Source organism: Lynx rufus, unplaced genomic scaffold (genome assembly GCF_022079265.1).
Source record: "Lynx rufus isolate CCGP_SWC_20201006 ecotype Redwood Valley unplaced genomic scaffold, mLynRuf1.p SCAF_9, whole genome shotgun sequence".
In the NCBI taxonomy this organism is placed as follows: domain Eukaryota; kingdom Metazoa; phylum Chordata; class Mammalia; order Carnivora; family Felidae; genus Lynx; species Lynx rufus.
Genome location: NW_025814897.1, coordinates 4,625,489 through 4,769,667, shown reverse-complemented (window position 1 = coordinate 4,769,667; position 144,179 = coordinate 4,625,489). Strand labels below are relative to the sequence as shown.

The window sequence follows — 144,179 nt, the reverse complement described above, 5'->3', positions numbered from 1 at the left end:
TTACCTGTTGAAAGATCATGAAACTAGGTGTAACTGTAACTCATTGGGGGGGGGGGGATTAATTAAGAATTGTTGATTTTTTAAGTTCTTGCTTGTGTGGTATGAATTTAAGAAGTTGCATCCTCCAGTGTGCTCACCAATGGACAGGCTCTCATTTTGCCACTTGGTCCTTAAATGAATGCCATAGTCTACATGTGGTCTGGCCTGGAAGGATTGGTAGTATTTGAGGTGGAAATGAGGGTTCTTCCATTAATGAAGCTAGTGATTTTTCTTTCTCCCCGTCCCCACCCTGTCCCAGGAAACAGGTGCTTTGGATTGGTAGTCACTTTCCATGCCCAGATCATTCTGTAGCAAATTGTTTTAAATAAGGTCTTCTGTCTGCCTTTGAATTTTGTTTTTGTATAAATTATTTTTCACTGTTCAATCTCATCATCTTAGTTTTAGGTCATTGCTCTAGTTATTGGGATATTTTTGCAGACTGATTCTGTCATTAGTGTATTATGAATTCCTTTTGGAAGGCTGTGTTTTAGCATGTCTTCAAGAAGAGAAGGGAAATGGAGGAAGACACAATAGGGAAATCCTATCAAAAACGTATCAAGTGATGGCATTCTAAAGGTTGTAACAAAAAATTTTGGTATTTTATAGTGTTTACTTCCCATTTCCAACACGGTAAAAATCTCCATTCATATTTGCATGTGCTCTAAGAGGTAATTACTAACAATGCATCACAATTACATGATACATCTATTCAGAATACACACAACATCATTACTAAATATTTTTTCTTCCTACTAAGGTAACATACTTTTCCTACTTCAATTATTTATCAATATTTTTAAGTGAATTTAGTAAGTGCATTTATGTGATTGTAACCATGATTGACAGTTGAAAGCTCTGTTCTATATTAGTGATGGATTTAACAGTGCTTTTAGTTCTCTTCAAAAAATGGTCATAAATTGTCAGTATTAAGCAAGAGAGCTACCTTTTTCTCTGTAGTCAAGTCTCTCTTGAATTATTACTATTTATTATTATTACTATTGTCTCCTGTAATTTAGTCCCTAGGGCTTTAATGTCTGTTTCTGTGGTCTCTGAAGTTCCAGGAAAAGGTTTAAACCAGGGAACTGTATTGGATTATGCTCTACCTCCTCCAACCACATAGTGGTGAACTGGTAGCTATTTTTCAATATTCATTATTGCCTCCTCTATGAAACTTTTCCTGACTCAGGTAAAACTAAACAAACACTCCATCTTAAAGTCCCCATATTTCCTACAGAGTACCAATGTAATACTTGATTACATTCCTTAAGTATTCTTGTTATAAAGCAGAGTATAAACATTCTCACGTCTGTTTATGTATAAATTGTCCAGTGTCCCTTCACCCAGTGATGAGTTATGTCATAGTCCTCTTTTTATGTCAGTACAAACCCCAGTATCGGTTGCAGCATAAGCACTCAATAAATGTCATCAAATGAGAAGACATGAGTGGATGAAATCTGCCTTTGGTCCTTCCCCTGCTCTCCAGTCTCTGTTCTAGAGCCCTGGTCACTTTGACTTATTCCTGGTCTACAAGTTTCCCATGTTTCACCACTTTTTAATTCAATTTTACCTCATTTTCCAATAGGAGAAAAATTTATTCTCGCTTTTTCTTGATAAATGTGAATCAAAAAGAATAAAGTAATTCTTGTGGCACTATATATATATTTTTGTTAAGAAAAATGTTTTTTCTTTTTCTCTTCAAAAGTTTACGTTTGCTTTAAAATGTTACTGGATCAATAAAGTTGGTTAAGAGATATTTGTGGACCTGTGTACACCAGGTGCCCCTGGATGGGTCATTTCTTTAGACCTGCCTCTTTTAGCAAGGATGGTTAGTTATGGAAAGTATTTTTTAATACTTAATAAAGGAATTTTTTACCTTTAAAATAATGTACACCTCTTAAACTTTGAACAATAAGCATGCTGTACACTTGTTATTTTAAGGAAGGTTTTTAGCTTTCAGGAGAAAATAGGGACTTGTCAGGAGTGGACAGAATAGGGGGGAACAGAATAGCCAGCTGGCAGAATGCACATGGTGAGAAACTGTGTGAGTGACCTTCTAAGGCACAAATTTGCCCAATAGGCTGGACAGGCACTTGGCTGGGAGAAAGGATCCCCAACATGTGGCAGATTTTTGCAGATAGATGTAAAAGTGGTATTTGCACAAGTTCAGCAGCCTGTGGTGAACAGGTGCAACAAACAGGCAATTTTCAGGGAGCCATGAGGACTCAGCCTGAGGCACTATGGGAATGGTCACCAGAGGAGGTTTATGAGTAACCAGTGAAAGTGTGAGCCTTCTTTTCTGCCCAGGACAATCAGCAGCTGTTTGTTTGAGTCAGCTTTGTAACAAGAGGTAGGTAAGTGGAAGGCTGTGACATAAATAGAAAGGAAAGGGACGGGGGGAATGAGATCCCATTAAAGCACTGCCCCCTGCCAGGACTTTAATTCATTCAATATGTACTAAATAAATCCTCTGGGTCAAGAAATGGTAGATATACAAAATGTGACTAATTCTTAAAACATTGGTATGAGGTTTGAAATTTTTTTCTTGGTGAACAAGGAAATTGGAACTCAAGAAACTAATGTACTTTGTTCAGGCTTCTGAAAACAGTAAACTGTAGAATTAGGTATTGGTGCCCTTCTGCTGAAACCCTCACTCAAAATTGCAGGATTTATAGGCACTAAACTTATAAGGAATCCTTCTTTAAACTCTAGATGGAAGACATACTAACAACATGTGTGCTTTACCTTTGAAAGACAGGAAGGCAGCCAAATATAGTCCTGGCTTGGAAGACTCAGAAGTGCTCATGTTCATCATAAGATCCAGAAATACCACCACAAAAGGGAAAAAAAATTGAATAGGTGAACCAGCACACAGAATGAAATCCGAAACAAGTTACATCCAGTTTTCCCTAGAACTCAAACTATGAAGCACTCTATAATCTCTTGATCATGAGGAATACTTCTTTAATATATTGTTGGATCTGGTTGGCTAGTATCTTGTTGAGTATTTTTGCATCCATGGTCATCAGGAAAATTGGTCTGTAGTTCTTCTTTTAAATGGGGTCTTTGTCTGGTTTTGGAATCAAAGTTACGCTGGCCTTGTAGAATGAGTTTGGTACCTTGCCTTCAATTTCTATTTTTTGGAAAAGCTTCAAGAGAATAGGTTTAACTTTTCTTTAAATATTTGGTATATTTCCCATGGAAAGCCATCTGGCCCTGGACTCTTGTTTGGGGGAGATTTTTGATTAATAATTCACTTTCTTTACCGGTAATGGGCCTGTTCAAATTTTCTATTTCCTCCTATGTCATTTTTGGTAGCTTATACGTTTCTAGGAATTTCTCCATTTCTTCCAGATTGCCCAATTAAATGACATATAATTGCTTGTAATATTCTCTTAAGACTGTTTTTTATTTCTGCAGTGTTCATTGTGATCTCTCCTCTTACATTCTTAATTTTATTTATTTGGACCCTTTCTTTTTTGTTGTGATCAGTCTGGCTAGGTGTTTATCAATTTTGTTACTTCTTTCAAAGAACCAGCTCCTGGTTTCATTGATCTGTTCTATTGTTTTCTTGATTTTGATATCATTGGTTCCTCCTGTAATCTTTACTATTTCCCTTTTTATGCTTGTTTTGGCCTGTATTTTCTGTTCTTTCTCTAACTGTTTAAGGTGTAAGGTTAGACTGTGTATTTGAGACCTTTCTTCTTTCTTTAGGCTGGCCTGGATTGCTATATACTTCCCTCTTATGAGCACCTTTGCAGCATCCCAGAGGATTGGGGCTGTCATGTTATCATTTTCATTGGCTTCCATATACTTTTTAATTTGCTCTTTAATTTCTTGGTTAGCCCATTTGTTCTTTAGTAGGATGTTATTTAATCAAAGTTTTTGTGGTCTTTCAAAATTTTATCTTGTGGTTTATTTTGAGATTCATAGCACTGTGATCTGAAATTATGCATGGTATGATCTTGGTCTTTTTGTACTTGTTGAGGGCTGACTTGTGACCCAGTGTGTGTTCTGTTCTAGAGAATGTTCCATGTGCACTCAAGAAGAATGTGTATTCTTCTGCTTTAAGAAGAAATGTTCTGAATATATCTGTTAAATCCATCTGGTCCAGTGTGTCATTCAAAGCCATTGTTACCAGTTGATTTTCTACTTAGATGATTGGTCCACTGCTCTAAGTGGGGTGTTGAAGTCCCTTACTATTATGGTATTATTATCAAGGAGTTTCTTATGTTTGTGGTTAATTGATTTATGTATTTGGGTGCTATCACGTTGGGGGCATAAATGTTTACATTTGTTAGCTCTACTTGGTGGGCAGAGCCCTTAGTTATGATATAATGCCTTACCTTCATCTCTTCTTACAGTGTTTATTTTAAAATATAGTTTGTCTGATATCAGTATGGCTACTCTGGCTTTCTTTCAGCAACCATTAGCATGATAGATCATTCTCCATCCCCTTACTTGCTTTCTTAAAAAAGAAAAAAAGGTTTATTTATTCTTGAGAAAGAGAGAGAGAGAACATGAGCCAGGGAGGGGCAGAGAGAGAGAGGGAGACACAGAATCCAAAGCAGGCTCCAGGCTCTGAGCTGTCAGCACAGACCCCAATGCAGGTCTCGAACTTGTGAACTGCGAGATCATGACCTGAGCTGAAGTCAGACACTCAACAGACTGAACCACCCAGGTGCCAATCCTCCCCTTACTTTCAATCTGAGGTGTCTTTAGGTCTAAAATGGGTGTCTTGTAAACAGCATATAAATGGATCTTGTTTTCATATCCATTCTCATACCCTACATCTTTTGATTGGAGCATTTAATCCATTGACATTTCGAGTGAGTACTGAAAGATATGAATTTAGTGCCGTTGTGTTGCCTGTAGAGTTGGACTTTCTGGTGCTGTTCTCTGGTCCCTTCTAGTCTTTTTTGCTTTTGGTCTTTTTTGTCTTCTTCTATCTTTTCTCCCCTCAGGGAGTCCCCAGTAACATTTCTTGCAAGGCCGGTTTAGTGGTCACAAACTTCTTTAGTTTTTGTTTGTCTGGGAAACACTTTATTTCTCCTTTATTTTGAATGACAACCTTGTGGGATAAAGAGTTCTTGGCTGCATATTTCTCTGATTCAGCACGTTGAATATATTCTGCCACTCCTTTCTGGCCTGCCAGGCTTCGTGTATAGGTCTGATGCCAACCTGATCTGTCTTCACTGGTAGGTTAAGGACTTTTTTCCTTGCTTCTTTCATAATTCTTTCCTTTTCTATGTATTTTTTTAAATTTGACTGTGATATGCCTTGTTGATGGTCAGTCTTTGTTGAATCTAATGGGAGTACTCTGTGCTTCTTTGATTTTGATGTCTGTGTCCTTCCCCAGATTAGGAAAATTTTCCATTATAATTTGCTTACATAAACCTTCTGCAGCTTTTTCTCTCTCTTCATCTTGTGGGACTCCTATTTTTCAGATGTATGCACATGCATGGGAGAGGTGAAAATGGCATCACCCAGCTTCCTAGTTTCTGGCACAGGAACTCTGTGTTCTCACCCAACCACATTTAAGCACCCCTCCTTTGTCTGAGGCTTCTGTCCACTCTCTGCTTCTACACTGTCTGTGTCCAAGCTGTCAGCCTGCCTGGCAGCACCTCCCTCTTGAATTTTATTTCAGATGGGGCTGTGTTTCCAAACCCCTCACTTCTGAGAACTCTGCAGCTTGGACCTGCTCCAACCATCTGGGGAAGTCTTGTTGAGCAATGGCCAGGTGCCTGCTTGCCCCAGAAAATGTTCATGCTATCCTTGCAGTGGCAAAGTTTCAGACATCATTGCACATCACAACACATCACTGGTATCAGGTTTCACCATACTCTGACATTTTTGTTCTAATACCAGCAAACATGGCTGCTCTCTGGGGTCTGCTGGGACCTTTGCCTGTGGAGAGGCTATATGGCCTCTACCAAATGCCCTCCAAGCAGGGGAACCACTTCTCCCCATGTGGCCTACAGACCCCTCAGACCTCATTTTCTGCTCCTGGGGATTCATTCTTCCTACCAGGTATTGGGCTCTGGAATTTCCAACTCTGTGCTTCCCTGTTTTTATAGAGTCATAATAGTATTGAAACCCTCTCTTTTCTCCCCATCAATTATTTTTAGGAACAGATTTCTTGTTCAGTCCCTCGTGGGTGTTTCCACTCTTTCTCTTTCTCTTCAGCTGCTTTTGGGAGAGTGTTTTTCCTATACTCTCCAAGTGCACCACACTCTCCTCCAGTTTCTCTGTCCTCTCTCCCCCAAAACAGCTCCCTACCCTCTATGGTTTCGCTGTCCCCCACTTCACCTCAATGCACTCATACCTGCCAAATTCCATAGCTAAAATCATGCACATTGTTGTGTTAATAACCAGATCAATTTCCTAGGTGTGCATAATGGTTTGGTGCTGACCTAGCTGCATTTCAAGGGTGAGAGAAGCCAAGAATCTCCATGCTGCTCTGCCATCTTGGCCCCACCCGGAGAAGTTTCTCTGTTTCTCTAAATCTTGTTCAGGGTGTTCCCAGGGGGTGAGTTTCATGGAATATTTGGCCTACCTCTCAGCAACAAGCATGTAAACCTACTGATAAAAATCTGAGAAACCAGGTTGGTAAGTTGGAATAAATATGTTAAATTCTTCAGCAAACATATAGGGGTCCTCAGTCACTTTAGGAAATGCTTTAACTCTAGTTTGAAATTCAGCTTTAGTCTTATGCACATAAAATACTTGGGGTCCGTTTATTTTGATGAATTTCCAATAGTTTATTTTTGCTTTTGATTCCTTTACCTTAGGAGACATATATAGAAACATGTTGCTGTAACAGATGTCAGAGAAATTACTGACTGTGTTTAATTCTAGGATTTTGTTTGGATTTAGGGCTGTAAGCAATTTTGACTTTATTTTTGTGTATAGTGTTAAAAGTAGTCCAGTTTAATTCTTTTATATGTAGCTGTCTACTTTTCCCAGCAGAATATATTGAAAAGACTATCTTTCCCTATTGTATATCCTTGTCTCCTTTGTCATAGATTAATTGATCATCTACATGTGGGTTTATTTCTAGGGTCTCTATTCTGTTCCATTGATCTATGTGTCTGTTTTTCATCTAGTGCCATGCTGTTTTGATTACTACAGCCTTATAGTATATTTTCAAATCTGGGATTGTGCTGTCTCCAGATTTGTTCTTCTTTCTCATTATTGCTTTGGCTATTTGAGTTCTTCTGTGGTTCCATACATATTTTTGGATTATCCTAGTTTTGAAAAAAAAAAGCTTTTGTTATTAAGATAGGGATTGCATTGAATCTGTAGATTGCTTTGGGTAATATGGACATCACAACAATGCTCATTATTCCAATCTATCAGCATGGAACATCATTCCATTTGTGTTATCTTCAGTTTCATCAGTGTTTTATAATATTCAGAACACAGGTCTTTCACCTCTCATAAAGAGCTTTTGAACAGCAAAGAATATCATCAACAAAACAAAACAAAACCTACTGAATGGGAGAAGGTATTTGCAAATGAAATATCTGATAGGAGTTACTATCTAAAATACAAAAAGAACTCGTACAACTCAACACCAAAAATACAATCCAATTAAGAAATGGACAGAGGACCTGAAAAGACATTTTTCCAAAGAAGTAATATAGATGGCCAACAGACACATGAAAAGATAAGATGCTCAACATCACTCATGATCAGGGAAATGCAAATCAAAACTGCAATGTGATATCACCTCATGCCTGTTAGAATGGCTAAAATCAAGAACACAAAAAACAAGTGTTGGTGAGGATGTGGAGAAAGAAGAACCTTGTGCACTGTTGTTGGGAATGTAAATTGGTACAGCCACTGGGGAAAACAGTATGGTATTTACACAAAAAATTAAAAATAGAAATACCATATGACCCAATAGTACCACTATTGATATTTGCCCAGGGAAAAGGAAAACACTAACTAGAAAAGATACACACACCCTTATGTTTATTGCAGCACTGTTTACAATAGCCAACATATGGAAGCAACCTTCGTGCCCATTAGTAGATGAATGGATAAGGAAAAAGTGGCATACATATATGATGGAATATCATACAGCTTTAAAAAGTGTGAGATCATGACATTTGAGACAACATGAAAGGACCCAGAGAGCATTATACTAAGTGAAATAAGTCACTTATTTGTCCTGAGAAGGACAAATACCATATGATTGCATTCATAAATGGAATCTAAAAAAAATTAATAAGAAAACAAGCAGAATCAGAACTATAAATACAGAGAATAAAATGATGATTGCCAGATGGCCAGCGGGTACAAAATGGGAGAAGGGGAGAGGGAGATATAGCCTCCAGTTGTGAATTGAGTAAGTCATGGGAATAAAAAGCAGAGCATAAACAGTCAAAGATACTGTAATAGAGATGTAATGGGATAGGTGGTATCTCTCTGGTATCTATCTGGTATGGGATATGGGAATGTGGGAGAGGGCTTCTCAAAACAAAGGAAGGCAGTATGGCCCAATGAACTCCCATACACGTATGAATAGCTCTGACATAACTCTTATACCCTGCTGCACTCAGGGCTCTGTTTTTCAGGTACAAGCCCACTGAGCCTGTGCAAGCACAACAAATAAAGTTGCTTCCTGGACAAAGAAAGCCTCAGTTTCCTGTCTCTCTGTGCGAGAATCCTGCTATATTTCTTGGGGGCTTGCTTCCAGGATTCGGGGATGGTGCATTCACACTTTGTTTATCACTGGGGTATGAAACTCAGAGCACCAGGGGAAGTGACCTCACCTGGTGCCAGCAGACCACTTGATTCATAGGAGACTAGCCCCTCCCGACGCACTGGGGCAAGGGCCCCAGATGCACAACAGAACCAGTGAGGCCCAGGAACCAGCTCAGGGAGCGCCAGTGGTCAGACTGGTAAAAACCATGTTCATTTTGGTAGACCTGCCCCTAAGAGACAGAAGGGGAGCCTGATCACCTCCCAGAGTTACCTGAGTAGTTCCATAAGGAATAAGAAGTGAAGCCACAACTCTAAGGTGCTGGGCACTGGGCAGCAGGTTGGAGTCACTCTATGACTGTGAATGAGACAGACAGTGGAAAGGTTCTGACCTGACCAAGGGACTCAAGCGAGTGTTGAATCCCAATCTACGATTCCATGGTAAGTGACTTCATACAGCTTAGGGCGGTGTCAGACTTCCCTGGGAGTCTTATCCAGGTCAGGGCTTGATACTGGACCTGTCAATGCTAAGAGGAGCCTGAAATATCTCCTGGAGGATGGAGATTCCTGGCCTCCTGAGGGAGACATTCAGTCAGTACTATCTTAAAGTTAGATCTATATTGTAAAAGAGAGGGTAAATGGTTAAAATTTCCTCATGTAAGAGTTGTAAATTAGGTGCCAAACTTCTGGCCCTTAACAGGACCAGGGAAAGCAAGTTCTTGCAGGCTTGCCCTCTGAGGGCTCTTCTCAGGAAAAGCCACCTAATAAACCCTCATGCCCTCCTTATCCAGGATTATCAGAGATGAAAAGTCATCCCCTCAAAAGGAAGGCACATTCAATGTATCTATTGACTAAAATGCTTCATGGTGAATTTGATCCCATGAAGGTTCCATTTTCCTTGCAAGATTCTAAGCAAATAAAAAGTACCTGGGAAAATTTGCAGACAACCCAGATCAATATATAGAAGTATTCCAAAGCCTAACCCAGATTGCTGGGAAACAACAACAATACAGGCCATCCCTAATAAAGGGGACTCTAACACTCTTTCTCTGTTTTTCCTAATACATTACAGCGACTCTAACTGTATGTGGGGGCTTCTCCCTCGTTCATTTCCTGAGTCAATGATTATGATGATTAGAGCCAACTGTCTCTAGTTAGTCTACCTTGGGATGGATACTTTAAGGAATATTTTCAAGCAGCTACTAAAACTCCTTTTGTTTCAGGGAAGATCCCTGTCTTCTCTAGCCTGGCATGGACTGCCTAATTCTACTTGTTAGTGGACAAAATCTGGCGTCTGCTCATCTGTCCAAGTTTACAGGCTTTAGGACCAGGAGACCTCTCTCTTTTCTCTCTGGGCTTTTATCTGCCTTCAGGCTTTTAGGCTTAATCTCACCTCTTCTGCCTTCCTCTCCCCCTCCTGTTTATGTATCACCTTGGGTAAGACCTGCAAAACTGGTTCCTATACCATGCTCAGAGCCTGGGGCACCATTGGCTCCTCCTCCCACCTTCTGATGTCAGGGAGCAAAGAGCATTCCCTTGGGACACCCACTTCAGATCTCCCTACCAGTGTCCCAGGTAAAAACTGACAGTAGGGAACAAGCTGATTGCCTTTTAAGCGGATGCAAGAGAAACATAATATTTAAACTAATGTAAGTTTATTGGTTTAATTAAAAATAGAGTTATTAGCATTAAATAGAAAACTTTTTATTCTATGTAGGTTTACTAAAGTTCAAATAAGCTCATGCTGTCTCTGTTGCAATTTGCTAGCAAAAAGATGACTTAACATGATGGTTAATTCTTTCTCAAAGTTTTTGTGGGTAATTGTTAAGATAGCTTTCAAAGTCTTTGGTAACCTGAAACTTGTAAGTTTTGCTTGGATGATAAATTGAAATTGAATTCATTGGACATCTAGGTCTTTTCCAAATGAGATAACGTGCCACAGCATTGATTGCTAAACATAGGTTTGTGCTTTTGACTTCTTATTGCACAGAAACAAAGGATATTTGGATCTTTTGGAAAACATGATTTTGCTTAATTGATAAATTTGCCATCTAAAGAATTCTGCTGTAACCATTCACAATTGGTTATTGCTTAGTTTTCACTGGAGACTAAGGTTTCTAAGAGTTAAAATTCTGCTAAATGCAATTAATACTGATAAAAATAAGGAAATTTACTATATAGAAAAGTAGGAGATATGTAAGAAAGATATAAACAATGGGAATACATTTTTGTTAAAGGTAAATACATTTTGTAAAAGGTAAAAGGTAAAGGTAAAAAGGAAAGTAATTTTGTCCAAAATGAGACTGGTTGTTTGGAGAAAAGGGGCTTAGGTCACAATCTGAAAGCAAAGAAAAGCCTTGTAGAGGTTTGTGAAGGGAAATCTTTGGAAAGAAATTTTATATGTGGTCAGGACAGACTAAGGTTAAAAATAAATGGATTTTTTTTTAATTTTTTTTTTCAACGTTTATTTATTTTTGGGACAGAGAGAGACAGAGCATGAACGGGGGAGGGGCAGAGAGAGAGGGAGACACAGAATCGGAAACAGGCTCCAGGCTCTGAGCCATCAGCCCAGAGCCTGACGCGGGGCTCGAACCCACGGACCGCGAGATCGTGACCTGGCTGAAGTCGGACGCTTAACCGACTGCGCCACCCAGGCGCCCCTAAAATAAATGGATTTTAAAAGTACACTGGTATAAGATTAAAATTCTGCCCTACTCTGTTAAAAAGGCAAAGGTTTCTTGGATTGTTGGTATTCTTTTGATTTTTTAAAAAAAAGGTAAGCGAAGGGTTTTTTTTTTCCAATTTTGTCTGTCCAAAAACATGGGGAAAATATGATTTTAACCAAAAGCGTGGACAGTATGCTCTTTTGAGTTGTTTTACTCAAGCTTTGGTTGAAATTGCTCCTCCTTTGATCCAAAGGCTGGAGAGATGATGATGATGTCCTTGCTGCCAGACACCAAATGCTCCACATTTGTGTTGTTTCTCTTTAGCACAGGAATGGATGTCTGTGCCATTTAAGGGATAGATGACTATAATACATAAATGGCTCTTACTGGAATACATAGGAGTCATTTTACTACACTTAGTCCATTTTATGCCAATTTCCAACAGCCTAGATACTCTAAAATGGATATCCACATAGCTGGAACATATTTCTGTGGGCACTGCTGAAAAAAGCAAGGGAATAGACCTCTACTTTGGCCCTTGTAGCCCTCTCAACAGCCAATTTTATCCTCACAAAAAATGGTTTTCATAAGCCTTTTAAAATATATTGGTTAAGATGATTACTGTTGGGCCAAAATAAAATTAGTGCATCCTTCTACAACCAGGCAAGTCTTGCTTGGTCATAGTCAATACCCCCAAAGTCCTGCAGGAGGAAAATGGAGGGATAGGAGAAATCAGGGAAGACAAGGTCACCTCTCAGAGGTAGAGTCAAGCCTGGATAAGAGTGACTGCTCCCAGCACCTTACGAGATTGACAAAGCTTTTGGCTGCCAGTCGAATAGCCAGCCAAAATTCAGAGCCAGGAGATAAGGCTTCTTCTCCTGGCCAACTGTCAGGGTCAGAACATGAGGATTCTCTTGGCCAGCTATGGAAAATTAAGATAATGGATGCCTCTGCCTCCTTTTCCTGTAGATGGGCAACTCCCCAAACAAAGCCAATACTCATTTGGAATGCATTCTGAAACGTTGGGATGATTTTGATCCATAAATTCTGAAAGAATAAAATAAAGACAGTTCAGTAATTATCAGGGGCTGGAGGTCCTATAGGGAATGTCCAGTTTCCTACTGGAAATGGCAACGGTATTGCCACCACTTCCAAGCTTGTGCTTTAGAGAAATTAAGGAGGTCTAAGGTTAAGCCCTTAAATTATATTAAATTAGCCTCTACTTTACAGACACAAAATAGGAGCCTGAAGGCCTTCCTGGAGAGGTTGAGGGAGGCTCTCATTAAATATATGGCTGTCTCTGCTGACACCCCTGAGGCTGAGATGATTTTAAAGGACAAATTTGTTACTCATTTGGCCCCAGATATTCAGAGGAAGCTGCAAAAATTGGCTGTTGGCCTGGAAGGGACCCAGGAGGAGCTCTTAGGAGTTGTCAATCAGGGACATTACAACCGAGATAAAAACGAAACAAAACAAACAAACAAACAAACAAACAAACAAACAGGAAATGAGCCTTAAGAAAAATCTGAGACCTTATTCATGGCCTTACACATTATGTCAGACAGAGGAAGATGGGCACCAGAGGCAGGGCCTGAGGTGTGGCCTGAACACAAGGTGGTTGTCTCCCTTCTGTAGACAGAGAAGGTGGGGGAAGGGAAGAAGAGGACTCAGAAGCCCCTTTTTGTCTTTTTAATCTATGCTTGCATCATTTAGTTTGTAAGTTGTATTTAGAGAGATGTAATTTTTGATTCTTGATAGCATTTGGAAGCTTCAAATAGGCATCCCATTCAGTTTTGTCAATCTTAGGACCATGGTTGTACAGTTTAGCTTTGAGAAAATTAGGTTGGAGATGACCAAAAGCTCCCCATCATGGACATTGAAGTTCTACATTATTTCTGGTTAAGTCAGTCTATTTATTTATCAGTGTGCATACATAGAGGGACCATAGTTTTTAAACATGAAACCATCCAGAGTCCCAGTAGGCAGGATGCCCTCAAACCATTTTGATGTCTGGGATCCCATTTCTTAGAAGGTTTTCAGGGACATCCTGTTTCTAGAAGGAATCAGACCAAAGGCCAGCACAGTTCCAGAGAGAACAGTCGAGCCCCAAACAGATCACAGACTGAGGATCGCACAGTTCCAACAGGCAGAGTTCCAATGGGAACAGCCCAGTTGCAAAGGGGAATAAGAACAAAGGTCTTCACAATTCCACCTGGCACCATTCCAACTGGAAAGGTCTGATTTTGAAAAAGACTCAGACTGGGGTGCCTGGGTGGCTCAGTCGGTTAAGCGTCTGGCTTCAGGTCAGGTCATGATCTCGCGGTTTGTGTGTTCAAGCCCCACATCCGGCTCTCTGCTGACAGCTCAGAGCCTGGAGCCTACTTAGGATTCTGTGTCTCCTTCTCTCTGCCCCTCGCCCACTTGTGCTCTGTCTCTTTCTGTCTGTCAAAAATAAATAAACATAAGATAAAACAATTTAAAAAAAGAAAAAGACTCAGACTGAGGGCTAGCCCAGTTCCATTAGGAGCTGTCTCATTCAAAACAGAAATTAGACCAAAGGCTGGTGCAGTTCCTTTAGACTGAAGGCCAAATGAGTACCCTCTGAGATACATTTTTTTTTTTTTTTTACTCATAAATAGTTCCCAAATCCTGTAGAAGTGAGACCTGAGGTGCGGAGCTTGAAATCCAGGAGAAAAGCCCAGGTGGGCAAGAAAGCAGCTCAAACAGCTCCATGGATACTGTACCTGTTAGCTGGCCAGCTCTGGAGTAGTTGGGGTCTTCTCTGGAGCCCATTTCTGATCACCAAGAAATGTTAACCTTAAAAATAGAAACTGCCAGTTATTTTACCAGAAGAAGATGGTTTTATTCAGGAATGAAAGAGAACTGTAATCTGGGACACACAAGCTGTCACAAAACCATAAGCAAGTACGGGAAATAAAGGACGGGCAAGCTTTTTTAAGGAGAAAGGGGTAAGTAAGAAAGGCTGATTAAAAGTCCATTGGAGTAAAATGGAGGTTTGAAATGTGGTGGCTTCTCATTGTCTGAGCTGTTGCAGAGATGGCAGTGGTGAGGAAAGAGTTTCTTCCCTCTGGCTAGAGTAGTAGATTAGTATCCACATTCAATGTCAAGTCTTTGTAAGGTCAAGTCCTTCTCTTCCTATTGTGTCTACAATCAACTTTCCATGGTTGGGTGGGAGAGCTGCCCCTACCATAACATTCTGTGTCCATTTTATAAGGTTTCCCATTACTAATTTTCAAAGTTCATACAAGCTTTTGATGAAATGTGAAAAAATTTTTGAAGGTTTGGGTGAATGGCTAAGAAAGAATTCTTGAGGTGTTTTTGTTATTTTATTATGACGCAGGAACAGGACCTGTGGGCAGGAAGAACTGCACTGAGATTTTTTTTTTTTTTTTTATTTTAAAGAGAGAGAACACAAGTTTTGGAAAGGGGCAGAGGCAGAGGTGGGGTGGGAGGGAGAACCCCAAGGAGGCCCCATGCTCACCCTGGAGCCTGATTGAGTTCTTCCCAGTCTGGAAGAGCAAACATTAGAGAACCAGTAATGGTTCAAACAAAAGTCATAGAAATCATACTTTTTTTTCAGTTCATTTAGTGTCATGTTACTAATCCTTTGTTCAGTTTGAATTAAACTTTTTAGTTCTAGAAATCTTGTCCATTTCATTTTTATGATTTTAAAGATATCAAAAACCTGTATTTTTTAAAGTTCTTTTTATGAACCTTGTTGAAGATGAAACTCATTTTGCAAATGACAAAAGACTGCAATGCAGTTGACAAGAAAATCCAGTTATTTTTGTGACACAGAACACTTCAATAATTAGAATATCAAGTGATGACTTTATTATCAAAACATATTAAAACTTCAGGAATTTCATTTATATATTTGAACAGTGACAACATTAACCCAAGCAATACAACTTAAAGTTCATCATTATTTGTTTGACAGTTCTTTCCATGTAATTTAACATACCAAATAAGCCTAATTAGTCAAAAAGACTTCATTTACAAATCAAATCTTAAGGAAGCTTGTTAAAACCCTCAAAGTTTTATTTTTTTTTTTATTTTTTTTTTCAATGTTTATTTATTTTTGGGACAGAGAGAGACAGAGCATGAACGGGGGAGGGGCAGAGAGAGAGGGAGACACAGAATCGGAAACAGGCTCCAGGCTCTGAGCCATCAGCCCAGAGCCTGACGCGGGGCTCGAACTCCCGGACCGCGAGATCGTGACCTGGTTGAAGTCGGACGCTTAACCGACTGCGCCACCCAGGCGCCCCCCTCAAAGTTTTAAAGTACATGTCTAAATAGGATTATGGATCATTATAAAACTTGAAACAATTATTTATTTAACCAATGTGCCAATAAGATTTTAAAGGCAAATATGTAGGGTTATATAGCTGTGAGTAAAACTTAGCTCCTTTAAGACTGAGAAGTTTTAACCTTTTTTAAGTAACCAAGGACCTGATAAAGACAAAACAGAAACTTTGGTTCTCTATGGAGACAAAAGAAGAAAAAAACAACTTTGTTTACATTTTTTTTCATCAAGAGCTGACCAACAATCCAAGAAACCTTTGTCTTTTTTAACAGAGAGAAAAGCAGAATTTCAATCTTCTACCAGTGTACTTTTTAAAATCCATTTATTTCAACTTTGTCCTGACAGCACATAAAATTCCTTTCCAAAGATTTCCCTTTATGAAACTTTTACAACCTTTTTTAAAATTCAGAGTTGCTTTCCTTATTTCCATGAATCTTAATTACATTTAGCAGAAGAATTTTAACTCTTAGAAACTTTAGTCTCCAGTGAAAATTAAGTAGTGACCAATTGTGAACTGTTACATCAGAATTTTTCTAGATCTGAATTTTAGAACAGAGGTTTTTCCCTAGTACAATCTTTCAGTAAAGCACACAGCATATTTACCAACAAACCCAAGTATCCTCAGGTTCTGTGCAATAAGAAGCTGAAAGCACAAAACTACGTTCAGTAAACACTGTTTTAGTATTTTATCTCATTTGGAAAATACTTAGATACCAATGAATTCAACCCAATTTATCATTTAACTTAGCAAAACTTCAAAGTTTCCGGTTACCAAAGCTCTTGATAGCTGTCTTAACATTTACTCATGAAAACTCTGAGACACGAAATTAACCATCATTTCAAGTCTTCCCTTTGCTAACAAATTGCAACAGAGAAAACAGGAGCTTATTTGACCTTTAGAAAATGTTGGTAGAGAAAAGTTTCACATTTCGTGCTGACAACTCCAAAGACATGTCCATCTTAATTAAACCAACAAACTTAAAGTAGTTTAAATATTGAGTATGGTCCACCTGTGTCCACTTAAAAGTCAACCAATTTGTTCCCCCATTTCAACTTGTACCTGGGACACTGGTGGGGAATCTGAAGTGGGCAGTGTAAGTCCAAGGTGGTGCTCTTTGTTCTTTGACAGTGAAGGGAGCAGGAGGAGCCAATGGTGCCAGAGGCACCCAGGATGGTATAGGAACCAGTTATGCAGGCAATATCCAAAGTGGTACAAAAACAGGAGGAGGGGTAGGGGAAGGCAGAGATGGGAGGTTATCTTCCTGCTGCCAGGAAGGCTGGAGGCAAGTCAAAGCCTAGAGGGCAGAGAAAGAGCTTTTCTGGTCCTAAAGCCTGTCATCTCAGACAGATAACAAGATGCAGATGTTTTCTCCCCACCAGCAAGGGGAAACGGGCAGTCCAAATCTGGCCAGAGAAAACAGGGAACTTCCGTGAAACAAAAGGAGTTTTGGCAGCTGCCTGAGAATATTCCTTAAAGTCCCTGTCTCAAGGTAGATTCACCAGAGACAACTGGCTCCAATTATCATAGCCATTAATCTGGGAAATGAATGAAGGAGAAGCTTCCACTTAGAGCTAGAGGAACCTGAGTCTATAAGGAGGAACAAAGAGTGTCAGCGTCCCCTTTGTTAGGGATGGCCTGTGTTTCCTCAAGCAAGCTGGATTTCTTCAGAGGAGGCATATTTAGACAATCATCCAATATATCAGGAGGGAGTTCATCAACCTGGTTAGTGACCAAACATATTCTGCAAGTGGTCCTTAGATCGGAGTCCTGACTTAGGGCCATTCAGGCCTAGACATTGGCCCCTCCTCCTCCCTTCACTGTCAAAGAGCAGTCCATTTTCCCTGTTTCCTGCAGAAGAGATATAACGGAAAGTTTATACTGAAGCTTAATGTCCCATTATTGGGTGATTTTTCCTCATATCCTAAGGAATAATGAGTCTTTGCAGTGTTACAGAAGACCAGTCCTTTTTTAAAGCTTGCAATCCTAATTGGTTCCAGTGGGTTGAAAGTCATGCCAAAGAAGTGTCCCTAGAACCAAAGAAGCAGCCTAGAGAAGGTCCATTACCAAAAATCCACACCATCCCCACCTTCTGACTCCTGGGTGGTGTCCCACACAGGATATGTCTTTGACACTAGGAACCCATGATGTACCATGGTTTTCATTTGGGTTCACTCTTGGGTTGTGCATTCTTTGGAACTGGACAAATTTTGATTACATGTATCCACCGTTATAGTATCATACCCACTGGTTTCACTGCCCTAAACATTCTGTGTGCTGCACCTATTCATCCCTCCCCCTCCCTCTGCCCTATGCCCTGACAGTCACTGACCTTTTACTGTCTCCATCATCTTGCCTTTTCTAGAATGTCATATAGTTGGAATCATAGTGTATGTAGCCTTTTCAGATTGGCTTCTTCCCCCTAATAACATCTGTTTAGGTTTTCCTCCATGTCTTTTCATAGCTTGATACCTTCTTTTATTATAGCCCTGAATAATAATCCATTGTCTGAATGTACCACAGTTTTCTTATCCATTCACCTACTGACAGACATGTTGGTTACTTCCTACTGTTGGAAATTGTTATTAAAACTGCTCTAATCATCCATGTTCAGGGTTTTGTGGGTAAGTTTTCAATTTTGTGGACAAATACGGAGGAGCACAATTACTGGATCATAGGATAAGAGTTTTGTAAGAACCACCCAACTCTCTTCAAAATGGCTGTACCATTTTTCATTCCCCCCCAGGAATGATTGAGTTTCTGTTGCTCAACATCCACAATAGCATTTGGTGTAGTCAGTGTTCTAGATTATGGCCATTCTAACAGGTGTAGTGGTATCTCCTGTTGTTTTAATTTTCATCTACCTTGTGACATATGATGCAGAGCACATTTTCATATGCTTATTTACCATGTGTATATCTTTCTGTTGTGGCATCTGTTAAAGTCATTGCCCCATCTTTCTATCAGGTTGGTTGATTTCTTACTGTTGAGTTTGAAAGGTACTTGGCATATTTAGATAACAGTCCTTATAGGTGTGTCCTTTACAAATATTTTCTACCAGTCTTTGGTTTCTTTTTTTGTTCTTTTGATGAGGATGACTTCTTACATGTTTTTGTGCCTTAATATTTTATTTGAAGCTTTGGAGTCCAAAACTTAATAGTAGGGTTGAGAAAATAAAGCAAAACTGTTTCAAAATTTGCCCTGAAAACATCTTGTGTATTTTAGCTTACTTTATATAATAACTTTGAAGCCATAGTTGCAACTATATGCACATTCCTGGCATAAAGACGTACTGAGTCAAGTGTTGATGTAGGAGAGTTTGGATGCAAATTTTCTGAAAAAAAAATTATATGCCAACTATAATTTAATGTTTTGAAATCCATTCCTACTTGTACAATACTATTGTGAAAATGGCTCTTTTTGAAAATTTTCTTTTGAGACCTCACATGACCAGGGGTGGAGGAGCAGAGAGGGAGAGAGAGAGAATCTGGTGCATGTTCCATGCTCACTCTGGAGCCCAATGTGGGTCTCCATTCCCTTGACCCTGGAATCATGACATGAGCCAAAATGAAGTCAGACGCTCAACCAACTGAGCCACTCAAGCAACCCCAAAATGGTTCTTTTTCAATGAAAAATATTTGAGGGCTTCAGAAATGTTCTCAGGATGCTGGATCTCCTCATTATCCTTTTTTCTTAAAGGGCTTATCACATCATTCTTCCCGTTCATTTTCTCTCCTTCAGATGTTTCTGATCTAACTCTCTGACATCATCCTTTGTCATTTTATGAGCGATTTTCATACTTTCCAGCATCAGTACTCTTAGAATCTTGAAATCTTACACCTCATAGACCATTGACAGCAGAGGCCAGCATCAAGAATATCACAAGGAGGGTGAGGAATCGCCACTTGAATGAATTAGAGAGGAATACTTGAGAACATTACCCAGGACAAAACTTTTTAGGGAAAGAATTTAGTGTGTTTTCAGTTGTACAAGGTTTAGTTGGATCCTGGGGGAAGCATGACTTTGTCATTGCATTTGTGTGGAGGTTACATGTGGGTTTAGAAAATGTGTGTGGTGCTGTGCTGGTGCATGACAAAGCCATCACAGTGATCAGTGGTACATGCAGCAGGTTCCTTAGGAAACAGCATTGTGTTAGTGGCCAGTGCTGGTTCCCTCAGCATCATCCTACCCATGGATCCTAATGAGGATCCGGATGATCCCTTCCTGAAAGTTCAGTCTGAACCAACTGACTGTTTGAGGGCTAAGATGAAATTTTCTAATGCCCACACCACCAGGGCCACGACAGTTGCTGCTTTCATCCCTTCCGAGATGGACAAGGCCTCTCAGGACTTTTCTACTCACTTCTGAGGAGGAAGCCTGTTTGAGGGAGCAAGGGAGGATCTCATCAGCCCTCTTTGCTGCATAGCATGTCGGATTAACACCTGACCCTTCTAAGTCATTGCCTTTTTGTTGTCTACCATAAGGGGCTTTAAGAATGGTTAGTGGTCATTCTGGGGGGCATACGAAGTGGGAGAGGGCCTGGAGAGCCATCCAGGTGGCGTGGCTAAAGGTGTCCTGAGCATCTTGATGTGGTAGGGGGTTCCACAGATGAATGCACATGTAAAAATTTCATTGCAAATTAAATTGTGTATTTTATAAACTCAATTAAAATATTATTTTAAAATAATTTTGATAAGAATGAGGAGTACTTAAGAGCAAGTGTATCTAGCAGTGATGGTTGTAGAACCTTATGAATATACTAAAATCCACCATGATAAATTTCATGGTGCGTAAATATCTTTTTCTCTTTTTTTCTAAAAAAAAATTTAACTGAAGTATAAAATATCTACATAAAAGTGCTCAATGAATTATCTGATGGTGTGTCAATATCTCAATTAAAATATCCAACCCAGAGTGATTCTGTGATCATTACAAGTTGTTCAGCTTCTCTGGAGCCTCAGATTAATTATCCTAAACTCAACTTGTTGTCTTACTGTGACAGAGAAGGGGGAATGGATGTTGGGTGACAATTATCATCTTGACTCTAAATGGCCTGGAAGGTCTAGACCAAGCCCACTTCTCAGTGACCCCTGGTATCCAACCCCCGACACTCAGTAGTGTGTGCATGACCCTTCTGAGAGTTCCTCTGGTGCGAGCTGCCCCCCCCCCACTTCCAGGATGCCCCCTTTCACCTGGTGATGTCCCATTTATCCTTCAGATGTCAGGGCAAGTAGGACTTTTTTGGGGAAGGGATCCTTGTTCTCCTAAAATAGGTAATTTCCTTCTAAAATGTATCTTCATGGCCTTATCTGGTCCTTCCCTGAATAGCACTTATTTCAGTTTGTGGCTATATTATTACCACACTGTTATTAGACTAAAATTTTGGTTTTGCTCTGCTGTATCTGATTCCCATGAGTCTGGGCTGTGTGTTCTGGCTCACCACGATGTACTTTGCTTAGAAGAGAATAGGCTTTCCGTTAGTACTCATGGAGTGAGTGAATTAATGAGTGAAAGAATCAGAAACTTGGATACAGAAAAGGATGCAGGGGAACATTTGCATGTTCCTTAAGTTGTTCCTTAGCACACAGGAAAACTAGGTCTTGGATCTCGACTTCAGAGCATTTCCACATTATTTTATAAAATACTTGAAAGTATAAGAAATATTCATTTTGTTCATACCTCTGTGTGTTACCTGCCTACACGCTGGAATGAGGCATATTTTTTTAAGTTTATTGATTTATTTTGAGAGTACAGGGAGGGGCATAAAGAGAGGAGGAGAGAGACAATTCCTAGCAGGCTCCACACTCAGCATGGAGCCCAATGTGGGGCTCGATCCTATGTATGTTAAGATCATGACCTGAGCTGAAATCAAGAGTCGGACGTTTAATGGACTGAGCCACCCAGGTGCCCCTAGAGTAAGACATATTAATTAACCTGAAAACTCATAAGCTGAGATAGTAATGCAATAGGACATATAGGAGATCGTCTTCAACTTCAGATCAGAAAATCTTACTGACTTTTTTACAATTAGAGTCCGTGTGCCAAAAAAACATGCAGCCTGAATATTAGAATGAAACAGGTGATAACTCAACTCTGAAACCCCAACACTAGCTTGTGACATGGGACAAATTATTTCACCATTTGAGTCTGTGTTACCTTAGAAAAACTGGGGAAGTAACTGTGTACTTTCTAATCCTTTATGAAGTGTAAGAGTCATGATGTGTGGAAATGAATCTGCACCATGCTTGCATACTATAACAGCTTAATCTGTGGTAACCTTCTTATCATTATGAGAATGTGAGTTACTGAGAGCAGGGACCCTGTCTGTTTGTTCTCTACTGTGTCCCTAAGACCATGAATCATGTCTGACACATAGCAGATACTTAACATTTGTTGAATGAATATTTGGCAGTCTTGGAGAGAAGGCAGAAGGAGGAATGGGACATATTTGTAAAATAAAGTGATTTTTCTAAGAAAAAGTTTACATTATCCTACAGCACCCCATTTCCATCTATATTTAAACAATAGAGAGTCTTTTCTTCTTTTTCCTAAAACATGCTCATATAATGAGGAATAGGATGCAGAATTTGCCTGAAGGTTTCAGATTAAGCCCCAGAGCTCAGGGAAGACTAAACAAGTGCCCTCTTCCCTGACCTGAGGCAGTGAGGTAAGAAACTCTGGGGAGCATGTGACTATCATATTTCTTTCTTTTTTTAATGATTATTTATTTTTGAGAGGGCAGAGAGAGTCAGAGTGTCAGCAGAGAAGAGTCAGAAAGAGAGGGAGACACAGAATCTGAAGCAGGTTCCAGGCTCTGAGATGTCAGCACAGAGCCCCAAGCGGGGCTCAAAGTCACAAACTGCTAGATCATGAGCGGAGCTGAAGTCGGATGCTTAACCCACCGAGCCACCCAGGTGCCCCGTGACTGTCATATTTCTTACCTGGAGTGCCCATTCTTCATGTTTGGGGCCCAAGAAAGAAGCAGGTCACAGGTATCTGGGCTCACTGAGACAGTTATCCTACATACCAAATTAAGATGTGATACTCAAAAATATGACGCTTGATGGCCTGGGTCACCCAGCCCTGCCAGTTGCTCAGAAACTGAGAAGGAGTCATTGATCCTCCAGGTACTGGATCAGGCCAGTGAGGTCAAGAATGCCCTGGTGGAACATCTGGCAGTAGCTGAATCAGCTGTGGTGAGCAACCAGACCCGATTCAAAAGGAGGGAAGGACGAGGACACAGAACTCATCATGTCTGTGTGTGGGCACCAAGAAGGCAGGAGCCGGAAAAACATTTTCCAGGCCATATCTCCCCAGCCTCCCACCTAGGGTAAGGGAGGGTAGAGTGCTTGTGCATGTGCATTTACACTATGTGGACACCAGAGGGCACTGTGGCCCTAACTGTGTGCTGACAGAAAATGATGCTTGTGAATGCTGCTCCTGCTGCTGCTGCCAATCTCCTATTGAATGAGCCCTTAATATGTGCAAGCTCATTTTCCCCTCACAACAGCCTAATTCATTAAGGATTCTGATACCCTTTTTTAAATAGTAAAGAAGCATAAAGAGATTAAATAACTTGCCTAATCACAAAGCCCTTAAGTGGTGGAGGTGGAATGGGAATCTGAGAGGTCTGGCTTCAGAGCATGCATTCATTGATTCAACAAGTGTGTGCTGAGTACTCACTATGTACAAGGTCCTGTGTCCCATAACAGGGACATAAATAATCTAAAAAGAGTTAATTACCAACATTTATTTCATGCCCGCAGAACTCTATCTATAATAATAGTAAAAATGGTGATGATAATGATAGGAATACAAGTAATTTAAACTGGCTTCACGTTTTCCATGTATGATCTCAATGAATCTTGACATAAATGCAATGAGGGGTGAAGCTGTGCTATCCCCACATCACAGAGAAGGAAATAAAGGCTGAGAGGTTATTTTCTAAGGCAAAGAGTAGACATTGGAAGTATAGAAACTGGCCCTGTTTTTTCCAAAGGCTCAACTCTCAACTCTCAACTTGTTTTCACATTTATTTAATAAAAATTTACTTTTTAAATTATGCAACTGGTTGCCACTCACCCTGAACTTCCACTCTGGTTCTGCACTGCAGGTGGTGAAGGCATTTATTGTCCTGACCCCAGAATTCCTCTCCCATGACCAGGACCAGCTCACCCAAGAGCTGCAGCAGCATGTGAAGTCGGTAACATCTCTGTATAAGTACCCAAGGAAGGTGATTGAGGGCAGATGGATGGGATCTGGTACCCTCCAGTGGTTCCTGGGGTTCTGCTGCCCCAAATCCCCTTGGGTGGCTGGGGTGAAGCTTATGGAGCCAACAGAATGAACATTTCCCTAAGCAGAAGAAACAGTTCAACTTAGGCATTTGGGGGAAGCAACTCAATCAGATGGAACCTCTGTCCTATGTCAGAAACATGGCTGGCATGTCAACATAAAGAAAAGATGAAGCAAGTGCCCAGAGGTATCAAGATTATTTGTGTGGAGTTAAGATGACAGAGGTGCATGGATATCCTGATCTTGCCTCATCCCTGAAACACAGCCAGGTCAGCATGAAACCATTTCTAAAACCTAGGAAATTGATCCGAGGACAATAACAATTGGCATAACTTGAGCAACAGAATTCGGCATGTACATGGTGCAGAGAGGTAAACTGGGGGAGAGAAAAAATGAGAAGGGTAGGGAGATGTTTTTCCGGAGAGAGGACAGAGAAAGAGAAGGGGGGAGAGTGTGGTGCAACAGGATCATGCAAGAAAAGCACTCCCCTGAAAGTAGCTGGAGAGAGAGTAAAAATTCTCACAGGAGACTGAACAAGAAATCAGTACCCTAAGACCTTTGACAGGAGGACAGGAGAGGGTCAGTGGAATGCAGAGTCTGAAGTTTTGGAACTCAATGCCTGGCAGTGCTCTGGTGAGGAAGTATGGCAACTCCCCAGGAACAGGCAGTGGGGCCTGAGGGGTCCTTGTGCCACATGGGGAGAAATGATTCCCCTGCTTGGAATGCATTTGGTAGAGGTCATATGACCTCCTCACAGAAAAAGATCTCATGCAGACCCCAGAGAGCAGCCACATTTGCTGGTATTGGGACAAAGATGCCAGAGTGAAACCTGGCACCAGCTGTGTGTTGTGATTTGCCATAATCTCTGAACCTCTGCTGCTGTGCTATTGCATGAATATTTTCTGGGCAAGCCCTCACCTGGCCATTGCTCAGTGAGACCCTCCACCAGAGAGTTGGTGCTTGTCCAAGCCACAGGTGTCTCTGAAGTGTGGGACTTTGAAACACAACCCCGTCTGAGATAAAACTCTACAGGAAGGTGTTGCCTGGCAGGCAGACAGTGTGGACATGAAAGAGTAGAGGTGGGGAGCGGACAGAGGCCTGGGATAAGGGAGAGGTGCTTGATCGTGGGTTGGTGAGAGTATGAAGTTTCTGTGCCAGAGACTAGGGAGCTGGGTGAAGCCATTTCCACTTCTCTCACACACGCACATGCGCACACCCACGCCAGTAAGCTAAACTACTGGAGAACAGAGCCTTACACCAACATTTACCCAACTGTCCCCTTCAAGCACATTCCCTAGAAGACCAGCACAAGTCACTTCACTTACTGAGTGTACACACTATAGAGGGCTTCATAGTTTCAGTTCTAGGTGAAACTGGATGTAACTTCATTTGGGTTTCATTCTGTTTCCTGGTTCATTTATTTGTACATTTTCTTCTGTTTGGGCTTAAAATGTAGACTTTTTTCTTTCTTTCTTTGTGCCTCTTTGGAAACAGAAAGAAAAGTGTGTTTTTATTTTTTTTACTTTATTTTTAACTTTTTAAAGTCTTTTATTCTGTTTCATTTTCTTTATTTCATTCTAATTATATAAATTTTAATGTTTTGTTTTGTGGGCTTTTTTATTTTCTTTCCCTCTTTTCTCTATTCTAACAATATCATAGACAGAATTAATAAGGCACCTTTCTTTTGTTAATCATCTCCACTCTGGGCTGCTACACCTGTAGGTGTAGCAGCAGTCTATAGTCCAACTTACCTAACTTGGTCCTTTCCTCTTGTGAAAGCAGCTTTTTGCTATAGTATTAAATTGGGGTGCTTCCACTCTGAATATCTAATCTTGTTTATTTCATATACCTATGTATTGGGCACCTTTGCGCCCTTATTTCGGGCCTTTGCCCCTCCCTCTCTATTCTAGGGGTTCTGCACCCCCTCTCTATTCTGGGGTGCCTTTGCACCTCCCTATTCTTGGTTGCCTTTTCCTGTTTACCCAACTCAGCTGTGAGCATCCTATGGCTTTGTAATTCTTTATGCCTTGTTAACCCATTGGTGTAAGCCCAGAGAATTTCTAAGCTTATTCCCCACACAGCAAGCTTCTTTCACAAGGCAACAAAACACACCTAGGATCTAGCTTCCTTTATTTGAATTTTTTTATTTTTTATTTGACCATTTTTTTTCTTACACCCAAATAACAAGGTGAGGGATTCACCCCAAAAGAAAGAACAGGGAGAAATGATAGGGGCTTAATCAACACAGATACAAGCAAGATGTCTGAACTAGAATTTAGAACCACAATAATAGGCATACTAGCTGGGTGGAAAAAAAGCACAAAATCCATTTCTGCAGAGATAGAAGAAATAAAATCTAGTCAGGATGAAATTAAAAATGCTAAAACTGACATGCAATATCGAATGAATGCCACAATGAAATGAATGGACAAAGGAGAGCAGTGAATCAGGAAAATAGAAGATAAAATTATGGGGGAAAATGAAGTAGAAAAAAGTAGGGGAACAGGCAAAAGAGCATGATACAAGAAGTAGAGAACTCAGTGACTTAAAAAAAAAAGGAATAACATCTGAAAAATAGGAGCCCCAGAAGATGAAGAGAGAGAAAAGGGGGCAGAAGCTTTATGTGAACAAATTATAGTGGAAAACTTTCATAATCTGGAGAACAACATAGACATCAAAATCCAAGAAGCACAGAGAACTCCCATTAGATTCAACAGAAAATGACTATCACCAAGGCATATCATAGTCAAATTCAGAAAATACACAGACAAGGAAATAATTATGAAAGCAGCAAGGGAAACAATGTCCTTAATGTACAAGGGAAGACAGATCAGGTTTGCAGCAGACCTGTAAACAGAAACTTGGCAGGTCAGAAAGGAGTCACAGGATATATTCAATGTGCTGAATCAGAGAAATATGCAGCCAAGAATTCTTTATCTAGCAAGGCTGTCATTCAAAATAGAAGGAGAGATAAAGAGTTTTCCAGACATTCAAAAAATGAAGGAGTTCACAACCACTAACCCAGCCCTGCAAGAAATTTTAAGGGTGAATCTTTGGGGAAAAGACAAAATAAAACAGAAAATACCAAAAGCAACAAAGATTAGAAAGGCCCAGACAACATCATCAGAAACCGCAAATCTACAGGTAACACAATGGTACAAAATCCATATTTTTGAGTACTCAATCTAAATGTCAATGGACCAAACACTCCAATCAAAAGACATAGGGCATGAAAAGGGATAAGAAAAAAAGATCTATATGCTGCTTACAAGAGACTCATTGTAGACCTCAAGATACAAATTGAAAATAAGGGGATGGAGGATCATCTATCATGCTAATGGTCGCCAAAAGAAAGCCAGAGTAGCCATACTTTTACCAGGCAAATTAGATTTTAAAATAAAGACTGTAACAAGAGATGAGGAAGGGCATTATATCATAAATAAAGGGTCTATCCACCAAGAAGATCTACAATTGTAAACATTTGTGCCCCCAACGTGGTGGAACTCAAGTATATACATCAATTAATTAATCACAAACATAAGGAATAAAAGTGTCAAATACACAACACAACCTTACACCTAAAGGAGCTGGGGAAAGAATAGCAAATAAAGCCCAAAAAGATAGAAGAAGGGAATAATAAGATTAGGGCAGAAATCAAACAAACAAACCAACAAAAAACAAAACAGTAGAACAGTTCAACAAAACCAGAAGCTGGTTTTTTGAAATAATTAACAAAATTGATAAACCCCTGGCCAGATCAAAAAGAAAAAGGAAATGATGCAAATAATTAAAGTCGTGAATAAAAGAGGAGATATCACAGCCAACATCACAGAAATACAAACAATAAAAAGACCATACTATGAGCAATTATATGCCAACAAATTGGGCAATCAGGAAGAAATGGACAAATTCATAGAAATGTAAACTACCGAAACTGAAACAGGAGGAAATGGAAACTTTGAAGAAATCCAAAACCACTAAAGAAATTGAATCAGCAATCAAAAATCTCCCAACAAAGAGTCCAGAGCCAGATGCCTTTCCAGAGGAATTCTACCAAACATTTAAAGAAGTTACCACCTATTCTTTTGAAGCAGTTCCAACAAATAGAAATGGATGGAAAACTTCCAAACTCATTCTATGAGTCCAGCATTACCTTTAATTCAAAATAAGACAAAGACTGCACTACAAAGGAGAACTACAGACCAATTTCCCTGATGAACCTTGATCCTAAAATTCTTTAACAAGATACTAGGCAACTGGATCAAGTAACACATTAAAATAACTATTCACCATGATCAAGTGGGATTTATTCCTAGGATGCAGGGCTGATTCAATATCCACAAATTAACCAATGTGATTCATCACATTAGTAAAAGGATACAAACCACATGATCCTCTCAATAGATGTAGAAAAAGCATTTGACAAAATACAGCATCCTTTCATGATAAAAACCCTCAAGAACGGAGGGATAGAAAGATCATACCTCGGGGCGCCTGGGTGGCGCAGTCGGTTAAGCGTCCGACTTCAGCCAGGTCACGATCTCGCGGTCCGTGAGTTCGAGCCCCGCGTCGGGCTCTGGGCTGATGGCTCAGAGCCTGGAGCCTGTTTCCGATTCTGTGTCTCCCTCTCTCTCTGCCCCTCCCCCGTTCATGCTCTGTCTCTCTCTGTCCCAAAAATAAATAAACGTTGAAAAAAAATAAAAATAAAAAAAAATAAAAAAAAAAGAAAGATCATACCTCAAGATCATAAAGGCCATATAATAAAGACCCACAGCTAATATTATCATCAACAGGGAAAAACGGAGGGCTTTCCCTCTAAGGGCTGGACTAGATCAAGGATGTCCATTCTCACCACTATTATACAACATAGTATTGGAGGTCCTAGCCTCAGCAATAGGACAATACAAAGAAATAAAAGGCATCCAAATCAGCAGGGAGCAAGTCAAACTTTCACTGTTCATAGATGACATGGTACTCTGTGTGGAAAACACAAATCCTCCACCAAAAAACTGCTATAACTTATAGATGATTTCAGCCAAGTCACAGGATACAAAATCAGTATACAGAAATCAGTTGCATTTTTATACACAAATAATGAAGCAGCAGAAAGAGAAATCAAGGAATCAATCTCATTTACACTTGCACCAAACACCATAAAATCCCTAGGGATAAACCAAATCAAAGGGGTGAAAAATCTCTAAACTGAAAACTACAGAAAGTATATGGAAGAAATTGAAGAAGACACAGAAAAATGAAAAACATTCCATGCTCATGGATGGGAAGAACAGATATTGTTAAAATGTCGATACTACCTATAGCAATTTACATATTCAATGCAATCCCTATCAAAATAACACCAGCATTCTTCACAGAGCTAGAACAAACATTCCTAAAATTTGTATGGAATCAGAAAAGACCCCGAATAGCCAAAGCAATCCTGAAAAATAAAACAAAGGCTGGAGGCATCACAATTCCAGACTTCAATCTGCATTACAAAGTTGTAATCATCAAGACAGTATGGTACTGGCACAAAAACAGACTCTTAGATCAATGGAACAGAATAAAAACCCAGAAATGGACCCACAAACCTATAGCCAACTAGCCTTTGACAAAGCAATAAAGAATATGTAATAGAAAAGACAGTCTCTTCAGCAAATGGTACTGGGAAAACTGGACTGCGACATGCAGAAGACTGAATGTGGACCACTTTCTTACACCATACACAAAAGCAAACTCAAAATGGATGAAAGACCTAAATGTAAGGTGGGAAGCCACAAAAATCCTAGAGGAGAAAACACGCAACAACCTCTTTGACCTCGGCTGCATCAACTTCTTGTCATGTCTCCAGAGGCAAGAGAAACAAAATCAAAAATGAACTCTTGGGACCTTATCAGGATAAAAACCTTCTGCACAGCAGAGGAAACAATCAGCAAAGCTAAAAGGCAACAAGTGGATTGGGAGAAGATATTTCCAAATGACATATCAGGTAAAGGGTTACTATCCAAAATCTATAAAGAACTTATCAAACTCAACACCTAAAAAGCAAATAATCCAGTGAAGAAATGGGCAAAAGACATGAAAGATACTTTTCCAAAGAAGAGATCCAGATGACTAACAGACACATGAAAAGATGCTCAACATGACTCATCATGAGGGAAATACAAATCAAAACCACACTGAGATACTCCCTCAAATCTGTCAGAACAGATAAAATTAACAACTAAAGCAATGACAGATGTTGGCGAGGATGCAGAGAAAGATGAACCCTTTTGCACTGCTGGTGGGAATGCAAACTGGTGCAGCCATCCTGGAAAAGAGTATGAAGGTTCCTAAAAAAAAATTAAAAATAGAACTACACTATGACCCAGAAATTCACTACTAAGTATTTATGCAAAGGGTACAGGACGGCTGATTCAAAGGGGAACATGACCCCAATGTTTATAGCAGCACTATCAACAATAGCTCAAGTATGAAAAGAGCCCAAATGTCTATTGACTAATGAGTAGGTAAAGAAGATGTGGTATATATATACAATGGAATATTACTCATCAATCAAAAAGAATGAAATCTTGCCACTTGCAACAATGTAAATGAAACTACAGTGTACTATGCTAAGTTAAACAAGTCAGAGAAAGACAAATATCACATGATTTTACTCATATGTGGAATTTAAGAAACAAAATATGAACATAAGGGAAACAAAAATAATATAAAAGCAGACAGGGAGACAAATCATAAGAGACTCTTAAATAAGGAGAACAAACAGGGTCATTGGTGTGGTGTTGGATGGGATGGGCTAAATGAGCAAGGGGCATTAAGGAGGACAATTTTTGGGATGATCCCTGGGTGTTATAAGTAAGTGATGAATCACTAAATTCTATTCCTGAAATTTAAAAACATGGATTATTTGTAACCTTTCAGATTTTGAAAAAACTTGAAAACAACTGCCATAGTTTTTAAAAACATTATTTGTGATAAGAAAAACATTGTAAATTGCAACCCAATACATATATAGATAGAGAGCAAACAAAAGTTAACAAATATTTATTCTATTTTTTTTTTTTAATTTTTTTTTTCAACGTTTATTTATTTTTGGGACAGAGAGAGACAGAGCATGAACGGGGGAGGGGCAGAGAGAGAGGGAGACACAGAATCGGAAACAGGCTCCAGGCTCTGAGCCATCAGCCCAGAGCCTGACGCGGGGCTCGAACTCACGGACCGCGAGATCGTGACCTGGCTGAAGTCGGACGCTTAACCGACTGCGCCACCCAGGCGCCCCAACAAATATTTATTCTAGAAAACAATACATTCTGATAGTTTTTATTTACTTCATTTGTTTTCAGTGCCATGTGCAACCTATGGAAATGTCCAGCGACAGAGAAGTGATTGAATTCTTCATGGTATTTAATGTTGTCCTATAATTTAAAAAGACGATGCAGATCTTTTTATTTGTAACATAAAAATATCACAACAATATCTTATTAAGAGTAGAAAGCAGGGTGTGAAATACGTAACATTATCTTATTTGTTATAAAACAGTTTGAAAGGCAACATATGCCACAGGCTTAATATTTCCTTCTTTTCTTTTGTAATAGTTGCTGCATTTTCTGAATGCAATCTGGACATAAAGCTATATAGCTAATACTTATTGAGCATTCACTATGTGTGCCAGGCCCTGGACTCAAAGTTTTATATGTTTTATTACTTCATTTAATCCTCTTCAAACATGAGATGGTGTAACCATCCATTTTATGGAGCAGAAATGGAGGCTCAGAGACTCCCAGTAGATTGCCTGGGGTTGGAGTTAATGGAGCTGGAACTCAAACCCATGTGTATCTAACAACAGAGATCATGCTTTGAATGTTAGGCTGTGCTGCCTCCTAGAGAGGAGAATGGTGGATGCATACCAGTTAGGAGGGGCTAGATGTTATTGTGGGAAATAGCCCCAAAGTCTTAATGGCTTATAATAAGGGAAGTCTCTTCCTTGCTCATGCCACATGTCCACCATGATCCTCCTGGGACCAGGATAGAAGAGCACCCACCATAGGTAACTACCAGGTGCCATAAGAGATGGACAGAGAGGTGGCCAGACGCAGTTGTTCCCAAGTGTTGTGTTTGAGGTGGCACATTTCACTCCCACTCACATTTCACAGGTCAGAGCACATCACAGGGCTGCGTCCAGCTTACCGGGTCAGAGGACAATGTGACATTCTTCGTGGACCCTAGTGAGGTTACCATATGGTACCAGCCTGTCTGGGGGACTGTGCAGGGGCAAAGGAGGGGCATGGGTCATTGGTAGGAAATGACAGCAGGACTCATTGAGGATGGGTTTGCTTCATCCTCGACGAGGTGAAATTTGTCACAGAGTGGCCCAAAAACATCACTGACAAAATTAAAGACGTGAACTTCAGAAAATGGAGTTTAGTCAGATGTAATCAGCAAAACATTCAGAAACCACGATGTGATCTTGGCCAAATCCCTGACTGCCTCAGTTTCCCCACTATGGAGAGGATGAGGAGGGAGTGTTGGGCATTGTTTTGTAAGAGCATCAGGAGTGCACACGAGCCAGCATTTTTGTTCTTTTAAATTAATATCAGTTATTCTCACTCCTGAGTGAGTGCTCTGAAAGTGGTCTGGGTAAGAAAACACTGACATCAGCATCCAAGGTGACCTCGTGTTGTGCTTTTATCCTGTGAATAAACTGGCACTAAATGCTGTCCCCCCATAATTCTCCCCAAGTCCCATCAGAGAAGATTCCAGGGCTAAATTCTCCCTCCTGGTTCCAGGGGCCCTGGGTGACTCCTTATGCCCATTCCACAATTAGCACAGAGGTCAGAGGAGACGCTTCTGTGGCCACAGGTGTCTGTCTCTGCCTGGCTTGCCCATGCCCTGCTGGAGGGTGATGCCGGGGCCAGAGCTAGCGAGGTGGCTGGGGCAGGGGGAAAGGGCCCAGGGCAGCCCAGCGTGGTGACTCCACGTGCTCGCAAGACCATGGCTCACTGCTCCATCCGCCGTCCCATGGATCTGCTGCCTGTGGCTGCTGCTGCTGCTTGCCAGCCCCAGCTGCACCAGCACAGGTGAGTGAGGGGTCTGCCCTTTGGGGACTCACAAGTCCTGCAGGACTGCTCCAGCTCTTTCCCGGGGTGCCCAATCCTGCATTCCTCCCATGGGTCCCAGGAGCCCCGAGCCCTCCCTTGGGGCCCCCACTCACTCCCCCTTCCCAGGGCCTAGGGATCCCTCAGCGTCACCAGGGGCCCCGAGGCTTCCCCACTCTTTGCGACCTCCAGCTGCCATTTACAGCCCTCCCAGCCCCTGGCCTGTGATGCTATGAGGTGATCCTGCACTCCATCCATCTACACCCCAAGGCATCGCACAAGAGGGGCACTGAAGGATGGGAGAAAGACAGGCAGAGGGAGCTGAGCCTGAGTGGAGGAGGCACATACTGTCTCTTGCTCACCCCCTCCCAGGAGTCACCCTTAAAGGGCCCCCTCTGCAGCTGCTTACTTCTGAGCTGCATGGATACACACGTGCAGAGGAAAACACAGACACCACAAGCACAGAGGCACACAGGCATGGAACCAGCGACAGCCTCATCTGGGGACTCAGGTATGGGGCTCATGGACAGGCTCACACACAGACCCACACAGCATACATAGCCAATGACATATTGAGGGGAATACACACACACACACACACACACAGGGTCACATGACTAAGCGCCATAAAGCAAACTCTACACATACTAGACACAAGCACAGAAAACCACACACATACCCACAGGTATGATCAAGAACACTCAAAGGGGCCTCAAATCCACACATACAACCAGTACACACACAGACATCAAACACAGATACTCCCACAGGGACACATGTACCCGAGAGATACAGATAATACAGTCACAGACACAGATTTGCACAGCAGATATATGCTCATTCAGAGACAGACACAAATACACATGCATACAGATAAACACAAGAATAAAACATGAAAGCAACCTAAAAACAGGAAACTCATGTCGACAGTCAATATATTCACAGAAAGAGAACTCAGACTCACAGGTGCATAATGTAGATTCACACATACACACACACCACATTCCACATAACTCTGGCACTCCAGTGAAGGCCAGCACAAGCAGATGGAATGCACAGACCCTGGCATGACCTGTTCCAAGTTGTCATGGAAGAGGGTACTTTCCTGGTTCTAACCCTGTGCTGGGCATCTGTCCCATGCCAGTGGCTTATGGAGGGTTGTGCCCAGGCCTGGATTCCAGAAAGTGGCCAGGGTAGGGTGGCCATGAGGACAGGGGCACAGGATAGGGACAGGATACACTTAGAGTGGGAGTGTTTCATGGGGCCATGTCAAGTGTAGGAGACAGGTAGGCTTCCCCAGAACCCCTCCTCCTCTTTCTCTACCACCTGGGGTGCCACCTGCATATTAAACTCATATACCGTCCTTGGTGCCTCTGGCAGCACTGGCTCCTTCTATCCTCGCTGTTAAGGAGCAAAGAGTAACCCCTTGGACTTATTTCAGATTTGCAGCAGCAGCTCCAGGTAAAAACTGACAATGGGGAACAAACTGATGGACTTTTTAGTGGCCCCAGGTGGAATATATTTGGTATTTAAACTATGTTTGTTGGTTTAATGAAAATGGACATGTCTTTGGAGTTGTCAGCATCAAATATAAAACTTTTATTCTACCAAGGTGTGCAGAAAGTCAAATAAGCTTGTCTTATTTCTGTTGCAATTGGTTAGCAAAAAGATGACTTAAAATGATTCTTAATTTTGTCTGTCTCAAAGTTTTCTTGGATAATTGTTAGGATAGCTTTCAAAGTCCTTAACTTGAAAGTTTTGCTTGAATGATAAATAGAACTGAATTCATTGGCCATCTGTGCATTTTCCAAATAGGACTGAGTGCTGTAACATTAATTACTGAACATAGATTTGGGCTTTGGGCTTCTTACTGAAGAGAAGATGAGGATATTTGGGTCTGTTGAGAATATGCTTTGTGATTCCTTAAAAGATTGTACTAGGGAAAAATATGTTTTTAAATTATAAAATGCAATTACACATTTTAGATCTAGAAGAATTCTGGTATAACAGACAGTTCACAATTGATTACTACTTAGTTTTTACTGGAGACTTAGGTTTCTAAGAGTTAAAAGTTTTCTGCTAAATGTAATTAAGACTGACAGAAATAAGAAAAGTAACTCTGCATATAAAAAAAGAAAAGATGTGTAAGAAAGATGTGAGGAATGAGAATACATTTCTGTTGAGATAAAAGAAAGTAATTTTATTTACTTTATTATTTAGGTATTTTATTAATATACAATAGAAGTCGTTGACTTCTTATCTACCATATGTTTAATATTATGTATTTTTCTGTTTTGAGTTGGTTTATAAATTCTTAAGTTAACTATTTAGAAAGTATTTGGAAGTGTTTTTCAGCAAAATAAAATCCCTAAGTGTTGCCTGTTATAGTTTTCCTATAGCTTCAGTGTGGTATAATTTATGTATAATAACACCTTTTTAAAGGAAACAATTTGTTGATATTTAACATATGTAAGGAGTAATGAAGCTATCACCACAGTAAGAGAGTAAACACATTGCATCACTCCCAAAAGTTTGCTCCTGCTCCTTTCTAACCCATCTGTCCTTCTCCTTTGAGGAGGCATTGGAAAGTCTCCTGGAGATTGTTTGAGGGTTTGTAAAGATGATTCTTTGTGACAGATACATTGTCAATGTCTGATGGATTCCTCGTTGTCTCCAATATTATTTCGGCTTCTCCATATTTGAGCCTACCGTTTCTCTCATGGCTCTGATGTGTTTGGAATTCTGTGGAAACATAACATTATTACTGCCTCCCTCGGAATTTGTGCATTTCTAATTTACCTCTGGAGAACTGTCCTTGCTGTGAATATACTAAAGTACCTTAGATTTTTTAAATCATAAATAAGCAGAAAATTTTATACTCACTGTGCCTTTATATGCACACAGTATTACAAATTTCACTCTAATCTGTTCAATTTTCACTATCATTTAAACTGAACTATTTAAAAATTTCTGTAGAAACATCTTATTTGACCCATTTTTTTTTAAGTTCAAGTATAATGAACATAAAATGTAATATTAGATTCAGGTGTACATTATGATTCTGCAATTCTTTACATTTCTCAGTGCTCATCACCATAAGTATACTCTTGATTCCCTTCACCTCTTTTGCCCATCCCCCCACCAATCTCCCCTCTAACCCATGTGTTCTTTAGAAGCTTATTTAATCTACAAGGTTTTTGTCATTTTCCAGCTCTCTTTCTGTTCGTGAGGTCTAATTTGACTCATTTATGGTCTACGAACATACTTCCTATGATTTCTGTTATTGTGGTTGTTCAGATGTATCTTATGGCCACAAATATGGCCCATCTCGGTAAACGTTCTATGTGACCTTGACAGGAATGTATAATCTTCTGTTGGATGAAGTATTCTACAGATGGTAATGGATCCAGTTGATTAGTGATGCTGTTCAGTTCATCTGTGATCTTACTGAATGTCTATATACTGGATCTGTCAGTGACTGATAAAGGGTATTGAATTATCCAGCTATAGTAATGGATTGAGTTCTTTCTACCAGAAGTTTTGTCAGCATTGGCCTTGTGTATCTAGACTCATCTGTTGTTAATGCATGCACATTAGAAATTGTTGAGTCTTTTTGGAGAACTGACTTCTTTACCATTGAAAAAATGCCAGTCATGATCCCTGACAATTTCCCTTACTCTGTAGTGTGTTTGAAGGATAGTTTCACTGGCTACAGATAGTTTAATGTTTCTCTTAACACTTGAAATATTTCATTCTTGATTGTGTGGTTTATGAAAAGAAGTCTTAGGTATTTCTTATCCTTGTTCCTCTTGGGTAAGGTGTTCTTGCGCCCCTCTCTCCTTATACCTCCAACCCCTGCTCCAGATTTCCAAAGCTATTTTAATTATCCATAGTTGAATATTATATATTAAGCATAGTTGATGGGTTTAGTGTTGTTGTTAGTTGTTTGTATGTTTGTTTGGGTATTTGTCCTGCTGTTGATTTTTTTAGTATCCTGGATCTGTGATTTGGTGACCAGTATTCATTCTGGAAAATCCTCCGTCATTATTGCTTCAAGTCTCTCTCCTCCATTGTCATGGTATGCCTAACATGTGTGTGTTTCACATTTTGCAATTGTCCCACTGGTCTTGGGTTTTCTGTGCCATATTTTTATTTTTATTTTCTTTGTGTTCCTTTTTGGAAGGTGCTACTGGCATTTCTTTAGCCTCAATGATTCTTTCCTCAACTATGATGAGTCTATTAATGAACCCATCAAAGGCATTTTTTATTTCTGTTATGGTGCTCTTGATATCTCGAATCACTTTAAACTGTTAGAGTTTCATCTCTCTGCTTACATTCACCATCTCTTTTTGCATAATGTCCACTTTTTTCATTATCTGCATTATCATAGGAATGGAAGTGGTTTTAAGTTCCCTGACTGGTAATTCCTACATCTCTGCTCACTCTGCTCATCTCTGTGATTCTACTGCTTGCTGTCTGTGTTCAAACTGTGTGGTTTTTACTTAACTATGCCTTGTAAGTTGTGTGGAAAGCTGAATGTTATGTGCTGGTAAAGAAACTGAGGTAAATAGAACATGAGTGTGAGGTTTTTGTATTTATATGGCTGGGGGTTAGGCTGAATTTGCTGCCAGGTGAGACAGGAAGGAGAGAGCCCTGGAGTTGAGTATTTTCCCTCAGCTGTATCAGTTACTCTTTGGGAAATCCCCATTTAGGCTCTTAGTTTCTCTTGAGGGCAGATCTTTTCTAGAAGAACAGAATGCTTTGGAATTTATTTCTAAATAAGTATTCCCCCCTCTCCCTGCCACTGTAGAAAACTTGCCTTCACCAAGAAACACAAATATTAAGTATTTGGTGAGTTCATATTCCTTTTCACTTCCCCTGCCAGTGCTGCTGGGTGACAAGGGACAGGGAAGCTCAGAAGTTCCTAAGTGGTTTTTTGATAGCATGATGATATTCTGATGTCCTGGCAAGAGTTTAGGGCTGGCCTTAGCCTCTCATCATCCTTTAAAACTTTAGAATGGGGAAATATGTTAATGGTGTCAAAACTGGGTCATGTCTAGATTTGATTCAGCTAGAATTTATTAGGGGTGACTGAGGTCTGCAGAGCACTTTTTGCTCTTTTTTTAAACATTAGCTGTCATTTCTGTTGTTGCTTGTGCTTTAGCTCTCACCGTGTTTTATTCTTTCTCTCATTTGGCAGCTTTTATTTCATTTGTAGCAGTCTGGAAAAACTCATGGCACCTGATGTGCTATAACTCTGTATGAATTCAGCAAACAGCCAACTTCATGTAATATTTCAGAAGAGCTTTCTAGAGAATGAAAGAGACATATCTTAGTTCAAAGGTTTTGCCCACTCTTCCTCCCTTCCTTCCTTCCTGTTTTTTATTTCAGGATTTAAAAATAATCCTAGTTCTAAACTTCAATGTGAATACCGGGTTTAAAAAAAAAATAAGTGAGGGAAATGACGATTTAGAGCATTTTGTAAATGTCTGTATTATCAATGGTCAAAATTGAATAAGCTGAATAGGCTGTTTATATTCATTCAATATAAACAGATTTTTGGTTGAAAAAAGCTATTTACGTTGTGCTCTTTAACAGAAATTGTGAAGTAACATGACTTAAATAGGAAATTCTATTTTTTCTTATTTTTTAATCCTGTGAATTAATTATGCAAAATGTAGGCTTTTACTAATAATGTTTTGACAACAAATTTGTCTTTTCCCCTCTTAGAGCCTCTAGAATATCATGGTAAGAATTTAAGCTTTAGTTTTCTTTGCAGTATTTTCTCAGTACTGGTGTTTGGTGTGGGTTTTTTTTTTTTTTTTTTTTTTTTAATGTTTGAGTGAGAGAGACAGAGTATGAGTGGGGGAGGGACAGAGAAGGAGACACAGAGTCCGAAGCAGGCTACAGGCTCCTACCTGTCACCACAGAGCCTGATGGGAGGATAGAACCCATGAACCACGAGCTCATGACCTGAGCCAAAGTCAGACACTCAACCAACTGAGCCACCCAGGCACCCCTTGATGTGCTTTTTACTTCAACTAAGAATAAATATGGTGACGTCTGTTGTCTAATTGATTTGTTAACTCTTGAAATTCATCTTTCTCTTCCCTGTTCAGAGCCTAAGTGTCAATGTGGAGGGAGTTAACATCTCAAGATAAGACATCAGGAGGAGGAACACATCACCAGAGTAGAGGGAATGAAACAAGTTATGATATGAGCCTGAGGTTTGGAGTGAGTACTTTGCCATGACCTGGCTCTTGCTGAAATGTCACAATAAGAAAATCCTTTTTGAGTCTATCAAGAAGCCTAAGCTTAGAGAAGAAGCCAGATATTGCCAGGCAGGGTGTGTGTCACAAGAGAGGTTTAAACCATGGTTTTGAGTCTGAAGTGGAGGGAGCCATTTGTGCCAGGAGAGCATGAGTGGAAATGAATTTGTTGCAAATGGGGGTAGACTGTGGTGGTTCTATGGCGCTGTTGAGAGCCAGGGTGGCTGCCTGACACTTAGCAAACCCTCCAAGGCTGGTGTTTATCCCTTTGAATGCAGCAGTGGTGGTGGTGAGAAAAGTGATCTCAGGGCATGAGAGCTCTCACACTAGGCCAACAGAAGAGAAGTTTGCACTATATGGTCAGATGAGAGAATTAATCCCTGTTAGAGGAGTCTGTTCTAGAGCTTACATGTGTTATCCACCTGTAATTGGGTGCTTCGTGTGTGTTGAATAATATTCCTGTAAGGTTGGAGGGTAATGTTCGCATGTTGGAATGAAAAAAGTTTGTCTTCTAGGAATTGCCATTAATCCAGATCCTCCAGCCACTAAGTGTAAAGCTGAGATTGTAACCATATGTTTGATTCCAAAGACCTTGTCCTCCAGGGCCCCCAGCCTCGGGTTCATGAAAGGCAATCCGTGAGCAGCAGGAAGACATCCAAGGCCTTTGAGTAGTCAATCAGTCAGCAGTTTGAGCTTTCCTTAATATTCCAAATAGCACCTGGGGGTGTAAGTAGCTCAAATCGAGACTAAATGATGGTTTTGTTTTTGTTTGTTCCTTTATTTGCAGCGACCTATGTATGTACCTTAATAACTGGAGGAGAGAAATGTAAGTTGATAGGATTTGATTTTTCTGTTTCATCTCTGGTGGTGACATAAGTATTTGAAGTGATTGAATTTTCCAAGAAGGGTGTTTCCAGATGGGAGAGAAATTAGAAGATATTTTATTGTGTTGCTCCATTTTGGACAATATTTTAAACAGCAGTCTCATTGAAATAAGGTTTTCTTAGGTTTAAAATGCTGCTAAAACTTGATTCCTTCAGGCACAACGGGAAAGCTAAAATGTTAGTTACACCCACCTGTCAGATCATGTGTCTGTGCTGCTAATACACTGGGATTATTCGATGTCACTGGTTTGGTAACAAACTTAGAAAATGTTTTCTCTCCTTTTAGTTAGTTTACAGAGAATAACTGAGAAGATCAATACTTTTAAGAAAGAAAACAGAGAACTTTACTTCCTGAAGAAATATCCATTTGGGAACAGAAGGTAGCATGGCCCTTTCAAATATTTTTTGTGATTTCATTTTGGTTACTTCCACTCTGGTAGATCATCCTACTGACCTATTCTATGTGTTCTATAAGCAGTACCAATTCAAGACAAGCTTCACAAATGTAAAGAGCAACCTCTTTATTTGTGAAAGGAGTCACACATTAGAAGGTAGGTTTATCTAGCACTGTGCTTTTTTTTTTTTTTTTAATTCTGATTCCTTTTTTGTGTTTTATACAACAATGAATTAAGGAAATGTCTTCAGGAAACGAAGAGAGAAAGTAAGTTTCTCTCTGATGAAGCTCTTAAATTGAAGGTGAGAATCCCTTCTTTGCCTGGATTGCATCCTAAAAAACACAAGTAAAAGTAATGAATTATTATTACTCATTCAACACATTTTGTTGAAGGAGAACATCAAAATAGTTGAGCACTTTAATTAAATTAAAAATATTAGTGTTTATTAATTTTTTGAAAGACAGAGACAGAGCACAAGCAGGAGAGGGGATAGAGAGAGAAGGGGAGACACAGAATCCAAAACAGGCTCCAGAGTCTGAACTGTCAGCAAAGAACCTGACACAGGGCTCAAACTCACAAACCACAAAATGACCTGAGCTGAAGTCAGATGCTTAACCAACTGAGCCACCCAGGCACCCACTTGAATGAAATTTTAAATGACACCCTTCAAAGTGCACTTGCTACCTTGCAAACTCAGAGAGAGACAGGAATGTGAAGAATCAGGAAGTGGTAAGAGTTGGCTGCTGAGTTTTACTGTAATTTGGCTTTGGAGGCTTTTTGTTCATTGGGTGAAGTGAGCACAGCATTATTTGCTTGCCATTTACCACAGTAGAGAGTGGGCCTCTGGGAGCCAAACTTCTTTCTGAACAATGAGCTGGAATTTCAGTAGGAGCACCAAGATAAGTTTTGCCATTTCAAGGACTAGGAGTCCATTTCAAGGACTACCTTTTGTTTTCACAACTAGGTAATTATCACATCATTCAACTCTGCCCTCCAAGATATGTAGAAAATCCCCAAATATAGTTGAGAGAGAAAGGGTGATAGCCAAAGTGTATAATCCTTTCCTTTTAAAAAAATATTTTTAAATCATTCTTTATTTTTTTTAGTGAGACAAGGCATGCGAGTGGGGGAGAGGGGCAGAGGGAGAGAGAATCTTAAGCAGGATCCAAGCTCAGTTTGCAGCCCAACACAGGTCTGGATCGCATGATCCTAGAATCATGACCTGACCCAAAATCAAGAGTCTGATGCTCAACTGACTGAGCCACCCAGGTGATCTATAGTCTCTTTCTCTCTTAAGGCTGAACAGTGAATTCTCAACATGAATGGGGGAGGGGGGATACACACACACACACACACACATACACATACATATGTATACCACTAAGAAAGCCATTTATGAGTTGCTAGACGTGAACTATCTTCCACCATCTTTGTCTTCTAGTTATATTTATGCCTCATGGTCTTTGTTTATTGCAATGCATGATCTTATTGCTGTGCGATCAGTTTTCTGTAAAAGTCTTTTCTCATATCTGTCTTAACCACAAGATTCAAATGTTGAATTTGAGGATGTGGAGCTAAGAGCCTTGAGGTCCAATAACTGTCAACTGGAAGGTATATTTTCTGTTGGGAAGAAATCTCCATATAATGGCCATGACTGCATTGGAAAGGGAAAGAATATCTTCATGTCTTCAAGGTTCTTGCCCTTTTTCTGTCTCACCAAAATCGAGACTCAGGTCATGTGCACCTTTATAAAGAAAACCCCCTTTTTTTTCTTTTTTACAGAAAATAAAAAGGCCCTGGAAGACAAGTGTAATGCATTGAGGACTGTGAAAGCAACAAAGGAAGCAAAAGTCAAACAGCTGAAGGAGAAAGCACATCACCTAGAAGAATTCTACGAACCAAGAAAAGTGGCTACAGAAGAGTAAGATATTCATGTGAGAACTGTCACAAGTACTGCATTGTAAGAAAGAATGTGGCAGCCAATAGAGATAATTATATTTCTTTTGGAACTGGATCCAGAGTATTTTGCCAAATGCATTCAGTGGAATTGTGCCTGTCCTTCCTACCTTGCTTTCTGTAACCTGCATTTTCCTTTCTGCCCTAAGTGCTTGTCACACATTGTGTCATGAATTTGGGGCCAAAGAGGGAATGTACCAGCAGTAACGTTGATACCTGGATCCACTGTAGATACACCTACATTGTCCTATAGGTTTCAAGCCCATCACACTGTTTTGTCATCCAGCAATTAGGTCATTTTGTTCAGGGCCAGACATGGGTCAAAAATGTGGGGGGGGAAATTTGAACTATCTTGCTACAGACACAATAGAAACTGCTTTCTGAAAAGTGGGTAGGGGTACCAGCTGTACTGAATCCCTGCATCCATTCGGCCAGTGAGATTGTTCAGTGCAGGCCCAATCCCTAAGAAAGTCGAATTGTTTCCTGTCCCCTGAGGTTTTAAGTGTAACTCTTCTGAGTCTTGACCAAAGCCTGCAGCTTCACTAGGGCTCATCTTTGCTGGCCACCCCTGAACTACATTTGTTTACTTCTAAGTCTTTGCCCATAAGGTTGTTCAGCTTCTTTGCCATTCAGATGCATGCCCCCCAAATCAATGATGAGCCCTAGGAAGATTGGGTCCAACTGCCAGGCTGGCTTTGTCCTGGGCTTCCTTCCTATCTTGGTCTTGTGTGTCTTCGTGGGGTTGTTAAATATTTGGTGCATTCACTCACATGCTTCCTCCTTTGTACAGTATTTCCTTTTGTTCTCAGGACATCAGGGACTTTAGAGTCCCTCACTCATGTTGGAAAGTGAACTCTTCCTTCTCTTCCCTGGAGACTCAGCTTTACGTTAGTCCTTTCCACACCTGGGGTTAGGGTCTGCTCTGTCTCACTGGCATCTTCTGTTTTTTTTGTTTTTTGTTTTTTAATTTGTAAGCTCTTTCTGTGAGTACAGTGCCCTGACCACCTTTCTATCTTCAACCCCTTACAACAGAGCCACTACATTACAACCACGCCAGAAAGCATTTGCTGAAGGACTGCCTGAGGCCAGAAGGAAATGCATGTGCCTTTCTGTGTCTCATGCTTTTGTGTCCATTTCTAAGAGAATTTCAATTTTGCATGTGATTCTTGAGCACATTGTCATTGTGAAAGCCTTTAAATGAACACCACAAACAAAATAGTCTGAGGGCAACACAACAAACCAGTCTTTCTAAGCATTGCCTTTTGCTGCCTTCACTATCAATGGAACCAGTCTTGTTAAAGTAGATTGGCTCCATGAAGTTGAGATTTTTCCATCTGAAATCTGTTTCCTGGAAATAAACCCAGACTGCGTGACATTTCATATCAGGTTATACTTCAGGAGATGTTGCCCCTCTACGATTGGCCTTTTTCTCCACTAGGATATGTAAAGGTGGAGGCAGGGGTTGGAGTCCTGAACTCTAGCGATGTCTGGGAGTGAGCTGCAATGTTGGTGAAGCCATAGTCTGGGAGGTTGTCTTTCAGGGTGATTGTGTCATGGTACAACTTTTGGACTGAGAATCAGGGCTCCCCATGGAGGTGTAAGACTAGTGATGATCCCCTGCCTTATCCTAATGGGTACAGTTGGCCAGACATGGTTTTTCACACTGATGAAATGAGTCTTCACCATCTCAAACAAAGACCAACTCTGGGAAGGCACGAAGTGCAATGTTATTTGATGACTTTATGATGAAGGAGAGGAAAAAGAGAACTAGAAAGACAGTTCCGATAGCAGAGACATGGCAACAGAGGTTGAATTTTCTTTAACTTAAATGGGGTGTTCACCTCCTTTCTCTGATTGTGTTGTCAGTCTGTGCATTTATGGGAGAGGTGGGGGAAGGGATATCTGCATAGGCCTTCAAGAGTGCTGGGAGGTAAAAAGGGAGAATTTCTGGATCTTGGTCCTGACTGTATATATCTTTCCCATCTTAGGAAGCTGAAAATGATAGTGTGAACTGATGGCAAAGAAGAATCAGCTGGCAGCTGCAGGTAAAATTTGAAAATAGCTACAGAAAGGGCTCCTGGGGGGCTCAGTCGGTTAAGCGTCTGACTTCAGCTCAGGTCATAATTTCACAGTCCGAGTTCGAGCCCCGCGTCAGGGTCTGTACTGACAGCTCCGAGCCTGGAGCCTGCTTCAGATTCTGCTACCTCTCTCTCTGTCCCTCCCCCATTCATTCTCTCTCTCAAAAACGAACATTAAAAAAAAATGGAAAACAGCTACGAAAGAAATAAGTACAAGTGAGTTCAGCTACTAATTACCAGCAGCTCATGAAACCTCTGTTCATTTTTTTTTGTTTTTAACCTTTTTACAATGTTTAGACTCAACTTAGTAATATAAACAAAAATTCAGAGATCATATGCATAGACTATTAACAGATAAAAAAGGTAAGTTTTAGAAAGAACAAAACAATTAGGTTTTTAAACATTTGCAGATCTCAAGCAACAGCCAGACTGTGTAAGAAACTTTGTCCATGCCAACATTCCTTGGGGGTGGTGTCAATTGTCATAATCTATAGGAGAGCAGTGTGTTGTAGGATGAATCATAACCATCAACATGGTAGTGCGATTCCATGGCCCTCGTCTTTGCAACCCTGGGAAACCTGGTGAGGATATAAGTTAAAGAAGAATAGAGCTTTATCTGAAAGACACTTGTCACATGATGAATTAGGGAAAGATTGAAAATGGGAAGGAATTCTATGAACTCTGAGCCCTACGGGCATGGAATAATGAGTAAGGAAAGGATGTAACAATAGCTTTGATCCTACTGTACATTTATAATCACGTGAAAAGTGTTTCATGTGTAAGAATAAATTGTATCAGGGGACAGATATGAGGTTGTTGGGAATGTGAGCAGATTATTTAAAATCATACCCAATACTGGGTCTTATCTGACAAGAGCAACTGTAACTCACAGGCAACAAATTGAACAAACACGGGGACAGCTGCAGCAGGCAGCGCTCACCTTTAGATACCAGGTAACCTGAGTTCTGCCTGACATACTGAACCCTTAGCACCTCATGCGGGTGAGTGTAACGGCCCTTGGAATCCCTAACCACGGGCTTTTCATTGTTGGCTTTTTCAAATCACAGCTCATGAGAAGAATGCTCAGGACAACTAGGTAAGTGTTTTCTTGTTTCCCCCTCTTTCTTTGGTGCACAGTCTGGCACGACTGAAGGTGGATGTGTTGTTTCTCCCCCAGATCAAGACTCAGATCTGGGATAGGGAGATGGCGGAGTAGGGCAGGGAGGTCACTTACTTGAAATACAGGTGTGGTCATTTGACTTGCGTTTTTATGGGTGTTTCCAGGGATGATGCGTGCATTGTTTGTTGTCTAGAAGATGACGTGGTGTTGCAACTCTTATAGAAGTCCATTATTTTTCTGTATCCAAGACTGGACAGGATGGAAGCAAAGAGGCTGCCTGAGGGATACACGAGGCAGAAACCAATGGCTGCAAGACCAGAGACACAGAACCCTCCAAGGAGAGGTAAGGAGCATGTTGTGATGTGCCACAGTCTAATTTCTGCTGTGCAGCCTGTTCCTGTGTGTGATCATCGTGTGGTCTGGAAAGAATCACAAGCACTAAGGACGGCAGGTGGTCTGAAGAGGTGACAGAAGGGTGTTCTCCTCCGGTGCCGCAGACAGTGAGGCACTTGTCCCTGAGACTGGTGGAGCTCATGCCCCTCCTCTGACGGTGACCCTCCCACCTCCTCTAGCATCCCCCTGTCTGAAGAGCCTGGAAAGGATGACAGGACATGGGCCTCATCCTTCTTCCCACCCGGACTCAATGTGAAGACTTTAGTTAATTTGAGGAGAAGGTCATTTATTCACTAGTTTGAAAAGTCTTTCTTTTTGTTTGTTTTGGGAACTGTAGCCCTACAACCCTCAATTCAAGTTCCACAGAGCTTAGCTTAGTCCTCTGATGGTATCAGTGCAACTCTGCGGCTTCACTGCTAACTTCTCATAGTTTTCCTTTTCTCAATAGTGTAAAATTAGTCTTTCGTTATATAATAACTGCTCTCATGTGGAAGGCAGCTTGTAGATAAGCTGAGAGATTGAACAATTTGCCTGAAGTCTGAAGAAATGCACCCTTCTTGAGATCCATTGAGGATATACACCAAACCAGTATTCTCAATTTTATTCTTTTATTTTTTTTTTAAGTTTATTTATTTTGAGAGAGAGAGTCTGGGAGGCATAGAGTAAGAGGCACAAAGAGAGAATCACACGTAGGCACCACAGTGTCAGTGAGGAACCCAATGCTGGGCTCAAATTCACAAGCTGTGAGATCATGACCTGAGCCAAAATCAAGAGTCAGATGCTTAACCGACAAAGCCACCCAAGCGTCCTCATATTTATTCTTAATCTGTAGTGAAATCGTGATTTCCCATGATGTATACTGAGAAACCTCTGTTTTACTGATGACTTCTAAATTGCTAGTTGTGCCTGACCGGTCCACAGTTATTTGATTAATTACAAAACAACATGAACTAGGGCACCGTGAGGTCTTTATCAAGGTGAGGGATGGTTCTCCCCCTTATCCTTGGGGGTCACCTGAGGCCTGTGGGATACCCTCTGCCTCTGGTCAGGGACCTGAGTGTAGGGAAAAGTTTAAGATATTTGAGGAATGAGATGAGGGATTGTTTTCATTCCACACAGTCCTCTAAAAGCAGAAAAAACCTCCGTCCCTTCTAGGATCTTTAGTAGATCCAGAAACTGCTGAAACCTCTGTGAATTACAGCAGCTCTGACTATACGAGGACAAGGTAAACGCTAGGGCCATTCTCAGCTGTAACTCTTTCGGGAAACCCTCATCTTTCTGTACAGCACACTCTCCCGGCCTTGTCTTGTTCTGTGTGTTCTGTGTCTGTTTGTTCTTTGTTTTCCAAATGCACACCCATAACCCAGGAGCCCACAGACTTCTCACTTTTTAGTCTGTCAGCTTTCTGTGGCAAGTTTAGAGGTGAAAAGTGCTTAGAGACTGAGTACCTTAAGGTTTTTCCGTGTGGTTCAGGAAATAATGAGAGGAGGATGACCCCACACTCCAAACAGAAGTCTCCTGGGCTGGGTGACCCCTTCCAGACCTCACCTCTGTGGGAACAGTGTGGCTGCTGTGTCTTCCTTTCTTGATTCTGGCTAGGAGATGAACCTGTTAGAAAGTCTGCCATATTGTTTAAAATTCAAAAGTGCAAAACGACATCATGACTCCAACTTTATATTTTGTGCCCTGTACCATTAGAGTGGTCTTAGATAAAGTCAGTGTCATCACGCATCACCTTCCCATATTTGTTGGTAAATGAGTTGTCTGGAATCCTTCCAGCTATACCTTAGGTAAAAATAGTTTGAACACTGTGTCCTTCAGTTATGTTTATATGAGCAGTTTCTGGTTGTGTCCCCAGTCACTGTTAGAGCTGATACAGTCTCATGACACATACCAGGAGTTTTATACCAAAACACTTGCTTTAAATCTGTTATGTGAATTTCTACCTCTTTTTTCTGTTGGGCATAATTACTCTGTGTCCTGTAGTATGCTTAAAATCAGAATTCCCTATGAATTAAGACGAACACATCTGAGCTTTGTAGACATTCATAAGTAACTTATTTGTCACAGAAGACTCTCATTCCCCTGCAAGATTCCAGGCATCCTCCACTCCCCAGAGGTCTCAGAGGCCTTTGACAACACTTCAGGAAGGAAGACTCCTTTCTCAGGGACAGAAGCAGAGGAGGCACAGTGAGGGTCCGGCTGCAGAATATTTTGCCAGGAGTGGCTGTGATTCCATGAGCAGAATATGAGCCATTTATTCCCACTCATTTTTTTGTGTTCTTAACATACCAAAAACAGAGCATCTGGAGTCGCCGTAGAGGAGGGATGCAGGGTGAACCTGGACATCGATGGCTGCCTGTCCGGAGAATGCTACTTCATTAGTCTGTAATTACTTCTGTTAACCCTCTAGGACAGGACCCTTGCCATTTTACTTCCGCAGACATGGGCAGTGATGAGTGGTGGCAGTAGGTTAACCTCTTGCATCTACTACCCCAAGCTGTAGGTGGTCTCCAGTGGCAGGGATGGAGCTCTCAGGTACTGATGCTGCTCTCTTGGATCCTGGTGGCAGAGAAGGTGGCAGGTGCGAACACATTCTTCTCTGGTTTTGATATTTGTTCTCTTGTCTGGCATATGAATGTAGCGGTCACTTCTGTTCTGCAGGGCAGTCTGGATCCTGGGGACCTCCTCTGTTAACTGGACGATTTTGCATGCCCTACCCTAGAGGCACCCCGCCCCCATGGACTATTAGGCACATCCACCTCCTGAGCCTTGGTGGCCCTGGGGCCACCCCAAACCCCTCCACCTGCAGCACTTGGTAAGATGATCTGAGCACTAGAAGTTGACTTGTAAAGCACACTCATCTTATTTTTGTTGGTGTTAGGCCTTTGGCCAAGGTGCAGGGGCAGTGCCACAGACCATTGTGATACAAGGGGAATGTGTCTGCTTCTATTACCACAGTCCTCAAATTTCTCATGCTCAACATACCATCTTTGTCATTTCCCCCACCATGTGTTGGTACAGGCGTCTCTTGTGGGGAAGGAATGGGGCCGTACACAGAAAAGCAGACATAGCGGTTCAGCAGAGATGCCCTATACACAGTCCATTTGCTGGGATCTGTGAGGCATGAGGCACAACGTAACGTATGTCCATCTAGTTGTGCTCCCAGCCATCTATAGTTGTTCGATGAGTGAGGAATACATCTGAATCAGGGCTTTTAGGAGTCTTCATTAGGTTATAAGGGATGGTTCTTCAAGTTCTTCTTCGGGATCACCTGAGGCATGTGGGACACCCTCTGCATCTGATTTGGGATCTGACTGGGGCAAAGAGTTTAAGTTGTCAGAAGAATGAAGGGAGGGTTTTCTTTGTTTTTGTTTTTGATCTCTAAACAGTCTACTCAAATCAAAATAAACCTCCATCCCTTCTAGGGCCTTTAGCAGATCCAGAAGCAGGTGTCACTCCCAAGAGTGACATCAACACTGGCTCTACCAAAACTGCCAAGAAGCATAAGGTAAATGCTGTGGCATTTTCAGTTCTATGTTTTTCCAGAGAGCTGCATCTTTCTGTGCAGCACACTCTCCTGCCACTGTCTCTGGCTTGAGTGCCGTATGGTATGGGTGCTGTCTTTTTTTTCCCCCCAAATGCACAACCTTTACCCCTGAGTCTACGGGCTTCCCTGTTTTCCACCTGGCATCTCTTTGTGGTACCTTTAGAAGCTAAGTGTGCTTAAGGGTGAGGACCATAGGGCTTTTCCAACGTGTTCCCGGAATAAATCAAGGAGGATGACACCGCACTCCACTTGGAAGTCTCCTACCTTGCCTCATTCTTTCCATATCTTCTCAATGTGAAATCATTGCTTTTGCTGTTTCTTCCTTTCCTGTTTCTTTCTATCAAGGGTTTTCACGTGTTCAGAAAAATCTGTGGGTATCCTTACAGTTTGAAAATGAGAACTGCCTTCACTCCAACTTATATTTTTGTATGCATCATTTAGAATGGTCTTAGACAAAGTAAATTTCATACCCGTCAGCATTCCATCTTTTTTTTGGTAAATGTGCTGTCCAAAATTCCTTCAAGTGTGCCGTGGGTATAAATACTGTAAACTATAAGAGGTGACATATTTGTCATAAAAAACATGCCCTGAAACTTAAGTTGTGAAGAGAAAAAATCCAAAATTACCTGTGTGGCAAGTCCCCACCATGTCCTTCACTTGTGTTCACGAGCACATTCTCTTGCGTCCTGTGTCACAGGTACAGCTAAAACATAGAAACATACGCCAGAAATCAAAGTGCATTCGTGTTAATTTTGTCATTTAGAATTTCAGCTCACTTTTCCAGAGGACACAATTACCCTGCAGAATGTACTGTACTTAAGCTGAGGAGTACCTCTGAATTCAAATAAATTAGCTGAACCCAACTAACATGTATAGGTTACCTGTTTCTCTAAGAGCATGCTTATCCAGGTCCTCTGCAGGATCTCAGGATCCCCATCTCCCCATGTGTCTCTGTGCCCATGGATAGCACTTCCAGAGAGGAGGAGACCCCACTGTTGGGAGAGAAGTAGATTGGGTACAGGCAAGGGCTTAGAGGCAGAGCTTTGAGCCACGAGGGCTATGATTCCATGTGTGGAGACTGGGATTGTCATTCCTTCTCATTCTGTAGTTCTTCACATATAAATAAGCAGCCTCTGTGGTGGAGGGTGATGAGGGGTAGAGGGTGATCCTGGACATAGATGCCTTCCTATCTGGAATATGCTACGTTGTTAATTTGGTATTAAGTCTACTAATCTTCTAGCAATAGAGCCCTTGATGTTTCTACATTTCCCGACACGTGGAGACACTAGTTTATCCATAACATCCGTTCCCCATCCCAAAGCTGTAAGTGGAACCCAAAGTATGGGTAGAGATTTTAGCACTGATGCTGCCCTCTTGGAACCTGGTGGTCAGGAAGCTAGCAGGTTATGAGCACTGCTTCTTTGGGTTTCTGCTCTTTGCTGGTGTTGGTGCTTTGTTCTATCCTATGAACATAGCTTTTATTTCTGTTCTGCAGGCCATTATGTATGCAAGAGGGCCTGTTCCTTTCCCAGGATCGCCTTGCAGGCTCTATCCCATGGACCGCCCTTCACTACCAGTCATGGGCTATGGGCCACCTCCCTCTCTTCCACCTACTCTATTTGCTAAGATGACCAGAACTGGATGAGTGGCTGGTAAAGTATATTCATCTTCTTCATGACTGACTTTGTGGCAATGATGTAGAGATGGTTGTGAGTCTTGGCAATCCAACTACAACCTGCCTGAGGACACTGTAGCATATCTCAAGTTTCTCAGGACACACATACAATGGGCAGTGTCATTTCCCTATAATACAGTGAGCTATATACATCTTTCTTGTCAAAATGAAAGAGGATTTTCTACACAAAAGCAGACGTATCAGCAGCACTGGTGCATATTTTGGAGGCACAATGTTTTGGGTTCTGTAAAGAATGAGGCTCACCCCTAACTTTTAGAGCATCAGGTGTCCTATGTGAAAGAGGGACATGCATTAAGTGACACAGACCTTGTGATCACCATAATGGAAACACCAGTGAAGGATCCAGTGCAGAAACAGGGGAAACTTGTATCACACAGGAATAGAAGGGAAGTTGAGGACAGTAAGCAGAGTTTGAGGAGGTGAAGAGCAGAGGGTGCTGGGGTCAGTGAGATGCAGTTGGAGGCCATTCCTGACCACAGCCTGAGCAGGAAGTGTGAGGTTCACACGGAGCTGCTATGTGCGATCACTCTCAGTGCACAACGCAGCGTTCATCTCCGAAATGTCATTTTCGTCAAAGTGCACCTAGGTAATCATCTAAAAAGGCTGTTGTCACCCTGGGTTTTCTGAAGGTTCTGGATATTTGTGGGGGGACAATGCCCTGGAGACATGGGAAATTTAAGTTGGTCTTATGGAAATGCTTGTATGCCCAAGTTCATATCCCTCAGTGAGACTAAAAGTGGAGACAGGATCTAGATCAGCTGAGGGCCTGCACTGGCCTTCAGCCTGAGTCAGACTCTTAGTGGGCCAACCTACAATTCAGGGTTGGCCAGAAGCCGCCCCTGCATCAACCTGATTACAGCTTTGCATCTCCTCAAACTTCTCTCACAATATCCTGAGGCTTTGCCTGTGTTCCTGCTGTCTCAGCCCTAATACCAGTTCTCAGTGGGACCTACACAGAGCCTCAGCTGTGTTATCTGTGAAAACAGGGGTAATATTTGTTTCTAAGAACATTATGAAAAGAAGACATTAAATACATAAAGCATCTGCAAAATGTCTGGGAAGTGTCCATTCACCCTTCTCACAGTTTCAATTAAGATATCTCCACACAGTGATCATGAAAAAAAGATGGTCACAGAAGTTCATTAAACTAAGACTGTTAACATGTCAGCCCAGGGACTGGGAATCGCCGTTTTAAACAATGAGACAAGGTCCCTCATTTTTCTATTAAAATTCGGGCCCTACCAGACAAAGAAAGAAGAGATAATTATGAGAATGTGTACATTCAGAGATCTAGATCTGAAGACAATCATTTTCCATTACATACAATCTCACAGATGCAGCCACACACTAAAGTGTTCATCTGAGGCCACAGCCACTGATAAACTACAGAACACAGAATGCATGTAGGAAAACATAAGATCAGAGGGAAATAAACCAAAATCTCTTTGCCTTATAGGACAACTATTCTGAAATTTGAAGAGGACTGTGCACGGAGACAGACTATGGTGATTACATATACATTTTAAGCAGGTGTCAGATCTGCCTGAATGCTTTCCCTGCCCATCCTGTCCGCTCCACTTTGTCGTTCCTACTGTCCGCTAATCCACCTTTCATCGTTCTATCTCTGTGTCAGCGTCTGCTTCTAGGACCATCTACTCTCACTCCCCATCGAGTGCACGCAGTGGGGTTCCTGTACACACAGGTAACAAAGTGTTACCAGAAATGGTGGTGATAGAGGATAGAAGCAAGATCACCCTTTGTGCAGGGGAGCCCGAGGGAGTTTTCTGGGGTGATGGGAACTTCCTATATCTAGATTGATGGGGTGCTTATGCTCATTTATTTTAGAAATATTCACTGGCTTCCTGGTGCCTTGGGGTCAAATAGATAGGTATCTGTCCCTGGGAAATGGTGGAGTTCTAATGGTGGGGAAGGATGAGGGACCAGCAGTGACTGTGGGAGAGGAGTGAGGAGGCCACACATGGAGTCAAACCCTTGCCCAGGATGCCAGGTCTCCACAGACAGCACCATGTGTAGGAGGGCTCTGAGGAACAGAGATTTCTTGATCAGACCCGTGAACTACATAATGCTCTTGCGGTTTCCTCACTGAGGGATGGCCAGAGCAGAGGCCAGGAGCTGGAGGACACCCTGATCATGGCTGGATTGGAGCAGGGGACCTGGGGGATTGAGTCAGAGAAAGGGACAGGCAGAAGGTAGCGACAGGGAGTCTGAGAGACAAAGGGGAGAGAAGAGAAGGTATGTTTCTCTGCTGACTTCACCTACATTTCTGTGTGAACAAAAGGGGATTCTTGTCTCCAAGGGAAGGGAAGAGTGCGAGCAAAAAGAGTGACATTCTCAGCTCAAGTGCCCAGGATATCTGCCTTGCTCTTGAGTACCTAACACAGGAAGCCCATGCTTTCTGTCATAATTGGAACTGCAGCTCGTGCCATTTAGTGAAAATCAATCCAATTATGAATCCCTCATCACTCACACTGCAACATCATCATACTGCAACAAAATTAACAGAGTAAAAGATACAATACAGGATAAAGTCCAAAGCTAGACCGACTGCAATACAGGAATACAGGCTATCAGAAAAGGAGGTACCCCAGTGCAGGCATTCAGACACCTGGGCAATATCTGAAAACATAAAAAAAATGTAGTCCATACTTGAAAAGCAACATTAACTTAGACACAAAGGAATCATGATTTAAGGTTTAGAGAGAAACCATATGACTTCATGGTGCTGTACCTATGAGATCAAGTCTCATCAAATCATACCCTTTAACTAGAGGCTATTTGTTATATGTAAATTATACCTCATTAAAGAGAGTTTCAAAACATAAAATACTAGAAGCAAATGTGGGAAAGTTCCTTTCTAATCCTGAGTGCATGGGTGATAGGAGTCTGTCTGACCATGTCTCAAAAATCCAAAAGATGAAGACATTTAAAAAATTAATAATAGCAGAGTAAGAGCACCCTGAGCTCACCCTGTCCCATGTTTTCAACTGCATAACATCCACATCCAAGTCCATGAACCAGAGAGCGATCCAAAGACTGGCAGAACAAACTCCACAACTAAATAGAAGCTGTACCTGAAAGGCTAGGAAGGTCAGAAAGGTGGAGGGCAGCTGCCTGCAGAGAGGCAGAGAAAGTGAGCCCTCACCCCAGGGAGCTCACACAGGCAAGACTAATCCCCAGAACATTTGGCTTTAAAACCCAGAGGGGCTGAATTCCCTCGAGTTTGGATCCTGGAGCTTTGGAGGTCAGATGACCCAGCACTGGGTGATCCAGGAGGATGAGTGATAGCCAGGTCCCTGCCAGTGTAGACAGACAATGTAAACGTAGCATTTTACACAATGCCAAGGCAACAAGAGACAGATCTGTTCATGCTGACTTCTGAGTGGTTAGGGGACTTCTCCAACAATGAGGGAGCTTACAGGCACCATTCCCGCCTCTCCCCACCACCACCACCACCCCGTCCAGGAATAAGACCAGAGGCACATACCAGGGAGTGGAGCTGCACAGACACTTGCTACCTAACATACTAGCCATGTGCCAGTCCTCTGGTGGACTCACCCACTCCAAGCCTGCTGGCCTCAGCGCTGGGCTCAGGGAAAACTTTCTTAAAACCGCATGGGCACCCTGTCTGCCCACCTGCAGGCAGAGCTACCACCGCATGCTGTGCACCCCTGGCTACCCTCATCTGTCTCACCCAGCCACACGTCCCAGCCACTGACACACTCTGTGTACAGCCTTGAGCCCCTGGTTGCCCTGGTGCATTGCCCCCAGCCACCAAAGACAGCTACAGATTTGTCAACAGAATCTTGGAAAGACAGAAGGAAGTGACATGACATATTCAAAGCGCTGAATGGAAAAATCAGCAGCCAAGAACACTCTATCCAGCAAGGCTATCATTCAGAATAGAAGGAGACACAGAGTTTCCCAAACAAAAACTAAAGGAGTCTGTACCACTAAAGCAATCCAGCCAGAAACACTAAGAGGGACTCTTTGAGTGGAAAGGAGAGAACAAAAGTGACAACAGGGAGGTAGAAAACACAAATCCAGTAAAAATGAATATTTCTGTAAAAAATCAGTCAAGGAATTCATAATAACATGTACCAAAATATAGGGAGAAGAAAATAATGGATTCAAAGGTAAATGACCATCAACTTAATATAAATGGCTAAACACAAAGAAATTATGTAAAAACTTAATGGTCACCATACATCAAAAACCACTCATAAATATGCAAAGAATAAGGAGAAAGAAATCAAAATACATCAGTAAAGTAAATCAGCAAAACATGAAAGAGAAAGACAAGAAAGGATAGAGAAAATCATTAGAAACCACAACAAAACAGGTAATAAAATGGCAATACATAGATACAAATCAATAATTACTTTGCATGTAAATGGAATGAATGCTGTAATAAAAAGACATAGGGTGTAAAAATGTTTGAAAACACAAAACACATTTATATGCTGCCTACAAATGGCCAATTTTAGACCGCAAGACACCTACAGAATAAAAATGAGAGGATGTCAAGAAACGTAAATGAATGTCAAAAGAAACCCAGGGTAGCAATACTTGTATCAGAAGAAAAAAAAAAGAGAAAGGACTCAAATAAAATCATAAATCAGAGAGGAGAAATCATAACCAACATGTCAGAAACACAATCATAAGATAATATTACGAAAACTTGTAAGTAAAAAATTTGGACAATTTACAAGAAACAGGTAAATTCCTGGAAACATATAAGTTACATTAACTGAAACAGAAATAGAAAACATGAACAGAACAACAGCCAGCAAAGAAATTGAGTCAGTAATCAAAAAACTCTCAACAATCAAAAGTCTAGGACCAGATGACTTCACAGGTAAATTCCACCAAACAGTTAAAACAAGGTTAAGACCTCATCTTCTTAAGCTATTCCAAAATATAAAAAAGGATGGAAAACTACCAAATTCATTCTATGAGGCCAGCATTACCCTGATACCAAAACCAGATAAAGAGTCCACTAGAAAAGAAAACTCCAGGCCAATATCCTTGACGAACATGGATGCAAAAATTCTCAATCAAATACTACCAACCAAATTCAAAAATACCTTCAAGAAATCATTCGCCACAATTAAGTGGATTTGTTCCCAAACTGCAAGGTGGTTCCATATTCACAAATCAATCACTGTGATGCATTACATCACTGGGAGAAAGGATAAGAACCATATGATCTGGGGGCGCCTGGGTGGCGCAGTCGGTTAAGCGTCCGACTTCAGCCAGGTCACGATCTCGCGGTCCGTGAGTTCGAGCCCCGCGTCAGGCTCTGGGCTGATGGCTCAGAGCCTGGAACCTGTTTCCGATTCTGTGTCTCCCTCTCTCTCTGCCCCTCCCCCATTCATGCTCTGTCTCTCTCTGTCCCAAAAATAAATAAACGTTGAAAAAAAAAAAAAAAAAGAACCATATGATCTGGGCTCCCGGGTGGCTCATTTCTTGATTGGCTCAAGTCATGACCATATGGTTCATGGTTCAGGCCCTGCATTAGGCTCTCTGCTGACAGTTCAGAGCCTGGAGCCTGCTTCTTTGTCTCCCTCTCTCTCTGCCCCTACCCCACTCACATTCTGTCTCTTTCAAAAATGAATAAACATATAAGAAAAAAAAACATACGGTCATTATCAATACATACAGATACATACAGAAAAAAGCATGTGACAAAGTACAACATCCTTTCATGATTATAACCCCCTAAACTAGGTTTACAGGGAACATACATCAACGTAATAAAGGGTTATCTATGCGGTTAACATCAACCTTAATGGGGAAAATCTGAGAGCTTTTCCTCTAAGGTCAGGAAGAAGACAAGGATGTTTACTCACCACTTTTCGTAAACATAGTACTGGAAGTCCAAGCCACAACAATCAGACAAAAAAACAAAACAAAACAAATCCAAATCTGCAAGAAGTGAAACTTTCACATTTTGCAGACTACATGATACTATATATAGAAAACCCTAAAGAGTCCACCCAATAACTGCTAGAACTGATAAATGAATTCAGCAATGTCACAGGATACAAAATCATTGTACAGAAATCTGTTGCGTTTCTAGACAACAATAATGAAGCAGTATAAAGAGATATTAACAAAACAGTCCCATTTACAGTTGCACACCAAATAATAAGATATCTATGAATAAATCTAACCAAAGTGGTGAGCGACCTATACTCTGAAAAGTGTAAAACAGTGATGAAAGAAATTCAAGATGACACAAAGAAACAGAAGGACATTCCATGCTCATGGATCGCAAGTACAAATATTGTGAAAATGTCTATACTTCCCAAAGCAATTGACACAATCAGTGCAATCTACATCAAAACACCAACAGCATTTTTCACAGAACTAGAACAGTCCTAAAATTTGTACGGAACCACAAAAGACCCCAATCTCCAGAGAAAACAACCTTTATGTGAAGTGATAATTATGGATGGCATGATGCCTCTGGATCTTCTGCTCCAAAACACATTATCTCTGGCCTAAGCATCTGAACAAACATTAGACATATCCCAACCAAGGATCATTCTACAAAATACATTGTACAAAGGTACCCTCAAAATTTTGCAGATTATGAAAAATATGGAAAATCTAAAAATCGTCATGACCAGGTGGAGCCTAAGGAGACAGGATGACTGAATGTAATGTGCCAGCTGGGAGGAGGCTGGAACAGAAGAGGTTAAAACTGACAAAATCTGAGTTAACATATAAACTTTAGTTAATACTACCATATCTCTTCGGGATATCGATTGTGATAATGTACCAACTCATAGGACATCAATAGTCAGAAAACAGTCTGATGTCTGTGGAGACTCAGTACTATCTTCCCAATTTTTTTGGTAACTAGAAACCCATCATGAATGAAAAGATTATTAGTAATCATGGTTTTATTTTTTCAACACATAATATTATATAACTAGTTCTAGTATTAGTTACTAGTGATTGACATGTACCTCTTCTTGTTGTTCTTACTATCGCTTAATTTAAATAATAGCATTCATGTTATGGAAAACCAAATGCACGATGATATACAATTCATAGAAACATCTACTTTACATATTTTAAGGTAATAACATATGTATATACCACTGTATTCTGTGGTATGTATATTAAGTGTTTTTCTGGTCTTGAAGGAGCATGTCATCTAATGGCTTTCCATAAAGGTGGTTATCCTAGATAATGAATGATACTCAGATTTTACAGGATGTGCTTCACATCATGCCTGAACACTTAAAAAAAAAAATGTACAAACGGCCAGATGAATCATTGTGACTGGCTCACTTATTCTAAAGAATCCTTGCCTTAATATTTTCATGCATATTTTTAGCAGGAATACAAAATAATAAAATGTTTCCAAATCAAAGAGATTTTCAAAGACTGGAAGAATGATAGGGAGTTCAAGTGGTTTCAGAAGGAAAAGATGTGACCATGAAGTGGCAGTCACAGGCAAGCAGCTTTCTCTGGGCCACTCTGACAGGTTTGCATGAGGATATGTGACTTGCCAAAGGGTAAGACCCAGAAGTACAAGAGGGAAAGACAACGTTTTAGGAAGGGGTGACTTGGAAAGGGTGCTTCTGTGCCTAAGTGATGGCTCAGCTGCCTGGCTGGGGGTCCCTGGGTCAAAGACTTCAAAAGTCCATCAGTAACTTAGACTCACAAAGATCTTAGAGCCACAGAGTTGATCTTCATCTATGAGTAGGAGATGGTCACAGTTTCACAGGATATGAAAAATCGGGCTGGCAGTAGATGGCTAAAATATTATTTAGGGCTATATCTTTAATAAAAAATGGATGTGTAAAACTTTGGGTTTGGAATGTTAAGAAAAATCACAGGCCCATCATGGAGTTACTTACGTTAAGGCCCCATGTCACCAAACCTAGTTTCATTCCTGCAGGAATGTAACCTTTAACGAGTCAACAAAGAATTTCCTCATCAGTGCTGGAAATTTAACTGATAGACTCCTGCCATTCCCCTCAGGGAGGCAATCTTACCTAAATAAGGTATTCCGTGCCACTAATTTTTTTTTAAGTTTATTTTGAGACAGACATAAGGAGAGCACATGCAAGGGAGGGGCAGGAAGAGAGGGAGAGAGAGAATCCCATGACCATGAGGTCATGATTTGAGCCAGGATCAAGAGTCAGACACTTAATCAAGCCATCCAAGCACTCCAAGAATGTGGAGTTTCAAAGGTTAGCAGGCTTGGCTGGGATACAGCCCAGAGGACACTGGTCTACTCCTGGAGAGAAGGCAGCAAACTATTTGCAAGCAGATGGCATGGAAACAGTGATCTGTACAACTCCTGGTGCACACAGTGGGGAGATTACACATTCACCTTGGAGAACATCCCTGAGAGGCAGTGTTCACAAAGAGGAGACAAAGGAGCTGGGCCAGAGGAGCTGGGTGGCGCCATTTCCCTCCTCTGCCCCCCAGCATAAACACAGAGCCACCTGCTAGAAACAAGGCCATTCCCACACTGGCTGCCTAACCTGCTTAGACCAAGCCCCACCTTCCTGTGCTCTGGGGAGACTGGCCTTCTGGGTCACTCAAGGTTGCCTCAGTCCCAATGGAGCTGGCCCCTTCCCCAGAAGACCAGGTGAAGCCCATGACCACACCACCTCTATTGACCAGACAGTTCTGCAGGGCTTCACTTCTAGTGGCAGTCATTTCAAGTCTTATTTAACAAGCAGATCAGAGCAGACCTAGATAAAACTCACCACATTCTGGCCAAGGACCATACACTTCCCATGCAACTGGCCTGAAGGTTAGTGCAGCCAGAACACAAAACAGTGCATGCAACACACACCACAGACACTCCCTGATGTGTCAGTCCCTGGACACTGGATGAGCTCCTCTTCATAAAACCATTCAACTCAGGCAGGTAACACAATGAGGTTTGGTAACAGAGAGAAGGCAAATACTCAGCCAAAATACCAAGACAAGAGGAATGCATCCCAAATGAAACAACAAGATAAGGTCATGGGAAGAGAAATGGAAGGAACACTTCCAAACTCATTCCATGAGGCCAGCATGGCCTTGAGTCCAAACTGGACAAAGACCCCACTAAAAAGGAAAACTACAGACCAATTTTCCTGATGAACCTGGATGCAAAAATTCTCAACAAAAATTAGCAAACCAGATCCAACAATACATAAAAAGAATTACCGCAATGAGGTGGGATTTATTTTTGGGATGCACAACTGATTCAATGTCTGCAAATCAACTGATGGGATACATCACGTTGATAAACGAAAGGGTAAGATCCACATGATCCTCTCAATAGATGCAGAAAAAGCATTTGACAAAATACAGCATCCTTTCTTCATGAAAAAAAAAAAAAACCCTCATGAAAGGAGGGATAGAAGGATCATGCCTCAACATCATAATGTCCAGATACAAAAGTCCCACAGCTAATATCCTCTTCAATGGGGAAAAAAGAGAGATTTCCCCCTAAGGTCAGGAACACAACAGAGATGTCCACTCTCACCACTATAATTAAACATACTGTCAGAAGTCCTAGCCTCAACAATCAGACAACAAAAAGAAATACAAGGTGTCTAAACTGGCAAGGAGGGGTCAAACTTTCCCTCCTCGCAGACATGATACTCTTCGTGGAAAATCCAAAAGACTCCACCAAAAAACTTCTAGGACTGATACAGGAATTCAGGAAAGTCTCAGGATATAAAATCAAGATATAGAATTTGATGGCATTTCTATATGCCAATAATGAAGCAGCAGGAAATCAAGGAATTGATCTCATTTACAATTGCACTGAAAACCATAAAATACCCAGGGATAAACCTAACCAAAGAGGTGAAAGATCAGTACACTTAAAACAGTAGAGGGGCCCCTGGGTGGCTCAGTCAGTTAAGCGCCGACTTCGGCTCAGGTCATGATCCCACATTTGTGGGTTGGAGTCCCACGATGGGCTCTGTGCTGACAGCTTAGAGCCTGGAGCCTGCTTCACATTCTGTGTCTCCCTCTCTCTCTGCCCCTCCCCTGCTCATGCTCTGTCTCTCTCTCAAAAATAAACAAACATTAAAAAAAATTAAAAGAACAAACAATAAAACATCTATGAAAGAAATTGAAGAAGACAGAAAGAAATGGAAAAACATTCCATGCTCATGGATTAGAAGAGCAAATATTGTTAAAATGTCAATACTACCCAAAGCAATCGACACATTCAATGCAATCCCTATCAAAATAACACCAGCATTCTTCACAGAGCTAGAACAAACAACCCTAAAATTTGTAAGGAACCAGAAAAGACCCCAAATAGCCAAAGTCATATTGAAAAAGAAAACAAAGCTGGAGACATTATAATTCTGGACTTTATGGTGTATTAGAAAGCTGCAATCATCAAGACAGTATGGTACGGACACAAAAAGAGACACAAAGATAAATGGAACAGAACAGGGAACCCAGAAATGGACCCTCAAACATATGGCCGAGTAATCTTTGACAAAGAATGAAAGAATATCCTATGGAAAAAAAGAGTCTCTTCAGCAAATGGTACTGGGAAAACTGGACAGTGAGAAGAATGAATCTGGACGATGTTCTTAAACCACACACACACACACACACACACACACACACACACACACACACCTCAAAATGGATGAAAGATCTAAATGTAAGACAGGAACCATCAAAATCCTAGAGGAGAAAACAGGCAACCTACCTCTTTGATCCTGGCCACAGCAAATTCTTGCTTGTCGTGTCTCCAGAAGCAAGGAAAACAAAAACAAAAATGAACTATTGGGGCCTCAAGATAAAAAGCTTCTGCACATCAGAGGACACAATCAGCAAAAGTAAAAGGCAGATGATGGAATGGGAGAAGATATTTGCAAATGACACATCAGGTAAAGGGTTAGTATCCAAAATCTATAAAAAACTTATCAAACTCAACACCCAAAAACCAAATAATCCAGTGAAGAAATGGGCAAAAGACATGAAGAGACACTTTACCAAAGATGACATCCAGATTGGTCACACATAAAAAAAGATGCTCAACCTCACTCATCATCATTGAAATTCAAATCAAAACCACAATGAGACAGCCCCTCACACCTATCAGAATGGCTAAAATTAACATCTCAGGAATTGACAGGTGTTGGCAAGGATGTAGAGAAAGGGAACCCTTTTGCAATGCTGATGGGAATTCAAAGTGGTATAGCCACTCTGGAAAATAGTATGGAGATTCGTCACAAAAACTAAAAATAGAACTACACTATGACCCAGAAATTGCACTACTAGGTATTTATCCAAAGGATACACAAACGCTGACTTAAAGTGGCACATGCACTCCAATATTTATAGCAGCATTATCAACAATAGCTAAATTATGCAAAAAGCCCAAATGACCATTGACTGATGAATGGATAAAGAAGATGTGGTATATTTATACAGTGGAATATTACCCAGCGATCAAAAAGAATGAAATCTTGCTATTTGCAACACTGTGGATGGAATTGAACTATATTATGCTAAGCAAAATGTCAGAGAAAGACACACATCATATGATTTCTCTCATCTATGGAATTTAAGAAATTAAGCTGATGAACATAGTGAAAGGAAGGCAAAAATAAGATACAAACAGAGAGGGAGTCAAATGATAAGGGACTCTTAAATACAGAGAAGAAACTCAGGGTTCCTGGAGGGTTACTGAATAGGGGGATGGGCTAAATGGGTGACAGGCACTGGAGGGGGGCACTTGCGATGAGTACTGGGTATTTTTCGTAGTTGATGGATCACTAAATTCTACTCCTGAAAATGTATTCTATAAGATAACTAAGTTGGGCTTAAATTAAAAAAAAAAAAGAAACATGAAAAACAAATTAATTAATACCAGTCAAAAGAAAAGAATATTTAAATCGAACTCTTTGAGTGGAAATGAAAGACCAAAAGTGATACACACAACAAAGGATCAGAGAAAACATCAAGAAATAATGGCAAAACACCTAATAAAATGGCACTAACTATATATCTATCAATAATTACTCTGAATGTAAATGGACTAAATACTCCAATAAAAAGACACCGAATAGGGTGTCAGAATGGACAAAAGAAAAAAAAAGAAAAGAAACAAACAAACAAAAAAAAACTAAGACCTATCTAGATACTGCCTGCAAAGCCTTATTTGGACCTAAAGTCACCTTCAGATTTAAAGTGAGGGAATGAAGAAACATTTCTCATGCCAATAATGTCAAAAGAAAGCCAGTAGCAATACTTATATCAGGCAAAATAAACTTTAAAACCAAGACTGTATTTTGGTACCCTTTGGGTAAATACCTAATAGTGAAACTGCATACACCCATTATTTATAGCAGCATTATCAACAATAGCAAAACTATAGAGAAAGCCCAAATATCCATCAACTCAACTGCTGAAGGTATAAAGAAGTTGCGGGGTGTGTGTGTGTAAACATACAGACATATATATACATACGTACATACACACACACATACACATATATACAATGAAATATTACTCAGCCATCAAAAAGAATGAAATCTTGCCATCTGCAACAATGTGGCTGGAGCTAGAATATATTATGCTAAGTGAAATATGTCAATCAGAGAAAGACAAACATATTCAGAACACTCCATACTAAAATGGCAGAATACACATTCTTTTCAAGTGTACATGGGACATTCTCCAGAATCGATCACATTCTAGGTCACAAATCAGGCCTTAACACGTACCCAGAGATCAGACCAAGCATCTTTTCTGACCACAAAGCTAAGAAACTTGAAGTCAACGCCCCCCCCCAAAAAAAAGAAAAGAAAAAAAAAAGGAAAGGCCACAAATAAAGGGAGGTTAAACAACATGCTACTAAATGAATAGGTCAACCAGGAAATGAATGAGAAAATACACTGAAACAAATGAAAATGAAAATACACTGGTAAAAACCTTTGGAATGCGGCAAAAGCAGTCTAAGATAGAAGTATATAGGAATACAAGCCTACCTTACAGAGCAAGAAAAACCTGAAACAATCCAAACTTACAACTAAAGGAATGAGAAAAAGAACAATCCAACCCTAAGGATGGCAGAAGGAAGGAAATAATAAAGATTAAGGGATAAATAAGTGATATAGAAACTAAAAAACACTAGACCAAATCAATGAAACCAGGGGCTGGTTCTTTGGAAAACAGTAATCAACTTGAAAACCTCCTAGACAGACTTTTCACAAAGAAGAAAGAAAGGACTCAAAAAAATAAAATCACAAATAAGAGAGGAGAAATAACAGTCCACACCACAGAAATACAATTAGAAGATAATATTGTGAAAAACTATATGCAACAAATTGGACACTCTGGGAAAAATGGATAAATCCCTAGAAACACATAAACTACCAAAACTGAAACAGGTAGATACATAAAATCAGAAACCAGAAAGAAACTGAATCAGTAATAAAAACATATCTCCCCCAACACAAGAGTTCAGGGCCAGAAGGCTTCACTGATTAATTCTACCAAACATGTAAGGAAGAGGTAATATCTATTCTTCTTGAATTATTACAAAAAATAAAAAAGAAGGAAAACTTACAAACCCATGCTATCAGGCCATTATTACCCTGGTACCAAAATCAGATAAAGCCTCCACTAAAACCAAAAACTGCCGGGGCGCCTGGGTGGCTTGGTCGGTTGGCTGTTCAACTCTTAATTTCGGATTAGGTCATTATCTTGCGGTTCATGCGTTTGAGTCCCACATTGTACCCTGTGCTGACAGTGGAGCATGCTCAGGATTCTCTCTCCCTGTCTCTCTGCCCCTCCCTCACTTTTATGTACTCTATCTCTCTATATAAATAAATAAACATTCAAAAATATGTTAAAAAATTTTTTTAAAAATAGGGGCACCTGGGTGGCTCAGTCGATTAAGCGTCCGACTTCAGCTCAGGTCATGATCTCGCGGGTCGTGAGTTCGAGCCCCGGGTCGGGCTCTGTGCTGACAGCTCAGAGCCTGGAGCCTGCTTCCGATTCTGTGTCTCCCTCTTTCTCTGGCCCTTCCCCTCTTGAGCTCTGTCTCTCTCTCTCTCTCTCAAAAATAAGTAAATGTTAAAAAATTTTTTTTAATTTTTTTTAAAAATAAAACTGCAGACCAGTAGCCTAATGAGTATGTACGCAGAAATTCTCATTAAAATACCTTCAAATTAAAGTCAACAATACATTAATAGAATCATTTACCATAATCAAGTGGGATATATTCCTGGGCTGCAAGGGTGGTTCCACATTCACAGATCAATCAACATGATGCACCACAGTAATAGAAGAAAGGATAAGGACAATATGATACTTTCAACAGATGCAGGAAAAGCACTTGACAAAATGTCACATCCATTCATGATAAAAAACCCTCAGCAAAGTAGACTGAGACTCAACCTACCTGCACATAATAAAGGTCATCTACGAAAAACACACAGCTCATCTCATCCTCAATGGGGAAAAATTGAAAGCTTTTCCTCCAAGGTCAGGAACAAGACGGGGATGACCCCTCTCACCAGTTATTCCACATAGTACTGGAAGTCCTAGCCACAGCAATCAGACAACAAAAAGAAATAAGAGGGATCCAAATCAGCAAGGAAGAAGTAGAACTTTCACTATTTGTAACTGACACGATGCTCTCTATAAACATCATGAAAGACTCTGATAGAAATTGCTAGAATTGATATATGAATTTGACAAGTCACAATATACAGAAATCAGTGTACAGAAATCTATTACATTTCTATAGACGAATCATGAACAGAGAGAGAAATTAAGGAATCAATCCCACTGACAGGTACACCAAATACCACAACATACCAGGAATAAACCTAACCAAAGAGGTGAAAGACTTATACTCTAAAGGCTATGATACACTGATGAAAGAAATGGAAGAGGACACAAAGAAAGGGAAATACATTTCATGTTCATGGATGGGAAGAACAAAATACTGTTAAAATGACTACACTCCTCAAAACAATCTACACACATAATGAAATCCCTATCACACTAACAAAACATTTGTCACAGAATTAGAACAAATAATCCCAAAATTTGTATGGAACAACAAAAGACCCCAAACAGCCAAAACAAACTTGAAGAAAAGCAAAGATGGAGACATCACAATTCCAGACTTTAGGTTATATTACAAAGCTATCGTGGAGCGCCTGGGTGGCTCAGTCAGTTGAGCATCCGACTTCGGCTCAGGTCATGATCTCGCAGTCTGTGAGTTCTAGCCCCACATTGGGCTCTGTGCTGACAGCTCAGAGCCTGGAGCCTATTTCAGATTCCGTATCTCCCTCTCTCTCTGCCCCTCCCCCGCTCATGCTCTGTCTCTCTCTCTGTCAGAAATAAACACTAAAAAAATTTTTAAAAAAAGCTATAGTGATCAGAACAGTATGGTACTAGCAAAACAAAACAAAACAACCAACCACAGATGCATAGATCAATAGAATGGAAACCCAGAAATGAACTCATACCCATATGGTCAACTAATCCTCAACAAAGCAGGAAGGAATATCCAATTGAAAAAAAGATAGTCTTGGGGCACATGGGTGACTCAGTCACTGAAGCGTCTGATCATGGCTTCAGCTCAGGTCATGATCTCAGGTTTCATCAGTTTCAAACCCGTGCCGGGCTCCACACAATGCAGAGTCTGCATGGGATTCTCTCTATTTCTCTCTGCCTCTCTTCTGCATGCTCTGTCTCTCTCTCTCTCAAAAATACATAAATACACTTAAAAAAAAGTCTCTCCAACATATGGTTTTGGAAAAACTAGACAGCAACCTGCAAAACAAACCAAAAACAACAACAGACCACTTTCTTACAACATACACAAAAATGAATCCAACATGGATAACGACCTATGTGTGAAACCTAAAACCATAAAAATCCCAGAGGATAACACAGGCAGTATCTTATTTGACATTGGCTGTACAAATGTCTTTGTAGATATACCTCCTGAGGTAAGGAAACACAAGAAAAATAATGGGACTTCCTAAAAATAAAAAGCTTCTGTCACCAAGGAAACAATCAACAAAACTAAAACACAACCTACAGGATGATGATATTTGCAAACGACATCTGATAAAGGATTAGTGTCCAAAATATACAAAGTTACACAGCACGCAAAAAAAGAGAAATCCAATTAAAAATGGGCAGAAGACATGAATAGACATTTTCCCAAAGAACACATACAGATAGCCAAGAGACACATGAAAAGATGCTCAACAATACTGATCTTCAGGGAAATACAATTCTAAAGTACAATGAGATAACTCATCACATCTGTCAGAATGACTAAAATCAACGAATGATGAAACAGCAGGTGTTGCCAAGGATGTGGGGAAAAAGGAAACCTCTTGCACTGCTGGTAGGAATGCAAACTGGTGCAGCCACTCTGGAAAATATCATGGAGATTCCTCAAAAAATTGAAAATAGAACTACCTTACAATCCAGCAATTTCACTACGAGGTATTTACACAAAGAATACAAAAATAATGCTTCAAAGGGATACATGCACACTGAGGTTTACAGCAGCATTTTCTACAACAGCCAAATTATGGAAACTGCCCAAGTTTCCATCAACTGCTGAATAAATTGAGATATAGTATATGGAATGGAATATTATTTAGCTGTAAAAACATGAAATCTTGTCATTTGCCATGAGGTGGATGGAGCGAGAGAATGTCATGCTAGGTGAAATAAGCCTGTCAGAGAAAGACAAATACCAGATGATTTCACTAACACATGGAAATGAAACAAAACAAAGGGGGGAAAAAGGAGACAGGGAAACAGAGACTCTTAACTAGGAAACAAACTGAGGGTTTCCCCACTGGGGTGGGGGATGGGTGAAACAGGTGATGGGTATTAAGAAATGCACTTGGGATGAGCACCAGGTGACATGTGAAGTGTTGCTCTACATTATACACCTGAAACTAGTATTACACTGTATCTTTACTAACTAGAATTTAAATTAAAAAATAACATAAGGTTAATGACACCTACCAGGTTTTCTGTAGTTTTCAATCACTTCACTATGTTGGAAAAATAACCATTACATTTTTATTTACTTTTTAAATTTTTTTTTATTTTTTTTCTTTCTGTGTTTTTTTTTTTTTTTTTTTTTTTTTTTTTATTTTTTTAAATTTTTTTTTTTTCCAACGTTTATTTATTTTTGGGACAGAGAGAGACAGAGCGTGAATGGGGGAGGGGCAGAGAGAGAGGGAGACACAGAATCGGAAGCAGGCTCCAGGCTCTGAGCCATCAGCCCAGAGCCCGACGCGGGGCTCGAACTCCCGTACCGCGAGATCGTGACCTGGCTGAAGTCGGACGCCTAACCGACTGCGCCACCCAGGCGCCCCTGTGTTTTTTTAATATATGAAATTTATTGTCAAATTGGTTTCCATACAATACCCAGTGCTCATCCCAAAAGATGCCATCTTCAATACCCATCACCCACCCTCCCCTCCCTCTCACCCCCCATCAACCCTCAGTTTGTTCTCAGTTTTTAAGAGTCTCTTATGCATTGGCTCTCTCCCACTTTAATCTTTTTTTTTCCTTCCTCTCCCCCATGGGTTTCTGTTAAGTTTCTCAGGATCCACATAAGAGTGAACACATATGGTATCTGTCTTTCTCTGTATGGCTTATTTCACTTAGCATCACACTCTCCAGTTCCATCCACGTTGCTACAAAGAGCCATATTTCATTCTTTCTCATTGCCACATAGTACTCCATTGTATATATAAACCACAATTTCTTCATCCATTCATCAGTTGATGGACACTTAGGCTCTTTCCACAATTTGGCTATTGTTGAGAGTGCTGCTATAAACATTGGGGTACAAGTGCCCCTATGCATCAGTACTCCTGTATTCCTTGGGTAAATTCCTAGCAGTGCTACTGCTGGGTCATAGGGTAGGTCTATTTTTGATTTTTTGAGCAACCTCCACACTGTTTTCCAGAGCGGCTGCACCAGTTTGCATTCCCACCAACAGTGCAAGAGGGTTCCCGTTTCTCCACATCCTCTCCAGCATCTATAGTCTCCTGATTTGTTCATTTTGGCCACTCTGACTGGCGTGAGGTGATATCTGAGTGTGGTTTCGATTTGTATTTCCCTGATGAGGAGCGAGGTTGAGCATCTTTTCATGTGCCTGTTGGCCATCTGGATGTCTTCTTTAGAGAAGTGTCTACTCATGTTTTCTGCCCATTTCTTCATTGGATTATTTGTTTTTTGGGTGTGGAGTTTGGTGAACTCTTTATAGATTGTGGATACTAGCCCTTTGTTCGATATGTCATTAGCAAATATTTTTTCCCATTCCATCACTTGCCTTTTAGTTTTGCTGTGCAGAAGCTTTTTATCTTCATGAGGTCCCAATAGTTCATTTTTGCTTTTAATTCCCTTGCCTTTGGGGATGTGTCAAGTAACAAATTGCTGCGGCTGAGGTCAGAGAGGTCTTTTCCTGCTTTCTCCTCTAGGATTTTGATGGTTTCCTGTCTCACATTCAGGTCCTTTATCCATTTTGAGTTTATTTTTGTGAATGGTGTAAGAAAGTGGTCTAGGTTCATTCTTCTGCATGTTGCTGTCCAGTTCTCCCAGCACCATTTGTTAAAGAGACTGTCTTTTTTCCATTGGATATTCTTTCCTGCTTTGTCAAAGATTAGCTGGCCATACTTTTGTGGGTCTAGTTCTGGGGTTTCTATTCTATTCTATTGGTCTATGTGTCTGTTTTTGTGCCAATACCATGCTGTCTTGATGATGACAGCTTTGTAGTAGAGGCTAAAGTCTGGGATTGTGATGCCTCCTGCTTTGGTCTTCTTCAAAATTACTTTGGCTATTCGGAGCTTTTTGTGGTTCCATACGAATTTTAGGATTGCTCGTTCTAGCTTCAAGAAGAATGCTGGTGCAATTTTGATTGGGATTGCATTGAATGTGTAGATAGCTTTGGGTTAATCATTAAATTTTTAAAAAGCATGTATGATGTGGGGTCCAGTTTGTGCCCTTACCTCGGTCTCTGGTTCCAGCAGGACTCGGAAAGTGGGTCCCAGCTCATTCTTCCAGAAGGTCCTGAGATGAGCATTTCATGCATTCATGTCCTAATGGAATGCAGCTCCCGTTTTTCTGAATTTCCATCAGGATTTCTTCCCGGAAACAAGCCTGAATCTGGAACAAACCATCCACGGCCTATGATGTGATGTCATGAGACCCCTCAATCCACGGGTCCTTTAGTAAAATACGTCTTGTTCAAATACTGTCCAGGAAGGGGAGGAATGAAACACGGGAACAGCCCAGAACGTGCAAGGGCCTGTGCTGCTGACCGACCAGCGCGCCCAGGGAAGCCACCCAGCGCCCCCTCCTCAGCACTCAGTACAACAAGGCAGTTTCTCTCTGGTGACTCAGGAGATGCCAAGTTGCTGCAAAGCTCCCAAGGCCTCCCCTGGGACGGGCGGCAGAACCTGCTGGAAATACACCCTGGTCTCTGTCCTGAGGCAGCAGCAGAGGCCCTGAGTCCTCTGGAAGCAACAGAAGCCCTTCCTGTTCTGAGGTGCCCTGGGTCAGAAAAGCCAATGGGGTACCCTCTGCAGGCCTTCACTGTGCACGCAGAGGAACCAGCCCCTCCTACTTTGTGGTGCTCTAGCTCTCTCTGCTGGCCACCATGGGAATTCCTGCAATGTGGAAGGCCCTGGTCACTCAGCTGACGGACCCAAGGTGCTCTGGGCAACTAAGCCTGTTCTCCACATTGGGAAGCGTCTTACTGACAGGGCCTGGGACACAAAGAAATCTTTTCCTTCTCCTTTCTTGTGAGTGAAGAATCAAAACGAATTTATTAATGTAATGACATCATTTGTAATGCGTTAAGCAATGTTCACAGAAACATAGACCACCAATTTACACATACTGAACAAGAGGTAAATGTGTCTACCACCAAAATACTTAGGTTAGATAAAGAGTTGACACCTTTGAGAGAGATACAGGCTTCCAGCTATGGAATGAATGAGTCCTAGGGATACAAGGGACAGCCAATGGAATAGAGTCAATCCTGTAGTAATACTGTTGCATGCTTCACATGATAGCTACACTTGTAGTTAAGTACAACATAATTTATAGACATATGGAATGACTACAATGTATGCCTAAAACTAACACAACAAATGTGTGAAAAATATTCAATTAAAAATTGACATCCTTTACACTATCTTTAATTTCTACTTCTTTGCCAATAAACTATCATTCCTGGGGCACTTGGGTGGCTTAGTTGGTTAAGCATCTGACTTTGACTCAGGTCATGATCTTGCAGTCCATGAGTTTGAGCCCTATGTCAGGCTCAGAGCCTGGAGCCTGCCTCAGATTCTGTGTCTCCCTCTCTATACGCCCTCCCCTGCTCAGGATCTCTCAAAAAACGGAAAAAAAATAAACATTAAAAATGAAAAAAAATCATTCGTAATTTAGAATCTGTGAAATTCCATTTATACCAGATTCTCTAACATCACCATCTTGATGTTGACAGCTTACCAGAAAAGTCACTAATAATATCTTTGATGGACACATAGGTGACAAGGTCAGAATGCAACTTACAGGGAGCTACACATCTGTTATGAATTTACTGTAAGTATCCTTGGCTAATATTTTCAATGAAATGTGCTTTAGGGATATAGATGAATGAAGCAATGTCTATCAGTCATATAGGTCAATTTCCTATAGGACCATTGTGTCTTCAATTATGAACTGCCATCTCTTCAGAATTAAAAGAAAGCTGGGAGATGAAAATGTCTCTGACTTTGATGTAAGAGAAGACAACGGTGTTTTAAAGGGTTCACCTACCATCTGGCATCCTCAGTTTGGCAGTGCACAGGAGGATAGCAACCCACTATCTTGAAACACACCGCTAGTTCCAGAGGGAGAATATGGACCTTATTGTCAAATACTTTTTATCAATATCAGCCACCTCTGCCAGGTCCAGACTGCAGGACTTGGGGGCAGCACAATGCCTGATGCCTGGGTTCAGAACATGAGGAAGGCCAGCAGGTTTGCGGGGGATGCAGCAGGGCCTGGGGCAGTGAGGGAGATGGCCCAGGGTCATCTCCCCACAGAGAAGCTCTGGAGTTTACCTGCCAAAGAGCAACACACTCTCCCTCAAGACATCCCCTCTCCATGACAGAACATGAGGCTGAGCCCCACAATTCCAGGAGAAATGAGGGATACCAGTCTTTTCAAATGCAATGCCCTCTGCAGAGCTTAGCCCCAGGGTCTTGGGAGTCACAGAACTCTGATGCCCATGATACCGGCCTTTTCTGCCCCAGCACTGAGCCACTTCATACACCCCCTCTCCCCTGGCCCATGTCACCCCGTCCACATACCTGGACCAGGTCCCTACTTTCCTCCTTGTACTTCTTTGTTCCTCTCTAACCCCATCTCTCTCTGTTTCTTCTTTTCACTCTCTAGGACTTGCTCAATCCCCCATCACTCATCCAGTGTCTCTCTCCCTGTCTCTTTCTCTCCCCAGGCTTCAGGCTATTTGCTCTGTGCATGCAGCCCTGTCCAGGAGCACAGGGCACTCCTGTCTCTCCCTCTCTTCTGTCATATTTGGTCCCAGGCCCTGATCACAATAGAGGAGAATCCCCTGTACAGCAGCTGCTCGTGTTGACATTTGCTATAGCAATGCTAGCAGCATGTGGACAGCCAGGCATTTACCCTTGGTGGCCCAGCCATGACCCAAAAGCTGTGGAGGGCTGGCTGCTTCCCTAAGCTGGGAGGAAAAAGGGGCTCACGGGGTTCAGGGTCCCTGGGGGCAAAGTGGATTGGATTGGCCGATGTAGAAGGAGCCATATGCTTACAACCCAACTCTCCTGGGTGGTGTCGAAGAAACCTATCTCAGACCATGGACCTCTGCCCTCCCCATGCCTCAATAAGGCAACAGGGGAGGTTTATGGGACCTCATGTGACTCACCACAAAAACTGCTGCCATTTGCCCCCTTGGAGGCCACCTGGACTGGTGCTATTGGGGGCAGCTGGTGAGGTACATAAGGGCACAAGTGCTGGATTAATGCAGGGCCTCCTTACTGGTCTCCTGAATCCATTCCCCACCTTCAGAATAGACCCTTTCCTGGAGACAGATACCTGACCTGCTCATCAGCACAAACCCCATAAACTAGCAGGCATGCCATATGCTCATGAGTATCTACCTACAGAATTAACCGCCACCACCAGAGCTCCCTAAAGGATGTGTACAACTCCTCAGATGGAACTACAGGTCCCTTCCAGGCAATACAACCCCAAAGAATGGTCTGTCTTCTTCCACCAATACTATACATTCTACCTGTTGGTTAACTGTGTTACAGGAACCCGAAAGTGTACACCTGATGAGGCATGAGTGTAGATTTTCCTGGAAGCAGACGCTGACACAGAGACACGACTGTGACAAGTGTATTAGAGGACACTAGGAAGGACAAAGTGGAGGGGACAGGGTGGGCAGGGAAAGAATTCAGACCAAGGGGCAGACTGGACACCATCTCTAAATATATAATAACCACAGCTGGTTTTTAATGGTTCAGTGTCCTCTTCAAATTTCAAACGGATTGCCCTCTATGTCAAAGTGATTTTTAGTAATTGCAAACGGATCTTCTGTTCTCCTTTATGTGTTTTTTCTTCTACAATACATCAGTGGCTTTGGATGAGCACATATTTGTGTGGCTGCATTTGTGTGTCTACCTGCAATGGAAGAGGATTATCTTCAGATCTTAGATGTAGATCTCTGAATTTACACATCTCATACTTATATTTTCCTTCTTTGTAAAGTAGGACCCCAATTTTAATAGAAAAAACACAGGGGTCTTTGTTGTATCTTTTGAAACAGGAATTGCCAGTTTCCCAGCCTCAGGCATTATAGCCTTAGTTTCATGAAATTGAATGAATATCTGTTGATGATCTTCTGTGTGCAGATACATTCATTTCCCCCCTGAGAAGGGTGAATGCCCACTCGTCCCATACATTTTACAAATTCCTTATGTGCTTAACCACCTCTTCATTGCACTGACCTCAGAGACCAACACTGTCCCTGATTCTCAGGTTACAAAGCTGAGGCTCTGAGATGGCCCCACTGAGAGCTGCCATTAGGGCTGAGACAGCGGGATCACAGGCAGTGCCTCTGGAAATTGTGAGGGAAGTTTCAGAGATGCAAACCTTCAGGCAGGGCGGTTACAGCAGGTGCAGGGGTGAGGTGACAAGAGCCCAGCAGGGGCATTTCCTGGTCAACCCTGAATTCCTCCTGAGTCAGGAGTCTGACTCAGGCTGAAGGCCAAGGAAGCCACACAGCTGATCTACAACCTTTTGTCCCATCTAGTCTCACAGAGGCACACAAACTTAGGCAGACACGCATCCCATAAGAACCAAGTTAAACTACAAATCTCCAGGGCATTCTTTCACACAGATCCAGAACCTTCAGAAAACCAAGGGAAACAACAGTCTTTATTTCGATAATGAGCTAGGTGCACTCTGGACACCATGGCATTTCAGAGATGATACCTGCATGAACTGTCCTTAACCCCATGCAGCAGCTCTGTGTGGACCTCACGCTGAGCTCACTCTCCCTGCCCAGGTTGTGGGCCCTGCCAGAAATGGCCTCCAACTCCATCTCACTGAGTCCAACACCCTCCCCTCTGGACCATCTCAGCTCACCCTTCTCAGGCAGTCTCCAATACATTCCCATGAGATTCACGTCTCTGGCTCTTGTACTTAAAGCCCCATTACTGGAGCTGCCACTATTGTAGATCAGAAGCTCCATGTCTTTTAATGCATGTGACTCTCTCCCTGTTAGGACACTTGGAGCCCCTGATGGTAGGGGTGTGCCTCATCTCTCACAGAGCCATTAACACAGACTCTGTACAAGGCACACCTGCAGAACTGATATGCCTGCTTTTCTATGAAAAGACTCATTCCTTCTCCACAAGAGACACCTGCAGCCCAGTTCCCCAGTTCAGTAAGGGAAAAGACACAGCCCAACATATGTATGTCCTGAGAAACCTGAGGAATCTTAACAGTGTCCTCAGCCAGCAGCACCCTTGCATTGCCAAGCCTGTGAGGCCATCTCTGTGTCTTCTCAAAGACTCAACAAGACGGAAGCTGAACGTGCTGAACACGTCCACTCATACTGTTCATATCATCTTATAAACAGTTGAGGTGGAGGTGGTGGGTCCTGTGTCCGAGGACACCAAGGAGCTGGAGGAGGCTCATAGAGCCCATGAACAGTGATAAAAGTGGTCTTTGGGGAAGGGCCTGCAGGGTGGACCTGGTAAAGGAGGAGGTCCTCTTGCATCCATAGGGATCTACAGAACAGAAGTGACAGGTATGCTGGTAGGACAGACAGAAGCAGAACACCTGCGGGAGCTGAAACCCAATGAAGCAGGTGTCAGCACCTGGCTGCTTGTTCATTCACAGGTTCTAGAACAGGGCATCAGTGCCAGAAAACTCTACCCTCCCACGAGATCCCACCTACAGCCTGAAGCATCCCAACCAGATGCTACAAGGAGAAACTACTGTCGCCACGTCACTTCCTGTGTTTACAAATGCAGTAGGCCAAGGCGTCCTATTCTAGAAGACTGATGGCAGTAATGCCAGTCTAATAAAGGAGCATATTCCAGAGAGGCAGGCATCTGTGTCCAGGACCCCTCTGGTGTCCTCTTCCACCACATCTGCAGACTTTTTACTTGCACATTGAGAACGGACAGAACATGAAGGAAAGAAAAGCCCAGCACCACACAGAGATTAAGGCCACCCAGGGTCAGAGCTCAGCCTGCCAGCCCATGCCTGTACTCACTCTGCTTCCCTCCCTGACAAAGGCATCTTCTCTGCAAGGCCACAGAGACTTCTGAGGAGACGGGGATTCCTGGAGTCCTGCAGGGGGCCTGGAAGTGTGTTTTTGGAGAGAAACACATTACCTGTACACATTCATTGGTCTCAGGTATGTTTACCTTAATCCACAGGTAATTCAGCTTTTAAGTACAATATGAGTTGCAGAGCTATTCTGTCTCATTGTAAAAGGGAGGTAGAAATTCTACATAAAAGAATGAACAGAAACATGTCTCGATTTCAGGTGTCAAACTCCCAAAAGGTATCGTGAGACAAAGTACCAGTTATAACTGCTCCAGGGACACAAGAGAACCTGCTCATATAAACACAACTGAAGGACTCTGTGAGATACTGGCCCTGCAGGTAATCACTGATTCTCTACCTTCACGACTGCAGTTCCATGTACATTTTCGAGTACACGTGCCGCTTCTCATAATTCAGAGTAGTTCCACCTAGGGGACAACTGAGAAATTCTCTATCGCACATTTACCAACACAGAAGGATCAGTAATGAATTCTGAAATTTATCTAAGAACACTCAGCACTGCACAAAGCACACAATATAAAGCTGGAAAGAGTTTTCATCTTTTCCAGTCACGAGGCTTATCGCAGACATTCTGAACAAGGTCATCGCCTACAATGAAATAGGAAAAAATAATAATAATAACAATAACCCCATGTAAAGAAGGTGCGGAAGGAGTCAGCCACTCCAGAAGACTTGAGGGTACAGTGAAGTGTCATCCTCCTCAAGTTATTTCCACAAACACAAAGTGAGAGCCACGTGGTCCTCAGCCTCAACGCACTTGTGGCTTCCAGAGGTACCAGCTACCATGATGATCTTAAACTGGAGAAGCCTGGAGGCTTGTGAGGATGTAAATAAAACAGTAAAGACACCAGAGGACATAGAATATCAGACAAGGCCAGATAAGTTTCCAGAAACCATTACAACTGAAAAGGGCAACAGAATTTACCTTGTCTTTCTCTGCATCCTTGGTAGAGACAGAACTGATGTTCCCCATGGGAGCTGTACCACGTCCTGGGTCTCATAAAGGCTGGAGGTGGATGGAGGTGATTCTGACTTGCATAGACTTTGTGGAAGAAAAACAAACCTTCTGCCACATGTTTCATTATATTCAACTCTTTCCCACTCTTGGGTCCCTTACTGGGGGCAGAGGATTTTCAGGTGCCTCGGGTGACCCTTGAGAACAAGAGGGAGATCTGATCCTGTCCCTTGAGGAAGGTTCACAGGGCCCTGGTTCAGGTGTTTTTATAACGAATCAAGCAGCTGTGAACAGCTCAGGTCTCAACTAGCTAGAAATAAAGTTAGGGGTGTGTCTCATCCCTCAGAGAGCCCAGTACATGGTCTCTGTACAAGCTACATTCTAGGGAGTGCTCTGTTTGTCGGCCTGTATAAAGCCTCTTTCCTTCTCTATGAGAGACATATGTTGCCCAGCTCACTATGTGGAAATGACTGTCCATTTCATGCATGTCCTGAGAAACAAAAAACATTACAACGTCCTCAGACTGACCTGAAAGCCATGTGGTACCATCACTGCATCTTCTCCCAAGACTCAACAAGAAGAAAGACAAAATGTGTTTTCTAAGTTAACTCCTACTGTTCAGATCATCTTCCCAGATGGTGGAGGTGGAGGGTGAGGTCCCAGAGGTCACCAGCTTGGAGAAGGTGGGGGTGGCCCAAAGCCCATGGATGGTGATAAAGGACAGCCCACAGGATACAACATGGAGGGCACTTCTGGGAAAGGAAGAAATGCTCTGGCAGCCACACTGACCTACAGGACAGAAATTAAACTTTTGAGATGTGTTAGGGTAAAAGGTGAAAAATCCAACACCACACCAACACTAACATAGCTGAACCCCAGTGAAGCAAGAACAGTGCCTGTCTCCTTCCCCTCCACCTGGTTTCAACAGGGCAGCATCGGTGCCACAAAACTCCATGCTTCCCACCAGCTCCCACCTAGAGCTTCTAGGAGCTTGAGGAGACAACACAGTGCATTATTGACAGCATGCATGGTACTAGCTGTGTCTGCAAATGTAGGGAAGGAAGTGGCTAGTCCTAAAGGATCAAAGGGATAATTCCAGACTACTAAAGAAAGTCTGTTCCACACACACAGGCTTCTATTTCCAGGACTACTCTCTACCCAGCCCTTCACCACCTCAACAGCTCCGTCTTGGCATAATAAGAGCTGAAATGATGAGGAAGAATTAGGTTTCCCTATAATTCATTTACATCTTTAATCCATTTCAAGTTCATTCTTGTGAGTGGTGTAACAACATAAGGTTCTAAGCCTTATTCTTATACATATAAATATCCAATTTTCCCAGCACCAGTTATTCAAGAGACTACTTTACTCCACTGTATATTCCTGACTCCCTTGTCAAATACTAGTTGACTGTGCATGCATGGGTTTGGGCTCTCAATTTCCATTGTCTTGTGTGTGTCCGTATACCAGCGACATAACTGATTTCTTTAGTGTTAGAATGCAGCTTGAAATCAAGAAGTGTGATGCCTCCTGTTTTGTTCTTTCTTGCTTTGGCAACTTGGGGTGTTTGTGTGGTTCCAAATACATTTGAAGATATGTTTTTCTAACCGTATAAAAATTGCATTGGAGTCTTGATAAAGATTGCACTGAATCTCTAGATGGCTTTGGGTAGTATGGACATTTTATCTATATTAATTCCTTCAAAAGATGGACATGGGATGGCTTTTCACTGACGTGTATTCTTCCGTTTCTTTCATCCAAGTTGAATTTCTTCCATTTCTCCACACAGGTTTAATAGTTTTGTGTAGAGAGATCTTTCACTTCCTTGACCAAACTTATTCCTATATATTTTATTGTTTTTGATGCTTTGGTAAGTGGGATTGTTTTTACTTACTTCTTTTTAGATAATCTGGTTAGTGTACAGGAATGCTACAGAATTTGGTATGGTGACTTTCTATTTTGCACCTTTACTGCATTTCTTGATTAGATATTAATAGGCTTTTTGATATTATACTTTTTATTTCATTCTTTTATCTTATTAAAAAATCATTTTATTTGGGAATAGCTGACACACTATGTTACACTAGTTTCAAATGAACAACATAGTGATTGGACAAGTGTATACATTCTGCTACACTAACACAGGTGGAGCTGTTATCCGTCACCATGCATCGCTATTCCAGTACCATTAACTATGTTCCCCATCCTATATCTTCTATCTGTGATTTATTCATTCCATAACCAGACGCCTGCATCACCCAATCCCCTTCACATATATAGGGCATCCTTGTCTTGTGCCTGATCTTAGAGGAAAATCTTTCACAATTTCACTATTGAGTATGATGTTAGCTGTGGGCTTCAGAAACATGGGCTTCCTTATGTTGAGATATGTTCCTTCTACACTGAATTTTTAAAGAGTTTTTGGTTTGTTTGTTTTTAGCACAAATGGATGCCACATTTTCTCAAGATTTTCTTCTGTGTCTATTGACATGGTCATATGAGATTTCTTTTCAATTTTTAAAATTTATTTATTTTAGTTTAAATTTATTTGTGTATTTAGTATTTATTTTTTCAAGTTTTCACTTAAATTCCAGTTGGTTAACATATAGTGTAATATTAGTTTCGGTTATGGAATTTAGTCATCCATCACTAACATACAACACCCGGTACTCCTTGCTACTAATGCCCTCCTTAGCCCATCACCCTTAACCCATCTCCCTGCCCACCTCCCTTCCAGTAACCCTCAATTTGCTATTTATAGTTAAGAGTCTGGCATCTGGTTGATTTTTCTTTCATTCATTTATGTGAGGGGTCACATTTATTGATTTGCACTTCTGAGACAGCCTTCCTTTACAGGGAAAAAGCCCTTCATCACGGTCAATGATCCTTTTAATGTGCTGCTGAATTTGGTTTGCCTGTATATTATTGGAAAATTTTCATCTATATTCATCACGGGGATACCGGCCTATAGTTTTCTGTTCAGGCAGTATCCTTTACTGGCTTCCTAACAGGGTAATTCCAATCTCATGAAATGAGTTTGGTGGTGTTCATCCCTCTTTAATCAGTGAGAGGACTGCTGTTAGTTTCTTCTACAAACGTTTGGTCAAATTCACCAGTGAATCCACCTCCTCCTGGGCTTTTCTTCACTGGGAGATTTTCAATGACTGACTCAAATTACTTGCATTAGTTATCTTCTGGTATTGATACAGTCTTCCTTTAACTGGTCTGTGAAAACCTTCTCCTTCTTCCTGATACAGTCTTGGTAGGTTGTGTGTTTCTAAGAACCTATCCATTTCTTCTAGGTAGGCGGTTTGCTGGCATCCAATTTGGCCATAGTCGCCTCTTTGTCTCCTTTATGTTTCTGTGATATCATATGTAATGTCTTCTCTTTTATTTATAATTCTTTTGATTTGGGTCCTCTCTCTGTCTTAGCATAGTCTGTGTACAGTCTTGTCAATTTTGTTTAACTTTTCAAAAAACCCACTGTTGGTCTTCTTCATATTTTCTATTCATTTCGTGGTCTCAGTTTCATTTGTTTCCACTCTCATATGTATTACTTTCTCCCATCTGAGAACACTGGACTTAGATTGTTGTTTTTTTCTAGTTCTTTCAAGTTAAAGTTAGGTTGTTCATTTGAGTCCCAAATCTATCCTCCATGCATGTAAGTCCAGTGACTCATCAGAGAACCTTCAATAGGTCTTTCCTGTCCTATCTCTCTTTCTCAGAACTCTGAGAAAGAGAACCAGAAAATTTGAAGACACAATAGATGAAAACTTCCCTAATGCGGGGAAGGAAACAGATCCAGAAGCAGGAGGCACAAAGAACCCCCAATATATTCAACAGAAGCAGATCCACACCAAGTCATGGAGTAATTAAAACACAAAATGTAGTGACAAAGAAAAATTTTAACAGCAGGAAAACACAAGACGACAGTTACCTACAAGGGAAACCCTGTAAGGTTATCACTGGATTTTTTCAGAAGAAACTTTGAAACCATAAGTGAGCAGCATGGTATGTTAAAGGTACTGAATGGAAAACATCTGCAGCCAAGGAGACTTTATCTAGCACACTATCATTCAGATAGAAGGAGAGATCAAGAGTTTCCCAAATAAAAATGAAGTGAGTTCACAAACAACAAACCGCCCCAGCAAGAAATGTTAAAGGGGACTCTTTGAGTGGAAAATAAACACCTAAAGTGACAGTATTAAAGTGCAAAACGCAAAAGCAATGAAAATGAGTATTTCCATCAAACATCAGTCAAGGTATTTATGATATAAAATGTTTTGAAACATGATACTACATATCTACAACACTGGGAGGAGAGGAGTAAAGAACTGGTTCAAACTTAACTATGAACTTAATACAGACTTCTATATGCACAAGTGGTTAGGTTACAAACCTAACAATAAGCACAAATCAAACACCACTAATACATATGCAGAGAATAAAGACAAGCAATTTCAAATGTGCTACTAAAGAAACCCAGCAAACCATAAAAAAGAGAAAGAGAAGAAAGGATCAGAAAGATTCATAAACAACCAAAATCAAGTAATAAAATGACAACAAGTACATGTCTATTGATTTGAATGGAAACAGAATAAATGCTCAAATCAAAGGCAGTGGCTGACAGATAGGGGCCCCTGGATGGCTCAATCACTGGAGATTTCAACTACTGATTTCAGCTCAGGCTATGATCCCAGGATCATGGGATTGAGCCCCATGTTGGACTGTGCACTGAGCATACAACTTGCTTAAGATTCATTTCTCATTCTCTCTCTCTCCCCCCACTCCCCTCACCCCGCCCTCCCACACCTATGCTCTCTCTCTTAATAGTAAAAGGCACTGGGTGAAAGAATGAATAAAAATATAGGATCCATCTATCTTCTACGGACAAGAGACTAATTACAGAAATAAAGTATCAAAAGAAAACAGCAGTAGCAATACCTACATCAGACAAAATAGATTTAAAAATAAAACTGTAACAAGAGACAAAGAAGGACACTATAATAATAAAAGGTACAATCAACAAAAAGAACAATTGTAAACATATATGCGCTCAATGAGAGCATCCAAATACACAAAACAGTCAAAAACAAAAGTAAAGGAACTGATAGTAATACAATCATAATAGGGCATTTTAACATCCAATGACATCAATGGGGAGATCATTCAATCAGAAAATTAACAAGGAAGTAGTGACTTTTTGAATAATAGAGTAGACCAGATGGACTTAACCGATAGACTTAGGACATTCCATCCTAAAATAGCACAATACACATTCTTTCCAGGCGCACATGCAACATTCCCCACACTAGATAAAATATTAGGTCATGAAACAAGCCAAAATAAATTCAGGCAGATCGAACTCATACCATGTGTCTTTTCAGACCACAATGCTATGAAAGTAGAAGTCTACAACAAGAAAAAAAAATCTGGAAAAAGCACAAAAACATGGAAGTTAAATAACATGCTCCTAAACAATCAACGGGTCAAGTAAGATATCAAAGAAGAAATCCAAAAAACATGGAAACAAATGAAAATGAAAACACAACAATTCAAACTTTTGTAAAGCAGGAAAAGTGGTTCTAACAGGGAAGTTTATAGCAATACAGGTCTGCCTCAGGGGAAAAAAAAAAGAACCTGAAGTAAACTCCATAACCTTGTAACAATAAAAGCTAGACAAAGGACAACAAACAAAACCCCCAAACAGAAGAATGAAGAAAATAATTAAGAGCAGAGGAGAAATAAATGATTAGAAATTAAAACTACAGAACAAGGTAAATGAAATTAGGAGCTGCTTCCATGAAAAGATCAATAAAATTGATAACCCCTAGCCAGACTAATCAGAAAACACAAATGACGCATATAAATAACAATGACAGAGAAGAACAACCAACACCACAGAAATACAAACAACTGTAAGAGAATATTATGAAAAACTATATGCCAACAAGCTGGACAAAGTGGAATATACGGATCAATTCCTGGCAACATGGAACCTACCAAAACTGAAGCAGAATGAAACCGAAAATTTGAACAGATTGTTTACTAGCAAGGAGAGAGACTCAGTAATCAAAAATTGCCTAACAGACAAACGTCCAGGACCGAGGACTTCACAAGCACATTTTATCAACATCTGAAGAAAAGTTGATGCCTATACTTGTCAAACTATTCCAGAAAACAGAACAGGAAGGAAAATACCCAAATTAATTCTGTGAGGCCAGCAGCATTACCCTGATACCAAAACCAGATAAAGATACCACAAAAAAACAAAACTACAGGTCCATATCGTTCATGCACACAGATGCAAAAGTCCTCAACCAAGATTTAGCAAACAGAATCCAACAACACATTCAAAAAATAGCCCACCAGCATAAAGTGGGATATCTTCCAGAATGCAAGGGTAGTTCCATAATCAAAAATCAATCAACCTGCTGTATCAAAGTAATAATTGAAAGGATAAAATACATATCATTTCTACAGACACAGAAAAATTATTTGACAAAGTACAACTCCCATTCATGATAAAAGCCCTCTAAAAGCAGGTTTAGAGGGAACATACCTCAGCTTAATATAGTCTATCTATGTAAGCCCACAGCAGGCATCGTACTCAGTGGAGAAAACAGAGAGCTTTCCTCCAAGGTCAGTAAAAAATAAAGATCTCCACTCTTATCACTTCTATTCAACATAGGTACTGGCAGCCCTAGTCACAGCACTTAGCCAACAAAAAGAAATGAAAGGCATTCACATTGGGAAGGAAGAAGTACAATTTCACTATGTGCAGATGACATGATACTCTATATAGAAAATCCAATAGACTCCACCAAAAATCTACCAGAACTGAAACCTGAATTTAGTAATGTCACAGGACAGAAAATCAATGTGCAGAAATCAGTACCATTTGTATAAAATAATAATAAAGCAATAAAAAGAAAATTAAGGAAACAATCCCAATTACATTTACACACAAAAAATAATAAGATACCTAGGAATAAACCTAAGCAAATAAGTGCAAGGCCTTTACTCTGACCTTGAAACACTGATGAAAGAAATTGAAGACAACATAAATAAATGGAAAGCCACTCCATGCTCATGTACAGAAGGAACCAGGGGAGCCTGGGTGTCTCAGTCAGTTAAGCGTCTGACTTCAGCTCAGTCCATGATCTCGTGTTCATGGATTCGAGGTCTGCTTCAGGCTCTGTAGTGACAGCTCAGAGCCTGAAGCTGGCTTGGGATTCTGTGTCTCCCTCTCTCTCTGACCCTCACCCATTCATGCTCTGTCTCTTTCTCTCTCTCTCAAAAATAAATAAAATGTTAAAAAAAAAATGTAACAAAAAAGAAAAGGGGCACCTGGCTGGCTCAGTGGGTTAAGTGTCCAACTTCAGCTTGGGTCATGATCTCACAGTTTGTGCATTCGAGCCCCACGTCAGGCCATGTGCTGACAGCCCAGAGCCTGGAACCTGCCTGGGATTCTATGCTTCCATCTCTTCCTGCCCCCCCCCCCCCACTCATGCTTTATTTCCCTCTCTCTCCCTCTCAAAAATAAACATAAAAAAAATTTAAGTAAATAAAAAAGAAAGAACCAATATTTTTGAAATGTCTACACTACCAAAAAGCAATCTACAGATTTAATGCAATCCCTATCAAAGTACCAACAGCATTTTTTCACACAACTAAAACAAAAATCCTAACAATATATTTGGAACCAGCAAAGATCCGAAATTTCCAAAGAAGCTTTGGAAAACAAAAGCAAAGCCGGAGGGATCTCAATTCAAGACTTCAAGTTCTGGTCCAAAGCAGTAGATAGTAAAACAGTACAGTCCTGACACAAAAATAAATACATACGTTGAGGGAACAGAATAAAATATTCAGAAATAAACCTACAATTATTTTTAAAAAATGTTTTAATGTTTATTTATTTTTGAGAGAGACAGAGACAGAATGTGAGTGGGTTAGGGGCAGAGAGAGAGGGAGACACAGAATCTGAAGTAGGCTCCAGGCTCCAAGCTGTCAGCACAGAGCCTGTCATGGGGCTCGAACTCACGAACTACAAGATCATGACCTGAGCTGAAGTCGGACACTCAACCGACTGAGCCACCCAGTCACCCCATAAACCTACAATTTTATGTTCAATTCATCTTCAACAAAGCAGGAAGGAATATACAATGGGAAAAATCAGGCTCTTCAACAAATGGTGCTGGAAAAACTGGTCAGCTATAAGCAAAAGAATAAAATTGGACTGCTTTCTTACACTATACACAAAAGTAAATTCAAAATGGATTAAGGACCTAACATGATACATGAATCCATAAAAATCCCAGAACAGAAAACAGGCAGTAATATCTCTGGTAACTACCATAGCAACATATTTCTAGATATGTCCCCTGAAGCAAGGGAAATAAAAGCAAAAATAAAAACTATTGGGATTTCATCAAAATATAAAGTTTCTGCATAGCAAAAGAAACAATCAAGCAAAAGAAACAATCAACAAAACTTAAAGGAAACATACTGAATGGGAGAAGATATTTGCAAATGACATATCCAAAACAGGGTTAGTATCCCACATATATAAAGAATTTAAGCAAATCAACCCACACAAAAAAATCCAATTAAAAAATGAGCAAAAGAAATGAACAGATCTCTCTCCAAGGAAGAGAGAGATGGCCAACAGACACATGAAAAGATGGAGGTTCCTCCACAAGGTAAAAAATGGAACTACCCAATGATCCAGCAACAGCACTAGTATTTACCACCAAAATACAAAAACACTCTTTCAAAGGGATACATGCACCCCATGTTTAGGCAGCAATATTTACAAGACAAATTATGCAAGAGCACAAGTGTCCCTAGATAGATGAATACTTACATACCTGGAATATATATGTATAATTGAATCCTATCAGCCATAAAAAAAAATGAAATATCCCCATTTGTAATGACATGAATGGAGCTACAGAGTATACTTCTAAGTGAAATCAATCAGAGAAAGACAAATACCATATGACTTCACTCACATGTGGCATTTAAGAAACAAACGACTGAAGGAAAGAGAGAAGAGAGACGAGCCTTGAAACAGACTCTTAATTATTGAGAACTGATGGTTACCAGAGGGGGTGGGGTGGGGGATGGGTGGAATCACAGTTGGGGATTAAGGAGTGGACTTATTGTGATGTACCTTGGTGATGTAGAAAATTGTTGAAACTAACACCTGAAACTAACAGAACACTGCATGTTAACTATTCAGCAAATAAAATATACTAAAATAAATAATAGCTTTGAATATAAGTGGGCTAAATGCTCCAATCAAAACACACAGGGTGCCTTAATGGATGAAAAAAGCAAGACCCACCTGTGTGCTGCCTACAAGAGTCTCATTCCAGAACTAAAGACACATGCAGATCGAAAGTGAAAAGATGGAAACACATTTATCATGCAAATGGAAGTGAAAAGAAAGGTGGGGTAGCAATACTCCAATCAGGCAAAATAGACTTTCAAACAAAGACTACATCAGGAGACCAAGAACCCTACATAGCGATAATGGGAACAATCTACAAGAAGACATACCAATTATGAGTATTCATGCAACCAACATGGGAGCACTGAAATATAACGCAGCTAACAACAGACATAAAAGAAGAAATTCACAGCAATACAATATTAGTATAGGATTTTAACACCACCTTACAACAATGGACAGATCATCCAATCAGAAAATCAAAAAGAAAACAGTGGCTTTGAATGACACATTGGACTAGATGGATCTAATAATTATCTTCCAAACATTCCATCCCAAAACAGCAAAATACACATTCTTGTCAGGTGCACATGGAACATTCTCCAGAAGAGATCACATGTTAGGCTACAAAACAAGTCTCAACAAATTCAAAAAGATGAATGCATCTCATGCATCTTTTCTGACCACAATGGCAGGAAACCAGAAATCAATCACAGGAAAAGAATCAGGAAATGCAGGATAAATAACATGCTCCTAAGCAATGAATGGGTTAACCAAGAAATCAAAGAGGAAATCTAAAAATATAGGCAGACAAATGAGAAAAGAAACACCAGGGTCCAAAATCCTTGGGATGCCAGGAAAGATCTAAGAGGGACGATTACAACAAACCAGGCCTCCTTCAAGAAGAAAAATCTCAAATAAACCACCTAACCTTACACATAACATAGTTAGAAAAAGAAAATCAACAAACCCCAAAGACAGCAGAAGCCTTCAATGAAACCAGAAGCTCATAGTTTCCAAGAATAAGGAAAATTGATGTACCTTTAGCTATACTCATCCCCCTCCCCCCAAAAAGAGGACTAAACTAAAAGCAGAAATGAAAGACGATACATAATGACAGACATCACAGAAACACAAAGGATTATAACAGAATATCATGAAAAAATATATACCAACCAAATGGATGCATCAATTCTTAAAAACATCACATCCAAAAGCAAACCTGAAAGGAATAGAAAGTTTGAACAGACTGATGAATAGCAATCAAATTCAACCAGTAATCAAAAAACTCCCAACAAACAAAAGGCCAGGATCCAATGGCTTCAGAGCTGAATCCTTTCAACCATTTAAAGAGTTAACACCTGAGGGGAGGGGCCAACATGGCGGAGAAGTAGGGGGATCCAAATTGCACTCTTCTCCCAAAGAAGTGTTCAAGCCAAAGGACTTTGAATCCCATGAGTCCAGGAGGAAAAGAGATAGTCATGCTTCCAGGGACCCACCGGGACAACCTGACAGGCCATAGGTGTGTGACTGTGAACTGGGAGAGATGAAATGAACAGAGGGAGGGATCTGCTTCTTCAGAGAGACAAAGGGAAGAGAAAGAGTGGCTGTGGAAGCATAGGACTGTATCTGGACAAGAGAAAAACATCAGACGGAGAAAGACCCAATCTCTAACTGCGGGGCTTGCTGCGGACTGGGGCCAGCTGCTCATATCAGGAACATGGGGAGGAGGGGAGCCAGCCCCAGGCTCGGGGGCTAGGTCAGGGGTGCAGTCTGCACTAGGAGAAAGTGATCCCCTCCCTGGAGTGCTGTGGGACAAGACAAAGCCTGCCTGCACCCGCCAGCCAGGGACCACATATCAGGTGGTGTGGAGAAACGCTTCCCCAGTATTGGGGCCGTGGAGCGAGTCTGAATTCCAGCCAAGAGCCAGGCACGGGAGTTGGGGGAGCAAGACAAACTGCCTCATTTGTATCCATGGCACAGTGAGGACAGCTTGAACAGAGTGGTCTGTGGAGGAGAGATGGCGGGGGAGGGGGGAGTCGCCATTTTTCTCCCCACAACCACCAAGATGGGGCCACAGGGATCAGACAGGACCCACAGTGGACGCCCCCTCCTCCAGACCTGTGCTGCTACATTGCCTGGTTTAATTCTCAGACATTTCTGATTATATAGATACATTCTTCCTTCCTTTTCTCCTTCTCATCTCTTCCCTCCTCTATTCTGGTTACTCTGGTTGTTGGTTTGTTTAAGTAGACATATTTAATCCATTTTCTTGATACATGTTCCAAAACTCCTAATTTATTCTCCATTCTCTCTCTTTGGATTAAGCCTTATAGTTTCTCTGTCTGCACAACTTTATCTTCTTTCATTCTTCCCCACCTTCTTTTTTATTTTCCTCTTTCTCTCTAGATTAAGCTGTATAGTTTCTCTGGTCCATTTTTATTCTTTCTTTTCCCCGCCCCTATCTTGTCTCTCTTTGTATGGGATAAGGCCTCTTTTATCGGCACCACCTCCACCCTGTGGTTTACTTATAGCTGATGTTTCTGGTTTTTTGTTTTAGGTTTTTTTGGTTTGTTTGTGTGTTTTTGTGTTCTGTTTGTTTTTTGTTTGTTCATCTGTTGGTTTTCCTTTCCAGGGCTACTTCAATGATCAAAACACACCTGGTGGAGGGTCCAAAACATCACTACAAGTTGGGATATAAAGTACCCAAAGTCACAAAAACAAAGAGCAAGCAACGCTCTCCAAAAAAACATCTCCTAAAGGGCCAGGCCCTGGACAGTGTGTGGCCCCTCTTTAATCTAGAAGTGCTCGCAGGTGCAGGGCACATAACAACCTTTTAAAACACATAAAAGAAAACTAGCCAAAATGATGAAACAGAAGAGTTCTCCTCAAAAGAAATTCCATGATGAAATGACAGCTAAACAATCAATCAAAACAGATATACCCAATATAACTGCACAAGAATTTAGAATAATACTCGTAAGATTAATGGCTGGGCTTGAGAAAAGCATAGAAGAAGGCAGAGAATCTATTGCTGCAGAGATCAAGGAACTAAAAAATAGTAATGATGAATTAAAACATGCTATAAATGAGGTGCAAAATAAAATAGTGGTGGTCACAGCGAGGACTGAAGAGGCAGAGGGGAGAATAGGTGAATTAGAAGATAAAATTATGGAAAAAGAGGAAACTGAGGAAAAGAGAGATTAAAAAAATTCTGGATCATGAGGGGAGATTTAGAGAACTAAGTGATCCAATTAGATTTAGAGAACTAAGTGATAAAATGGAACAATATCCATATCATTGGAGTTCCAGAAGAGAGAGAAAGGGGCCAATGGTATACTTGAACAAATCATAGCTGAGAACTTCCCCAACCTGGGGAAGGAAACAAACATTGAAATCCAGGAGGCACAGAGAATTCCCTTCAGATGTAACTTGCATCAATCTTCTGTACAACATATCATAGTGAAACTGGCAAAATACAAAGATAAAGAGAGAATTCTGAAAGCAGCTCGGGATACATGGGGCTTAACATATAAGGGTAGACACATAAGGGAAGTAGCTGACCTATCTACTGAAACTTGGCAGGTCAGAAAGGAGTGGCAGGAGAGTGTCAATGTGATTAACAGGAAAAATATGCAGCCAAGAATCCTTTATCCGGCAAGCCTGTCATTCAGAATAGAAAGAGAGATCAAGGTTTTCCCAAACAAACAAAAACTGAAGGAATTCATCACCAATAAACCAGCCCTACAAGAGATCCTAAGGGGCACTCTGTGAGTAAAATGGTACAAGGACCACAAAAGACAAGAGACATCACTACAAGCGTGAAACCTACAGATAATACAATGACTGTAAACCCATATCTTTCAATAATAACACTGAATGCAAATGAACTAAATGCTCCAATCAAAAGACATAGGGTATTAGAACTGATTTAAAAAAACAAAACAAAACACAAGACCCATCTATTTGCTGCCTACAAGAGACCCATTTTAGACCTGAGGACACCTTCAGACTGAAACAGAGGGGATGAAGAACCACCCACCATGCTACTGGAAGTAAAAGGAAAGCTGGAGTAGCCATACTTAAATTAGACAAACTAGATTTTAAACTAAAGGCTGTAACGAGAGATGAAGAAGGGCATTAGGTAATAATTACGAGGTCTCTCCATCAACAAGAGCTAACAATTACAAACGTCTATGCACCGAATCCAGAAGCACCCAAATATATGAAACACTTAATCAAAAACATAAGCAACCTTATTGGTACGAATGTGGTAACTGCAGGAGCTTTAACACTCCACTTACAACAGTGGACATATCATATAGACAGAAAATCAATAAAGAAAAATGGCCCTCAATGATACACTGGACCAGATGGACTTGACAGATATATTTAGAACTTTTCATCCTGCAGCAGCAGAATACACATTCTTCTCAAGTGCACAGGGAACATTCTCCAAGATAGATCATATACTGGGTCACAAAACAGCCCTCAATAAATATAAAAGAATTGAGACCATACCATGCACACTTTCAGATCACAATGCTATGAAACTTGAAATTAATCACAGGAAAATGTTTGGAAACCCTCCAAACGCATGGAGGTTAAAGAACATCCTACTAAAGAACAAATGGGTGAACCAGGCAATTAAAGAAGAAATTTAAAAATCTATGGAAACAAGTGAAAATGAAAACACAACAATCCAAACGCTTTGGGATGCAGCAAAGGCAGTGCTAAGAGGAAAATACATTGCAATCCAAGCCTATTTCAAAAAAACAAGAAAAATTCCAAGTACAAAATCTAACAGCACATCTAAAGGAACTAGATGCAGAACAGCAAAGAAACCCCAAACCCAGCAGAAGAAAAGGAATAATGAAGAGCAGAGCAGAAACAAACAATACAGAACCCCCCCCCCAAAAAAAAAACAGTGGAACAGATCAATGAAACTAAGAGTTGGTTTTTTGAAAAAATAAACTAAACTGATAAACCTCCAGCCAGACTTCTCAAAAAGAAAAGAGAGAGGATCCAAGTAGATAAAATCACAAGACATTTATTGCAACCAATCCCTCAGAAATATAAGCAATTATCAGAGAATACTATGAAAAATTCTATGCCAACAAACTGGACAACCAGGAAGAAATGGACAAATTCGTAAATACCCACATACTACCAAAACTCAAATGGGAAGAAATAGAACATTTGAACAAACCCATAACTAGTAAAGAAGTTAATCAGTTATCAAAAATCTCCCAACAAATAAGAGTCCTGGACCACATGGCTTCCCTGGGGAATTCTACCAGACATTTAAAGCAGAGTTAACATCAATCCTTCTCAAGCTGTCCCAAAAATATAGAAATGGAAGGAAAACTTGTGGAATCATTCTATGAATCCAGTATTACTTTCATTCCCAAACCAGACAGGGTCCCCACAAAAAAGTAGAACTACAGGCCAATATCCCTGATGAACATGAATGTAAAAATACTAACAAGATACTAGCAAATCAAATTCAACAACATATACAAAGAATTATTCACCATGATCAAGTGGGATTCATTCCTGGGCTGCAGGGCTCGTTCAATATTCACAAATGAATCAATGTGATTCATCACATTAATAAAATAAAAGATCAGAACCATACGGTTCTGTCAATAGATGCAGAAAAAGCATATAACAAAATACAGCATCCTTTCTAAATAAAAACCCTCAAGAAAGCCGGGATGGAAGGAACATACTTAAACATCATAAGGGCCATAGATGAGAAACTCACAGCTAATATCATCCTCAGTGGGGAAAAATGGAGAGCTTTTCCCCTGAGATCAGGAACAGGACAGGGATGTCCACTCTCTCCACTCTTGCTTAACATAGTGTTGGAAGTCCTAGCATCAGTAGTCAAACAACAAAATGAAATAAAAGGCATCAAAATTGGCAAAGAAGCCAAACTTTCACTTTTCACAGACAACATGATACCCTACATGGAAACCCAAAAGACTCCACCAAAAGATTTCTAGAACTGATACATGAATTCAACAAAGTCACGGGGTACAAAATCAATGTACAAAAATTGGTTGCATTTTTATACATCAATAGTGAAGCAACAGGAAGATAAATATAGAAATGGATCCCATTTACAATTGCACCAAGAATCATAAAATACCTAGGAATAAACCTAACCAGAGATGTAAAAGATCTGTATGCTGAAAACTATAGAAAGCTCATGAAGGAAATTGGAGAAGACACAAAGAAATGGAAAAATATTCCATGCTCATGGATTGGAAGAATAAATATTGTTAAAATGTCAATACTACCCAAAGCTATCTACACATTCAACGCAATCCCAATCAAAATTGCACCAGCATTCTTCTCCAAGCTAGGAGAAAAAATGCTAAAATTTGTATGGAGCCACAAAAGACCCCGAATACCCAACATAATACTGAAAAAGAAAACCAAAGCTGGAGGAATCACAATCCCAGACTTTAGCCTCTACTACAAAGCTGTAATCATCAAGATGGTATGGTACTGGCACAAAAGGAGAGGCATAGACCAATGGAATAGAATAGAGAACCCAGATGTCGACCCACAAACGGATGGCCAACTAATCTTTGACAAAGCTGGAAAGAGTATCCAATGGGAAAAAAAGGCAAATGGTGCTGGGAGAAGTGGACATTAACATGTAGAAGAAAACTAGACCACTTTCTTACACCATACACAAAAATAAACTCAAAATGGATGAAAGACCTAAATGTGAGACAAGAAGTCATAAAAATCCTCGAGGAGAAAGCAGGCAACAACCTCTTTGACCTCGGCTGCAGCAATTTCTTATTCAACATATCTCCAAAGACCAGGGAATTAGAAACAAAAATGAACTATTGGGACCTCATCAAGATCAAAAGCTTCTGTACTGCCAAGAAAACAACGAACAAAAGTAAAAGGCAATCAACAGAATAGGAAAAGGTATTTGCAAATGACATACCGGATAAAGGACGGGTATCCAAAATCTATAAAGAACTCATCAAGCTCCACACTCGAAAAACAAATAATCCAGTGAAGAAATGGGCAGAAGATATGAATAGACACTTTTCCAAAGAAGACATCCCGATGGCCAACAGACACATGAAATGATGCTCAACGTCACTCCTCATCAGGGAAATACAACTCAAAGCTACAATGAGATACCACCTCACACCGGTCAGTGACTACAATGGACAAATCAGGAAATTATAGATGCTGGCAAGGATGTGGATAAATGGGAACCCTCTTGCACTGTTGGTGGGAATGCAAACTAATGCAGCCTCTCTGGAAAACAGAGCGGAGCTTCCTCAAGAAATTAAAACTAGAACTACCCTATGACCCAGCAATAGCACTGCTAGGAATTTACCCAAGGGATACAGGAGTGTTGATGCATAGGGGCACCTGTACCCCTATGGTTATGGCAGTGCTTTCAACAATAGCCAAATTATGGAAAGAGCCTAAATGTCCATCAACTGATGAATGGATAAAGAAATTGTGGTTTATATATACAATGGAGTACTATGTGGCAATGAGGAAGAATAAAATCATGCCATTCGGAGCAACGTGGAAGGAACTGGAGGGTGTCATGCTAAGTGAAATAAGTCAGAGAAAGACAGATACCATATGTTTTCACTCATATGTGGATCTTGAGAAACTTAACAAGACCATGGGGGAAGAAGAGGGGGAAAAATAGTTACAAACAGAGAGGGAGGGAGGCACACCATAAGAGACACTCAAATACACAGAACAAATTGAGGATGGATGGGAGGGTGGGGGAGAGGGGAAAGTGGGTGATGGGCACTGAGGAGGGCACTTGCTGGGATGAGCAGTGGGTGGTGTATATAAGCCAATTTGAAAATAAATTATATTAAAAAAAATTAACAGTTAATACCTGTTCTTAAAATACTCTAAAATATGAAAGTGGAAGGCAAGTTTCCAAGTTCATTCTACGAGCTCATCAGTACCCTGATACCAAACCAAATAAAGACATTACAAAACAATAACAAAACAACAGGCCAATATCTCCGATGAACATAAATACAGTAATTGTGAAGAAAATATTTTCAACCCAAATCCAACAATGCATTTAAAAAGTCATTCACCTTAGGTGCCTGAGTGGCTCAGTCAGTTAAGCGTCTGACTCTTGGTTTGGGCTCAGGTCATGCTCTCACAGTTCAGGAGTTCAAGCCCCCCATGAGGCTCTACGCTAAAAGAAAAATACCATATGACATCACTTTACATGGAATTTGGGAAACAAAACAAAGAAACAAAGAAAATGGAGAAAAGAAGACAGACCAAAAAAAAACCCGACTCTGAAATTTAGAGAGGAAACTGGTGCTTGCCAGAGGGCAGGTAGGTGGGGGGTGGGTGAAAGAGGGGAAGGAGATGAAGAATACACTCATATTGAGGAGCATGGAGTCATAGGAGAAGTGTTAAACCACTATACTGTATACCTTGAAGCAAACATAACCCAATGTTAATTACACTTGAATTTTACAAATTAATACAAAATGGAAATACTCTCATAGCAACAGAAGAAAGAAGTTTTAATTTTATAATCTTGGAATGAAAAGTGATATACGTAGCTTATGAAATCATTAATGAATTGGAAAATAGGACACTGTCATAAAATTGCTCGTAAACACATATGTAACTGAGTAACTCCTGCAGACATGTGAAAACTACACACCATTCTTTTCCCCCTGAAATGGTTTTTCTCCCCTTGCATCTTTCTCAGAAAACAACCCTAATTTCACTTGCAAAAAATCTACATTTAGGAATTTAATATGCAAAATGTATAGGATATACATTTTTCTTTCGAATTAAACTACATATGGGATTTTCTCAGGACTAAAACATCTAATGTATACATATACATAAGATGAAGAACATCTTACATACATACACATACAATGAAGAAATCCAGTATAATGAAATGAAATCATACTGGTGCACACAGATTACATTTTTTATGGATCTACCCAAGGTGGGATGATATTTTCAACTGGTTGGGAAAAGTAACAGAGACCTACACAACAAATCTTGAAGTTACAGAAACTTGCATGTGCATCAGAAGGTCTGTCTTCTTTCTTACAGCGACAGAAAGGAGCCTTGAAAGTATGTGTGGTGAATGTAAAACTCAGGCAGGTCTATGAATCTATGAATGAGAAAATGAGCAAAAAAGAAAAAAAAAAGGTCGAAATGTATCAGACAGGGGAATCTAAGCGTCAATTTTCATAAAGACAAAATACCATCAGGCTTTTTCTTCTAAAATTGATTCACAGGGGCGCCTGGGTGGCTCAGTCGGTTAAGCGTCCAACTTCGGCTCAGGTCATGATCTCACGGTCCGTGAGTTCGAGCCCCACTTCGGGCTCTATGCTGACAGCTCAGATCCTGAAGCCTGCTTCATATTCTGTGTCTCCCTCTCTCTGACCCTCCCCTGTTCATGCTCTGTCTCTCCCTGTCTCAAAAATAAACAAACATTAGGGGCGCCTGGGTGGCGCAGTCGGTTAAGCGTCCGACTTCAGCCAGGTCACGATCTCGCGCTCCGTGAGTTCGAGCCCCGCGTCGGGCTCTGGGCTGATGGCTCAGAGCCTGGAGCCTGGTTTCTGATTCTGTGTCTCCCTCTCTCTCTGCCCCTCCCCCGTTCATGCTCTGTTTCTCTCTGTCCCAAAAATAAATAAATGTTGAAAAAAAAATTAAAATAAACGTTAAAAAAATATTTTTTTTAATAAATAAAAAAATAAAATTGATTCACAGTGTTTGCTTAGCACAATCTTACCCACACTGAGAAGTGGCCTTGGTATGTCCTTTGACCGGCAGCAGTCACAGAGGGATCCGGTGATTCAGCTTTTAGTAAAAACCGCCATCAATTTAAAAGTATTTCAGATGTTCACGAGTTCATGAGAAATCAGAAAACATGCCAAATCTCAACTGAAAAGGGGAAAAGGTAACGAGTATGTTTTTAAGATATTATTGATGAGACTCCTTCCAACGAAGACAACAGAGGACAACCATAACAAATTCTGTTGCAGGAATAATACTGAACATTCAAATAACGGGAGGTTCCCGACACAACTTACCTGTCAGTTTTTCAGTTGTTTTCAACAACTACAACATTGTTGGGAAAAAATCCCCACTGAACATTACTAAAATCATGTATGATGTGGAGGGCACATCGCGTTTTTACCTCGGGCTCTGGTTCCGGCAGGACCCAGAGAGTGGTTCCCAGTTCATTCTTCTAGAAGGTCCTGAGAGTCAACATTTGGCTTCTTCACTTCCCAACTGAATGCGGCTCCTGTTCCTCCGAATTTGTGTCAGGATTTCTCCCCCAAAACAAGCCTGAACCTGGAACAAACCAACCCCAGCCTCTCGGACGTGGCGTCCCAGGACCCCCTGAATCCACGGATCCTTGAGTGAAATACATCTTGTTCACAAAGCGGCAGGGGAAATGAGGAACAAACCACAGAACACCCCAGAAAATGCAAGGGACTGTGCCGCTCACTGACCATGCCGCGTTTCTGGGGAAGCCGCCCAGCCCCCTGCCTCACTACTCAGCCCCACCACTGAGGAGATGCCAAGTGGCTGGAAGCCTCCAGGGTGTCCCCCGGCCTGGGGTGGAACCTGCTGGAAACGCAGCTCTGGCTCTTTGCCCACACTCAGAGGCACTGCGACCTCAGAAGCAAGGAAGCCTTTAAAGCTCTGAGGCACACTGGATCAGAAAAACCTAACAAGCGCCTTCTCCCGCCATCACTGAGCACGCAGAAGACCAGGCCCTCCCTGGGCGTGGTGCGCACGCGCGCGCATGCGCCCTCTGCCGGCTGCCGGAATTCCTGCAATGCTCAAGGCCATGGCAGCTCTGCTGGAGGTACTGAGGGTGCAGCTGGTCCAGTTGGCCTGTTGTCCAGACTGGGAAAGGTCTTAGTGACAGGGCCTGGGACACAAAGAAATCTTTTCCTTCTCCTGTATAGTGAGTGAAGAATGAAACAGAATTTACTGATGCCATGATATCATTTGTAATGCTTTAAAAAAATTTTTTTTAACATTTTTTCATTTTTGAGAACCAGAGAGAGACAGAGTATGAGCAGGGAAGGGGCAGAGAGAGAGGGAGACACAGAATCTGAAGCAGGATCCAGGCTCTGAGCTGTCAGCACAGAGCCCGACGCGGGGCTCGAACCCACGAACTGCGAGATTACGACCTGAGCTGAAGTCAGACGCTCAATCGACTGAGCCACCCAGGCGCCCCTCATTTATAATGCTTTAAGCAGCATTCCCAGAAATACAGAACGCAAATTGACACATGCTGAATGAACCACAGGCAGTGGCGTTTACCACGAAAATACTTGGGTTGAATAAAAAATTGACACCCTTGAGAAAGAGATACAGGCTTCCAGCTATGGAATGAATACATAATGATGTACAAGGTACAGCCTATGGAATATAGTCAATCCTGTAAGAAAGTATTGCATGCTTTCACATGATAGCTACACTTGTCTAGGTATCTGGAGAGCATAATGTATACACACGGAATCACTATGATATATGCCTGAAACTAATACAACATGGTGTGTCTACTATATGTCAATAAAATTTGACAAAACTTTAAGTTTCTCCTTCACCATTAAAAAATTATTTCTAATTGAGAACATATGAAATTCCACTTATACCACATTCTCTAATGTCACCATCTTGATGTTGAGAGCTTATTTTTCATGTTGTCAATAATGTGTTTGATGACACAAATGTGACAAGGTCAGAATGCATACCCAGCGGGAGCTACACATCTGTTATGAATTTCCTGCCTCTATATGGGTAATATTTTCAATGAAAAATGCTTTCAGGGTGAAGATGGATGAAATAGTTTCCATCAGACTCATAGGTAGATAATTGTGCCTTCAAATAATAATTGCCATGTCTTCACAATCTGAGGAAGTCTAGGTGAAGACATAGGTTTCTCCTCTCATGTAAGAGAAGGCTGTGATGTTTTAAACTGCTCACTTACAATCCAGAATCCAGAGATCAGCAGTAGATGTAAGAATAGCAACGCACTACCATGTTGCACATACTCGGTCCAGAAGGAGAATACAGACCTTATTCTCAAAAGCTTTTGGTTGAGATCAATAATCCATCTTTGGGGCGCCTGGGTGGCGCAGTCGGTTAAGCGTCCGACTTCAGCCAGGTCACGATCTCGCGGTCCGTGAGTTCGAGCCCCGCGTCGGGCTCTGGGCTGATGGCTCGGAGCCTGGAGCCTGTTTCCGATTCTGTGTCTCCCTCTCTCTCTGCCCCTCCCCCGTTCATGCTCTGTCTCTCTCTGTCCCCAAAATAAATAAACGTTGAAAAAAAAAATTAAAAAAAAAAAATCCATCTTTGCAAGTTCCAGGCTGCAGGCTCTAGGGACAGCACAATGCCTGACGCCTGGTTTTGGAACATAGGGAAGGTCATGCTCAAGCACGGGGGAATGGAGTAGGGACTGGGAGCAGTGGGGGAGACAGATGATGGTTACCTCTACATGGGGCACACTCTGGACTTTACCTGCTGATGACCTGCACACTCTGCCTCAAGCCATTTCTCTCCATGACCGATACTGAGACTGGGCCCCAACACACCAGGCAAAATGAGGGGCACCCATCTTCCCAGGGGCAATGGCCTGTACAGAGGTTGCCCCAGTGAGGTTGGAGCCTTGCATTCAGGGAACTGTCATGCCCAGGGTTCCCACACTTTCTGCCTCCAACACTAAGAGTATCGTCACAGAGCCCCTCCTGCATGGCCCATCACCCCCTCACACACTGTGACCAGCTCCATCCTTTCCTCTTTGACTCCTCTTTGTCTCTGCTTCTCTCTACTCCTGTCTCCCTCTGTTTCTTCCTCTCACTCTCTCGGACATGCCCAATTCCCCCATCACTGACTCAGTGTCTCTCTCCCTGCCTGTCTCTCTGCCTCTCCCCAGGCCCTCGGCCTTCTGCTCTGTGCAGCCCTGGCCAAGAAGCAGGACACCACATATCCTGTGTCCCCCTCTCTCCTGTCATGTTTTAGCCCAGGCCCTGATCGCAGTGGATGAGAATCCTGTTTACAGAAGCTGCTCATGCTGACCTTTACTGCAGCATTGCTGTTCCAAGCCACTCCTGGGAAGCATGTGGACAGCCAGACCTTGACCCCCTGGTGGCCCAGCCATGACCCTAAAGTTGATGGAAGGCTGGTTGCCTCCATAACCTGGGAGGAAGGAGGGCCCAGCAGGAGTCAGGGGCTCGGGGGCATTATGCATGGGCTTTGAGGACCCGGAAAGAGCCAGATGCTTACAACCAACCCCACCTTGGTGGTGAGGGAGGAAAGGGTATCATGTCATCGACCTCTGCCCTGCCCATCCCTCACTGAGAAAACAGTGGGAAGAAGGGCACATGGGTGGCTCAGTCGGTTAAGTGTCTGACTTCGGCTCAGGTCGTGATCTCGTGGGTTGTGAGTTTGAGCCTCTCGTTGGGTTCTGGGCTGACAGCTCAAAGCCTGAGACTGCTTTGGATTCTGTGTCTCCCTCTCTCTCTCTGCCCCTCTCTCGCTTGTGTTCTGTCTCTCTCCCACTCAAAAAAGAAACACATTGCAAAAAAATTAAAAGAAAGCACTGGGAGGAATACAGGACATCATAAGTCTCACCCCAAAAACTACTACCATAAGTCTACCTCAGCTCCCACCTGGATTGGTGCTACTGTGAGGTAGCTGGTAGGTGGGAAAAGTCCACAACATCTGGATTAATGCAGGGTTTCCTCACTGTTCTATCAGAGACACTGCTGACTCCTCATCCATTTCTTGCAATCAGGAATCAGCCACTTCGTGGGGACTGACAGCTGTCCTGCTGATCACCACACACCACTGTGACTAGCAGGCACCGTATGCTTGCGAATACCTATTGAGGAGTGAACGCCACCATCACCAGATCTAGAGGAAGGTTGTGTCCACCACCCCAGAAGGAACCAGGGGACATGTGCAGTCAATACAATTCAAACAGTGACTTATCTTCTGCCCCTATTACTGTAGATTCTAACTGTTTGTGACTGTGTATACAGGAGTCACACTTTATACATCAAAATAGAATGACCGTTATGTCCTCCTGGAAGCAGATACTGACACAGACACAGAATTGTGATGGGTTTATCAGGGGAAACGAGCAAAGACAAAATAGAGGGGACAGAATTGGTCAGGGAAAGAATTCAGTCAAATACGTATATCAGACAACTTTTCTAAATATATTACATGACCACAGCCCATTTGTCGCAGTTCAGGGTCCTCTTCAAACTTCAAATTCTCCTGTAAGTCAAAGAGATTTTGGGTTATTACAATGGGATCTTATATTGTTGAAGACAAAATGCATAGAGGACAACAGATCTGTGGCCTTGGATGAACACTTCATTGTGTGGGCACATCTGTGTGTCTACCTATAAGGGAAGATGACTGTCTTTAAATCTTAGATCTAGATTCCTGAATGTACACAGTATCACAGTTATCTTTTTCTTCTTTGTAAAATAGGACCTGAATTTTCATAGAAAAAACACTGGGGTCTTTGCCGTATCTTTTGAAATAGTGATTGCCAATCTCTCAGCCTCAGGCATTATACTCTCAGTTGCATGAAATTGAATGAACATCTGTAGATGATCTTCTGTGTGCATATACATTTATACCCTGAGAAGGGTGAGTGCCCACTCATCCCATACATTTTACAAATTCCTTATGTGCTTGTCACCTCTTCATCGTACTGACCTCAGAAACCAACATTGTCCCTGTTTCTCAGATTACAAATCTCAGGCTCTGAGATGGCCCCACTGAGAGCTGGTGTTAGACCTGAGCCAACAGGAACACAGGCAAAGCCTCAGGAAATTGTGAGGGAAGTTCTGGAGATGCAAACCCACAGGCAGGGTGGTGACAGCAGATGCAGGGGTGTGATGACCGGACTTCAGCAGGAGCGGCTCCTCCTCAACCCTGAATTCCCCAAGAATCTGACTCAGGCTGAAGGCCAAGGAAGCCGTTCAGTTGATCTACAACCTATCTTCACACTTAGTCTCACTGAGACACACAAACTTAGGCAGACAAGCATTTCCTAAGACCAAGTTTAATTTACCAAATCTCCAGGACATTCTTTCATACATGTGCAGACCCTTCAGAAAACCAACGGAAACAACAGTCTTCTTTTTAGATTATGAACTGGGTGCACTGTGGTAACCTTGACATTCCAGAGATGATGACTGCATTGTACACTGTGCTTGAACCCGTGAAGCAGTTCTTTGCAGATATCCTCATGCTCCCTGCCCAGGCCATGGGCCCTGCCATGAAAGGCCTCCAAATCCATCCTACTGACCCCAACACCCTCCCTTCTACAACTCCTCAAACTCTGCTTGCCACCCACAACTTACTTTCTATTCCTGTGTGATTCAAGTTTCCCCCATTCCTTCCCTGCTGCTTCCATTATGGTGACCACAAGTTCTGTGTCATATAATGCATGTGCCCCATTTCACACAGGACACCTGAGGCACCTAAAGTTAGGGGTGCGTCTCATCTGTCACAGAACCCACAACATTGTGTCTGTAAAATACACACCAGTACTGCTGATACGTCTACCGTTGTGTAAAAATCCTCTTTCTTTTTGACAAGAGAAACCTATACCTCACCTCATTTCAGGGAAATGGCAAAGCCCATCGTACCTATGTCCTGAGAAACCTTGGATTTATATTACACTGTCCTCAGGCAGGTTTGCAGGTGAATTGCCAAGCCCTCACAACCATCTCTACGTCATTCCCACAAAGTCTTTCACGAAGAAGATGAATACGCTTTATCAGTCACTCATCCAGTTCAGGTCATCTTACCAAATTGAGTACTTGGAGGAGCTGGAGGTGGCCCATAGCCCATGACTGGTGATGAAGGGTGATCCATGGGGTACAGCTTGCAAGGCAAACCTAGGAAAGGACCAGACCCTCTTGCATACATAATGGCCTGCAGAACAGAAATGAAAGCTATGTTCAGAGGACAGAACCAAGTACCAACACTGGCAAAAAGTGGAAGCCTAAAGAACCAGTGCTCATCTCCTGCCAGCTTCCCCACCACCAGGTTCCAAGCGGGCAGCATCGGCATCAAAAGAACTCTACCCATACTTTGGGTTCTATTGAGAGCTTTGGGGGTGGGGAACAGAGGCTATGGGAAGGAACTAGGGTCTCCACATGTCTGCAAATGTAGGACAGCAAGGGCTCTTGTCCTAAAGGATTCATGGAGTGAATATGGAGTAAATTAATAAAATAGCATATTCCCGATATGAAGGCATCTAAGTCCAGGATCAACCACCACCCCTCATCCCCCTCTACCACAGAGGCTGCTTATTTGTATGTGAAGAACTACAGAATGAGAAGGAATGACAATCCCAGTCTCCACACATGGAATCATAGCCCTTGTGGCTCAAAGATCTGCCTTTAAGCCCCTGCCTGTGCCCAATCTGCTTCTCTCCCGACAATGGGCTCTTCTCCTCTCTGGAAGTGCTATCCATGGGCACAGAGACACATGGGGTGATGGGGATACTGAGGTCATGCAGAGAACCTGGAAAGTCATGTTCTTAGAGAAACATGTCACTTATACATGTTAGTTAGGCTTAGGTAATTTATTTTAATGCAATGGTACTTCTCAGTTTAAGTACAGTACAATTTTCATGGTAATTGTGTCCTCTGGAAAAATGAGCTGAAATTCTAAATAACAGAATGAACACAAACACACTTTTGTTTCTGCTGTACATTTCCATGTTTCACCTGTAACACTGACACAGGACACAAGAGAACATGCTCATGTGAACACAAACGAAGGACACAGTGGGGAATTACGATGCAGGCAATTATGGACTTTCTCTCTTTGCCACTCATGTTCCAATGCATGTTTTCTAGGACAATTATGTCACCTCTTATAGTTCAGAGTATTTATACCCAGGGTACATGTGAAGGGATTCCGGATAGCACATTTCCAAAGAAAAAGAAAAAGAAAGAAAGAAAAGGCTAAATGTGATGGGTATGAAATTTACTTTGTCTAAGACCACTCTAAATGACACATACAAAAATAAAGTTGGAGTGAAGGTATTTTGCATTTTCATACCATAAGGATAACTGTGGATTTTCTGAACACGTTAATCCCCTAGACAAAAACAGAACAGGAAGTAACAGTAAGAGCAATGATTCCACTTTGAGGAGGTGCAGAAAAAATGAGGCAGGCCAGAAGACTTCCAGGTGGAGTGTGGTGTCATCCTCCTTGGGTTATTTCCAGGAACATACTGGAAAAGCCCTCAGGTCCTCAGCCCTGACCATGTTTGGCTTCTAAACTTACCACAAGGAGTTGACGAGATGAAAATAGAGAAGCCCGTAGACACTTGGGTTAAGGTTGTGCATTTGGAAAATAAGAAAAATAAGCAGATATATTATACAACACAAAAAACAGAGACAATGCCAGGAGAGAGTGCTGAACAGAAAAATAAGGGTTTCCACAAAAAGTTACAACTGCAAATGTCCACACACTTACCTTGTCCTTCTTGGTCCTTGTGGTAGAGTCAGTTTTGTTGTCAATCACGGGAGCAAAATCTGGATCTGCAAAAGACCCTATAAGGGATGGAGGTTTATTTTGATTGGAGTAGATTGTGCAGAGACAAAACAAAACAAAACAAAACAAAACAAAACAAAACACAAAAAACGAAAAACTAAAAACAAAAACCATCACCTCATTCCTCAAACAACTTAAACTCTTTGGCCCACTCACATCCCAAATCACATGCAGAGGGTATCCCACATGCTTCAGGCGATCCCAAGGTGAAGGGGAGAACCATCCATTAAACTTTGATGAAGACCTGTTATAGCCCTGGTTCAGGTGCTTTCATGACTCATCAAACAACTGTGGATGAGTGAGGGCTCAACTGGATAGATATACGTTAGGCTGAGCCTCATGCCTCCCACCGCCCAGCACATGGACTGTGTACGGCACACATCTGCTGAAGCGCCATGCCTGCTTTTCTGTATATGGCCCCATTCCATCTCCACAAGAGACATATGTACCAACACAGAGTGGGGGAAATGACAGAAAGATGATATGTGGATCATGAGACACTCGAGGAATGTGGTAATGGCGGCAGACACATTTCTCTTGCATTATAATGCCCCGTAGTAACACCTCTGCACCTTGTCCAAGACTCAACAACAACAAAAATCAGATGAATGTGCTTTGAAAGTCAACTCATAGTGCTCACATCATCTTACCAAGTGGTGCAGGTGGAGGGGTTTAGGGTAGTCCCCAGGGCCACCAAGGTTCAGGAGGTGGATGTGCCCAGGAGCCCGTAGGGTGGCCTCTAGGGTAGGTAGGGTGTGCAGAATCTTCCAGTTAACAGAGGAGGTCCCCATGGATCCACACTGCCCTGCAGAACAGAAGTGACAGCTACGTTCAGATGCCAGACAAGAGAACCGACACCCAAAGCAGCTGAAACCCAGAGAAGTACGGATCAGTACCTGCCACCTTCTCTGCCACTAGGATCCAAGAGAGTAACATCACTACCTGAAAACTCTATCCTCCCACTGGGTACCACCTACAGCCTAGGCAAATAAATGCAGGAGGCTAAACTACTGACACCACATATCCCTGCCCATGTCTGAGAATGGAGAACAAAATGATCCCATCTTAGAGGATTAAAAGAAGTAAGTCCAAACAAATGAAGTAGCATATTCCAGACAGGAAGACACCTATGTCCAAGATCACCCTGCATCCCTCCACTACAGTGACTGTAGAAACTCTGTTTTTGGCATCTTCAGAACACACACACACACACACACACACACACACACACACACACACACAAAATTGAGTGCAAATACACAGCTCACTTTCTGCACAAAAAAAATCACAGCTACTACTGGGGAAAAGTTCTGCCTGTTGGCCCCTCACTTTGCCCCCTCTGTTCCCTCCCGGAGAAAGGGGTCTTCCCCATCTCTGGAAGTGCTGTCAAAGGCCTAAGAGGCCACTGGGGAGTTGGGGATCCCTGGAGTCTTGCAGGGGAACTGAGAAAGTGTTTGCTGTGACAAACACATTATTTACCAGTGTCTACTAAGCCCACATGTGTTTATCTGAATTCATAAGGAATTCTAATGGAAACCAATTTGACAATAAATTTCATATATTAAAAAAAAATAAGGAATTCTGATTTTGAGCACACTACGAAGACACAGAGTAATACATCATATGGGAAAAAAGAAGAAATTCATGTAACAGAATTAATGTGAACATGTTTTGATTTTGGTATCAATTCCCTGGGATGTGTCATGAGTGATGGTATCAGCTCTAAAACGAATTAGAGACACAACAGAACCTGCTCGTGTGAACACAAGTGAAGGACCTTGTGTTCAACACATTTTTACCCAAGGCACAGCTTGAAGGATTCCAAACAGCTCATTTACCAACGAAGATGTGAAGGTGGTGAGTTATGACAATGACCTTTGTCTAAGACCACTCTAAATTGTACAAGGCACACAATATAAAAACAGAGGGGCGTCTTTTCACATTTCCAATTAACAGATAGCTTTAACATGTAATCGCATGACCAGAAAAAGGAAAATAACAACAACACTGATCCCACAGAGAGGCGGTATGGTAGGAGTCAACAAGCCTAGAGACTTTAGTATGGAGCGCAGTGTTATCTTCCTGTGTTATTTCCAGAACACATGGGAAAAGCAATAGGGTCCTCAATCTCTAAGTTCCTTTGGCCACTAAATTTACCAGAAAAAAGGTGACAGGCTGAAAAGAGAGAAGCCTGTAGACTCTTGGGTTAAGGATGTGCATTTGGCAAATAGAAACAGGCAGACATATCACACAACACGAAAGACAGGGAAAAGGCTGGAGAGCATGCTGTATCGCAAATGAGGGTGTCCCGACAGACTTACAACTGAAAATGGCCCCAGCATTTTCCTGGTCCTTCTTGGCATTTTTGGTAGAGTGCTTGTTTTTGACACTCATGGGAGTGACGCCAGCTTCTGGATCGGCTAAAGGCTCTAGAAGGGATGGAAGCGTATTCTGATTTTAGTAGACTGTGCATAATTCAAACAAACACCACATCTTGTGACATCTTAAACTCTTCCCCACACTCAGGACCATGAAGAAAGGCAGAGAGTAACCCACAAGCCTCAGGTGACCCCGACGATAAGGGGGAGATCCATCCCATCATCATAATGAAGAAACCATAGGGCCCTGGTTCTTGTTCTTCTTAATTAGTCAAATAACTTTCGACAGGTCAGCTCAAATAGAAATCTGGAAATCGTCACCAAAACAGCCATTTCTTAATATATATTAGGGGTAATAAATCACCATCTCATGATAGATAAGAATTAAAATGAGAGTCTCAATTGGTGTATAACATCAATAAATCCTCAACAGAAGAGCATGGGTGTGTTTTGTCTGGCTCCAGGGGAATTGTTCAATCTTTCAGCTTATCTATAAGCTGCCTTCCACATGTCAGCAGGTATTATATAACTATTTCTGAATAGAAATGGACTTAGACTAATATTATAGTCAAGAGAAAAGATCTGACCCTGACCTTTGAGGGAGATTCCACAGGGCCCTGGTTCAGGTGTTTTCATTACTGATCAAGCAACTGTGAACAGCTCAGGTCTCAACTAGCTAGAAATAAATTTAGGGGCATGTCTCATCCCTCAGAGAGCCCAATACGTGGTCTCTGTAACAAGCTACATCCTAAAGAGTGCTATGTCTGTCAACCTGTATAAGGCCTGTTTCTTCTCTGTAAGAGACCCTTGCTGCCCAGCTGACCATGTGGAAAAAACAGCCCATTTCATGCATGTCCCAAGAATGTTACAATGCCCTCAGTCAGGCTGACCTGAAAGCCCTGTGATGCCATCACTGCATCTTCCCCCAAAGACTCAACAAGAAAAAATAGATAAAATGTGTTTTACAAGTCAACTTCTACTATTCAGATCATTTTACCAAATGGTGGAGGTGGAGATGGAGATGGAGGGTGAGGTCCCAAAGGCCACCAGGATGGAGAATATGGGGGTGGCCCAGAGCTCATGAATGGTCATAAAGGGCAGCCCATGGGTACCTCATGGAGGGCACTTCTGGGAAAGAAGGAAATGCTCTGGCAGCCATGTTGACCTGCAGGACAGATATTAAACTTTTGAGATATGTTAGGGTAAAAGGTGAGAAATCCAACACCAACACCAACGCTAACATAGCTGAACCACGATGAAGCAGGAACAGTGCCTGTCTCCTTCCCTTCCACCTGGTTTCAACAGGGCAGCATCAGTGCTGCAAAACTCCACCCTTCCCACTGGGTCCCACCTAGACCTTATAGGAGTTTGAGAAACCAAGACAGTAAGTTTCTGGCAGCATGCATGGTACTGGCTGTGTCTGGAAATGGAGGAAGGAAGTGGCCGGTCCTAGAGGATCAGATAGATAATTCCAGACTACTAAAGAATGTCTGTTCCACACACACAGGCATCTATTTCCAGGACTACTCTCCACCCAGCCCTTTACCACCTCAACAGCTCCATCTTGGCATATTAAGAGCAGATAGAAGGACAGGGAATTATGGTTTCATAGCATTCATTTAAATCTTTAGTCTGCCTCCAGTTAATTCTAATGAGTGGTTTCACCACGGAGACTCATGAGAGAACCTTCTACAGGCCTTTCATGCCCGAGCTCTGATTCTCAGAACTCTGCAAGGTAAGGATGGCCAGCCACACCCTGCTCTAAATGTAAGGAAACAGGCTCTAAGAGGAATGAAGGTAAAAGGCTTGCAAAAGGTGAAGCAGGAGTTGATACCAGCTCTGCCTGCAAGGTCCTGCTGGCAGCCTCTGCTTACCTTGCTCCCTCTCTGGACCTGCTGTCCGAAGCCACAGAGATCTCTGGGGAGATGACATCCCTAAAGGGGAATTGGGAAAAGTGTTTTCTGCAGGAACAGTGCCACCTACGGGAGTTAGTTAGGAAAAGTTATAGATAATACGTGAATTCACAGGTAATGCAGAATTTTTACATACACTGTGACACACAGACTCATTTTTTCCCATGGAAAAATATTTTGGAATTTGAAATGACAGAATTAAAATGAATATGTTCTGATATCAAAATGGAAAAGACAGTTAAGGTATGAATAGAAGATGCCAGCTATAACAGCTACAGAGGCCATAAAAGAACCTGGTTACATGAACATGGCTTCAGCTCTTTTCCAGAAACTCGCACATCAGACCTGACTTTCACTCTCTGTTCCTTCAGTTCCAGTGTACATTTTCTACTGCAAATATGTCTTCCCTGAGAATTCATAATATTTTTACTAACTGAACAGCTGCAATGACTCTGCAAAAGAGATGGGAAAACTGATGAATTATGAAATTTAGAAAAAAAATAACCTTCGAATAAGAGCATTCAAAATTGCTACGCACCTCTCAGAAAGTTGGGCTTTTCATGTTTTTCAGTTAGTGAGAATTACAATCGATGTTCTAAACAGGTTGGCGACTAACTCTGGATAGAAAAGGAGTAAAAGAACAACAACGCTACTCTTTCAGTTTTCAGGAACATTCCCATGAAAGGAGGTCTGGAAGAAGTGAGTGAGGCCAGGAGATGTAAGTGTGCAGTGAGATGTCATCCTCCTCATGATATTTCCACAAACACACAGTGACTTCCCTGTGGTCCTCAGCCTCTAAACACTTATGGCTTCTGGAGGCACCACCAAAGATGACCAACAAGCTAAGAACAGAGAGGCCCATAGGCTCTTGGGAAAGAGTTTTACTCTTTGTAAAGTAAATAACACCACAGATATATCTCAGAACACACAACCTAAAGACAAGACCAGGAGAAAGTCTGTATAAAGAGAAAAAGATTCCAGAGAGAGAGCTACAACTGAAAATGGTCACATCATTTCCCTTGACCTTCTCTGTGTCCATAGTAGGGACAGAATTCTTGTTCCTCACAGAAGTTGCACAAGGTTCTGCATGTGACAGAGGCCAAAGAAGGGATGAAGGTTTCTTCTGACTTGCATAGACTGGGTGGAAAAAAACAAAAAAAAAAACCTCTGTGCCTTCCTCCATCTTCCTACAATCAGGTCCCTTCACAGAAACAGGGTTTTCCACATGGCCCAGGTGGCTCCTTGGGACTCAGGGGAGCGTTGAAGAAGGCACTAGAAGGCTTTGGTTTGATATTTGATAATGAACCAACTGTGGACAGGTCAGGGCTCAATTCATTGGAAATTAACATGAAGAGAAGGGTTTCCTAATACACATCATGGGAAATGACAATTTATCAGATTAAAAATGAAAGTAAGAATGGTTTAGTTAGGATAATGTCTGTAAACATCAGCATGAACAGCACACTGTCTTTTTCTACAAGGCATGGGTGGGGTGTTTGAAGTGGTTTACTGTCTACATCATCTGCCTTATGTATATGACAAGGGATTATGTGAGGATTCATGAACAGAAATTGCCTTGAAGAGACTAATACTATAGTAATGAGGTAGGGAAAGGTTAATTCCATGTGGAATGACCTGCAAAGTTTTAGAGTTACACTAATAAAATAACATTAGAGGAGTGAAATTTCACAAGGATTTACTATACTAATGGAGTACTATAGTTCAGAATACAAAAAAAAAACAAAAAAAAATCTTTTAAAGAATAAAGGGACCTCCAAACAGAGGCAAATAAATGTCCGCTTTCTTTACAGAAAGCGTATTTTCTATGGAGCATTTATCCAAAAGCCAATCAAGAAAGCTCATCGGGACATACAGCCTCCAATTCATGCTGTTGTTCACATTATTCATGTGAAACAAAAGAAAAATCCTTCAACATTGTCTCAAGGTGGAAGGGGGGCTGACCCACATCCGTTCTAGCACCCACTCTCCAGTTAACTGTAACTGGGAGGTTGTAGGGGGGCCCACAGTCATTGGAGGGGCGTGAGCTACACCACTCACAAGGGACAGACCCAAAGAGCCCTGCTGGCTGGGGCATCTGAGGGAAACAGTGTCCTGTCACCACTGTGAGACAACTTTGCCCTCTAGTAACCACCTGGGACTGTTTGCAGGAGACCAAACAATTACACCCACGGGAACAATAAGCCAATTGTGCAGATGTTGCTGCAGAAGTTAAACTACTGCATTTCACGATGTGCTCCGTACCTCTCCATGGAGGGATCTCCCTGTCAGGTCTTCTTGCCATTGGTTTGTGCCTCCTGAATTCCTCTGGAAGCCTCTGTCTTTGGATGACTTCCAGTCTTGAAGATCAAGATGAATCAGTTTCACTAAGAGCTACCACACCCAGGCCTCCAATGGACACCAAACAGTTTAGCCTTTTTAAAAACATCACAGCACCCTTAAAATAAATATGTCAAAATCCTGTACCTGCACTTCAAGTAGGCCACCTCCCTGCTCTGCTCAGCCACCGCCCTCTCCAGATCACGAGCCCCGAGCTGGGAGAGAGAAATACATCCACGTTCAGCTGTGGCAGGATGTGCGCAAGAAGAGGAGAGAAAAACATTCTTACCCAGTTGTCCTGAGTCACCTTCTCACCAAGAGCCATCTGAAAGAGTCAGCACATCAATAAAAACCCATGTGGAGAGATTCAGTGGCCCATTATGATCATCTGCGTTAGGTGCTGAAGCACTCAAGAACTACTGGGCAGAGTGCAGGCTACCTGGTGTCCGAAGGTGAGCTCTGACTCCTGCAGCTGTTCTTGTGTTTCTTCTACTCTTCTCCTGGGTGTGAAATGGCTTTCATCAGATGAAGTACCATGTTGAGGGTGATGTTAATTGTCCCAGGTTCCCATTATAAGAACTGAGTTCTCATACACACGATCTGATCATATAAGACACATTTCACATGAGGAGGAGAGTACAGAAAGCTCAAAGCCATCGCTACATCATCTTGGATTTATTATTAATACCTGTGGGGCTCCACGTTGACACGGTCTCCTTACCTGTGGTGACAGCTCCCTAATTCTGCAATGAGGATCTTTCATTGTAAAGTCCAAATCTTCTTTTCCTTGTATCTTCATCATTATTTCTCATGGTTACAACAAGTGGGTCTCTTAAATGGGATGGTCATACTTGTCAATGTGATTCGTCCTCCACCAAACTGCTTCCTGAGGTTTGTAATCATATCCAGCACCTCCAGAAACATGTTCAGGAACCACATTTCCACATAGTCTGGCCAGCATCAGGGATCAGGAAATCTTTAGTGCCTTAACTTGTTTAGATTAATATTTTTAACTTAACATCTGGAAAATGTCACATTTCTCCTGAAGTGTCTATATAAATAAATGTCTCCTGAATATTTGTATAGATTTGTGTGCTACTTGGGTCTAAACACTGTACAAAGTTTCAAAGTAATACAATGGACATCGTGTGAGCTGCTGGTAGGAGCTGAATTCACTCGTAGATCCATAGCTCTTCTATAGCTAATTTCAGTTTCTCCTCTGCGGCTGAGAAGAGAAGGGGAGCTGCTTCTCCCCTTCCACCTGCTCCCATTCTTTCAGTCCCAGCCTTCTAGAGGGGAAAGAAACATAGATTACCTGGTAGCCCATGTGAAATTCTGCCTTTCTTCCCTCCCTGAAATCTGAAGGCAGGACTCAAATGTCCCCTCTCCCCTTCCCCATAAATGCACAGATCCTCACACACAACCAGGGGGAAGCATTGACACACCCCATTAAGGGACTAAACAAACTCAAACTCCAGCATGCTGGCAAGTCTTTGGCAACTCTGAGTTTCTCTTCACAGCTTTCTATTCACTCATCAATACATCACATAAATATAAAAAGCCCACATGAGATGCACTAAGTGCCCTCCCAGTCTCAGACTTGTGCTTGTGATGGGGACGGCATATGCGTATTTCTTTTCAATGTACAAAACCAAGCCTGGCCAACTCATCACAACTAAACACATAAGGATGACGCAAGGGTTCCTGACTTTCTCCCAAGAGCCCTGAACTTTCAATCAAGGCTCGGGCCATGACACTGCCATAGAGACATCTTTCTTGGACATGGTGTCATTAACACTGTACAATGACCTACTGGACATTTCTACACTTCACGAGGGAACTCCTGCCACCTGACTCAAAGACATCAGTTGAGAAGAATGCAAAATACACTGATGAAAAGAAAATGATGTGAATTGCCCACCTTCAGAATACTGTCTCCTGGAAAAGGAATGAAGAGAAGGGAAAGAGGGAAAGGAAAGAAAACTGAGTTCACAGGTTTCAGTCATGCTGGCACCCCTGATCTCCTACCAGACATAAACTCCCATATCATCTGCAGCAAGATACCATCACAGTACACCAGAATTCTCCTCCCAATATTTCCTACCCAATGTCTAGAGTTCAACCAAAAATATACGTACATATGGCAGTCATGTTGCCAACGATGGGGCTGAAAGGTAAAGGACATTGAAAATGAACCCTGAGGTTTCCACAAAGTGAAGGAAGGTGCAGATCACAGAAATCAAGGCAGAAGGGAGAAACACAATTCTTTACTGATTACTATGGTAAAAGTATGGTTGGTGTTAAATGTGCTCAAAGAAAGAAAATTATCCCCGCTGTCTGACACATTCGTTCTTACAACAGTATTTGTAACAATTAACTCCTGAAAGTCTTACTCTTTTGTGAGCTTCTCTCTTTGTCCACACATTCCAACACGAACATCTACATTCTTCTTCAGCATGTCCCATTTGGCATCTTTTGCCCCTTTCCCACACCTAAGTGCATCACAGTTGTCCCCCAGTTCCCTTTTGCTGCCTATCAAGCATAAAACAGTTTGAGTGTGCACACCTGTTCCCACGAGTGTGGCCATGAGGGGGGAGAGGAGAAAGGACAAGACTCCCAAGGCAGGAAGCCACTTTTTACCTTCCCAGAGCAAACTCATTCTACCAAGTGTGGTTTTCTCCCTCCCCCCAATGCAACACCTTTTCCACGTTACATTTATTAGACGTCAAGACTCTCTGCATCGAATCCTTGATGCGTGCAGTATCTCCTGAATTTAAGACAGATTTGAGGAAGCTGGAATGACTATAGAAGAACGTACAGTATAGCGAATGTACTTACCAATACTAAAATGTACACTTAAATGTTTATGATGGGAAAGATTCTAATGCATGTATTTTACCACAGTTAAGAGAAACTTAAAAAAAAAAGTAATGATGTTCAGTTCTCTGATTTATATAACATTTGATAGTAAATTTTGTTACCTGATTCTTTTGGATCTTAAGCTGAGCATTTTCTTTCTGCAGAGGCTGTTCTTCAGACTTTGATTTCACTTCCCTGGTATGAACTTCATTAAGGGAGAAGTGCACCTGAGAAAAACATTCTCTCTAGTGACTTCTTCCCAAGAAGAAGATCACTCAGTAGATAACATATAAATCGAATATTCTAAGACATAAAAGATTTGTTTTTCTTTAAAGCTAAAGTGTACAGTGGAAATCCTGCAGGAAATAGAGGGAATTTACTTCGGAAACTTCTGAAGTGTTTACTAAAATAACACTTTCCAAGTTCTTTGTAGATTTTTCCTTTCCCTGATTTGCAAGTAAGATAGAAACAAAACGTGTACTAGGCTTTCCAAACAAACACTGGACAACATGTCACAAAGAAGCATTGTCAATAGAACACACCCCATAGTCAGTCCCTGTATCATTAAAAACAGTCGATCCAGTTTGGGCCAAAAAGAAAAGCCAGACACATAAAGAAATGAAGGATGAAGATAACGGTGGAAGGTGTAAATGTTTCAGAGCAACTATCTTGGTTTCCAGACAATGGAACTGTGACTGGATGACAATGAAAAAGGAAAGACAGTGTAAAATCTTTCAAGCCAAAAAGCTCCAATGAATGACTTTTCGTTATGGAAGAGAAATACTGTCACCAGATTCACTTTCAAAATTTTCTGAATTAAGAGGAACAGAACTATTCAACATGGTGAAGAAACCTCTAGTGTTCTCTCCTGGCAGCACTGAATGATATAAAAATTAACCCAGGTTATGAAAACAAATTCTGCCTAACTCCTAAATAAAAGAGGTACTATGGTACTACTGCTTGGAACAGCAGTAGACAGCATGGAAGGTTAAGGGGCTCAATTCACCCAATGACCAAAATGGCGCAAACATCAAATTATGGTAACTCAGGAAGCCCTGATTCTTGACATTCTGATTTCTCTCAGATTGCAACGAAGCGTGCACACTTGGAATTATGTCATTAAAAAATTCATTAGTGACCTCAAGCATCTCACTGTTATTCTTCAACAAAACACATAATTATCAGGAATACTTTACTCATTACTTTTAGTTCCATTTTTAAAGAACAAAGAAGGGATTTTAATACTCTAATTTATTTTTTGAGAGAGAGACAGAGCAAGTGAGCAGGGGGAAGGGCAGAGAGAGACAGAGGGAGAGTATCCCAAGCAGGCTCCCCACCGTCAGCACGAAGCCCGATGCAGGGCTCAAACTCATGAACCATGAGACCATGACCTGAGCTGAAACCAAGAGTTGGATGTTTAACTGACTGAGCCACCCAGGAGCCCCAGAACAAAGAAGAGATTTTTTTTTTAATATGAAATTTATTGTCAAATTGGTTTCCACACAACACCCAGTGCTCATCCCAAAAGGTGCCCTCCTCAATACCCATCACCTACCCACCCCTACCTCTCACCCCCCATCAACCCTCAGTTTGTTCTCAGTTTTTAAGAGTCTCTTATGTTTTGGCTCCCTCCCTATCTTTTTTTTTCCCTTCCCCACCCCCCATGGTTTTCCATTAAGTTTCTCAGGATCCACACAAGAGTGAAACATACAGTATCTGTCTTTCTCTGTATGACTTATTTCACTTAGCATGACACTCTCCAGTTCCATCCACGTTGCTACAAAAGGCCATATTTCATTCTTTCTCATTGCCATGTAGTATTCCATTGTGTATATAAACAACAATTTCTTTATCCATTCATCAATTGATGGACATTTAGGCTCTTTCCATAATTTGGCTATTGTTGAAAGTGCTGCTATAAACATTGGGGTACAAGTGCCCCTATACATCAGCACTCCTGTATCCCTTGGGTAAATTCTTAACAGTGCTATTGCTGGGTCACAGTGGAGATCTATTTTTAATTTTTTGAGCAACCTCCACACTGTTTTCCAGAGCGGCTGCACCAGTTTGCATTCCCACCAACTGTGCAAGAGGGTTCCCATTTCCCCACATCCTCGTCAGCATCTATAGTCTCCCGATTTGTTCATTTTAGCCCCTCTGACTGGCATGAGGTGGTATCTGAGTGTGGTTTTGATTTGTATTTCCCTGATGAGGAGCGACGGTGAGCATCTTTTCATGTGTCTGTTGGACATCCGGATGTCTTCTTTAGAGAAGTGTCTATTCATGTTTTCTGCCCATTTCTTCACTGGATTATTTGTTTTTTGAGTGTGGAGTTTGGTGAGCTCTTTATAGATTTTGGATACTAGCCCTTTGTCTGATATGTCATTTGCAAATATCTTTTCCCATTCCATTGGTTGCCTTTTAGTTTTGGTTGTTTCTTTTGCAGTGCAGAAGGTTTTTATCTTCATGAGGTCCCAATAGTTCATTTTTTGCTTTTAAATTCCTGGCCTTTGGAGATGTGTCAAGTAAGAAATTACTGCAGCTGAGGTCAGAGAGATTTTTCCCTGCTTTCTCCTTTAGGGTTTGGATGGTTTCCTGTCTCACATTCAGGTCCTTTATCCATTTTGAGTTTATTTTTGTGAATGATGTAAGAACGTGGTCTAGTTTCATTCTTCTGCATGTTGCTGTCCAGTTCTCCCAGCACCATTTGTTAAAGACACTGTCTTTTTTCCATTGGATATTCTTTCCTACTTTGTCAAAGATTAGTTGCCCATACTTTTGTGGGTTCAATTCTGGAGTCTCTATTCTATTCCATTGGTCTATGTGTCTGTTTTTATACCAATACTATGCTGTCTTGATGATGACAGCTTTGTTGTAGAGGCTAAAGTCTGGGATTGTGATGCCTCCCACTTTGGTCTTCTTCTTCAATATTGCATTGGCTATTTGGGGTCTTTTCTGGTTCCATACAAATTTTAGGATTGCTTGTTCTAGCTTCGAGAAGTATGCTGGTGCAATTTTGATTGGGATTGCATTGAATGTGTAGATTGCTTTGGGTAGTATTGACATTTTAACAATATTTATTCTTCCAATCCATGAACATGGAATGTTTTTTCATTTCTTTCTATCTTCTTCAATTTCCTTCATAAGCTTTCTATGGTTTTCAGCATACAGATCTTTTACCTCGATGTTTAGTTTTATTCCTAGGTATTTTATGATTCTTGGTGCAATTATGAATGAGATCAGTTTCTTTATTTGTCTTTCTGTTGTTTCATTATTAGTGTATAAAAGCGCAACGGATTTCTGTACATTGATTTTGTATCCTGCGACTTTGCTGAATTCATGTATCAGTTCTAGTAGACTTTTGGTGGAATCTAGCAGGTTTTCCATGTATAATAAAATGTCATCTGCTAAAAGTGAAAGCTTGACTTCATCTTTGCCAATTTTGATGCCTTTGATTTCCTTTTGTTGTCTGATTGCTGATGCTTGCACTTCCAACACTATGTTAAACAACAGCGGTGAGAGTGGACATCACTGTCGTGTTCCTCATCTCAGGGGGAAAGTTCTTAATTTTTCCCCATTAAGGATGATATTAGCTGTGGGCTTTTCATAAATGGCTTTTATGATGTTTAAGTATGTTTCTTCTAACCCGACTTTCATAAGGGTTTTTATTAAGAAAGGATGCTGAATTTTGTCAAATGCTTTTTCTACATCGATTGACAGGATCATGTGGTTCTTTTCTTTTATTAATCTGCTGTATCACACTGATTGATTTGCAAATGTTGAACCAGCCCTGCAGCCCAGGAATGGATCCCACTTGATCATGCTGAATAATTCTTTTTATATGCTGTTGAATTCGATTTGCTACTATCTTATTGAGAATTTTTGCATCCATATTCATGAGGGATACTGGCCTGTAGTTCTCTTTTTTTGCTGGCTCTCTGTCTGGTTTAGGAATCTAAGTAATGCTGGCTTCATAGGATGAGTCTGGAAGTTTTCCTTCCCTTTCTATTTTTTGGAACAGCTTGAGAAGGATAGGTATTATGTCTGCTTTAAATGTCTGGTAGAACTCGCCTGGGAAGCCATCTGGTCCTGGACTCTTATCTGTGGGGAGATTTTTGATAACTGATTCAATTTCTTCACTGGTTATGGGTCTGTTCAAGTTTTCTATTTCTTTCTGTTTGAGTTTTGAAAGTGTGTGGGTGCTTAGAAATTTGTTCATTTCTTCCAGGTTGTCCAGTTTGTTGGCATATAATTTTTCATACTATTCCCTGATAATTGCTTGTATTTCTGAGGGATTGGTTGTGATAATTCCATTTTCATTCATGATTTTATCTATTTGGGTCATCTCCCTTTCCTTTTTGAGAAACCTGGCTAGAGGTTTCTCAATTTTGTTTATTTTTTCAAAAAACCAACTCTTGGTTTCATTGATCTGATCTACAGTGTTTCTAGATTCTATATTGTTTATTTCTGCTCTGATCTTTATTATTTCTCTTCTTCTGCTCGGTTTGGGGTGTCTTTGCCATTCTGCTTCTAGTTCCTGTAGGTGTGCTGTTACATTCTGTATTGGGGATTTTTCTTGTTTCTAGAGATTGGCCTGGATTGCAATGTATTTTCCTCTGAGGACTGCCTTTGCTGCATCCCAAAGCATTTGGATTGTTGTATTTTCATTTTCATTTGCTTGCATATATTTTTTAATTTCTTCTCTAATTGCCTGGTTTACCCATTCATTCTTCATTAGGGTGTTCTTTAACCTCCACACTTTTGGAGGTTTTCCAGACTTTTTCCTGTGATTGATTTCAAGTTTCATAGCATTTTGGTCTGAAAGTGTGCATGGTATGATCTTAATTCTTTTACACTTATGAAGGCCTGTTGGGTGACCCAATATGTGATCTATCTTGGAGAATGTTCCATGTGCACTCAAGAAGAAAGTATATTCTGTTGCTATGGGATGCAGAGTTCTAAATATACCTGTCAAGTCCACCTGATCCTATGTATCATTCAGGGCCCTTGTTTCTTTATTGATCCTGGGTCTAGATGATCTATCCATTGTTGTCAGTGGAGTATTAAAGTCCCCTGCAATTACCACATTCTTATCAATAAGGTTGCTTATGTTTGTGAGTTAATTGTTTTATATATTTGGGGGCTCCCGTATTTGGCACATAGACATTTATAATTGTTAGCTCTTCCTGATGGGTAAACCCTGTAATTATTATATAATGCCCTTCTTTATCTCTTATTACAGCCTTTAATTTAAAGTCTAGTTTGTCTGATACAAGTATGTCTATTCCAGCTTTCTTTTGACTTCCAGTAGCATGATAGATAGTTCTCCATCCCCTCACTTTCAATCTGTAGGTGTCCTCAGGTCTAAAATGAGTCTCTTGTGGACAGCAGATAGGTGGGTCTTGTTTTTTTTATCCATTCTGAAACCCTATGTCTTTTGGTTGGAGCATTTAGTCCATTTACATTCAGCGTTATTATGGAAAGATATTGGTTTAGTTATTGTGATGTGTGTAGGTTTCATGCTTGTAGTGATGTCTCTTGTACTTTGTGGTCCTTGCAACATTTCACTCACAGAGTCCCCCTTAGGATCTCTTGTAGGGCTGGTTTAGTGGTGATGAATTTCTTAAGTTTTTGTTTGTTTGGGAAGACCTTTATCTCTCCTTCTATTCTGAATGCCAGACTTGCTGGATAAAGGATTCTTGGCTGCATTTTTCTGTTCATCACATTGAAGATTTCCTGCCATTCCTTTCTGGCCTGGCAGACTTCTTTTAAATTAATAACCAATGCACCATTTACTTGCAGTTCTTTTTTGTCAAGTCCAATAGCCATAATAAAGTCCAGAACCACAAATTATTTCAGAGTTTCAGACAAAGCAAAGTAAAATCTTTGGACTAAAAGATGCCTCTGGCTCACCAGAAACACCAGAGAAATGTCTTGTGTAGTTGGCTATTTCCTGAACTGACAAACAGTTCTATCAAATCAGGTCCTATGATTTTTCCCACATCACCAACAACAAAGTTTTCAAATCAGAAAGGAACTGGGAGATGGCTAGAGAAAACACACAAGCAACAAAAGAAATGAAAACAAACATTTCCAGAAAGTGCAAATGTGCTTCCTTGACCAGAGTCATTCTCTGAAGACATTATAAAATTAGAGCAGGTACTTGAGACGTTATAGAGAGATCTGAACAAAGTAAATGAAATCATAGGAAGTATGTTCTCAGACCACAAATGACTCAAACTAGACCAAGAACAAAAAGTTCTTAGTTGGACAATGACAAAAAAATGAGATTAAACAACAACCTTCTCAAAAAGACATGGATTCGAGGGGAGTTAGGTGGGGAGATGGCAGAAATAGGTGAAGTAGATCAAGAGTACACTTGTGATGAGCATGAGAAATGCATGAAATCACTGAATCATGGAACACCTGAAACTCATATTGCACTGTATGTTAATTATAGTTGAAGTTTTTAAAAAAGTCCATAATAGGTCAAAGAAGACATTTCTACAGAAATTTTAGCATATTTCAATCTAAATGATAATGAAAATTGAACATATTAGAGGCAAATTTGTAATACTGAGTGCATATAAAAGTTCCAGTGACTATAAAATTTTCTGCTTACTTATGATTACAAGTCTATCTATAAGGTACTTGGTATATTCACAGCAAAAACAGTTCTCCAGATGTAAATTAGACAAGCACTAGTTCCCACAGAGGCAATAATAATGTTATGTTTCCACAGAATTTCAAACACATCAGAGCCAAAAGGGAAATGGTCAAGCAAAATATGGACAGGCTGAATTAATATTGGAGATGATGAAGAATCTTAAAGATGTTTACAATCTATCTGTCACAAAGAATCATCTTTATAAACCATCTACCAGCCTCCAGGAGGTTATAAGCACATCTCTCAAATATCTCCTCATGGAAGAGCGAGAGGACAGATGGCTTATAAAGGAGCAGGAACAAACTTGTGGGGGTGATGACTGTGTTTGCTACCTTACTGTGGTCATGGTTTCATTGCTGCTTACATATGTCAAATATCAGCGTACTGTGTTCTTTAAAAAGGTGTTGTTATTCTATACAAATTATATGACACTGAAGCTGTAGGAAAGATGTAACAGGCAACACTGAGAAATTTTATTTTGCTGACAAACATATTGCTTTGTTTGTTTTATTAATTTTTTTAAATCTTTATTTATTTTTGAGAGAGAGAGACAGAGACAGAGGGAGACACAGAATCCAAAGCAGGCTCCAGGCTCGAACCGCCAGCACAGAGCCCGATGCGGGGCTCCAACCCACAAACCGTGAGATCATGACCTGAGCTGAAGTCGGACGCTCAACCAACTGAGCCACCCAGGTGACCTGCAGCTGTCTTTTAATAGTAAGAATTTGTAAGCCAATGTAAAATAGAAAAATTAAGAAAATGCAAATTTATAGTGGATAAGAAGTCAATGATTTCTAGTGTACATTCACGAAGTACCTGGATAAAATCCTTTGGAATATCTCCAGACTATGCCCAAAATTCATGGAAGAATGGAAGGAAGTAAAAACACAAAATGTACTAGAGATACAAATGAGATTGTTCTATAGAAAGATGTTTACAGATAACGGATATATCTGAGAGAAACGGGCAACTGCTATTATAATAATATGGCATTATTCTTACAAAAAAATAAATTATACATGATGGTTCACTTTTTGATGTTTTACTATTCACTTTGATTCTGAATCACAGCTCAAAATGTCAGATTTCTGAGGCACATAAAGATTTGCATAATCAGGTGACCTTGTATATTTTGATAATATCTGTGGGATTTTAAGTTACCTGAACACACATCTCCAAATAGCCTATGAAACGAATTCATGTTTCTCTTTCATGGTATTGTGCCAAAAGGAATCAATAGCAACTCTGAAAACTGATCTCTAAAAGAATACAAAATTCCTGAATATGGTCACCAAAACAACAGAACACATCTCATTCTACAAAAACTGGACTTAGAAGCATTTTAGGAGCAAAACATTCACAATGCAATTCACACTAATTCACATACCAAGCTCAATTTTGTGCAAATGAACCTGTCTAGAAAGTAGTCTCTGAAATCTATAACATTTTCATCTTCAGCTCTCAGAGGTAAGGTCACAAAAATGTGTAATGGTGGGAAATAAACACTGTCTTTGACTAGCCACTGTCTAAAAGAAAGCAATAGCTGTCAGCACAGTGGTTGTTCATGGGGCTCAAATGCACCAAAGACACAGGCCATCTTGTCACAAAGGTAAAACACCTTCAGCTGTGGGCACTCTTGGTGCATCTGGCAGCTGTCTGGCTGCTGATATCAGTAATTGATGCTGAACTAGATTAGATCCAATGGGGCCAATAACACTAGGTTCTCACAGTCAGTGGCCATGAGTATGCAGAGGTGGCAAATGCAAGACAAGTTAGCTAATGGAAGAATTCAGAGATGAGGTACGGCGAGAGAACTGAACCAATCTGTGACAGGCAGCCTAGGTAGAGGGGGAAAATTCTAATAAACACGATCAAGAATTTTCCTCCTTCATAGTCTCAAAAGAAATAAAGTCGTTTCTATTTAGATTGGAGGTTTCCATGTGGAATGATTCTGCCTCAATGCAAGGGTTATTCCTGACTACTGAGACTTTTCAGATCCCGCTCTAAGGATCTGGTGCATGCCAATCTAAAGAAATCTACTTATCTCATTGGTGTCCCCATCTGTCTGCCTCTCTCACTCTCCTAGGGGTACAAGTTTTGCTTTTCAATGATAGAGTGAAACACTGGGAACTGGGAACCTGGTATTTCATTATATTTGGACCATCCTAAGGACATTCAGAACCCTTCTTGCTTTGAGGAAATTAACACTCTGCACATACTTAGCTAGAGAAGGGACAACAATTCTTTCACTTCCTGATCATGTCGCTCCTCGTGACTTTCCCATCGTAAATGCCCAAGCAAGATGCAGCCACTTAGTTTCTGCTGGGCTTATGAGGCTCCCATCAACACAGTTGGACACAGAGTCCCTGGGGACAGCCTCCAAGACCAGAGGCAAAGGGATGACTCAGAAGTTGCTAAAAGTCAACAAGCCAGGAAGCACAGAGCCCAAAGACATTTCACTTTTTAACACTCTAGTGCCAACACCAATGCTCCAGTTACCACTGTTCCCAAAGCTACCAAATTTCACAAATATGAACAACGTGCTGATAGGAAAATGAACTACATAGAACATGGACCCTAAGCTTACAAAGCTTGAAACAGGATCTTAACAGGGCTTCCAGGAGCCAGTCTAATACCCATAGTTCCTATTAAATAAGAGTTCTTGACATTTTTAAAAACAACTTTAATGAAATAATTCACACATCGTAGAAACACCTATTTGAGTCAGTCAGCTCAATAGCTTTTAGTGTCTTCACAAATCCTTCCTTCTTGACACTATAAAACTACTATGTTTGGGTTTACATCCTGTCACCACTGCTCTTTTTGGACCAAGCAGCACAGACATGACCCAGAACTTGATGTGGACACTTGTGGCCACAACCACTTCAGGATGGGGGAAAAACCTGCCCTGTGGTCCTCAGTCTTCAGGAAGAAATGAAGTTCTTCTGAAGTTCCCATCAAAAGCCCAATGGAAAAGCTGTTGTTTAACCACAGTGTGAAATAACCCCCAATAGGAAGGGAGAATCCACCGACGTCCATGTTTACTCACATTTGCGTTTGGGTAACCGGGACACCCAAGCTCAAGGAGCCAGAAAAGCAGCCTCTGCACCTTCCTGTCCTGGTCCATTAAGGGGACTCTGGGGTTCCAGGCAGGAGGTGGAGATGGGGGATGGGGTGTAGGTGTGCAAGGGAAGACTGGGGAGGGGTGGGAAAGGGGGGGAGGAGTGGTAATTGGGGATGGGGGAGGAGTATAAAAAAGGGGTGGGGCTATGGAAGGGGTGTGTCAGGAGAAGATGGGGGTCAGAGACAGTACCAGGATCAGATCAAGTACGGGGGGGGGGGGGGGGTTCACACAGGCTAGTAGGTCAGCAGGTCAGTAAATCACTAGGTGAGCAGGACACAAACAGCAGGTTAAGTGGACTCTCAGGAGTGGGTGGAGCAGAGGAAGATCCTTCTTCTTCCAAGCCCCCACCTGTCTGGGTGTTGCCTTAGCAACCCAGAGCCTTGATACTCTCTCTCGACCAATCAGCTGCCCTCACCCCTGGTAGAGCCATATGGACCCCCCATGTGATCTCATTTTAAAAAGCCACTTCCCACCTGGTGGACCACCACGTGCCATCCCAACGACCGTTCCTCTCTGGAAACTTGGCCGACCTTCTGGTTTCTGGGCCCTCCCAACCCAGCTCCCCGTCACCTCTTCTGAGTGCTCTCTGCTTCCTTTCTGAACTCCCATCTCCCGTGGGCAATAGCTGAACAATCGAGAAAGCAAAGGAGGACACAACTGCAAGAACAATCAAATACACAGGCAGACAGGAAAGTATAACCCTCTCTCAGTAAGTCAAAGCAGATAGAGCATCCATAAGGTAGTCATCTTGATAGCAAACCATCTGAATCCCACAGCTATATCCATATATGTGTACACATGGCCATAACACTGCAGAGGACACATTCACTTTAGGCACAGAGGATACAGTTACAAACATTCACCCTATTTATTACAGCCATAAGGGAAATTTCAAAGGAATGAAATGATTTCAGAGAAAGGAAATCACACAAAGCATGTTTTGGCAATAGAATGTGCTAGAAATCACTAATAATGAGGTAACTAGAAACTCCCATATGTTTAGAAATTGAGAAGTTCCTCTAGAAGTAGAATATGAGTCAAGAAATCCCAAAGAAAAAGAGCTATATTTGAACTGAATGATAGGTGCACAATAAAATTGTAATAAAAAATGTCTCCTAGCCTGGAATACCCTGGAATATTAGTGTGAGAAGACTGTCTGGTCCCCAAATCATCTCTAGTTGACCTAGGCATTTTAACACCACAAACTGTGGTGGATCTGTCACTTATCTGTGTGACCCTCCTACCTATTGGCATGGGCCGTACATTATGAACCATACGGGGGCGGGGGGGGGGGCGGGTGGTGAGGGGAAATCCAGCTGACTCACAAGGGATCTCCTGCAATCTCCAGGAATGAGAGCACTGCAAGAGAAATAGTTCATCAGCTTCTCTCCTGGGGGAACTGGGACAATACCCAGATTGTTGGCAGTACCAGGTGTGCTGGGCGAGGAGGGCCAAGCAGGTGGGCATAGGCCAGGGACCCAGGTGACTAGACAAACCTACTGTGATCACCTGTCCTGGGCTCTGTCCTGAGCTGAGCTTCCTAAACAGTTTCTCTACACGATTGACTCAGTGATTCCCCAACTGAAAATCGTTGCTCTAAATCCCCTCACTTTTATTTTTATGTAAATTTATTGTAACAGGAACCACTCTGGCACTGCTAAAAGAGCAAAGCAAGGGCTCCAACCTAAATATAAAGAAACCATACAAAACAACGAAAACCAAAACAAAGCAGGAGTGAGAAACCAATAGTGTTACATTCCCTTTAGATCCTGCTGCCTACCTAAAGAGCCCCAGTGTTGGGCTGTCCTGGTTGTACAAGGAGAGGCCGGCTACAGAGGGGGTGGAGTCCGAATGGCCCAAAAGTGAATGGGAGAGAGGCCCTGACTATAAGGGGGCCTGGGGAATTCCACGAAGGGTGGCCAGGATCACCCTGATTATGACTGGAGCAGGAACCAGGGAAAGAGGAGGCAGTGGACAGAGCTTGGGGGGCCTTGGACAAGAGAGATCATTCATGGAGGTGAGAAAGTGTCCCCAAAGCCAATGTCAGCCTCCCATCTGGGGAGTCCTTCGTGGCCCCTGGGGGCAGGGCCAGGAGCCTGGAGTTTGAGATCCAGTGTGCTGCTTAACAGCTGTGTGAGCCTGGGCTGGTTTCCTACAGTAAAATGGGAGTGTCCATGCCTGTGTCCAGAACTGTGCTGAGGACAAGAGGAAGCCGCGTGCTGTGCACTAGTGGATATCAGTGTCACCACCTCCCTGGGCCATGAGTCTTCCCAGTCTGGTGCCTTAAAAGTTGCACAGCTGGGGCGCCTGGGTGGCGCAGTTGGTTAAGCGTCCGACTTCAGCCAGGTCACGATCTCGCGGTCCGTGAGTTCGAGCCCCGCATCAGGCTCTGGGCTGATGGCTCGGAGCCTGGAGCCTGTTTCCGATTCTGTGTCTCCCTCTCTCTCTGCCCCTCCCCCGTTCATGCTCTGTCTCTCTCTGTCCCAAAAATAAATAAACGTTGAAAAAAAAATTAAAAAAAAAAAAAAGTTGCACAGCTGTTAAAGGCAACAAAGGTGAAAACCTCAGTTCCCTCCAGTTTCAGGCCTGTGGCAAGCCTTTGCCTTTGCAGACATCACCTCTCAGGACCCAGCGGCAGTACCGTCTCTAACCCCTTGCACAGATGGGGAACCAGGCTGAGAGCCCTCAAGAGGAAGGCTGGACCCAGGCTGAGAAAAGGCCCACTGCTGACTTGGGTCTGGGAGGGGATGTTGGGAGAGTGGGAAGCTGGGGCCTGGGGACTCCAGAGGGAGCAGGGGCCACAAAGATGCTTGGCCCCGTAGCCCCGCTTTGCTCCAGGTCAGCCTGTACAGAAGCTGAGGCCACACGAGACGGCAAGGTCACAGCCTGGCTCCTGCACCTCAGGTTGCTGGTCATTCATCTCTGTGGTGATGATAGTGCTGTCATATGCTAGTCCTGATGATGCCATTAGTGCTATCATTGCTGTGGGAGCAGGCACAGCCCACTTTGACACACCCCAAGGATCCTGGAGAGACTCGCCTGTCTCCCTCACCTGACCTGGTCCCATGCAACACCCCCACTCTAAGTAAACCCTGTCTCTGCCCTGTGCCCCTGTCCCTGTGGCCACCCTATCCTGGACACTCTCTGGAATCCAGGCCTGGGCATGTTGCATCCACACGACTCCTGAAACAGAATGCTATGGGCACCAGTGACAGTCACAACAAAGTTTATCACAATGAGAGGCAAGGCCGACGGATAGGGACCAAAACTCTTGATAAGAGTGTGGCCTCGAACAGCCGGGGTACAGAGTTTTTATAGCCGATCATATCGTTTTATCATCACCTGGGAACAGAACAAAGAAAAAGTTTCCAGGTGAGTTAGAAACAGTTGCCAGATGAGTTAGAAACAGTTGCCTAATGAGGTGTTTATTGTAGACTTTCTGCCTCCAAGTTGCAACCAGTGGATCTCTTGACCCTGCCTCTGATGCTCTTTTCTTTGAACTTTTGTTTCCGTAATTGGTGAAGCCTAATTTACAAGAGTATGAGGCATAATTTACAAGAGTAAAGCAAGGCTGTTATCTCTTAATCTGCAGTGTCAACACAAAGCTGTTATTTTTCAAGCTAAGCGTTAGCCCTACACCACAATTTAACCCTTACAGGCACAACCCTCCATAAGGCACTGACATAGGGCACATGCCCAGCACAGGGTTGGAACCAGGAAAACACCCCCTTCCATGACAACTTAGATGGGAAAGGTCATGCCAGCGTCTGTGCACCCCTTCTGCTTGTAGTGGCCTCCACTGGAGTGCCAGAGCTGTCCTGGAGTGTGTGTGTGTGTGTGCGCGCGCGCATGCACATGCACTTGCGCACGTGTGTGTAATCTGCATCATGTAACTGTGAGTTGGAGTTCTGTGTCTGTGGTTATATTGACTGTGGACATGAATTTCCTGTTATCTGGTTGTTTTCGTGTTTTCTGATGAGGTTTTGGGGTGACAGTGGGGTTCGGGGGGAAAGGATTTTTGAAGTCATCTTTGGTGCAAAAACGTGATTTCATTAAAGCACGGGGACAGGACCAGTGGCCCTGGCGGAAGAGCTGCCCAGGCAGCCTGAGGAGAGACTAGTCATATACTATGGAGCTGGGGGGAGGTCAAGTCCAGGGGAAGTTTCCAGTGAGACTTTCATATGCTAAATAAGACGCCCAGGATCCTGGAGGCCTAGCTTTTGTCAAACTAGGGTTGTTTGCCCTCTAGCAAAGCATTAGCATTAAGACACAGGGAGTTCCTGGAGAAATGTTTCACTCTGTTGGCCTCAAGTATTCGTCGACGGGCTGCAGGTTTTAAGGAAATTTAGTCCTATCTGCCATTTCCTTCTGCCTTAGTTTCCTACATCACTATGGAGGGATGATGCTGGAGCTCTAGGAAACCAAGTCCATAGGTTTCTGGAGATTACCATTGCCTTTTTCTCGTGATTTACTAAGGTATTTGTAAGTAGATGGAGACAGGCCCTGCAGGACTATGAACTCTATCTGTTAACCATTTGTTTTCTTTTCTTTTCCTTTGTTCTTGGGCAGCCAGGAGTGCCCAAGGGATATCACACATATCCCACCTGGGGGTGGGGGCGGGGGTTTTAGGTCTGGCAGCTGGCCTTATGCTCCCTCATCATTTTCCTCTTGTGTTTATCTGTATGCACGTGTATCTGTGTCTGTGTCTCTGAATGAGCACATATCTGCTGTGCAAATCTCTGTGTCTGTGACTGTATTATCTGTATCTCTCAGGTACACGTGTCCCCGTGAGAGTATCCATGTGTATCTGTGTTTCGTGTCTGTGTATTGGTTGTATGTGTGAATTTGCTGTCACTTTGGGTGTTTCTGACCACAACTGTGTGTGTGTTTTCTGTGTGCCCAGTGTGTGTAGGGTTTGCTTCATGGGAGTGTTGCACATGTCCCTGAGAATTATCCTACCCGTTTTATGGAGCTAAAAAAGTGTTCAAGGTCACCTGGGGCATCACTGCAGGGACTGAGATACAAACCTGAGTGTCTGTGAAATCGGAGTTCAGCCTCATTCCTCACCCTTTGCTGTAAGCAGAGTCTGAAACTCAAGGAAGCTACAGGAAAGGGAATGTTTGAGGTAAAGAAAGGCCCTCCAAACCTGATTTGCCTTTTTCACTTCTAAACAGGTTCTTCATCGTGAGCTTCAGGGGGTCCCTGGACCCAGCGGGTGTTGAGTGGAAATTTTCTTTCTGCATTTTTCTGGAACAAGAAGCCGTAGGTTTCACCAGTTTCTCTAAGGAGTCCCTCCCAGAATTCCATGTTATTCAGGCTTTCAAGAGAGTAGCAAAGTAGGTTATCAGGACAGCTACCGCGAACTTGGTCAGCACTACTATCTGCATAACCCCTGGGCTTCTCCGGAGTGCTGAGATTCCTGAAAACCCAGCCCAAAAACCAAGGATGCTTTTCCCCAAGGCAGTCCTTCCCAGGGCATGCAATGGAGATGAGAGTTCTTAAGAGGCCTCCATATCCTGGAAAAGCAGTCATCAAAGTAGAGTCCACTTACTCTAAGCACCACATAAAATGACTCTGCATAAGGACAGGAAATGTGAGAACTCCTGTGTATGGTCTTTAGTTGTTAAAGTGAGGAATCAGGGGTGCCTGGGTGGCTCAGTTAAGTGTCTGACTTCAGCTCAGCTCATGATCTCGCGGTTCATGAGTTCGAGCCCCACATCAGGCTCTGTGCTGATGCCTCGGAGCCTGGAGCCTGCTTTGGATTCTGTGTCTCCCTCTCTCTCTGCCTCTCCCCTGCTCATGCTCTGTCTGTCTCTGTCTGTAAAAAATAAATAAAATTTAAAAAAAAATTTTTTTAAATAAATAAAGTGAGGAATCAATGCAATATGTGGATGGATGCTGGCACCCTCACTTGAGATGCCCACGACAGACAGTGAGAATCAGGAATCTCAGACCAAGAACGGTGACTGGCAGTGGCACCCTCACTGGGGTATGTTGCCCATATTACAGCTATGAGCCAAAAGGAGATATGCAGATGCATTATCCAGGGTTAGCGAGGCTAACCATCACTAAGCATGGCTTAACCACCACTCCTCACCCCAGCCCTCACAGAACCACAGGTTGAAGAAAATACTGATAGAGGAAGCACAAGAAAACAATTGCATCCGGGGCGCCTGGGGAGCTCAGTCAGTTGAGCTTCCGACTTCGGCTCAGGTCATGATCTCACGGTCTGTGAGTTCGAGCCCCGCGTCGGGCTCTGTGCTGACAGCTCAGAGCCTGGAGCCTGCTTCAGATTCTGTGTCCCCTCTCTCTCTGACCCTCCCCCGTTCATGCTCTGTCTCTCTCTGTCTCAAAAATAAATAAACATTAAAAAAAAAAAAAGAAAACAATTGCGTCGACTCTCCCCTTCTCTTCAAGAGCTAGCTTGTCACAAGGTTAAAAACAACGATGTCCTATTCAGATCAAAGCAAAGTCAGCCAAGAATAATCAAAACTCTCCTGTAAAATATTCAAAATATGGACTGTTTATTAATGGTAAGTTTCTTCCTCAACATATATCATGCTTTGACGTTACCTAATGATTCCACGACATCATCATCCTTACAAACAAATTTTAAAATAACATTGACTGCACCTTCAGCTCAGTTTAAAATATGTTATTATGTATGCTTTATAATGTACCTAATAACTGTTCACTGGTATTATTAGTACAACAAATGTGTACGGATTAGGGAACATACTAAAAAACATGTGAAAATACATGTCCATAAAGCTGCATAAATAAGACCATGGAAATCACCAACTGTGGGCTGTAAGTCAAACAAATTCCCAAGGATTTGCCATCTCTTTGTGGCACCTAGTTTGGGTGCTTTTCAAATGATGTGCATTCCTGCTACCTAGGGGCCTTGATAAAATGCAGATTCTATTTCAGTAAGTCTGAGGCAGGGCATAAGATTCTTCTGCTCAAGCTCCCACGTCATGAAAATGAGGCCGCTCCGCAGGACATGCTCCAAGTAGTAAGTTCCTAAAAGAACTATAATGGTAACTTTTAAGTGTCCACTTTACTGGGCCACAGGGTGCCCAAATATTTGGTCAAAGGTCATTCTGGATGCGTCTGAGAATGTGCGTTTGGATGAGATGAATGTTGACATTCAACAGACTGAGTAGATTGCCCTCCATTGTTCGGGTGGGCCTCGTCTAATCAGTTGAAGGCATGCACAGAACAAAAGGCCGACCCTCTCCTGAGTAAAGGGGAATTTTCCTGTCTGACAGCCTTCAACTGCATGTATGTATATATAAATAGAGTTCTCTTTCTCTGGGGAACCCTAACTAATACAGGTACCTTACTAAAGAAACTATACTTTTCCTTGATATCACTTGTCCCAGTTCAGAACAATTAGGTTGAAACATTGCCACTTTTTGTAGTCAAAAATGATTGAATATTGGCAATTTCATAAGGTTCAATTTAGTGTCAATTTCCTTCTAGATGTACTTGTGTGTTACCTGTCTTGGGCCATTTGACTGCATTCTTGAGTGCAGGGATTGTGTCTGTACTGTCACTACTCTCTTATAGCTCTCAAAACAGTGCTAGGTATGCCATAGGTGCTCAATAAATATCAATTAAATGAATATGTGAATGGGTGAATGAATGAATGAATGAATGAAAGAGGAGATACTTTTTTTGTAAACTGGGATGTCAGAACCCAGAACCCCTTTGTGCCAGATACTGTTCTAGGCACTGAGGATACAACAGTAGAAGAGATTTGTGAAGTGTCCCCGCACTCCTTAGTGTGAACAGTAAAGAGATGGATAATCAAGTAGCAAACCAGCAAATTAATAAGTTAATTTTAGGCTGTAATGTGACATGAAGCAAGTAACACCAAGCGATGGGCTGGTAGGGGCTGGGGTGGGGGGAGAGTGGTAACTGAGCCTGGGTCGTCAGGGACGACTTCTCAGACAAGGTGACACTGGAGCGGAGATCTCAATGGCAAGGGAGCCAGCATGTGAGGTCTGATGGAGGATAATTCAATCCAAGCCAACACAACAGCTCCAAGGTAGCAATGAGCTTGACATATTTGAGGAACAAAAAGAGAATACGCCGTTCCTTCACTTTCCAATTACAGAGAGCAAATAAAAGACCCCAACATTCCCAAACAGAGCTCAGAAGCTCCTCATCTTGGTTCAAAGCTTCCAGGAGTCCCGAGGTCTAAACCGTGTTCTGACATTTAAACACTTGACTAGGATTCTGGAGCATTTTCTCTTGTACCAGAAGCATCTTTCAGTCTTTCAAGATCTCAAGGGCCGTGGGCAGGAGGTAACTTTCTGGAGTGGTGGTTACGGGCAAAGCTCCTCAAACGACACTTAAACTTAAAACGTGTGCTTTTTATTGTGTAAAGTATATCCCACTGAAGGTGACTGCTAAAATGCAAGGACTCCACTGCCCAAAGAGAAGTAACCTGCCATGAAAAAGGATATAGACAGACTACTCCATGGGCAAGGAGACGTGCCTGCAAGAGTTTCTCCAGGCTGGGGAGCTGGTCAAAGCCAGAGGGTAACCACAGACATGCAGGAAAAAGGGGAAGTAGGAGGAAGAGAGAAAAGGCAAAAGAAGGGAAGACATTTATCGCTTGATGTCACTTCTTTAGAAGGGACTCCAGCTCTTCTGAATTGTGTTTGAAAAGCACCCAGGACACTGTGCTGTGTAATGTGCCACTTGGATTTCTGATTCTGTTTGAAGGTGGGCAAAATAATGGCATGTGTTCCCTCCCGGCCTCAAGTGTATGGAGCGTTAAACAGGCATTCCTGCCCCCAAGGTCATTTCTCATCAATGCCTCCTCCGAGGGCACTGGCCCTGGCAGGGGCAGATGCAGGAAACACTCCTGGTCTTGGTCTTACAGCGGCTCCTGGAACTGGCCCCCCTGCACGTGTTGCCATTTGCAGAACAGCAAGCACTTCTTTGTGATCTGAGAGCACGGAAGTCCTGCACGTGTCCCCTCAAAGGCCGTGCAGCCTAGTGGTCAAGGACCTGTGCCCTGGCCTCAGACTGTCCAGGTTGGAAGTCTGACTCCTCTATGCCCCAGGGCCTTGTTCATCCTCAAAGAAAGAAATCTGTGCCTCTTCAAAGGCACAGGCACACTGTCCTAAGGCCTGCCTCACTGGGGCAGGACCTGACATTAAAGGAGAATTTATACCCAAGCTCACGGCAAAATAGAAGGCTGGACAAGAGTTCTTTAGCATCACCCAGGCCAACACTTTGCAAGGCATTCAGGGTGGCCATACCTGGGTCTTCTCTCCTAGTCTGAACCTGTCACCCTCCACTGCTTAACTCTGAAGGAGTTAGGAGCCTTGACCAATGTCACACAGCTAAAAAGATACAACAGAGCGAGGGCTAGGTACCCCTTTGGCAGGTAAGGGGTAGAAAATTCCAGTAATTAGGGTGATGGCAAAGGGGTAAAAGTTGCTGAGCAGTGACCAAGAGGTCCTGTGCTAAGGGCCTCCCAAGCCCAGTCTCAGTGAAACCCTCACACAAGCCTAGGACATAGGGATCACCATGGTCTCATTTTACAGACAAGAACCTAGAACTCAAAGAGGTGAAGTCACTTTCTCAAGGCCACACAACTCTCAAGTGGCCAGGCTGGATGGAAATCTCCGGCCATCTGACTTGAGATCGGCCTGACTGCATCTCCAGGCACTGCAGGGACCAGCACTAAGGGAACTGGGTGGGGGTGGAGAAGGAGGTGAACCTGAGAGCTTCCTAAAGAGGGAAGTCACCCCTGGGAGGCAACCAACAGCTTCCCTGGGAAAATGCATGTCGGGTGTTGTCAGTTCTACCAATTTCTCAAGAGAAGTCAGAAATTGGGATTTCTATGTGAAATCTCCTTGGTTCTAAGCTGGGTTTAAAACACAATATATAACAGACACTGAAGAAATTTCACAGCCCAGACGCAGTGAGCCTTGACTGGATCTGAGTTTGGAAGCCCAAGCTCCAGAGGACATTTGTGGCACGACCAGGAAAATGTTACTGTGATTGGCTATTTGATGGTATCACAGAGTTTCTGTCCTTCTTGAGTGTGATCCTGGGACTGTGTTGTGTGGGGGAATGTCCTTGTTCTTAGGCAATCCACGGTGAAGGATTTAGGGATCAAGTGTCACGTCTGCAACTTCTTTCCAAATGTTTTGGCCAAGAAACAAAGGAAAAAGAAATGGAGGGAGAAAGGGAGAGAGAAAATGAAAATACAGAGTGTGTACTAAAGCAGATATGACAAAATACTCATCATTGTGTGGCCTAGATTAGTAACTCTCAACTGAGGGTGATTCTACCCCCGGATGACATGTGGCTATGACTGAGGACTTTTTTTTTTAACTGTCACAATGCACAGAACAGCTTCCCACAACCAAGAATGAGCCGCCCCAATGACAGTCGTACCAGGAGTGAAAAACCCTAAAGACATTTTTATCCTTCTTTCAAGTTTTGTCTTTTGTATGTGTAAAATGTTTCAGTTAAAAAAAAGAGAGAGAGAGAAACTTAAAAATAAAAATAATACATAAATAGGGGCGCCTGGGTGGCGTGGTTGCTTGCGCGACTGACTTCGGCCTAGGTCATGATCTCGCCGTTCCCGGGTTTGAGCCCTGTGTTGGGCTTTGTGCTGACAGCTTAGAGCCTGGAGCCTGTTTCAGATCTGTGTCTCCCCCCACCCCCTCTCTCTCTGCCCCTCCCCTGCTCATGCTCTTCTCTCTCTCTCTCAAAAATAAACATTAAAAAAATTTTTAAAAAGAATACATAAATAGTAATACCTTGCAGACCAAACAAAACATGTCTGTGTGGTTGGGTAACCACAGCTGGCCACTGTTTGCAGTCACTTGTTCTGATACAGAGGGGCAGGATATAACGGTGCTGTGGTGGTGAATGAGGGTCTCTGAAGCTCTGCCTGTATCGTGGGCAAGACCCCCACAGCTCCTGGAATTAGAGACTTTCTCCTGTTTTCAGGTACCAGTCGGCCCAGAAAGGAGCAGCCGACATGCCCAGGACTCTGGGTCTGAAAACTGACATCACGGAGGCCTCTTCTGGGATACAAGTGCACGGGTCACCAGAAGCAGCTGGTGACGTGGGGGTGCCTTCCGATGAAATGAGAATGAACCCTTCATCTCAGTGACCGGCCCAGCCCAAGACAAAATAAATTAACAGTCTGTGGCCGAGATGTTAATTTCACCCGGAAGCTCTCAGGTGGCTGGGTATATGCCACCCAGGTACCCCCTGACCTGTGGCTGGGACTTGAAATGAGTAACTGCACACACAGTGCAACATGCATTTGGACGGTCCTTGGGGCAGCCCCCAGCACCACAAATACACAAAGCAGAAATATGTGCAGAAAACACACAACCAAACGCAAATAAGAGAGTGGCACTGGATTAACACATCCATCTCCAAGACTGAAATAGTCCCAAACTCAAGAACAGCCTTCCTCAAACGTGTAGGCCACTTTTGGGGCGCCATTCAGGGAGGCTGTTACATGCAGATTTCTGGGGCACATCCCAGACCTTTACTGACCCGGAATCTTTCCCTTTCCGGACAGAACACGGGAATATGCAACCCCACCCCCACCCAAAGCTCACTCAAACTGAAAACACGGTTGAAATCAGGGGGCTGGGGACTGCAGTTTTATGACTAACCGGGTGACCTTGGAGAAGCCACTCAACCTGAGCCATGATTTTCTCATCTATAAGTGGGAACTGATAGCACCTGTCTCCTAAGGTGGTCACGCACACTAAAGGAGTGTTTGCACACGCGTGCACGCGAGTATGTATACACACACACACACACACACACACACACACACACACACACACACACACACACACACACCTCTAGTGCAGTGTGCCTGGCAAATGTTCCTTCCTTTTCCGTACTAGTAACTGGCCACGCACTGGAAAGCCTAGAGAGCTTTACAGAAGCACACAGACGCAGCAACCCTAGAGATCCTGATCTAAATTGCCTAGGGCGGCCCCTAGCAACAGGGTTATTTTGGTTTGGTTTCTTTTTTAAAGCACTCCAGGTGGTGCTAAACAGCAGCTGGGGTTGAAAACCACACCGGGGAAACTGCCAATAAAAATCAACTATCCTTTGTCTTCAAGAGAATGTACTTCGACCACATTCTGGAATTGCCCAACTGTGTCCCGGGAGAGTCTTGTGTCCAGGCTGTTATCAGAGGCGTGGATGCCCTGAGAGTCCACCCCCAAGCAGCCCTTTCCTGGTCCCTGCAGAAGTGGCTGCAACCGACTAAGCTGGGGGGATTCTTTTTCTCCAGACAGAGCTTCAAGGTGGCAGGACAGGAACAGGAGTCCCTCCTGGGCCCTTGGGTGAGCGGTGGAGCGCTGCCTCAACAGGAATACCCAGGTCACACAAAGCCTGAAGATCACACATCACCATTCCCCCCGCCACAGACTCAAGGGAGCCGCCCACCTTTAGCTCGGCTCGCACCTTCCCACCTTCCCTTCTCCCGCCTTTCCTACCCTCCTCCACCCCCCACCCAAACACTCAGGGGGGGCTCCTGGAAGCGCTGGTTTGCAAGGGAAAGGCTCAGTGGATACTTCAGCCGAGTATCCGAATCTGCAAGGTTCTCTCCCGACCAAGGCGACACCCGTGGTCGCCTGCCGCAGTCCTGCCTCGGTACTCTTCCTTCACCTTAACACAGACCCCGGGAAGCTACAGGGACTGGCAGGGACTGAGGAGAAGTGAAACCCCCGCCCGTGGGGCTGGCGACAGGGCATCTTGGGGGTGCAGGAGGTAGGCGGGGCCAGCGTGTTGCTCTCTCAGTTGGTCGGTTTCCTGAATCCCCTCGAAGCTAACTTTTGTGCTTCAAGATGCCAACATCCCCCCACACCTCCCTGCTGACCCAAACCAAGAGGAACTTCCTCACCTCTTGCCCCAAATCCCTCCCCTCTTGGGGGTGGCGTGGGAATCATCGGATACTCTGAGTATAAATGGATAATAATTACTACTGAGTTGGTAATGTTCCTTCGCCTATTTTGGATGGGTCTCTGTTCAGGTTTTCTAGGCAGGCGCACGGAGCTGGTGCATCCACGCGAGCACACATGGGCCCCCGCCGGAGGTGTGGGGAGGGTGTGTGTCTGTGTGTCGGGGGGGGGTGGTGGGGGGACACATGGAGACCCCGTTGCCCACATTCGGCAAGATCGAGCTAGCTAGCGCCCAGCCGTCCAGCCGTCCCAAGACGGCCAGTCGCTCTCCAACCCCGCCCGCCCAGACCTCACGCCAACCCTGGCCTGCGTCGCGTCTGGGGGCTGCTTCCCGGTGGCTGTGTCCTCTGCCTCCAAGGTTACTGGGTTGTGCGAATCAATTTAGACACTTTTTCAAGAAGCAAAAGGAAAATCGCCCCATTAATCCCCAAATGCCTTCTCCCATCTGCTGCAACTCGCTCCCACTAGGACTTGCATAATGAAAGTTGAGGGAAAGTTGAAGGAAAGTTGAGGAATCAGGGGGCAGGAGGGGGGGCTCCCGCCCTTGGAGTCCGCGCCAACCCCTGCAAGGGGCGCAGCCGGGGCAGAGGCCCTGGCACCCAACAGGGAGAAGTGGCGACAGCGGAACGCGGGGAGGGGTCCGGGTGGCGGGGAGGCAACCAAGGTTCTAATTCCAGGGACCTGGCCGCTCAGTGAGAGAGGCGGCCGCTCCAGGCAAGGCTTTTGTTCTCGCCCTCCCCTCTCTCTCTCTCCACCTCCTTTTCGCCAGCCTTGTGAGTTGCAGGCGGCACACACCCCTTCCCTCCCTCAGACACACCTGCTTCCCTTCAGGGCCCGCCTGCCCTGTTTACCTAGAAACTAGCATCTGGAATCCGAGGGGTAGACCCCTTGCCAAAACCCAAGACTCCGGGGGCCGTGGGCTCCCGGGCTGTGTGTGTGTCTCAGATCCGCCTCAATCCTAGGCGGGAGGGGGCGGCGAGAGGGTGAAGGAGGGTGGGCGGAGACCACCCCCCACATACACACACGCGCTCAAGTCCACACCCGTGCGGAGCCCAGCGCCCCCTCTCCGCGCTCGGAGCGAAAGTTGGCTTCCCGGGCGACCTCTCCCAGCGGAGGTGCGGGCGGTGGGGGTCGCGCCATTGCCCACGGAAAGGTGGAGAAGGAAGAGGAAAGGTGGAGGGAGAGCGGCGCCGGGAGGGGAGGCGGGGGGTGGGGGGAACGGGTTGCAGCCCACCTGGACAAGTGCTCCCTCTGCCGCCCGGGCGCCTTCTCCAGCCCCAGCTTGGTGCAGATGCCTACAAGCCCAATGGCGTCCCCCCCGCAGACGATGTAAAGGATCAGGGTGGTCTTGTCCTTCGTGGGGTGGTGCAGGGGGTCGTCCTTGCGCGCGGGGTGGGGGGGGGGCTTGCGGGTGTCGAGCCACAGCGGAGTGTCGTGCTTGGTGCAGGTGCTCTGCCTCAGTCCCGCTTCTTAAACAGGCGGCAGAACCGGAAGTCACAAGTCCCGCAGCAGCAGATGAAGTCTCCCGAGTGAACGGCTGGCCCCACTGGCCCATGATGACATCGAAGTAGCTCCGGCAGAAGTCCGGGGTGGGCGCTCGGGTAGGGGGCTCGTCTGAGACCCCCGCGCCCTCGCCGGCCTCTGCCCAGGCGGCCCCGGAGCGGGCCCCCCACCCCCACCCCCGGCCACAGCCGGAGGACGCGACGAACCAAGTCTCCCAGCCTGGGCTCGGCCGCTGGGCCGCCGCCTCTCGCGGCAGGCAGGCAGGCAGGCAGCTGCGCGGGGCTCGGCCCGCCTTCGCCTCCCGCGCGCCGCACGCCGAGGAGGAGGGGCCGGGCGGGGAGGAGCGCGCCTGGCGGGGCGGGGGGAGGGTGGGTGGGGGAGGATGAGCCGCTGGGTGCGGCTCCGGGCGGCTCCGGGGAGAGGCGGGGGCCGGAGGGCGGCGGAGAGCTGGTCTGGCCCTCGTCTGGCCCTCGTCTAGGCCGGCGGCTCCGGACTAGCCGCCCTGCGCCCGCTCTCAGGATCCCTCTCACCGCTCCAGCTCGCCACGTGCTCTGGAGAGAGCCCAGCAACGCTTGTGGAATGAAGGGAGGGCAGGAGGAGAGGGGGAGAGGGACGAGCGCGAGCTCGAGAGGCGCGGGGGCGCGGAACAGGTGACTCGGGGGCGCTGGCGGGAGCGAGTTGGGGGGCGTGCGGCGCTGAGCCAGGCTAACCGGCGGGGAGTGGGGAGCTTCGGCAGCCACTGGGGCTGAAGGCACCGCTCGGGTTTCCCAGCAGGGGGAGGATGGCTGCGGGACCTCCCGCGCCCTCTCCGGGAGGGAGGCGCGGCTCACACCTGTTCCTGGCTAAGAGGCGGCTCAGCCCGTGGCTTTTTCAGGCGTGAGTCTGCAGGAGCTGTGGTTCGAATCTGTCCTCCAGGGAAGGGGGGACTCGCAGGGGTTAGGTGGGGACAGACTAAGTGGTTTCCACTCCAAGGCAGACTGGGGCACAGTTTGACCAGGATCGCCCCTCCATGGTGCCCGGGGCCGCCTCAGCTCGCTTCGCCCTTCCCTTCCCCCGACTGCGCCCTCTAGCCAGGCGCGCGTCCGGGATGGTTCTGCTCCCTGGGATTTGCGGAGGACCAAGGCTTAGCTGGGAAGGCGGGGTGGCAAGCCACTGGCCCCGGGGTAAGCACCCCCGGGAGAGGGCCGTGGGAGGAACTGAAGTCAAAGAAGCGCAGGGGGTAGGGAGAGGCAGCAGACCAGGCCCAGGCAGGGGCACGCCCCACGTCCCGGAGGGCCTTTCCTTGGGACTCTCCCAGGCCCCAGGACCTGCCACTTCTGTCCCTCTACGACCTGGCGGCGGCCTTCTCTGCCTTCCTTAGGAGGGCACACCGCCGCGCCGCCTCTGCGCGCCCAGATCCGGTGCAGCGCAAGGCCTGGACACCTAGCCTCAGCCACCCTCCCACGCCTGGAGCCCGCGCCTCGGTCTCCGGAGTCGGCTGGCCCTGTGCTCGCGGAGCCCCCCAGACATCCTCACCCGATGTGGCGCAGTCCGGCCTTGCTTCCCTGGCTTCCAGCCTCCGGTCGTCGCCCGTCAGCGTTTACAAATCTGCCGTCTCCACCCAGCCGATTCCAGCCATCCGTCGGCCCTCTCTCATTTTCTCCCACTTCTTTCCTCTGCTTGAATTGGACTCCAAGAGCCCCCAAAACAGGATTAGCACCAAAGCCGCTACACCGAAGTTAGATCTCCCACGCCACTGCGTTGTTGTTTTTTTTGTTTTTTGTTTTTTTAATTGCATTAACTAAGTATACACTTAGCAGTCAGCTGGGCGGTTTGCAGGGAAATGATGTCTCCACCATCCCACCCCCTCCATTGGGCTTCAGTCAGGGGCTTCTCGGGGCGTTTTCATTTTCAAAGCACCAGAAAGTTGGGCCACATAGAAAATGATATAGTGGGTTCTCTTTAACTGAAACAGCATGGTTGGGGAGGTGGTTATTGGACTCTATTGCAAGCTTTCTCAAAATGACAGGGAGCTTGGGTAATTAATTGTGCCTTCTCTTGGAAGAATGTCACCACCTCCTGTCTTCCAAAAGACTAGCAGAGAATGACCCTGTTCCAGCAAAAAATGAACCAGGCCAACACTGACCCAGCATATCCAAGAGTAGGCCAGCCCTCAGAGACTCATTGAATCGCAGGCTGTATTATGTCCCAAACCCACCTGGACAAGGTGTGAGATTGTTTAGTCTAAATTCATCAGAGCCTCCGAATGAGGTTCCCGAAATAGGGGAGTGTGGCATGTCTGTAGACCCACACCCACCACCACTGTGTGAGCCTCTGCAAACACAAGCATTGGTGTGTGAGAGCTAATGATAGCTGACATTTATTTGATGCTTACAACATACCCACTAAGCTCACCTCTTCTGAAGTCACCTCCTCACAGATGCTCAAAGCAGTGCCTAGGATCTCGCAGACAATCTGGGAATAGGTGCTAAACCACTGGAGTGACTGATCTCATTTAACTCTATCTCTAGATAATATTGCCAGGCCCACACAACAGAGGGAGAGACTGAGGCTCAAAGCAGTTAAACCAGTTGCCCACTAGAGTAGTGCAGCAAGGACGCTACACAGTTGGCATTTGACCCAAGAAATGTGACTCCTGGGTCTGTGTTCTAACCATTGCAGGTAGTGCCTTCCTAAAATAGGCCTCTAGACTCCCTGTCCAATCTGACATTACATTATATATTTGGTTTTTGTCCGTCTCCGCACATTGAACGGTAAACTCCAGGGTAGAAAGGGGCCTTGACTTCTACAGCATCTCCCAGCACCTACAGCAGCCAGAAGCATGAGAAAAACTATTTACAGGCTGTTTTGATGAACTTACTAAGCTCTTATGCAAGATCGTTGGTGTTAAACCAAGGGAGGAAAGGAATGCGTACAACAGGACAGACAATGGAGTTTCTGCTGTAAGGATCACACAGAGGGATTGGGATGTTTCTAGGCACTAAATCAAAATTTAGTGGGTTTCTCAGCTTCAATGCTATTGATTTTTTTTTAATGTTTATTTATTTATTTTTGAGAGTGAGAGACAGAGCGTGAGCAGAGCAGGGACAGAGAGAGAGAGAAAAGAAGAAGAAGAAGAAGAAGAAGAAGAAGAAGAAGAAGACGACGACGACATGGAATCTGAAGCAGGCTCCAGGCTCTGAGCTGTCAGCACAGACCCGGATGAGTGGCTCAAACTCACGGACCATGAGAACATGACCTGAGCCAAAGTCAGTAGCTTAACTGGCTGAGCCACCCAGGTACCCCAATGCTATTGACATTTTGGAGTGGATCATTCTGTGATGGGGGGAGCTGATGTGGGGGGCTGTCCTGTGCATTGTAGAAGGTTCAACAGCATCTCTGGACTCTACCCACTAGATGCCAGGAGCATCTCCCAGTTGCCACAACTAAACACCGTTGATGAGCAGAGATTCTGAAATCAATTGAGAACTTCCCCATGTTTAAATCCTAGCTCTTTCTCATATGAGGTTTATGACCTCAAATGAGACACTTAACCTCTCTAAGCCTCAGTTTCCCCATCTATAAGATGTGGATATGAATGGTGCTTTCCCGGGACACAGGGATGGCTCAGTTGGTTAAGCCTCTCTGACTCTTGATTTTAGCTCAGATCATGATCTCATGGTTGGGGAGTTCAATCCCCATGTTGGGTTCCATGCTGACAGTGTGGAGCCTGCTTGGAATTCTTTCTCTCTCTCTACTCCTCCCCATGCCCTCGCGCACTCTCTCTCTCTCTCTCTCTCTCTCTCTCTGGGTCTCTAAATAAATACATACATACATACATACCCTAATAAAAGAATGGTGCTTTCCCCAGGAATATTACAAACACTCCATATCTTCTTATATTACAAACACCCCATATCTTCTAAAATTACAAACACTCCATATCTTGCATAAAGTGCTTAGCACAGTGAAATGGAACTTTAATAGTGCTTAGTAAACAATTACTCTTATTACAGGAAACCTGAAGGAACCTAGCAGGTGTCAGGCACTGCCCTGAGCCCTGGGGAGACAGAAGGCTGAGATAACATCCTTGCTCTCCAGGATCTCAGATCTCCAGGGCAAGATAGAACATAGAGGAAGGGCAAGCATCCTGGGCATGCAGTCTGTACAGCCTTACAGAAACCCATGCTTAGGAGGGCCCCATGTTTCATCTGCTGCTCTGCCATTGCCTTGAATCTCTTAAATGATTTCTGAACACGAGGCCTCACCAATTATGCAGCTAGTCCTCTATGTAGGGGATGCACCTCTGGCAGAATGAGAGATCAAGCATACGGGAACTTACAGGAGGATGTTTTACTCTGCCTACACAGGCAAAGCCTTCTCTCAAAGGTGTTGACATCCCATAGTCCTAGCTTACATGTATGTAAGCATTCTCAGCAATGTAGCAAGAAGAATTTTTTTTTTCTAAGTAGGCTTTATGCCTAGTGTGGAGTCCAATGCTGGTCTTGAACTCACAACCCTGAGATCAAGACCTGAGCTGAGATCAAGTTTAACCAATGGAGCCACCCAGGCACTCCCATAGCAGGAAGAATTTTGGTAGATTTTCTTTAAAAATAGTTCTTGGGGCACCTGGGTGGCTCAGTCAGTTAAGCATCCAACTCCTGATCTCGGCTCAGGGTATGATCTCACAGTTCCTGAGATCAAACCCCACATGGAGCTCTGCGCTGACAGTGTGGAGACTGCCTGGTATTCTCTCTCTCCCTATCTTTCTGACCCCCCCCCCACCAAAATAAATAATAAACTTAAAAAAACCAGGTAGTTCTCAAATGTCAGTCCCAAGAACAATACTGAAGTTTTCCATAGTTTAGTTTCCACTGGTCCGTAGAAAATTGAGAAAAATTATGAATGATGAAATAGATATTCTATAAGCACCTCTTTTAAAGGTTGTATACTTTATATGTGTCACAATTCACTTTCTAAATTATGTTAGTCTTGGGGCGCCTGGGTGGCTCAGTCGGTTAAGTGTCTGATTTCGGCTCAGGTCATGATCTCGCAGTCTGTGAGTTCAAGCCCCGCGTCAGGCTCTGTGCTGACAGCTCAAAGCCTGGAGCCTGTTTCAGATTCTGTGTCTCCCTCTCTCTCTGACCCTCCCCCATTCATACTCTGTCTCTCTCTGTCTCAAAAATAAATAAATGTTAAAAAATTAAAAAAAAAATAAAAAAAAATTATGTTAGTCTTATATTTGTGTGTGTGTGTGTGTGTGTGTGTGTGTGTGTGTGTGTGTGTCTTTAAATATTTCTTACCAGGGGAAAAAATGGTAAACTTATCGTGCCTAATTTTTGGTCATTTTACTATAGATGAAATCCCAGAGACTGAGATGACTAATTTAAGAACATCACAGTAGCTTTTGTTCACAAGTAAAGTGGTAATTTGAAGCAATTCTCTGAATAATTTAAGTCCCTTCAACTGTACTGTGAAACCAAAATAGGTTTTAGGGTCATGCATTTGCCAGCTAGCTACACTGGCTAAAATGATGAGGTATATCCCCAGGAATCAGCTATGGCTGGATGCAAACCACACAACTCCATGGACTCATGTCTCTCTGCTCCAACAAATGCCTATAAATACAGATTGTATCAGTTAGTTTTTGCCATGTAACAAATTATCCCAAAACTTAGTGGCTTAAAATAACAATTATTTATTTAACTAACAGTTCCGTAGATTGGCAATTTAGGTTGGTCTCAACTGGATGGTTCCTTTGGTCTTGGTTGGACTCACTCATGCATTTGCTGCTAACTGCCAGGTCACTAGGGTGCTGGTTGTTCTGGGATAGCCTTCATTTGGGACAGCTCCTCTCTGTCCCATGAGATTTCATAAGCCAGTAGTCTAGCCCAGGCTTTTTCAAATGATGCCTGGGCAGGGCTCCTAGTCACTAAAATAAAGCACATAAGACTTATTGAGACCCACGGTCAGAACAGGCACATCACCAGTGTGCCACATTCTGTTGGTACAAAACAAGTTACAAAGGCAGTTCATGTTCAAGAAGAACATGGAAGAGTGGCAAGGTTGCACTGTAAAGGGACATGCATGTGGTGCCTGGGTGGCTCAGTCATTGAAGCATCTGACTTTTGATGTCAGCTTGGGGCATGATCTCACAGTTTGTGAGTTTGAGCTCTGTGTCAGGCTCTGTGCTGATAGCGTGGAACCTGCTTGGGATTCTGTCTCTCCCTCTCTCTGCCCCTTGACCACTTGCTCTTTCTCTT

General features: G+C 42.6%; 2 long non-coding RNA genes across 15 annotated transcripts; both read right to left on the bottom strand.

Annotated features, from left to right (window-relative positions):
• Positions 1 to 40,400: 40,400 nt before the first annotated feature.
• LOC124505346 (uncharacterized) lies at positions 40,401 to 94,717 on the bottom strand. 14 transcript variants are annotated; one of them, XR_006960625.1, is made up of 11 exons: positions 94,678 to 94,717; positions 77,860 to 78,120; positions 76,714 to 77,418; positions 76,300 to 76,387; positions 70,493 to 70,649; positions 65,890 to 66,031; positions 50,650 to 50,760; positions 50,395 to 50,471; positions 47,667 to 50,318; positions 45,940 to 46,102; positions 40,402 to 41,003 (listed from the first exon to the last, which is right to left on the bottom strand). It is a non-coding gene; the product is annotated as an uncharacterized LOC124505346 (long non-coding RNA). The 14 variants fall into 14 exon arrangements; XR_006960628.1 differs by lacking the exon at positions 45,940 to 46,102 and having other exon boundaries at positions 40,403 to 41,003; positions 76,714 to 76,794; positions 77,302 to 77,418; XR_006960630.1 differs by lacking the exon at positions 45,940 to 46,102 and having other exon boundaries at positions 40,403 to 41,003; positions 76,714 to 76,783; positions 77,302 to 77,418.
• Positions 94,718 to 94,740: 23 nt separating this feature from the next.
• On the bottom strand, positions 94,741 to 97,643 carry LOC124505416 (uncharacterized). Its single transcript, XR_006960658.1, has 4 exons — positions 96,765 to 97,643; positions 96,357 to 96,508; positions 95,608 to 95,732; positions 94,741 to 94,781 (listed from the first exon to the last, which is right to left on the bottom strand). It is a non-coding gene; the product is annotated as an uncharacterized LOC124505416 (long non-coding RNA).
• Positions 97,644 to 144,179: the final 46,536 nt, after the last annotated feature.